Source organism: Acanthochromis polyacanthus, chromosome 5 (genome assembly GCF_021347895.1).
Source record: "Acanthochromis polyacanthus isolate Apoly-LR-REF ecotype Palm Island chromosome 5, KAUST_Apoly_ChrSc, whole genome shotgun sequence".
NCBI lineage: Eukaryota > Metazoa > Chordata > Actinopteri > Pomacentridae > Acanthochromis > Acanthochromis polyacanthus.
The window spans coordinates 35,235,805-35,363,720 of record NC_067117.1 but is presented as its reverse complement, the minus strand read 5'-3'; the positions used below and the strand labels follow the sequence as shown (position 1 = coordinate 35,363,720).

Genomic DNA, 127,916 nt, shown 5'->3' with positions numbered 1-127,916 from the left:
AGAGAGAATATCGCTGAAAAATTAGACATTTAGTTTAGTGTGTGCGTGTGTTCCTTATTGATCCGTCCTCATTACTTCATCTGGTCTTCACACTGGGCTACAAAGTCTGCTTGAACTGTGAACCCTGTTTGGACGGCAGCAGTAATCCGTCTCACAATAAAAGGCAATAGCTGGCAATAGGCTGTGACACTCAGGTCTATAATAGGCTTAGGAGATAGACCACAGAGCAGAAATTTATACTCGAAACAAAGATGCCATCCACTGTTATGCTAATGATATTAATCCACGTCAGTGGCCCAAGGCCCCCACCACTCAGCACGACCATCAATCAACAACAGCCGTCCCAGTAGTCGAGACACCACAGGATCCACTTAAACCTTTCACACTTCCACACAGTCCTGAAAGCACCTAAACCCCCTCCTATTTGCAACTTGAGAATCTTTGCTTTACTTTTGTTCGCTCATTTGCTAGCAGTTCTCATGCTATCTGTAAATTGCACATCTGGAACCACTGAAGAAGGTATGCTAAATGAGTTGTTAAAAGACCCACCCTCTTAGACTGTGAAACAACAGTGAGTCAAGAGAAGTAAACTGGACCAAAGCTAAAATCTTACATTCTTGGTAAACAGTCTTGTAATTTGAAACCAGTCCCAGTACCCATATTCCCCCTGTCCCTGTTTTGGCCTCCTCCTTCCCCACGACTTCATCCCATTTCCTCCCAGTTGCCCTCTCCTCCTCCACACACCCCTATCAAACATTCAGCCCAAACAGCAGGGTGTTGAGGTGGACAATTGGCTCCTCACTGGGACTCAAGATGAGCTTTGCTGAAAACCTCAAGAGAATAAGGAGTGTTGTGCCCATTACAGCAGACACAGCTGTATGGCAGCAACCATACCACCCCAGTAAAACGTTAATTAGACTGTTAGCTAGTTAAGTATTTCTGCTACTTGAGTCGTCATGAATCACAGCTTCCTGACAGATGGAAGAAAGGCACAGAATGGACCTTTTACTCAAAACAATGGGCAGCAGAACAGATCTTACTATTTTTAGATGTTGTTTTTCTCAGTATATTTCCTCTTGTGTGTTTGTTTACTGGAAGGAGTTTAATGTATTCAGTTTTCACCTACTTTTGTAACATACTCTACCAATAAAAAGTTTGGGGTTACCCAGGCAATTTCATGTTTTCCATGAAAACTGACACTTTTATTCATGTGCTAACATAATTGCACAAGGGTTTTCTAAATCATCAATGAGCCTTTCAACATAATTAGCTAACACAATTGCCATGTTTACATGAGACCTTTAATTCCTCTTTAATTCTGAATTAAAGTTAATTCCACTTTAAAATCTCCTTGTAAACACTTAATTCCGAATTAAAAAGTTAATTCCTAATAAACTAAATTCCGAATAAACTACCTTATTAATTCCGATGTTTATTCCGAATAAACTAATTCCTGTGTACGTTCTATTAATGTATACAGTTAATTTGGCTTTAGTAAATTCCGGTCATTCTGCGCATGCTTGACTCCTCACATAGCGATGTAGCGTCGTACATGTTCTGCGACCTTACTGGCGCAACAGAAGTAGTACGCCATTGTCGACTTGCTGTTTCAAAACGACAATAAAAAGCAAAGCAAAAAGCGTGCTTATTAGTTGTTCCTCCATGTTGTTGGGGAAAAGAAATAATGCAACAAATGGAGTTTGTTTTCTTCCAGTAAACAGAGATATGTCACGTCCACTCCCTGTCCAATCAGAATCCTTTCCAACACCCAAGCTTTAAAGTGGAATTAAGGAAGAGGAATAAACGTGCGGTCCATGTAAACCTTAATTCGGAATTAATATTTCCATGTAAATGCGAAGCACAAAACTTTAATTCCGAATGAGTTAATTCCAAATTAATAATTCCGAATTAAAAAATTTCATGTAAACGTGGCCAATGTAGCATTAGAACACAGCAGTGATGGTTGCTGCAAATGTTCCTCTGTACCTGTATGTCGATATTCCATTCAAAATTTCCAGCTAGAATAGTCATTTACCACATTAACCATGTCTAGACTGTATTTCTTGTTCATTTAATGTTATCTTCACTGCTTTACTTTAAAAAATAAGGACATTTCTAAGTGACCCCAAACTTTTGAAAAGTAGTGTAAATAATAGAAAAATGCTTAGGATTTATTCTATATTTATTACTTCCTTTTACATCATTGTAATTTGAAGATAAAAATAAATATTTGCATGCAAATACAATCTGAACTCCTTTGGTCTCCGTTACATGCCAAGCTTATTTATCTCTTCCTCTTTTGTGGGAGCATTGGGGCTAAAGTGTCTGAGTGACTTCCCTGGTCATTAGACAGGAAACTGCCGCAGACATCAAGCGCATTCTTCTGACGACCTTACAGAAAGCCGATCTGGAAAACATTTTTGCCACTGGCATCCTGTGATTGAAAGCCACTGTCTTGCTTCATATGGCTTTATTTGTTTATAGTGTATTGACTGTCCTGCATATCTGTTGCAGCTTATGGAGTTTGAAAACATAGCCTCTCTTTTCCTTTTTCTGCTGCTCTATTTCTTCAGTAACAGTACATTGCAATCGCCATATATCTGTGGCTGTTGTAGATTATTTTTGACAGCAGTGTGTATTTTAGTTTGGCTTGTAAGTGTGTTTTAGTCATATTTGAGTGTTGTGCTTTTCAGTGTCATGCATCGTTAGCATATACCTCGCAGCATGTGTGTTCAACGTTTTTCTGAAATGTATGATGGAGCATCTCAGGAGAATATAGGCAAGCTGGTTCAATATCAAAAGAGAAGCATTTTGCTTTTGTGCTTTCTCACGAGGAGTCCCCTTTAGATTTACCCTATACTTTAGAGACCACAAAAATCCCAAGCTCTTGCAAAACATTTTGTGAACATGCAATCTTTCTTCCTTGCGTGCATGCTCTCTTTTTGTTTCTTTTCATTTTGCATTCTACACCCAGGCACTTGCATTCACACGTGCACATCCGTTTATAGCGTCAGACAAAAAATACCAAAACAAATCAGGATTTTTCCTACAACAGCCCTTTTCTTTAGGACATAGATTATACTCCTGCTTATGTGCTGGCAAATTAATTAATTTCATGACTTAAGATCATAGATTTTAAATGTTACTGAATGTTGTCAGTGTTTCTGTGGGGGAAATTTGCCAAAAGGTGCTTTTCAAGAAAAATTGACAGGCTGACTTGAATCTGACTCAAATTTCACTTCTAGGATGAATTTTGAACAAAAGGTCAGAAATGTTTTGTCCAAAGAGTCTTATTTTCCAGTCATGAAAGTTTAAGCTACTAATTGGACATTGCTATGATCACTGGGGCTCTGATGGTGTGTCGTAAGACTGCTTTAAGTGACAGATCCATCTCACTAACCAGGGAGCCTATTAGAAGAATATGTCATGGATTGTATTCTCAGAAGACTTGTATTGAAGCAAAAAAGTTCAGTATCTTATCAAAGACAGAAGCTTTCCTTTGTGGCTTTATTTGAAATGTAAATCTCCAAAATGTTTATCTGTGCCAGCAATGTTTGCTTTTTACTCTGAGTCCACCAGCAATGGGTTATTTGTAAGAGCACAGGCAGAGCTCTGAGCAGGAAGTTGTAAAACAGAAAATGTGATGATCACTTGTGGGAAGAGCATTTCTTCCACCCGTTCATAATTAACAATTTAGCTTCAGAGGTTAATGGTTCTGTGTAGACTTAGGTCACAGGATCAGACAAAAAGCAATCAACATGGCGACTTACAATAATTTTTTAAAGAAAGCTTGTTCTTAATTTTGGTTTATTTATTTGTACAAACAAGCAGGTAAACAAAGTCACAGAGGGACATACATGTTGAAATCCAGAATTTATGGAGCTTTGAAAATGGGAGCCATAAATCTCACAAAGAACACCGATTGGCTACATAGGAGGGAGTCTGTCTTGAAGTGATTTCATGAGTGCAGGAAAAGGAAGCTGAGAAGGAGGGAAAATTGAGGGAAAGTTTGGGAGGAGGAGGAGGAGTAGTGGGAGGGGATTTAATTTCAAACTGCAGCAAATGTTGACCGTTACCTCCGTGGGCTGAGCCACGAGGTCTCTCCCCTGAAGTCAGCAGGAAGACGAGAAAAAGAAATAACAAAGCACCAGATCAGTGAAGTCACTCCTCAAAACAAAATGTCCGTCAGGGGTGTCCCTGTGTGGGTTCTCTTTACGGTCTCTGGGTTCAGCCGGTGTTCACTGTGTGTCTGTGTCATGACCTTCAGGGATAATGCATGGCCCTGTATATGTTCCATACCCAGCACACACATCCACACACATATATTCTCAGGCGGCGGTGCTGAAACAGACCCTTTTTGTCGCTGACACATGCTTACCCTTTGCCCTCTTCCTGCATTTTCCCAGCCCTCTCACATCTCTTTCTCTTCCAGCAATTTGTGGTCAAACTGATGTAAGTGGTGAATGAACGAATAATCCTCATTCTGTGTCTTTTTCAAAGACCACCTTGTGGTATTAACTTTGTCCAGAAGATGGCATCAGCAGACTGAGAGGAAGTCCACATCAACCAGCTGGACAAAGGCTTCATCAGTACATCATTAAACCCTTTCTTCATGTATATATTACTTGCTGTTATTTTCCACTGTCACATAGCTGATAGCATTAAATGGCTGATAGCAATTTAGAATTAAGGCTGTTATGAATATTAAATCTTCAACAGACGTGGCGGTGTTGCCAGTGGACAAAAGACAAATTACAACAGCAAATGTAGGAAATAAAATGTTGTCACGGATTAGCTCATCCAATAAACCCTGAACCAAGCTGCTGCTGATAAAGGTTGTGGCCATTTGGGATTTATTCTATACAATCATCAGGGATTTTTTATTTTTTTGGACAGCTGTCTTTGGTGCAAGGAAGAACAAACATACCCTGTGTTTGACTGTGTACATTCTGATATGACCGATACGGTATGTATTTACTTGAAGCAGCAGGAGACAGATGTTTGCTGACTTAAACAGCCTCAAGGGAATCTGATGCTTGATTGTATGGCAGTGTAAATTCATTATGAGATGGAAAATGCAACCTAAAATGATGGTAAATGGTGCAAAAAGTGGTGAATTTAGGATTTTTGCTCATTGGATAACTTACATGAATAATTTGACTCTCAGTTCTATCTCCAGCCATGTTTCTGTGTACATATTTATGAAAAAAAATCTATATCTATATTTAATGCATGTAATTGTATTAACACCTAGCAAGTGCAACTCTCCATTCAGCACATAAGGACAGTGAAGCAGAGCTGTGCCCACTGACTTAACACACACTCTGCTGCCTTGTTCACATTTGTTCTTGAGCATAGAATGTCCAAAGACTTTCCAGACAGCTTCGTTTTGTTTCACAGATAGAGCCGCAGTCTGAACTATTCTCCAAGATCCGCAGTCTGTGAATAAGATCTATTTTCCCCAGAGGTAGTGTCTACAGATACGGACCCGTACCCGTAGCATCAACCTTCCCCAGAATCAAATATTCCGAGCAGCAGCAGAAGTTGAGGATCTGTTCTACCTGGCACCGTACTAGCAGAGATTTCACAGAAATTGAGCACTGTGCCGTTATTTTACTCTACCTCACATATATAATGTAATTACATCAACCACAGGTCAAAGCAGAATGAGGTATTATGACAACTGTCAGGGTTTGATAAAAGAATAATGGGTTTCTGATGGCTGTAATAGCTCCATAAACCTGTCTGGTACCATCTTACCACACAGTCTATCAAGATGACGTCCTGCTGCTTTCTCAGCTGTCAGTAGAGGAGGTTTGAGTCCTAATGATCCTCCTCCATGGGAGAAGTAAGTGAAGGTGAACTGTTAACTATTGAGCGTTGGCAGTCTGACGAGTAAAGAGTGAAGGCAGGCAAGTCGAGGGGTTAGAGCCTGGCAGCTGTACTGAGGACCCTTCGAAACACTGATGACACCCTACCTGGATCTGACAGGTATGAGTTGAGAGGCCTGGATGTTCATACAGCCCTCCTTCTCCTCCCTCCCACCCACTGCTTTGCTTGCCCAGAGCCCCGAGGGTTGAACATGAATAATGAATCCTGGTTCCTTATGGCAAGAGCTTAGCAGCTCCTATATGGTGCTCACATGCCATACCAAATACTGTCACAGCACGACTGCAGCGCAAACCCATCCTCATTCCAGGAGGCTCTTTGTTTTGGTTGGTTTTTGCGTTTCTTTCATGCAATTCAAAGGCATTTAGTAATTTTCTGCAGGATATTTCTTTGTTGTTTCACAAGCTCAGAGCTGCTTTGGTATCAGATGTGCAACTCTCACCTGACAGGGTGTGTTTCACTTGTGGTATATACAGCGTTTTTGCACGCTATAAACATTTGAGCTTGCCGTCAAAATGACTGGCTGTCACTGACTCATAGCAGTGATAGTATTTCTCAAAATTAAAATCCTGATTTCCCCCAAACCATGTCATTTCTTGACAAAGAGGACAGTGAAGCTCTTGTTCATCATTCTATTACTACCTGAGCATTTTTCTTCTAAGGAAGATAAACAAGCTGCAAGTGGTAGTCTCAGGGGTCCATCTTTGCTGACTTGTGAAAAAATGCTTTACCTGTGTTGGTTCTGAATATACAATGCCACCTTACTGTGGGATGCTGTTAAGCAATCCAGCACATGTGCATTTAAAGCTGCAGAGAGGAACCTTCATCTCCCCCCTTTGGCAATGACAGTAATTGCACACATGCAGTTGATGCATGCTTATGATAAATGCCCTGCTGTTGATCACTTTCTTTTTTAATTGCAATTCTTTGTCTGGGTGCTTTTTTTTTTTTTTTTTTTAAATATTTGGAGCATAAGAAAGTTTTCTTGGATGCTTGTTGCTGAGGCCCACTCTGTCAGTTCTGGTATTGATAGGCTCCAGCAACATTTTGTAGGCTGGTTTAGTATGGACTTGAATGTAGCCAATGCTCGTTGAAATGTAAAAATCGGCCTCTCCAGCTTTCAATCCATCCAAAATCAGTATCCAATCTTTGCCAAGTGTAGAGAGTGTGCAATTGCAACTCTTTTGTTATTGCTTATAGTAATTGTGTATCTACATTACATATATTGTACTATAATATCCTGAAGGTTGTGATAAATTGATATTAAAGTATTAGATGAAGTGTATTTTGGACAAGATTTTCTGATGGTGATTTGAATTAAAGAAAAAAGAAAAAAGAAATGCCTGACATTCCTCTGTTACAAATGCATTTCATCATAATTCCATCTAGCATTAGGGCTTACAATAGGGCTGTTGTAGTAGTATCAGTAATGTTGTAAGTACTGAAGGTCAACATTTTGGTGAATTTGTCTTCAAGCAAAGCTGGAACAAAGCTTTTTCTACCCGTTTTATTTTCCACATTTATAGACGTCGCTGGAGGCTTAATACAATTTGTGCATGGGGCAAACAATTATGTTAATTTCTAACTAAAAAGGCAGAACGATTGATGCACTCCTGGGATTTCAGTTTATCTCTGACATCATTGTCTTGCATTTAGAGCAATCCCATAAAAACTCCATAAGAGTTTAATTATTAAATTAGCATGCTAATGGTTCTCTAACATAATAAGAATAGATTATCCAGTTATGTGTGGCAGAGTTCAGACTGGGTTTAAAATGACCTCACCAGCGGCAATACTTTGACTACAAAATGCAAAAAAAATTAAGTAAAAGTGACCTATGTGTAACATAATGAATGAGAAGGTACACCAACACAATATTTTACCCACTAAGGCGTCAATTTAAGTTGCTGCATTTTTTTTTAGTTACAGAAAAGCTCAGTCATGTTTAACAGCATCTATCCATCCATCCATTATCTATACACTGCTTAATCCTTATTAGAGTCATGGGGGTTGGAGTCTATCCCAGCTGACTTAAGGCAAAGACACCTTAGACAAGTCACGAGTCAAACGAGCACACTCCCATTCACACCTACAGACAGTTTAGAATCACCGATTAACTTCAGCATATTTTTGGACTGTGGAAAGAAGCCGGAGTACGAAAAGAAAACCCAGGCATACACAGTGAAGGTGAGGACGCGAATGTCCCTACCGTAGAGAGTGCTAACCACCAAGCCACTGTGCAGCCCTGTTGAGCAGCATCCTTCAGAAAATTACCAGAGCAGGGACAAGGCAAAAATCATTTTTATCAGCTGCGCATTTAATGTATAACAACAGTACAAAGTGAATCTTTAGCTTGCAAAATAGGAGTGTTTTTTATGTACAGTATTTATACAGTAATATATAGTTTAAAAAACATTACAGTTTAAACATCTGACAGTTTATTGCACAACACATTTATAAATTATCGTCATCAAACCACACATCAAACAGATGAATTCTGTCACATTTCAACATTTAACAGGAATTGTGTTTATTATTTATCATATTTTATCTTGTTCTTCTAGATTAACATGAGTCAAGGTCCTGCGAGGAGCATATTAACTCTATTGATACTGAAATGGTAAAAGAGCAGCGCTCCAGAGAGACATTGATAGTCGCACTGACTTTATATGGAGTGATGAAACAGCCTCAGGCAGAGAAAGGCATTCATCTTTCATCATTGCAATGGGTGAAACAATCAATCAAAACTAAAACCCTGAATTAGTGTGATGCCCAGACCGATTTTCTTTTTTATCATGATAATATTTTTTTAAAGTTCAGATATGGCACTATAACTACAGCAGCAAGGAGACAACAAGCAGCCAGGTCAAATGTACATTAGAATGCAAAATAAAAAAAAAACCTGTGAATTATACGTTGAAACACAAAAACAGTGAGGATGTAAAGCAACACTAGCGCTGCGAAGCAACAAACAGACTTTACAAGGACCAACCGCTGATCCAGACACATATATCATTAATCATATATCCACTCCGTTTACTAAATACAAGGAACACCTGCTTCATGCTGAGACCATTTCACAGCTCCAGGTCTCATCTAATTTCTAGGTTAAGTTCAAACTGGATTCATTGGGAGAATCAGTGAGACATCAAGACCTTCATCCAACTTAATCTGACCAGATGACTTCACGGGAGCTGCAGGTGTTCCTAGTATCTTGTACACTGAGTGCATTTCAAGTATTATGCTCAATGTAAACAATGACTGATGAGAGGGGGAGGGTGGGGGAGCAGTGCTGTTGGCCAGGGGGAGGCTAATCTGATCCACAATCACGCTTACAGCATCATTAATCATGCTTTCTGCTACAGTTCAATTTGGTCTCCACTTATCTTTGAATGGCTGAATTAGTGGTCTATAGATCATCACTGTGAAAAAAATTCCCTATCTCAAATGGGATCTTTTCCGTATAATGGCATGTATTATTAATAGCTTCTACAGGAGCATTTAACATGAATGAAACATGAGATATATTATATTTGGCACAAAAAGCCAAGGATTGGGGCTGGAAATATCTCTACCTATATTTCAAATTGGAAGGTAATGATGTCTCTGTGTTGGATTATTAAACAGCCAGACCCTCACCTTGTCAGTGACATATTTGGTGTATACTGCTCTCACACCCAAAGAGTTCAGACAATCTTCATTAAACAAAAAATAACTTGTGATGGGAGGCTGTAAACGGGAAAATGAAAAGTAATGCTGCCAGAATCTTTAGTATTCTTGTTCTTCAGCCTTTAAAAAGGCAATAGAGAGGCTCAGCAACAGAAAGTTACGCATCTTCACTCCGAATGGCTACAAATGGCGATGTCACTCCAAACCCATGATATGTAGTGTGAGTAAATGTCCTTCATCTTTGACGTAGAAAAAGTACTTTAAATCTTGTCTCACCACATGTGCCGTCCCAATAAATTGGCTCCTGTCTCCGTTGAGTTCCTCCAGTGACTTTTCAAGTCGAGTCATTCTTTATTAAATGCTGTTCTCCTCAGAGCTGCAGCCATGCCACACACACACTTAGTATAAGCACCAACTACAAAGACAAACCTTTACCCAGTGGAAAAGAATTGGCGGCAAATTCAGCAACCGTGATGGCCTAAATCCTCTTTCTCTCCCTCTCTATAGGAGTGTTTTAGAAGTTGGATCGTTTGTTGGAGTTTCTTCTGAAAAAAACGATGACATTGGATTCAAAAGTCTTGCTTTGGGACGTTCTGCTGTTTGATGTGTGCTGTGGTTCGTGTATGTACATTTGGTTGTGTGTATTTATGCATGTGTATGTATTGTCAGTTTGTTTATACAGTAGGTCCATTAAATCTGCAGTCTCTCCGTGTATGTCAGTGTTCGTGTGTGATTGTATGTTTCCATACATGCACATAATATGTGTGGATGGTGTTCACATTTGAATGCAACGTATGTTTCATGTTTATAATTCCTCTGTTTCCGCATGGTTTTGTGTCTGTGTGTATTGTGTGTATACTGAACGTATTTATGCGTATGTATTTTGGTGTTTGTGTGTCTCAGCTCTCTGTCGACATGGCTGAGGTGATCTGCTCCACTTTATACGCTAACTTCTGCTTCTGGGCCTGTTCATCCTGCTCCAGTGCCTCAATGACCTGAAACACACACATGGCAACAGACTATGAAACCAAGAAAATGAAGCATGTCACTGGTCAGCATACAAATTTACTCATTACAAATCCACAGTACTGCCGGCATCCGTTCTCCATTTATGATGAAATGTATTGTACATTTTACATCATTCACTTAATGTTAAGAAATGAAATGTTTTTGCTAATTCACTGTAATTGCTCATCAGTCACTTTTTTGCAATTATTCAACAAGAAAAGCACTCAGAGAGCGCAGTTCTCCACCAAGGCCACTCAGTTGTTGTATCACTTCCGATGGATGAAGTCTTTAATAAAAAAATGACCTCGCAGTGAGCACAGGCGTGTGTTATGCAAGTGTACATTCTGTATGGATACCGATTCGCGTCACCTAAATATGTAGGAGGCGGTGGGAACTGATGGGACTCGGAAACACCCCCACAGTTTAATCAGTTGTTCTTTAGATCATTATAAGTCCTGATTAGTCCGCCAGTCGATTTGTAGTAGGATCGCAATCAGGTGATTCCCAGCAGGCAGCTTACGTAGTGTTCACTTGTTGTCATGGTTACAGTGACGCCGTGCCACTATCTGGCAATGATACAGAAATCTCAAACAAGATCCACGGATTTGTTCAAGATTTCTATATTGTGAGATAGCGGCACAGGACTCATCAGTCGGAAACCATACAACGACTGAGCAGCCTTGGCGGAGTACTGCGCTCTCTTTTCTTGTGCCGTAAGGTATCGTTATCACAAACTTGTTAGGAAGGGGTTGACCGCATACACATCCAGCATACACAAAACAACATCAGCACGTATATGTAAAAGCTATACTTGTGTCCACCTTCAAGCCCAGCATTTACTCCTTTTATAGTCTCCAGTTTTGAGGGAGAATATCTAATTCTCTAGCTGCGAAATGCTCCAGTTGAGTTTATCACAGATTTTCATTGAAATCAGCCGCCTGCTGTGGCTGCGAGCCATACGAGTGAACCAAAACAATAAAGTTGCGTGCCGTGAAACCCAAACAATGAGATGAAAGCTGTTAAAGTGCTCTGAGCTGTGGGGAATAGTAGAGTTAGGTGATAACTCTCAGTAGGTTCATGTATCGTATCAAGCGAAACACAATTTCATCCATTGTTAATATCAAAATATTGCTTATGGCTGCTTTAATATCAGAAAGTGGGTACCAGAAGGACATCTATAGAACATTCCCATGTTAGTGTGTCGACTGGGTCTCACCTCTTGGCTGTACTTGCTGACGTAAGCGTAGATCTCATGGAGGGCACTGAGCACGTTGAACTCACTGGAGTGAAGGCGAGCCTGTTCAGCCAGATAGGCATTCATATCCTGATCACTGATGGCAGGCAGGCGGTTGATGTCAGCATAGTACCTGAGAGGAGACACACACACACACACACACACACACACACACACACACACACACACACACACACACACACACACACACACACACACACACACACACACACACACACACACACAGTCAGTGTCAAAGGCACAGTCATGCATACCAGAGCTTTTTTTCCTCACTTGGTTCCAGTCTGTTGTTGTGAAAAGTCAAAGAATATCCACTGATAACAGTGCCTGTAAATCAGAGGTATTTTAGCAAAAACATGTCAGTTAGTAATACACATAGTGCATTCTAAACACACCTGCACACTTTTTATATATGCAGACACATAACCTCATAGATTTGAAAAGGCCTTCACTTGACTACAAAAAGTATTAACTCCATCAGTCATCACTCATGATGTTCAGTATTAATTGCTTTAAAATAGTTTGTTACTCTAAGCCAGGAGTGTCAAATTCATCTTAGTTCAGGGACCACATACAGCCCAATTTGACCTCAAGCGAGCTGGACCAGTAAAATCATAGCATAATAACATACAAATAACGACAACTCCAAATACTTCCCTTTGTTTTAGCGCAGAAAAGTACAATTCTGAAAATGTTCACAGTTAATGAACTACCTTTTTGCAAAACAATTTGAACAAACTGAAATTTCTTAAGAAAAATGAGCATAATTTCAACAATATTATGACTCAGTTTATCATTTACACATTACAACTCACAGATCACAGTGTATCTACAAAAGGCACAAAACATTTAGTTACAGGTATCTGGAACTGAACAATCTAGTATTTTACTTTATGATGAAAACAACTTGTCAAGATGTAGAAATTATTTTAAATTTACATTCATTTACACATCTGTATAGTAATCCTGAGCACCACACAAAATAAATGTTGTTACTTTTATTGAAAAATTGCAGTTAATGTTTTCTCTGTCATTTTTACACTTTGCAAAGTCATCCCTCGGGACTGGACATTCTGACGGACTGATTTTGGCCGTATGCTTGACACCCCTGCTCTGAGCAGTCGCATCTCGATATCAAGATTCTACCTTAACTGCATTAGCAAAGAGATGCTTAGCACTGAATCATGCAAGAAAGGTTGAGACACCATGTGACAAATGTGTGAGAGATTTGCAAAAGTAATGTCATAAAATGCCATCAATTAAGAAACCCTCTCTGGGTATGCAAGAGGAAATAATTCAGTTATGCAGTTCTGGCAAAACCTTAATTTTCTGGTCCAAAATATATACATAATGGCAACCATTGTTGTGGCACAGTTGGTAAACCAAATTTCAGTCTTGCCTTCCAAATCTCTGTATACATTACATCATCTTACCTGACTGAGTACAGAGATGAAAAAGTGAATAAACATGATTGTGCTTTAGTCCAGAACTGTGCAGCACCAAATCTGTCTACAGTAAATTTCCACTTTTGAGAGGGAATTTGTCTTTGCATGTATGCACACACTTCGCCACACATACACACCTTTCCACCCAGCTTTTGTAATGCGGTATGTCCTTGGCATAGAGTAGCTTGGTGGAGGGGGAGTCCTTGCCCAGACGGTGTTCAGATGTCGAGCAAGAGTCCATAAAGGTTTGAGCCACCACAGACAGACAGGCATCCGTGATGCTGCTTTTATGGATGTCAAACACAAACTGGGGGTTCTTGATCACATTTACCCAGAAGCGCAGGGGAAGGCTGAAAAAGGGGAGAGAAAAATAGAAGCAGACACCAAAAGAAATATTTTAGGCAATGCAAGACTTGTCTGCAAAAACAAAATATTTATTTTCTGTGTGCAAAATCTTCTGAATTAATTTGTTTTTGTTCAGAGTCCTTCTGACTGGGCCATGAAAACAAAACAGATGGAGTTTGGAAGGTTATTAAAAGATGTCATTTGGAATCACTAAATGTACAACGGAATAATAGTTTGGCACTTTCATTGAGCTGAATGAAATACAAGGTAATAAGATAAAATAGTAAAGCCAGTAAATGTTGCATTTAATTAACATTAAAATATTATTAAAACCATGTCATTTGGAATCTAAGAATATTTCTAAACCATGATGGTTTTAAAAGGGTTCAGACAGTAGATTGCCAAGTGGTTGAAGCAGAAACCACATTGGTGTAACTTCAGTCAGCAGTGAACCTGTATAATAAAATAAAGACATACTAAAAGCAAAAAAAACAAATGTTTTCTTAAGTTGAGTTTTAGGAACTGTAAAAAACTGATTTCCTAAGGTAAGGTTGTACTTGTCACATGTTTTGTTCACAGTTCAGCAATACGCTAAAGTGAGACTATTGACTGTTACGTAGATCATGAGTAAAAGATGCAAATACATTTTGAATTTGATACAAAGCTTTGGCAAACATGTTCAAACTGAGGTTATAAAGTCACTTTTCTTAGAAATATACAATACCATTTAAAAGTTTGGGGTGACGCACTCAATTTCATGTTTTACATGAAAACACACACTTTTATTTATGTGCTAAGATAATTGCACAAGGGTTTTCTAATCATCAATTAGCCTTTCGACATCATTAGCTAACACAATGTACCAGAAAACAGGAGTGATGGCTGCTGGAAATGTTCCTCTGTACCCCTATGGAGATATTCCATTAAAAATCAGCTGTTTCCAGCTAGAATAGTCATTTACCACATTAACATGGTCTAGACTGTATTTATGATTCATTTAATGTTATCTTCATTGAAAAAAATGCTTTTCTTTCAACAATAAGGACATTTCCAAGTGATCCCAAACTTTTGAATGGTAGTATAAATAATGTACAGTACTGTCAAAAATTACACATCTTCCTCACCAGTTGCTTTTCCATGTGTGGCGGACATCCATGTCATGGATGCCATGTCTGTCGGCTTGTTCATCCAGGAAGTCAAACATGTATTTAATAGCGAGAGGCAGGGCAGTGCCCCGGCACACAGTGCTGAACAGGGTCTCAAACAGGTCGTCCACAAACTTCTGCAGTGTTCCCTGTAGAATCACAGCACAAAGACAGCAGAATAAAGACCTCCAGCATTGAACTTGAATTTGTAGTGTCGATTGTTGTCAAGTTTTTAATAGATAAAGTGGAGTAAGCAAAGTAAGATGCTTTGTACAGATTAGCACAAGGATCATGAAGACAAAATGCCAGTGTTACTACATTATATCAATTCTGTAGCACCTTTGTTGCAAGTAGCCTCGTCAGATAGATCTCAGACACCATCTTGCTGCCACGTTCTCCCTCTTTCTGGTCTCCGTGGTCATGGTTCTTGACTAAGTGCCAAACTTTGACCCCGCTTTCCAGATCAGGGGTCAGCATGGGCACACGGGAGTGGGGGCTGTCAGGGCTGGTGGGGGTGGAGCGGAATGGTACATCCACACCTAGATGTCGAACGTGAGATGAAAAAGAAAAACACATTCCACAATGTTGTAGATGCAGTTTGCAGAGATAATAGGTGTTGTCTGATCGTTTTGTCGGCCTGGAACGCAAGCGAAGAGAAAGTCACATTTGTTTCTCAGATCTGAATATAAGGTTGACTGTCTTTGTTATGATCTGCGAGTGAGCAGGTGGGATGTGTGTGTTCAGACTGTATAATCAGTTGCTGTCATTATTTTGTGGGCTGTTATAGTAATGATGATGTACGCTCATTCACTAAAGGCGTGCTGTCTATCCAGGTTCTCATATTCTGCCACTCAGTGTTTTTCTGTTACAGTTTTTTGATGTTTTTTTAGGAAATCATTTAAACGTAACATGAAACATCCAGGTGGGCTGCAGTTCCTGAAATATAATTTGAATTACATTTCCGATAAACCTGCATTCTCTCTGTAGAACACAAATATATCACACAGTGCATAACTAAAACATTTGACTATTCCTGTCTATAATATCTTCATATCTCTTTGTTTAACGTGCTATACCAGTGTGTGCTAATGTGCCTTCCAGCAGACTGATGAGTGACAGCAGCAGATGGTGCAGCACTGTTGTGAGCTGGATGAATATTAATTATCTGTATTTCTTAAACAGTACTGACCGTATCTGCTGATACTGCGTGGGAAGCTGGCTGAGGAAGGAATGTTGAAAGAAGACATCTGTTTGGGCACCAAGGCCACCACACAGCGCTCAGACACCTGAAAGACAAAAGTAAGGACCTTTAAAAACATTTTAGCACGCAGTTCTGATCAGAAGCAATCATGGCAGGAATTTGAAATAGTATTTGAGAAATATAACCAAAAAAGATTTGCACATCAATGATTCAGAGGTTTTGAATGTACTCTGTGGGTCTTGTAAATGCATAAACGACTGGCCTCAAGTTCACGTACACTATTCTGTGAAAATTGATCATCCTCAGCTACAGAGAAATACAGCATTACTCACCACGACTTCAACTATCAGTTAGGAACAAACATATCTAGACTGAACATCAATCAGAGAGAAAATACACTCAACTGAATTCAAAAATGAATTCAGACTAATTTGCATGTATTTTTGCTAAGACTGAAGCAAACTAGGATTGACTAAGAAGACAAAAAACAATTCAGCTGGATGAGTTAAATTTTGCAAAATGAATGAATCGGTCCTCTGAATATAGTTTTTATATTATACAGTATTTGTGTAAGCCCTGTGACAGACTGGTGACCTGTCCAGGGTGTCCCCTGCCTTCACCCTAAGTCAGCTAGGATAGACTGCAGCGACCCCGTAACCTTTATGAGGATTAAGCAGTGTGTAGAGAAATTGAAGAGTTAACAGTATTTCCCCAGAACCCTCTTCTTTCTGACCATTTTATGATAACATTTCAATTTAAAGTAAAGGATTGTTTAGCAGCTGAGAACAAGTATCATTACAGTAGGTGTTTGTCTGACAATTCAGTATCTAAATTTAAGGAAATAATACCTTCACTGTTTACTTCAGCAACATTTACTGATAAATCAGAAGGCAAATATTATAATTTTACCCCCACAGAAGTGGATTATTATGTTAATGCTTCAGCCTCACTGTGTACAACTCTTGATAGTGTTGCACCTGTAAAAAAGAAAGTTATATCTCAGAGAAGACGTGCTCCTTGGTATAATTCCCAGCTGCGGACTTTAAAGCAGGCATCCCCAAAGCTGCAAAGAAAGTGGTATTCCACTAATTCAGAGGAAGTGTATGTGGCTTGGAAAAATAGTCTAGTAATCTATAAAAAAAAGCTCTTCGTAATGCCAGGACAACTTATTATTCATCTTTAATAGAGGAGAACAAGAACAACCCTAGGTTTCTCTTTAGCACTGTAGCCTGGCTGACAAAGAGTCAGAGCTCCGTTGAACCTTGTATTCCTTTACCTCTAACCAGTAACGACTTCATGAGCTTCTTTACACATAAAATAGTTCTGATTAGAGATAAAATTAATCTGGCCCTTCCTACAAATGTCACAGGTGCTTTTGAATTGACTGTTAGACCTGATGAATATTTAGAATTCTTCACTCCTATATGTCTCTCTGAACTAATTTCAACAGTTTCTACATCCAAACCATCAACATGTCTTTTAGATCCTATCCCAACTAGACTCTTCAAGGAGATTTTACCTTTAATTAATTCTTCAATGTTAGATCTGATTAATCTCTCTCTAGTAACAGGCTATGTACCACAGGCTTTTAAGGTTGCTGTCATCAAACCTTTGCTTAAAAAGCCCACTTTAGATCCAGATGTGTTAGTTAACTATAGACCGATATCCAACCTACTATTTCTCTCTAAAATTCTGGAAAGAACAGTTGCAAATCAATTATGTGAACACTTACAAAGGAATAATTTGTTTGAAATGTTTCAGTCAGGCTTCAGAGTGCATCATAGCACAGAAACAGCTCTAGTGAAAGTTACTAATGACCTTCTCATAGCATCAGATAATGGACTAGTCGCTATACTTGTTTTGTTAGATCTTAGTGCAGCGTTTGACACAATCGACCACAAAATTTTATTACAGCGTCTAGAACATTCAATTGGCATTAAAGGGACAGCACTGGACTGGTTTAAATCCTACTTATCAGATAGGTTCCAGTTTGTGCATGTCAACAATAACTCTTCTGAGCATACTAAAGTTAATCATGGAGTTCCTCAGGGTTCTGTCTTAGGACCGATACTTTTCACATCATACATGCTTCCTTTAGGCAATATTATTAGGAAGCATTGTATTAACTTCCATTGTTATGCAGATGACACACAATTGTATTTATCTATGAAGCCAGATGAAACTGATCAGTTAGCAAGACTGCAAGATTGTCTTAAGGACATTAAAACCTGGATGACTTTTAACTTCCTACTGCTAAATTCAGACAAAACTGAAGTCATTGTATTTGGCCCCAAACATCTTAGAAACTCGCTTTCAAAGCAAATAGTTACTCTGGATGGCATCACATTGGCCTCCAGTACTACTGTGAGGAATCTTGGAGTTATTTTTGACTAGGACATGTCCTTTAACTCACACATAAAGCAAGTCTGTAGGACTTCCTTTTTTCACCTGCGTAATATTGTAAAAATCAGGAACATTCTGTCTCAGAGTGATGCAGAAAAATTAGTTCATGCTTTTGTTACTTCCAGGCTTGACTATTGCAATTCCTTATTATCGGGTTGTCCAAATAGCTCTCTCAAACATCTACAGTTGATCCAAAACGCTGCTGCGAGAGTACTGACAGGAGTTAGCAAAAGAGATCATATTTCCCCTATACTTGCTTCTCTTCACTGGCTTCCTGTTAAATCCAGAATAGAATTTAAAATCCTTCTTCTGACATATAAAGCTCTTAATAACCAATCTCCATCATATCTTAAAGATCTGATAGTACCATATTATCCTAGTAGAACTCGTCGCTCTCAAACTGCAGGCTTACTTGTTGTTCCTAGAATTTCTAAAAGTAGAATGGGAGGCAGAGCCTTCAGTTATCAGGCGCCTCTCCTGTGGAACCTGCTCCCAGTTTGGGTTCGGGAGGCAGATACCCTCTCTATTTTTAAGACCAGGCTTAAAACATTCCTTTTTGACAAATCTTATAGTTGGGGCTGACTGGGTGACCCACAGGGGTTCGGCCTGTGTCTTCATTGCACAGCTGACTCCCTCTTGGACGTCCCTTCGTTCTGCCTCTAGTCATGCTGCTGTAGGCCTAGGCTGCTGGGGGACTTTTCTTGACGCACTGAGCCCTTCTCTATCTACCTTTACATTTAATGTGTATACCGTTATTGCAGTACATTCACTCTGTTTCCCCCTGTGCTATTTCTCCGAGTGTCCCTGGTCCCAGGGCTGGATGCTTCAGATCTGCGGTCGATGTTCCACCAGCTGGTCCAGTCTCCACCATGTCCACTGTGGGATGCTGCTGCTGACCATCCTCCAGCCCTCTGCTTCCAGCTCCCTTTTTCCACCAGTCAACTCTGCATCGCCTTCACTACACTTGTTATGCTAACTTACATATTGTTTGAATTTTACTGCTAGCTATATATGGAGTATGTTTAATGTCAGAGCCGTACATCATAAGAGTAAACTATGAGTCAGTTTTCAATGTTAGCTTATACTTTATTTGTGTCACATATCTTGTCATACATGTAATGTGTGTTGTACTTTCCTTGCTTTCCCACCCCTCCCTCTTCTCCCATCCCTCTCCCTTGCCCTCCTCTGTCCCTCTCAACCCGCCCGGCCAGCAGGCAGATGGGTCCCCCCTACATAGAGCCGGGTTCTGTTCGAGGTTTCTTCCCTGTTAAAAGGGTGTTTTCCTTGCCACTGTCGCCTTTGGGCTTGCTCTGGGGGTCAGGCATATGGGTTCTGTAAAGCGTCTTGAGACGATTTGACTGTAATTGACGCTATATAAATAAAATTGAATTGAATTGAATTGAATTGTAGATAATGGATGGATGGCTGTGTTTGTGTAACAAACTGCTGAATATTTAAAAATTGCAATAGTAAAACACAGGCTACTTCTAAGTGATGGTTCTGAATTTTCTTTGTGCAGCAATCCCAGGAAAATACTGGATACTGGAGCTGTGTTTGGCAGATGAGACCCGGTCATCTGCAGCACGAGCAAAATTCATACTACTGTTCTACAAATGTTACTAATACCAAATCCAGCTTAGCAACAGAACAAACATTTCCACACCTGGCAGAGAGATTAAAAAATGAAAGAGCGAAACTGTTTATCTCCTCTAGAGATAAGAGGGAGTACATCCCTCCTCTGTCAAAACATACTTTTAGTGCAGAAAATGTAGATTTTCTTTTGTCCGTGTTTGTATGAAAGTATGCTGAAATGATGCAGTACAGTTGGTCCAAAGCTTACAGTCCAGACAAACATTTGACTGACAAATTAACAGGACGACTCATCTGAGGTCGGTGACCTGTGTAGTCGTATTTATGAGCTAAAAAAGATGAAAAAGACACAGGGGCACAAGAACATGTTCAGTTGACTAAGTGTTCTTGTGACCGTGAGATTGAAAAAAATGTTGCCAGGGATGAGGTAAGTGATATGAATATGTATGACTAATACTTTGTCCTTCATCAAAATCTACTGTGATGCCTTTGAGCAACTGAATAATCACAGTTTTCAAAAACAACACAGGTTGAAAAAGATTCAGGGTCTGCAGGTTTAAGAGCGCAACTGTTTAACCAGTTCAGTGCTAATTAGAGCTGAAAGGATTAGGGAATTGACAGAAGTTAATTCTGAAACTGTCAGGATTATTTAATAATTCTTTTGAATTCTTTCTCAAACTGAAATGTTAAATATTTGCAACTTCTTCCATGTGAGTATTTTTTAGTCTTCTCTGTTTATATCACATGCCATTTCCAATGGCATATCTTTGTTTTTTGTACCACTGATTGGACAAAATAAAAGCAGTTTATCATGAAATTTAAACGGATGATAAGTAAGTTTCACAATTAAACTGTCACTGGTAACCCTGCTATTAATTGCTATTAATGCTATTTACAGACCTGGTAGTGCATGAGTGTGTTGAGCCTCTTCCAGTCACTCTCTATCTTGGTTGTGATGTCCTCGTCCTGCAGGACCACACGAGCCGTTCTGCCCTGCCGCCACTCTGTAGGAAAATGCAATCAATGGTGAATGTTTGGCATAATGTTTTTATCCCACGTTCCTGATGTGCATTGTCTGATGTCGAGCATTTCTCTTTCACTGCCCCTTATTGCTTCAGTTGAAGTCGTGTTATCCTTGTGTTCTGTTAATTTATTGAAGCTTTGCAAGTTGTCAAGGGGAGCAGCAAAAAATGTCACTAAGACTGCTTCCTGTACATTCCTACTCAACAATTAGAGCGATTGTGAGTCTGTGAGCAAAATAAAAATGACACAGCGTCTTCACAGGAATTTAAGCTGCCCAAAGCAACAAAGAGAAATGGATCCCCCCCCAACTCCCTAACCTGTAAAAGCCCCTTAAGGTGTAAAACTACAAGCCCAAAGCAATATCAGCCACAACCTACAAGGTATCTTATTTATTCCCTTTGAAGGTGCATGTCAGGATTTGTGCCAAGTCATTCAGTATTGGATGACATGTTGTGGGTGTAAGCCTAAGTGTAGGTGTGCTGTCAGAAAGGTTTACTGTCAGTGGTGGAGAGTGTTGCTCTGATTAGTGCTGTAAACAGGTATTGGGAGGTGGGTTGTCTCCCAGAAGCTGATGTGGAGCCCTTTGTTGATATCATATGCCTTAACATCGTGTAACACCTGTGACAACTCCCCTGACATGCCCACTCTCAGCTGCATTTTTGCCAAGCGTCATTATTCCAACAGGTCATGTGCCAGAGACGATTTCACTCCATGTTTTTTTCTCTAAATATTTAAGAGAATTATTAGTGTTTCACAGTATGGTTTCACTGTGTGCAGTCTCACCTAGATCCATGTCTGTAGCTCGCGGTCGCTGTGAGTACGGCATGTTCTTGTACACTGCATCTAGGATCTTCTCCTTTACCTGGGTAATGGTGTCACAGTTGAGCACCTTAACAGGGATTTCTGGGCTGTTCTCGTTGTCGGGGTTCACACAGCTCAGTGTCTGGACATCCAGAATGGAGAGAAAGCAGGTAAATGGAAGAAAAAGAAAAGCGGCAGAGAGAAAGGTGTTGCTTGCTAGGAAAGTCCTTTCATTACCTACGCTTCAACTAACTGTCCTGGTGGAGAGCATCTTGGCCAGAAATGTAATTTCACACCTCCAGAATGTGGGTGTGCAGCTCTGGCAGGGGCATTAAACAAGTAATGAGACACAGCCTCTCAGACTCTCTGACATGGCCATCAGAGAGGTGTCATCCTGTTGCTGGCTGGCTCTGCTCTGCAGCTAAAGCCTGAGGGAGAACCTACTCTGATGGCCTGGTGAGAAGAACCCAGTCAGTTTTTAATAGAAATGTAAGATAAAGAGTTTTTTTTTTGTGTTGTACCTGTAGCTGTGAGATATGACAGATCAGCAAACACCTGTTTAAATGTATGTAGCTTTTCATATCAAGATTATTTTTGTCCTATAATTGCTTCACCACTGCATACTACCTTTGATTAGTGGGGACATTTGTAGGACAGTAGATAAGTAAGTGCATGGACCTCTTTTTATATTGTGCCATCCTCATTAAACTGGGAGAGACAATGCGGTCCCTCTGCAAACCAGCAGTGGGAATTATCAGGACAGCATTAGCGTGGAATTGAACATTTAGAAAAAGTGCAAACATACTGATGCTTATGCAAACCAGAAAATGGAGCTGGAGTTGGTGCTGCACAAACTGAACCAACTGCATCAATGTTATAAGGTCATATTTTCTCAATTTGTTTTGAAGAAGCTTCATTTTTTTTTAAGGCTGATGACATGGACATCTGGCTACGCAAGATTATTTGTCCCCTGACATTGTTTCTTTCAAAAGTATCCGAACAGTCAGGACATGTTCAGAGCCACGTTTCTGTGAATCTGTCAAGGCTCTTTGCCAAGAGATGTGCAAAAATTAATACAGACAAAATTTCAGACTTTTTTTTCTTTACAAATGCCTCTGTGACTCACCAGCGTCTTGTATTCAATCTGCTGGCGGATGAGTTTGTCTTCACTGAGGGAATAGCGCGCCTCTCCTGTGATGGAGTCTATGGGTCCTTTCTCCATTTGCTGTTTGATGGCACAGAACAGCATGAAGAGAGGCTCGCCAGCACACTCCTTTGTTTTGGAAGGTAACCCAGGGATTAGATGGAAAGGTGGGAGAAAAGAAAATAAGACATTGCGAAGAAGCACGGGGAAGGAGAGAAATCTGTATTCATCAGCGGCGACTATGAGACTCAGTAACTGGAGCATGGCACATCAAACATAATAAAATGGAGCCTTTAAAATCGCAATGCTGGGGATATGTTTGACCTCACAGGTAACCATTATCCCTGCACAGTGTGCATAAAACACATCAATATTAGGCAGTTAAAACCACAGCTACAACAAAAACACGCAGCAGTCTATTTGAAAATCAATGCAAATAATTTTAAGAAGCATTGCCATTGTACATCACACTGACACACTAAGCAATAAAACATGAGAAACATTTCATTTCTACCTTGAGAAATTTGTGGAGCAAGAAGGCAAACCAATTTGTCAGCATCTTCTCTGCCACTGACTCTGTTCTGTGAGACAAAAAAGACTCATTTGTTAGCAAGAGGCATCCCACAGAGAGCTGGAGTGCTCTGATTATTCTTTATTATTTAAGACTTGGAAGAGCCTGACATTGTTGGAACCAAAAAACGTGACATGGACAGTTTACAAGACATAACATCTGTACTCAGCCTGCTGGGTCTCAAAGGACACAGACAGCAGTATACTGTAAGTTAAGTGCTGGTAGTGCACAACATATGTGGGTCATGACATAATTGTGCAGACACAACTTAGATGGCCACTTCAGGTCTTCCTCGCAGTGTCTGCACTTAGGGAAGGGCTTTAGGATCTACTGTTGTGTATCCTAACTGAATAAACAAAATGGTGTATAAGTCTAAGCTCTTTTTTTTTTTTTTTACCTGCTGTGTTTCAGTCACTCCTATTGGTCCTTACCTGCATTTCAACCTTAACCTGCATTGACTCAACTGTTGATGACATCCCATTAAATTTCAGAGTGTTTCCGCCAGAGCAGCATGTTTGAGCTAACAAGTTCTTGTTGTACCAGTTCCCAAGTGAACTCATCCTTATATTTAATGAGAGTGCTTCAGATTGAGAGAGAGCCCTCTTTTTCAAAATAAAAAAGAAAAACCTCTCATGAAACATTCAGTAGGCCGGTCTCCGCACTGGGAAAACAATCGGCAGATAACCAGAGGTGGAGGAAAGAGGGAGAGAGGCGAGAGAAAGGCGGAGAGGTGAGGTGACGGGGGGAAGAAACGTGAGCTCCAGCTGAATGTTTCATGAGTGGCACACAGAAGATAAGTCAGACTGACAACAACTCTGCCGCCGCTGCACTCACTCTTCCCCATTAGGTTCTCTTCTTCTGCCAGTCCCTCCCACTCTCTATCACTTTCAACACTCCTGTCTTTCACCTGTCTACTCAGGCACCCTGTTTCTCAGACTGGTAACGGATGTTTCACGCCGCTGCACAAAACAAAGCTAAACAGTAGTGGGCTCTCCTTTGCTGGCCTAGTTACTCAGCCATCAGAAGTGCAGTAACTGGGCTGGAAAGAACAATGCGCAGAGGAGTTATCTATTCCAAAAGATAAGCAGCGCTGATCAGACTTGGTCAGGTTTGTGACAGAAAACGGTCTTGAGTTTAATTCTCTTACCACAGTCTCAAATAAGTTTAGTTACAGTCCTGAAATTCACAAGGAAATGTTTGAACTTTCTGAAAGTGACCTGTCCTCCGAAGCGGAACTATTTTATGAGCTTTGAAACTTCTTACCTATTATAAGCTTAACTTTTGGGGGAGTTTCATCAAAATTCATTAAATTCTCTCTCCGCTCTCTGATCAAACCTCTCATCTCTGTGTATCAGAGTTACATATTTAAAAGTTTTTTTTCTGTAAAAATAATCCCTTCCTGCCTTGAAATAGATCAGATGTAATTCTACACTGTTGCTACTTAAATCTATGAAGCCTCTGCCTTTCTCTCCACTCACCTGCCACCTCTCACTGCAGTTCAAGCACTCCGGCTCACCCACAACTCTGCTCAAATACTGTAAAACTACTTTATGCTACACAATTTAAGGAAATAAAGTATAATACTGTTGTAAATCAGCTATACAAGTTTGAACTGAAAACCAATTCTGAAGACAAATGCAACTCCTTTAGATTTGTTATGTGGCAAATCCCAAAGTCTAAATCCATGTTAACAGTACACTACATTTCAAGATAAAAATGCTCAGTCATGACTGCTTAATTTGTACATGATGTCTTCCATCAACTTTTCAGCAGGGGAGGACTTTAAGGAAAGTTGATTAATTTTTCTTTTTTGCAAGTACAACTTCTACTTTGTCCACTGAAGCCTAAAACTGTAGTTCAAATACTGAGCACCTCTGTTTAAATAAATAAATTTAACTTAGTGGTTTCCTTTTTGGCAATGCCTTACTTTAAATTCATGTCTTTTTTTATAGAAAATGTTTATTTTCAAAGTGAGATATTCACCTTTACAAAATGACACATTCTCTTCTCCAAAATGGCAAACATAATTTCATTTATTTAAGAATGGGCAAAGTAGCTCCTACTAGTGCAGCTTTCAGTCACAGTGAGTTATTCAGTTTACCTCCGCAGCAGTAGTTTCGGGTGGTTCTTGCTCTCCAGGTTGCGCTCTATAAGGTCTGAGAGCAAGTGTTTGAGGATGTCCGTGGCGTATTCCAGCCGTCCTTGCAGAGCGGTCATGATGAGTGAGGCAACGTAGCCGCGGTCACGCATGGAGAAGGAGCGCTGCAGCTCCAGTGTTCGGATGAATGTCAGCAGGAAAACCTTATTATTCACCAGCTGAGCAAACTGCTTCAAGGCTTTCTCCACATTCGCCTGTCCGCTGCCCGGCACCTACATGCATCATGCATTTTTGCACACACAAAGATGCACATGATCATTAGATAGTGCACGCTCTAGGATGAGTCATAACATGGACGAAAACAGAAAATACTCACAATGACTCCGGCCAACCAGTACACTGATTACTGACTATTAGTGAGCTAATCCATCCTCGTCATGAAAATTAGCATTTTATTTATTTATTTATAAAATATCTAAATTTAAGCTTAATTTTTCTCCATTTAATGAAGCACCTTTACTTTGATGAAGAGACGCTGATGCTTTTAAGTGCAGTCAGACAGGTTCTTCAAAACAGAGGACTTTTGAAATAATTGTGGCCACAATAATGGCTTGATTAACTTTAAATGTGATTGCCAACCGATTTTGACCTTGAGTAATGTGGTAAATTTTTCCACAAATAGTGAAAAGGCAAATGGTTTCTTTAGTTGACGGACATCATTAAACTAACAGACCTCAAACTAAAGTGAATAGATTTGAATTTTCTCACGTTGCACCATTCAATACAAGTGCAACAGCTCTTGCCAAAAGGCCAAAATCAGTTTAGTTTGGAGGATACTTGAAGCTTAAGGTCAAGATGCCAGAAAAATGGTTGGAGCTGCATTCAAGAGCTGCTGCCCTGCTTCAGAGGTTCCTCACCTCCAGCTCTCGGAGCACAGGGTGATCATCGATGCCGGGGAAGAGGACCCTCATGGCGTAAGTGCGATAGTCCAAGAAGGGGATGCCGGCTCTGTCCAGGTCGCTGGTTAACTCGTTGATGTCCGTCTGTAGTTCTGCGAAGGCTGCACACAGCAGAAGCATGTGTCAAATATTTTGACAGACTGTGTGCGACAGAAAACTTTTTTTTTTTTAGCAGTGTATGGCAGTAAACCTAAGGATACTTGAAATAGTCGAACAAACACCTAAGACAGCCATCACAATTATCTCAGGGTGGATCACAGTTAATATGAAGTTTCACACAATTTAAAAGCTACAGATGCCCTGAAAAACATTTAAATTCACAATTCATTAAAACAGCAAAAGCAAGACCCTTTTAGAGCTTCAGAATTGCATGCCTGTTGATAATTGGCTTCATTTAAATATATCACTTAGGAAACTTTCACATCAGCTCTCAACAGATGGCGCTATAATGCAGTTACAAATTAAATGTTATTTTGGGAGGAGTGTTAGATTTAATTCACAGGGTTCATGGTTCTAATCTCAGATCTAACTCACCCTCCTTACACTCCAGAGCCACTCTGGACTCCAGATTGTCCATCTGCATCTGCAAGCGCTTCAGAGTGAGGTCGTTCTCGTGTGACTTCCGTCTGTAGGCGAGTAGAACTATGACGACGATGATGAGGAGCAGCCCTCCGCCAGCTGTGATACTGAAGATAGCAGGAAGAGTGAGCAGGCTGTCGGACCTGATGTGAACTTCTCCCGGAGAGATGTGGAGTCCTCCAACTTGGACCTGGATAATAGCAATATGGGAACAAGCACAAGATTGAAAAACAAGGTTGAAAATGCTCCACTAATAACAAAGAAAAACTAATTACACAACTGGCAAGGAAAATATTGTTGCTTTAGAAGTGAAAGAGCAAATAAAATAGAGGTGTACAATTTCCCTGTCTTCTCTTTACATCTCTGTTCTCATTATTTGCCAGAGTGCCTGTCAATAACTCTAGAGGGCAGAGTGCTATAATTGGGAACCCACCAGACCATGAGTGACACACAATGACAGAAAGCTAGCGACTAACTGAAAGCCTGTCATTGACCCACAAACACAGTGATGCACAGACAAACGCTGACCTACAGCGAGCGACCCACATTCATGCAGGCGGTCAATCAGATGCACAGACAGACGGAAAACTGCTGGACAGGCACGGTGTTGATACTGACCAGGACTTTATGCTGCCCAGTGAGGTTTGGTGGCTCACAGAGTAACTGAGTGTCAGACACAGTGAGAGAACAGGGCGTATCTCCAATCAGCACCGTGTAATTGAGCCTGGCTCCACCAGATGCAGATGGCACCAGGTTACGGCCCTGCAAACACAGTTAGAGAAGCAATGCAGAGGAACACACAATAGAAATAGATCACACTTCAAATTTAGCATGAAGAAAATTGAACAGCTATAGAGCCTAACAAGCAAAAATCTGGTCCAAGTCAGTCCAACGCCAGTGCAAGATTGCAGTTTTACAACGTTTTTGTATTGCAACATAGTTTCTATCTAATCACTAAATTACCAGAATGCATTTTTGAAGCATTACGATAATTACTGTAATCAACCATACTGGATACGATTCACAGCCAGTTTCTGTGCTGCATTCTACACTGCCATAGAGTCACATTTTGCAGGAAAGCTGCTAAAACATTTTACCTAAAAAAGTCAGATTGTTTCAAGACACAAACCAATATGGCCTGCTGTTCCTCCATGGCAAACAGAGCTAAGGGTTTAAGTGTCTCGCTGTAAAGAGAGGAAGTCAGAAAGGTCTATTTCCAAAAGTACAAACACTTACACTAGATTATGAGTATTTGTGGTTAAAGAAATTCTTGTCAATGTTACTGGCAAGTAGGGCTGAAACGATTCCGCGAGTTATTCCAGTAATTCGATAACTAAAATTTCTCGAGGCAAATTTCTCTGAATCGAGGCTTCGTTTAATCCACTACATACTGGACCCCAGGTCACTAACTGGTGGACTGTGGTCCAAGTCCAGACCAAGGCTTCATCCTGTATAGACCCAGACCTATGATTAATAAATTATAAGGGGATTTTAAATTTGATGGGACGCTTCTATTTGAACCGGCTTTTGTAGTGTTTACAGCGTTGTTTTAGCAGATCAGAGGACTGAACTACGAAGGCACTTTGACATAGTAAGGCTTTCTTTGAGGGAGTCGGCTTGACAAAACTAAAACCTCAGTCATTTTAGAGGTATGAAGGTGGTTTTCTGCTTCTGCTTCAACCTCTTCTACACAAACAGGAGCGTTTAACGCAACATTTGACTCATTTTCCACAAAATGAACTGATTACGAACTGGTTGTTTTAATTAAGAACAATGAGGAATATAAAACTTATGCCAGCTACTGGAAATTATGTAAGACAGGAATGCTGGTACAAAGCTGTTAAACGTGCACAACGTATTTATTTTACCGATCAATGCAGCTAATTTTTTCTAGCAAACAGGTGCACAATAAAACAATCAAACTTCACATATTCAAACATGATATTATGTTGAAGTGCACGTAGATCTGACACTGTCTCATAATAAAGGAAATCACTTTCATTTGTGGCCAAATCAAAGTGAAACTAATGTTAATGATTGAAATTCTCTATAATAAATACAGATAAACTAATCAGTTTTCTTATTTGTGTTCTATCAGCTGCAGTAGCAGCAGTTTAAAAGGACCAAACATAAAACATATTTATGTGATTTCTGCTTCACCAACTAAATACGTGTTGGGTTCCCACGGCTTTGAGATTTAGTTGAAAACCCCTGTACTAAACTATACAAGTACAATACACCTGTACTATACTATACATGTACAATACACCTGTACTATACTATACATGTACAATACACCTGTACTATACTATACATGTACAATACACCTGTACTATACTATACATGTACAATACAGCGCAGATGTCCACTCATGTTCCACCAGGATGGTTATTTCTGTTGCACAGTGTGCTCACTCCCACTTTTGATGCTGCAACGCGCATGCAAAGTGCAGAATTTGATTACTCAATTAATTGCCAGAATAATTAATAAAATACTCCATTACTAAAGTAATCAACAGCTGCAGACCTACTGTTAAGCCAGTTACTGGTTTTAATGTTTTCGCTCCTTACTTTGAGTATGATGGGAGATCCAGGTTTCTGCTCCAGTACACCTGAGAGGCTGATGGGTTCCAGGTAGGGGTTAGGATAGTAGATGAAGCTTGTGTTGTTATAAGTGAGCAGAGCTTGGACGTTGTTGAAGACAAAGCCAAACTCGTCCACGTGTTTTATGGTCTCCTGATCTGTGGTGTACTCTGCCTTCAGAGAGGGGGCGAAGCAGCTGATGGTGGTGGTGTTCAGGACTTTGCACACCTAGAGAGGAATCAGATCAGGTGTCCATTAGTTACACATCACAGCATATACAGTATCCATACTTTGATCTAGAGCGAGAAATATATGAACGCCAACATGCGCATTTTCAGTAGCAGCTCCACAAGTTTGAAACAGCCTTCATCTGGTGATAAAAGTGACATTTTTAAGAATTATTTCTAGATGTACGTGTTTTGTTGTATTTTGGGTGTACTCAGTGGTCTTTATTTTTAGTATTTTATATTTGTTTTATCTTAAACTTTGATTATATAGCTTGTTGTCTTTTATTGCTCTGTTTTCATTAATAATAATTAATGAATGAATAATAGCCCACTTTACATGTCCAATGAGAAATTTGTAACTCAATATTTTTCCCTCAGAAATATCTTTTTTAAGCAGCATTGCTGTATTTTTTTTGATGTCTACTTGTTAATTTCCTCCCCTGTGAATACATTAGCTAAAAAAAATAATGCAATACATTTAGGGACCCTGTACTTTTTTTTAAAATCAATTTTGCAACCACTTTTGCTAAAAGCTCTGAACAGCTGTCTCAATACATCCCCAAATGTTACACAATTACAATTCTGTTATTCTCTAGCACCCTGATAGTCCAATGAAGCCTTGTGAGACTATTCAACTGGGATATTAATGTAAATATATCCAACAGACACTGTTGATATTAAGCCAATCACTCGATCACTAGAATGTGCCTTCTGTTGTATTTTCTGTAGTTCTTCAAAGTCTCCCTCCAAATCAAAGCTTTTCCCTTTAATTTCACCCTCTGCAGGCCGGTTACTAGCAAGCTTCAGCGATATCTCAGGTTTCACAGAAGTCAGTAAAGGGGCTGTTGCGATTCTGAACATTTTAAACCATTTCCAGTTATGTTTTAAGATATGTGCGATAAAGAGGCTGCGCTCATTAAATTCACTACTGACCCTTTTTTAGGCAGCTGATTCGGGTGAAAGTTCATCTTTAATCCCTTTAGATCTCAGTGCTGCCAGTGACACTGTACAAACATGCAGCTTTAATTGACTGGCTCAAATTTTGGGCTGGCATCATTAGCATACCGTTTAATTGGCTCGGGCATACCTCTCATGCACAACACATTCACATGAAAATAAAGCTTTTTCAAACAGCATTTGAAGCTTCTACATTTTTTCTATCTCACATCAGTGCAAGCAAATAATTGCATCATTGCATTTCTGGCTCCTCATTAGCTGCCTGGTCAGTATTGATTTTCTTCATTAATCTGAAGCCAGAATCCCCCTCCAGAAGTTTCCGCCTATTTCACCGAGTCCTCAGGCAAATAGCTAACTGGTCAAAAATGGAAAACTTCGGGCTAAAGGTGTTGGACTTTTGCCATATGGGCCACAACACTTTAGAACAATCAATCATTTTGAAACGACCTGCTGGAGCAGTTCAGGCAAGCAGAATCAGCACCATAAATCACCTTGTTGAAGTTGTTCTTCCACGTCACTTTTGGAAAAAATCTCATACTGGGATGAAACACAATATATGCAATGTCTCTATTAACACTTCATTTTTGCAACCACAGCAGCAATGACAATGTTGTTTTTTTTAAACCGTCGCCTCTTAGATCAATATGCAAAAGCAAAAAAGTACAAACAACACTAAATCTCTCTTATTACTGTTCCAGCAAGCCATCCATTATGAGCAGCTTCAATGTACCAGTTTTTATCAGCTTGTCAGTCAAGATTGAGTGCAGTATTTTTGCAGCTTTCATACTCACATTGACAGATTCATGGCCAGCATATTTGACTCTGACCCGTGGTTCCTGAACTACATCTAGGTTGGTCCCAGTCACAGTCAGGGTGGTGTGTCCACTATATAGAAGAAAGGAATATATTTATTTTGCAAGAATTATTGGTCAAACATGCACATACAAGCAAACTGCACTCCAGGTAGCCTGTTTATGAATGCAAACTGCTTTTCATGACAATTTAATTAGAGTGGCAGCCACTGAGAGTCCATCTTTTTAACCAACATTTTCCACAGAAGCTGCATTAATGCAGATTTTAGGCACTATATCTGCCATGGTAGCTCGCTTTGTTATTGGGCAGAAGAGCCAGATCAAACGGGGAACCAGCTGGCTGCTATTTCATATTCATCTATGACTGTGAGACTGGCATAGCATGATACAGGTGCTGCTTGTTTACATATCTGTGCTAGATGTGATTAAAATAAACAACACTCTCTAATCTTTGCATAACCTGCGCTTCAGTGTGAGCTTAGAAAACTGTATAATTATAGAATTGGAAAGAAGAAAATGTGAAACAAAGAGGGAAAATACAGGAAAGAAAAGAAAGAAAAATGTTTTTCTTTTTTTCAAACTGGGCAGTCTAGTCGGCCTGACAGAGCGCCAATCCTTCCCTTCTCACACTTCAAAGGCTACCTAAGCTTGTAGGGCCTCATAGTGGGACTGCACATTCATGATGAGGGTTCTTGATTGCAGCTCCACAAAGCTCCTCCTGTCACTAGGCTGAAGCCAGGGTGTCTCTCTGAAGTCTAATCTGCAGGGACGTAGTGCTGGGTAATCCCACCCGAACCCAAATTAAGTGCCATCTTTAATTTAGTGGAGTACAGGTAATGCACCTCTCAACTGTGAGAGAAATGTTTATGCAGCAGATTCACTCAGATGAATTTATTGTAATATTAGCTGCTCAATGATGTCGAGTCATGTATTTAATGATGTCTAGATAAAAATGTACTATTTTGATTGCAGATTTTTACTGGTCTGTATTAGACACTTTTTTGCGAAGACAATCTTTTTGAGTTAAGGAAATTATCTTCATCCAACAAATTACACTGATTAGGGGAGTTAGCATTTTTTTCAACAATCACAAGTACTTTTTATTTACCACTTACTTAGTAATTAGTAATTTAACCCTCGTGTTAACCTTACCAAAAAATGTTGTTGCCTTGTCTGAAAAAAAGTCCAAAAATTCAGAAAAATTTCCCCAAATTTTTTAAAAATTTGCAAAATCTTCAGGAAGAAAATTCCTGAAAGTTCCCTCAAAAGTTTTATTTTTTTAAATAAAAAATCCCAAATTTGACAGCGAAATTCACTGAATTTTGATAGATTTTTTCTGAACATTTTTTTGTGGAAGTTTAACTGTGAAAATAAAACAGTTTTATGAAATATTCTAGCTGGAAAAGGCAATATCTGCATAGGGGTACAGAGGAACATTTCCATCACTCCTGTGTTTTAACGCTACATTGTGTTAGCTAATGGTGTTGAAACGCTAATTGATGATTAGAAAACCCTTGTGCAATACGTTAGCACATGAATAGAAGTGTAAGCTTTCATGGAAAACATGAAGGTAGTGTAGTTTATAAGCTGATAAAAATAAGCTGTTTCAAACTAGTTTTTCGACATTAGTTAAGATGATTCTAAGTAGTTAATTATCACATTTACGGAACACAAGTTTTGCACTGACAAAACAAAGTTGTTCCATTTAGATTCCCTCTTCTGTAGCTCCTCCCCTTGATGAGCTAAACTCCAGCTGTTTTGGATGCAATGGTCAAGCTTTGGCCATAAAGATAGATTCCAATGCATTGTGGTAATATCCATAGTTGAGAATATTCCCAAGTTCATTGCTTTGGTAGAGTTTATTTGTAAAAGAAATTTATGCATCTTAACAATCCTAACCATTGGATATTGTCCAAGAACGTTAATTAGGTAGGGGAGGGAACATTAAACTTATGGGGAAGAAAAAGTAAGCCATCGGGCCAATTTCATTAGGTTACTACAGCTTTAATTTAATTTTAAACTAATGAATATAACAATCTGAGTTTACACTGCACATATTTTCATTTGATGCAGGTCACTAAAGTCTTTAGGTCAACACAACTCATCAAAATAAAGTTTAAAACTTTGAAACTTTAAAGCTTTATCTAAGTCCACCCCCCTCTTTTTTTTGCAGCCATAGTGCATGTAATTAGGTTGAGGGAATAGGAACCCTGAAATTAGTTTTTAGAATGTAGATATTATCATTGAACCTTGCTGCTAACTCATAGATTTCCTGGCTCCACAGTAATCTTTTCTAGACAGGCAGCTGCATCAAGGTGGGAGAGGTTTCTCATACTGAATCGGCATTTATTGAAACGTACGTAATTACTTAAATATATACCATCAATTGCTACTTAATTTTACCTGTACAGTCCAGTCCTGGTATGATATCTGTATTTATGGAGCTCGTGTTTTTTGGTGACATTGTCAAAAATATGAAAATTCTGTGTTCATTATTCAGAATAAAGTAAGAATGTTGAGCTGTTTCTATTTTTATCCACTTTGTTTACATACATGGAGGCATAATGCTATACTCTTAATTCTCAATATAATTCAGTCCACCACAACAGTATCACTGTGACCACAATGCTGAATCATATAATTGAATTAACACCTCCATGACAGTGTCAATAAAAACTGTGCATTGCAGGCATCATTTACTGCAGTTGTATCCATCTTCCTTTGAGAAAATATAATCAATGTTTGTAATACCAACATCATGTATGATATATATATATATATATATATATATATTATTATATATGATACTAGTGTTTGTTTAACCAACATAAATGAGCACTGGATGAGTTGGGATGTGATGGCGTTAGGGATGTTTCAAATGGCATTAATTTATAAATTTTAAGTAGCTCACACCAACCAGGAACCTTGTTCACCAAATATGCAACATGCAAGCTGCCATTTGTCACATGAGATCACTTCCCCCTGCATTAATTATGACATGCTTCTCTGATCAAAGTTAACATGCAGTATATGAGCATGAGAGAGCCATGCAGAACTCACAAATGTATCTGCAATTTGTAAGCAACAACGAAGTGTTACTTCCAAATCACTTTGGTGAAACAAAAGTTTGCAGGTTTGTGGACAGTGTGAGGTAACTAGATGAAAACAAAACCTCTGTTTACACTGGAATAAGTTACAGATGACACAGCGAAAGATCCAGTGATTGAACCTGCATCCTGCATCAGTGCAGATACGTGACCATATTCAGCGCATTGTTTCTTATTGTTACCTAGTAATGCTCCCATAAAGGTTCAATACGCTGGACTGTGGGGTCTTCTATGTACTCAAAGGCCAGACTTCCAGGAACTTTGGCCCGGTCAACACTCAAACTGACTTGCACTGGTCCCGCTCCCGTCACTGACGGAGCAGAAAAGCACACGATCTCCGACATGGTCCTCCTGGTGAGAGTACAAAAGAGGGATTTTTCATGTCTTTCATTGTGGTGGCCCACTCACTGCTGCAACGGCAAATCCCTGACTTCAAGCTGTTTTGAGCCACGTACGTTACCATGAGGGGAGAGGATTCATTATAGTCTGTCCCATCTCCTCCTCGTTACAGACACATTAGGGATGGAACACTGTAATTAGTGGGTGCTCGAGCTAATGGCTTCCTTGCCTCACCCACCTGACTTCTGCCATGTGAGGCATTTTGAACTTTAAAATAGATATCTATAATACACAGAGAACAATACCTACTGGCTGTGGAGTTCCATCACCGCCTCACAAATCATTGCTGAGACTTTTCATTTAACACACAGACCCATAATTGCATCTAAAGTGTGCTTTTTTAAAGAGAGTGATCTCATACTGTGTTTGATTGAGGTCAGAAAGGGCTAAATCTTTAATACGTCCAGAGACAATCTTACTTTTCCTGAATCTTAAGAAATATAAGGTAAGATCACGCCAGGAGGTTACATTATCAGCAGACTCACCTGAACAGCTCACAGGTCTGATTACCAAAATACACATTCACAGTGCTGCCAGCACCCAGATTCTCCCCGACAATGGTGACCTTGGTGCCCCCAGACTCAGGTCCCTCTGCCTGGGGTCAGAGCTAACATTGTAGGAATCTGTGAAGGGCCAAAATTCATTCATGTTTCATTCAACATAGTTGGAAACACAGAATACAGAATCTGTTATTAATTATCTGATTCTGAACAACCCTGGTCTGTGCTCAGAAGCCATTGCTGAACTAAAAGAAGAACCCTGATAAAAATGTAGACCAAAGAGCAAATAGTCCGAGTATGGATTCTATCAAAAAGAAAATAAAAAAGAGTAATACTACAGCACATATTCAGAAGCAAGCAAAACTTGGCTGGAGTGCAATAAAGCACAGCATTCTTTTCATTAGCCATAAAATAAAAATAATGAACACAGTGGACTAATGTTTAGAAGCTCCCACATAATTAGGTTTTAAATTCTGTTATGCACAATATATGCTGCACTTAAAACACATCAAGTGCCTTATTCTGTCTTCCTCTTCAGTTAATGATTGCAGTAGCATGAATAGATCAAACTGCTTTGCATTTACCTGCTATCATGCATTCAGCCTAATTCATTACATGCCCTTAATGTTTGTTTCACAACAAATAGACAGAGTAAATGTGTTTCAGAATTACCACAAAGGAGTAGAGCTGGGAGGACTGAGCGCGTAGCTCTGGTCTGCATTCACCAACACACAGCTTTATTGGACCTGGTGCACTGCCTTGAGGAGCTGCAGCCATTTCACACACAATCCTGTCAAAACAGAAAAACACACACAAACACATGAAGGCGGGCGTGCAAAAAACACAGGCATCATGCATACTGGTCATATCAGTAGCTGGGCATACACACACAGAAGAATCACTGCACTGTGTCACATTTGTTATGAACTTCACTGGTGGAAGATGGCCTGTGCTGGCCAGCGTGATTGAGGCAGACTTTCATAGAAGTTGTGGGTCAATACAGAGGGCCATCTTTCTTCCTAATGGGAAACCTATAACAGCAATATAACTCAAATGATAAACTACACCCCTCCACATCTCCAGCACGATTGCCACCCACCATTACCTCTGGTTGCCATGACAACATAGGGATTTCTTCAATAAATCAGTATTGGCTGTCAGGTCAATAAGATAAAGTACGCCATGAATAAGTCATTATAGCAACTGACCCCATGCTGAAATTAATGGTTGTAACAGCTGTAATGCCATGTTTTAAAGCACTGTGTGTGCCAAATGAATGGCCCTGCCGGATGCACTGTTCTGCACAAGAAACCCTTCCCTGATACAATAAGAGCACCAATGAATCGTCCCTGCCCAACCCTTCTAATTCATACATCACGTGAGTTTTCCAATTTTCTGCTGGCATGTTTCTTTTCTTTTCCCCTCCCTTTTTTTACAAGGGTATAAATAAAGTCCCTGCAGCCTGAGCCCAATCGCATTACATGGCTGTGAGAGAAACACATGGCTAACAGATTGTCCCTCCAGTCAGCGACATGCAGCGCATTTCAATTACAGCTGTGCCGACAGCCTCATAACGACAAACGACAGCAAAGGACCTGCTCTGCTCCTTTTGGCTCTGACTGGCACCAGGAATGCAATGCAAGCCCCACACACAATCCTACAAGCCTGATGAGGCTATCACAGGGTGATCCGGCTTATCCACAGACTGTGCTGGGTTTCTTTGAGAAATAGCAAGTTGAGAGAGAGAGAGATTGGCATACGGTGCTGTTTCCTATGAGAGAGGAGAGGAGAAAGAGAGAGGAAGACGAGAGAGATTGCATACGGTGCTGTTCTAGAGAGAGAGAGAGAGAGAGAGAAGGAGAGAGAGAGAAGAGAAAGGAGAGAGAAGAGAGAGAGAGAGAGAGAGAGAGAGAAGAGAAGAGAGAGAGAGAGTGTGTGTGTGTGTGTGTGTGTGTGTGTGTCTCTATACATGTACAGTATGTGATGTAAGGTACCATATGGGTCCATGTAGGGGAAGGGGAGGAGTCTGTCCTTACTGTTCTGCAGTGATGTATCCTTCTTCTTGTGGGGTGCACTGCACTCCTGCCACCTCCACATTACCCTCCAGCTCAGAAAAGGACAGACCCAGGTTCAGGCCCTGGATGGTGACCAGTGTGCCCCCCTCCAGAGGCCCTGCCACTGGGCTCACCTACACAGGAAGGAGGAGAATTACAGGAAGATAAATGAAGATTTGACTTGTGCAGAGATCTCAGACCACAACTACACTACCCAGTCAAGGTTAGAACACACCTTCTCATCATGCTCTTATAATTATTACATTAATACTGAAGATTAGCACTTTTTTGTTTACAACATATTTCCATACGTATTCTTTTAGAATTTTGATGTCTTCGGTATAAATCTACAATGTAGAAAATAATTAAATAAAACCATTCAATGAGAAGGAGTGTACATATGGTTTATCCACTAACAACGTAAAAAATCTCCAGTCTATTTACTTGAATATTTCTGTTTTCTCTTCATTGTACTGTAACATTTTTGTAACTAGATTTCTTTCTCACAATATATAGTGTTAATATTCCAGAGTTTCCCATATTGGAGATAATGCGCCATAAACTGAGTTTAACTCTAAAATAATGTCGCTATTCTCAGTTGTCGCATAGAGACGTAACTGAAATGGTTTTTCAAGGTCTATGCAACCTGCGAGGAATAAAAATATGGTGAAATGCAAATTCCTGCCAAGTCTCGGTTAGAAATATGACTTTGAGCACAGGCAGAAAAATATTAAATGTTGACTGTTTGCTCAAAAAGTCTGTGTGAAATACATGTTGCACACTGCTTGGCCTACTGAAAAGGCTTGATGTCCACCTGTAATTCAAAACAAACTTTGATGAATAATGCAATGACAAGCCATGAGAAACCTATTCACTTTCCTTTCCAGTGTAAAGTTAACCATTCCCAGCAGGGAACCTTTGGACCTACAGAGAAGAACAGGAGCAATGCCGGAAGCAACACTCCCTCCACTCCAAGCAGCACTCGGTAGTTGATTCATTCTGCTGCAGCTCCTTCAAAACACTAATAATGTCGACAGGGGACATCAAAGGCGTCCGGCTCTTTGAAGTGGAAGAGCCTTGCATCTCTGTGCCTGACCCACTGTGCCTCATTCAAGATAACGAACAGGAGGTGTTGCTGAAATAAAAGATCCATCACCACTCTCTAAACAGACTGAATTCGCTTAGCTGTCAAGCACTTAAGGTTATTCAGGCTGGCGTGGAAGAAAATGTGAGATAGTCTCAGGTAAACAGACACCTGGGTGGAAAATTGGAAAGTTGGCCACAGATAAATTAGTGTTTGTTGTTGATATTTACAGTATGGACACTGTGCGTTAAAGACAAGGTGTGCTGGCATGCTGTCTTCTGATACTGTATTAAGGGATACAGATGGAGGAATAGCTCTTTTACACCCTTTAGCCCCATATCTTCAAGTGAAGACCTCAGCAGAGTGCAAGATCTGATTTCATAAAGTAATAACTTTTCATAAGTTCATACAGCATTAAATTTTTAGTCATTTTCTTATATATTATCCTCAATCCTAATCCGAGCTCTACTGTCAAACTGTCTATTTCTCGACATCTCTATCTTTCTTGCTCTCAGAGCAGATTGAAATACTGTGTTAGCCACTATAACTGGTCCTCCTTGATTTCTCTGTCAGTCATGCTTCATAACCACGTCAGTTAGTCTGACTTTATATTCCTAACAAAACAGCATAAACAGTGTTTCAGCTTCCGCCTTCATCTTTCAAAGTTTTGAATAAATACTGCAAGGAACACAGAAGGATTAAATGGAACTTTCCTCAGGAAATGCAGGCCAATACAGCAAACACATCAGAGCTCTGTTGTTTTAATTGGCATGACGGCTAAACCTTAGTCATTGTATAACTCTCCCTCCTCAGACACAGCTTATTCTAAATGAAGTTACATCCACTTGGCAAGAGGATCTCACATCTTGAGTTTGCATAATTTATTTTCACTGTATGTTTAAACTTGGTGACTCAGTGACGGACTACAGCCACAACCCAAACAAAGCACAGACCTCAGTAATGCGTGGATTGGTACACTTCACATTCCGAGCAGAGAGGTCCAAACCAGCGGCTGGCGTAAGGGGAGATGGGAGGACAGTGCTGCTTCATGGTGCATCGGCCCTCGCCGCTGCACCAGCCACACTGGAACTTCCTCTCCGCCCGCAGACACATGCCACAACTGTCCCGCTGGGCGCTGCACTTATACAGGTGCACTGTGGGATAACACAGAGACATATAATCTAAAAACATGTTGTTCAAAAACAGCACAGTTTGAACCAGCAGGAGGTGTCATTACAACCGAACGAACTGAGCCAATTCAATCAAACTGAGAAGCCAATCAAAACACTGCTTTACTGCTGGTATTTATAGTCATTATGTGAATTCAATAAAATTCATTAAAAAAACACATTTTCAGAGTTGACCTGTTTCAAGTAGTAAAAAAAAATATGCTAGAGTAATCCATAAACTGTTCTTTGAAGCCTGCCAAGCTTTACATTCCCTCCTGTAAGAAGCCTATATTTATGCCATATAAAGTAACACCTAAATACCAACAAGGCCTGTTCAAATTCATGGCCATCACTCTCTATATCCTTGACTGCAAGGATGTATTTAATGTACAGCCCACAATGACAAGTGACAAACACCCTTTTCTTGCATGATGATTAAAGAGTCAAACTGGCCAAATATGAAGATTCACCCTTCACCCCCTGAGTGCACAAGTGATTGGTGCTCTTTGATAACACTCCCCTCTATTGTGAACTTTTTCTCAAGGCCCTTTGGGAGCCTTGAAATACTCTCTATGACCCATCTATCCCCTGTGGATTGAGTGCTTTACAGTTCTCTGGCCTGGCAGTGATGGATGGCAGAGGCACCTTTAATCTTCTCGGGATTGTCGATGATGAAATTGCCGTTCCATACGATGGAGAGGTCCACCGCCAGGTCACTGATCTTCGCACCCTCGTACATGTACTGAAAAGCAGAAACAGAGAGTGAGAGAGTGTCCAGAAAGTGGATACAAGAAGAAGAGAAAGTCAAAGAGAGACAGAGGATAGAGTATGAAAAAGACAGAGAGAGACAGAGCAGGGAAAATGAGAGGATGAAAGGGCAGCAGAGAGACAAGGCTTTTAACCATCTGTCATTTCTGCCATGGTTGTCTGCTCCTCTCCTCTTTGACATGAAGGGACGTAAACCTGGATGGGGTGGCCGATCATCCACATCTGAAGAAAATGGCCTTTTCATTCATTGTCACAGAGTACCAAGGTATGCTTTGCATTGAAATTTAGCCTGTGATTTGCTTTGTGTAAAACATTTCCTAAGAAATCTCCCGTGTTCTTCCCAGTAAGGTCATATACTCATTACTTTATGTCCACTACTTTAACAAATAACTGTTATTTTCCTTTCTGTCTTTTGTTCCTTCTCTGCCACTCTTTTGTACATACTTTGCACTTTTCCTAATCACTTTCACTTTCCCTTTCCTCTACTTTCTCCTCAGTTTGCTCAACACCTCAGGCGGTATTCACTGATGCTGATGTACCTATGTACCTGCCTACACAGCATCCAAGCTGTCTGCCTCATTTGACAGCTGTGAGACTCCCACTGGGAGTGTTTGAGGTCATACCGAGCTGTTCTGGCACTGCACGCTGGTGCTGTTGAAGCGCAGCGCCGTGACACGGTGGCTGACACCCTGCACATTCACCACGCACTCATAACCCCGCTGGCCCGACTGCGGCTGGGGGAGATTTCGGCTCTCAGGGTAATGGGTCGGACCTCGCCGGCAGGGATGAGAATTCCCGGAGTTAAGGAGCTGAGGGCAGTCCTGTGAAATCAAAATACAAATATGTCTAATTTTACCATTTACAGTAAGGAAATAAGCATCTTTCATGCTGTCCCTGCTGCCTGAAAATTACCCACGTACATACATGGTATTCACATAACTAGTTTCTCCATGACAGAATCACTGAGTTTGCTGTCCACGGTATGCATGTATAGTGTCCTTGTATTTGTCTATGTCTATTTGTATGTGTCTCTCTGTCTGTCAGTAGTATCTAATCTACTAATTCATATAGGTCTGTCAGATAAACATGGGAGACAAATAAAGGTTGGGGATTAATGGGGAAAATCAATCACTCAAGCAAACTATGTTACTATATTTAATATATAGTTTACTAGTGAATAAGGCTATGCTCTGTTGTAAATACACTGTATAGTGTACTACCTAGGGCTGCAACAAATGATTGGTTTCACTGTTGATCAATCTGTCAGTTATTTTCTTGATTAATCCATGGATTAACTGTTTGCTTTATAGATTGTATTTCCAAGTCCAAGATGACTTATGTTGTTTTGTCTACATCACAAATACATTCTGTCAGAGCGCAAAGAAATGCAGAGATATTCACATTTAAAAAGCTAGAAATTTAATAAGTTACAACTAAGCGATTAATCAGTTAATAATTGCTGCTCTCATAGCACCATTTTAGCTCATACATTCTGTCACTGTATTAAGTCTTTGGTCGTATGTATTATCACATACAATGTTGTCATTACAGATGCCCTAGACTGGTTAAGATAGGCCTTACCCACTTTTCCAACTTGTGGTGTTCTTCAAGGCTCCACCTTGTTCCCGTGTATTTCTCTATTTACATACTAGCATTATGCCTTATTCTCCATAAATACTGTATTCATTATCATTACTAAGCAGATGACACCCAAATCTATGCTCGATTAAAGAACAGTGAAAAAGCTTATGACACAAATGTTTTATTTTTCAGAAATCAAGAACTGGGTGTGCCAAAGGTTCCTCAAGCCGAATGCAAATGACACTGTAATGATTCTATTTCGAAAGTATATGATGTCTAGACAGAATAGGAGCACACAGATATCTATGTGTATCATGGTACAGTGAGTTCTCTTTCATCCCTTTTGTCCAATCGTATTTCCTCCAGTGAAGAATCATTTCGAAGGTCAAGTTGTTCCACCCTCGCACTGATCTTGAGAAGGTCACACATGCATTCATATAATTGAGTCTTTGCTATTTTATATCACTATGTTTAGCGTAAGGCAGAAAACAATTTCATGCCTGCAGTTAGGTCAGCATGCTGCTAGTCTCCCAACAAATTCAAAAAGACAAGAATACGTCATTGTACAGATATTCACACAGAATTTCTAAGATTATAAATGTCTCCTGACATTTCTCCTAGTGTCACAGGGGTTGTGGTTGGACTGAAATGACTTATCAACTATTGGGTGGATTGCTAATAAACTGAAAAAAGACATTTGTGCTCATCTTGTAATAACTTGGTGACTTTTATCTTGAGCCAACATTTTTAATTTGTCCGGTACTTTACTTTAGGACTAAAACTAATCACATTCTGATCAGCTTCTACTGTGGTAGTATCAAATGTTTGCAATTCTAACAGTTCTAACAAACTAAGACGGGAACTGTACATTTAAATATATTTGCCAAGCATGTTAGCGTTGTTTTTGAGAGCTGACATTAGCCTTTAGCTCGAATCACTCTTGTCCATGATAAAGCCTCATAAAGCAGCCAAGATAGCTGTGGCTTTTTGTCTTTATGCTACTTTGTATTGGAGCTATGTTTTTATTCAATCAAGGATTGTGCCTTTAAGTCGAAAGTGTCATATGTTAACAGATAAATGGCTCTCTTGAAAGCTGCACTTTAATCAACAGCAGTTTTTTATTTTAATGTACCTCTGAGGCGTTGACTCTTCCCTCCTGGAAGGAACAGCTGCTTGGGTCGTGAGTGCACAGGTTGCGGTATTTACACCAATGGCAGCGAAATGTGCTGTTTACACAGGAAAGACACCTGCAGGATGAAATGAACACATTACATTGTAATCACACAACTTGGACACTGAGATGTTCTGCCTTTACACAGTATCTATGTTCTACCCAGCATCTCCATCTTCCTTTTGAAGAGTAACTGACCACTGAATTTATACTGAACTTATCTGTTTGGTCTGAGGTCCTGGTTTGTGTATGTACAGCCATGGCCATAAGTTTGGACACAGCATGACTTACTATGTCTGTTTTGATGTCTATTACAGAACATAACTAATATTTTTTGACAGCACCAGTTTAATTAGTCAACAAATCAACAAGGGATATAATATTATCAATAAATTCCAACAATTGGAACAACTTTGTTCCCAAAACATAATATTAGAAGAAAATAACAAAAAAATGCAGTACTTTCACAACCGAATTTGGTAAGAATAACAAAATGACACCAAACTCTTTTGATGTTTTTTTTAAATATGAAACTTAATATAGTTCTCAGGAGTTGTGTACTATAGTGTAAGTGACAATTTTGTGGTATTTTCTAAGATTCACAAGCGTCATGGTACTTGTGTCCAAACTTATGGCCATGACTGTATGTATGTGTGTGTGTGAGTATGTATATATATATATATATATATATATATATACATATATTTCATAGTAATTGAAACCTTAAGACATGCCATTTAAGAAACAGTGATGGAATTTTCATTTGTTAAAATTACTTCCTGTAGATGGCGTCCTCCTGTACGAATGCATTCTTGAAATCTACCTGGGGCTATCTCAAGAGTAAAGTGTACACAACTCGACCAAGAACTCTGGATGAGTTAAAACAGAGAATTCAGGATGAAATTCACAGTATCCCAGCTGAGATGTTGCAGAGGTCAATGAGGAATCTAAACAGCAGATTTTTTGTTGTAGATGAAATTACTTTAAGCGTGAAGTTTTGGCAGGGTGGTAACAGTTCAAGTGACACTGACACACTAATAACAATGTCATAAAAAAACATGTAGTGTCAAGGACATAGATTGTCCTTGTAGTATAAATGTAAGTGTACAGTAACTTCAGCTTTAAATTTTATAATTCCTCAAAGTTTTTCATAGTTCCTTCTTTATGTTTCAGATTTTTATCTGTAATATATCCATCCATTATCTATACACAGTTTAATCTTCATTAGGGTTGCGGGGGGCAGGAGTCTATCCCAGCTGACTTACGGTGGAGACAGGGGACAGGTCCTGGACAGATCACTAGTCTGTCACAGGGCTACATATACAGACAAACAATCACAGTTGCATTCACATCTACGGGCAATTTACAATGATCAGTTAACCTCAGCATATTTTTAGGCTGTGGGAGGAAGCCGGACTATCAAGAGAAATCCACGCATGCACAGGGAGAACCACTGTGCAGTCTTCTGTAATATATATAGTATAAAATATATATTTTGCCTGAAAATAGTGAATGTTTTGAATCACTCATTCAAGTTTGAATTATGCAAGTAATCTGCATATACAATGATAAGCCAAAACATTATGACCACTGACAGGTGAGATAAATAACATCGATCATTTTGTTCTAATGCAATGTTCTGCTGGTAAACCTTGAATCCTGACCTTTATGTGGATGTTTGACATGTACCACCTACCTAAGCACTACAGGTCAAGCAACCCCCAACTGCCCATGGCAACAGCAGTCCTTGATGCCAACTGCCACCCTCAGCAGGACAATACACTCCGACACACCACAGAAACTGCTCAGGAGTGGCCAAGGAAACATAACAAAGCTAAGGTGTTCACCCACGTTCCACACTACACTGATCCAAATCTTATTGAGCATCTGTGGGATGTACCAGGATAAGCCTGATCTAGGTAGGTCCCACCCTGCAACTCACAGGACCCACAGGATTCACTGCCACCATAACGGTGCCACAGGACATCCCCAAAAGCCCTGTGTTCATGCCCCACTAGGTCAGAGGAGTTTTAGCAGTCTAAAGGGGACCAACACAATATGAGGCAGACAGTGATAACGTTATGCCTGATCGGTGTATGTCACTTGATGGGTAGAATTGTGCAACATCCTTTGCTCTGATACATTCAGCGGTCAGTTGTGGATTAAAGCTGTGCTGAAACAACCTCGTTGGACTGGATTTAATCACATTTTAGTCAACAAACATGGAGGCAATGGATGATGCACAGCTGCTGATAAAACCAGCAGCAAGTGGAGAGATTAAAATCGAGCATGTCCTCTTTTCTTGTCAGTGAGGGGGTCGTAGACTTTGCTGTGTATAATAGAGGTACACAACAGGAAAACAGATCTATGCACTACTATAGTTTGTTCTCCTGGATTTGCTCATTTAATAAGATGAGAAAAGAAAAATACCAATAGCAGCACAATACTGCAGCTCATAGCAAGTTACAAATGCCAATAAATGTAGTGCAGCATCATTAAATTATGATATTAATTAGCTGCCCAGGGCCATATGGACATAAAAATGTGTGCTTGTGTGTATGTGTGAGAAAGGAATTTAGAGGGTTGGGTATTAATAGAACTGGACTGGCAGGGTGCTGCAAACACTGGACAATTAATTATAGAGGGTATGTGATGCTGAGGAGGTGGTGGTGGTGGAGGAGGAGGAGGTGGAGAAAGAGGTGCTGGGTTAGGAGTGTGTTTGGTCTGAAATATTAATCACAGGAGTACACAGGGTCACCCCGCGGCTAATGGAGGCCGTATTGGTGTGGGGTGGATGTGATGAGCTCCCAACTGTTTCTTTCTAATGGCTTAATATGGTTATATTGGGACATTCATGTCACAGTCAAAGAGCATTGTGAATTGATGGCATGTGTATCCACTGTGGGCTAATTTCCTAGGTTTGGTTATGAATACTCCATCAATCAAGTGCTTCTTCCTAGAGAGAACTTCTATATATCCCTGAATCCAGCTTTGTGAGCTCACAGTTCAGTTTAACTCATGCTGCAGTTTATGGTCTGCATATGAGAGTATTAGCTCAAGATTCAGCAACACCTCAAGAAAGAAAGAAAGTAAGTGATACTTTACTCTCTGCCAGCTGTTGCTGTATGAATCATTTCAAGGGATAAAATAGCACATATTTTATGATGAAGTTCTTTGAAGTTACTAAATCAGTGTTGCATGATTTGGCTTGTTGGAATGTTTTGTTACTGTCTTGTTGCAGTAAAAGCTTACATAGCTGCTGATTTGCAGACTCCTTTTAAAGCTGACAAATGCTGCTAATTGGCATTCATCCTAATAGAATCCACCTTTGTGGCAGTGTTTGTAATTGTTATTCACAATGAAAGACTGTTGTCATAGTTTATTGTTGTGATAAATATATTTGACATTTGCATAATGGCTCAAAGTCAAAGCAGCTTCCCTGCCCAGTTAGGAAGCTTATATTGGATGACATTTAAATAAAGTGCTCTTTAATTTACATTATATTACCTACCCTCAAGGCACCAGAGCAGGGCTAAAAATATAAAATATCTTACGTCTAATATCGGACGTAAACACAGTTCTTTGGCAAGGCCCTTTGGGACAAAAGCAAATCAAAGGGGGTGTATTAGTTTAAAGCTTATCTACTGAGTCGTCCTTGGGGACTTTTAGCCTACAGCGAAGTCAATTCTAGGTGTGAATGTGTATTAGGGTTGCAACTCACAATTATAGCAATTACAGTCCATTACAAAGTACAGTTTACTCTGACTTAGGGCTGGGCGATAAATCGAATTAATTCAATTAATTCGCAATTTTAAAACCTGACAATTTAAAAATTTGCCAAATCGTAAAATCGAGGCGAGCTTTAATATTTATCAATACAGATTCTTCTTCTGCCTTTCACGACTTGTGCACTGGCATTTGCTTCCGCCTCTCATCTCCTTCCACCAAAACACTCACACCCACGTCACGGCGGACACAACAGCAGACGAAGAGTTGGTCGCGAGAAAAGGGCCTCATGTTACATAGATTATATGGAAGTGGTTCAGCTTTGACAAGACTGACACAGAGCAAACTACAGTCATGTGCAAGGTTTGCAAAAGTACTGTGAAAACGAAGAGTAGCAGCACAATTAACCTCTTTCAGCACCTCTGTCAGAGGCACCCTACAGAATGGGAAAAGTGCTCGCAGCTACTGGAGTGCAGCATGGCTAGCACTCGCCATAGCAAACAGACCGCAAAGAAACAACAAAAATCGATTAAAATCGTAATCGTCCAAGATGACTAAAAAAATTGAGATTTTATTTTTTCTCCACATCGCCCAGCCCTACTCTGACTATTACTTTCTCTGTGAATCCTTTGTAAAAAAATCCTAAAACTCAAAGATGATGTCTTCAAACGTCCTGTTTTGTCCCACAGAAAGTCTAAAACTCACAAACATCTTGTTCAAAACAGAGGAATTCAGCGAGTCTCACACAGGGGAGTCTGTAATCAGAAAAACGTTGGATTTTTTTCTTTGAAAAATCAACTGGATGGTTTCTAAACAGTTTTCTTTGAACGACTAGCATCAAGGAAATTATTCAAAGAAATCAAAGAGTTTTGTAGAAAAGGTTACTCCTAACACGACTGATTCTATCAGGACAGAAAGAACACAGAGGATCTTTCCTTCTTGTGTTTTTCTCTGTTTTTTATGCTCAGTTACAAACAAAGTCATCTCAGCAGGTTGTCTACTCTGTGTCTTGGGTGAGGAGACACCAGGGATGTTGAAATGTAAATTAACCGGTTAAACAAAGGTGGCAGTACTACAAAGAAGTCAAACACTGCAGCGTGCAAAATGACTTCTTCGTAAGAGACAAAGTGAAAACAATCCCAGAAGAAAATCCTCCAGTCAATTAAAAAATAAAACATTTTAGCTCTAATATTTATAGCATGTTGCATAGTTAAAACTTTTGTTTTTCAGGGTCAGTACTGATAGTTGGTAATCAAGAAGACTATTGACTGATATTTGGAAATGATAAACATCAATCAGGTGTAACATTACCACCACCTGCATCATATTGTGTTGGTCCCCTTTAGACTGCTAAAACTCCTCTGGACTCAGGACCTCTGTGGATTGTCCTGTGGCACCGAGATGATGGCAGTGAATTCTGTGGGTCCTGTGGGTTGCAGGGTGGGACCTACTTACATCAGGCTTATCCTGGCACATCTCACGGATACTCAGTAAGATTTGAATCTGTGTAGTGTGGAACCCAGGTGAACGCCTTAAATCCCTCGTGTTTCCCAGGCCACTCCTGAGCAGTTTTTGCGGTGGGTTGGGGTGCATTGTGCTGATGAGGGTGGCAATTAGCATCAAGGACTGCTGTTGTCATGGGGAGCTAGGGGTTGCTTGACCCGCAATGTTTATGTGGGTGGTACATGTCAAACATCCACAAGAAGATCAGGACTCAAGGTTTCCCAGTAAAACATTACATTAGAAGAAGATGATTGATGCTATTCACTTCACCTGTCGGTGGTCATGATGTTGTGGCTGATCGGTGTACATTTGCAGCAAAAGTAAACGTCTCAGTGCCAAAACTTAAAAAACTAATTCTAACACAAAACTTTGTTGAAACAGTGTTGTGTATTTACAGCTTCCGTCCAGCCATTATCTGTACACCGTTTTTTCCTCATTAGGGTTACGGCGGGGCTGGAGCCTATACCAGCTGACTTACTGCATAGGCTGGGGACACCCTGGACAGGTCACCAGTCTATCACAGGGCTACTTATACAGACACACCTACGGACAATTGAGAGTTACCTTTCAACCTGAGCATGTTTTGGACTGTGGGAAGAAGCCGGAGTGACTGGAGAAAAGCAATGCATGCACAGGGAGAACATGCAAACTCCATGCAAAAAGATCCCTGGAATGCCAGAGCATGAACCGGATTTACATCATATCTGTATTGATTTAGAATGGAACTTTCCAACAAGTTTGCTATCAGTGTTGACTGGCTGTTACTTATGGAACCAATCAGACAGTGGGTGGGGCATCGCCCATAACCACAAAATGGTAACTACAGATGGAGAGATCCGGCTCTACTGGACACCAAGAAGTGCATTTTTAACTCATGTCATTAGGATAGTTAAAAAAATTATGACACCAATAATTGCAAACATGCTGAAAATCATATCTGATAACTGGTGGACCCCTATTTGAATTTGCAAGAGGGTGTATCAGTTAGTCGTATTTAAAGCTGCAAACACTAAGCCTACAAACTGCCAGTTTAAGCAAAGCCAAAACAAACAGGCCATGGCAAATGCATCATGTTGATTTAAATGAAACCTGACAGATAAATTGAACTGAGAGGTTATCTAACAGCCCGATCTTAAGTGGGGTTGTGAGCATCAGTACATCATTGCCCTAAATTAAGTTGTGCTCTTTCATCTATTGAACAAATCAAAGGTGGGGGGGGCAGCAGCAGCTGAACTCACATTTGATGGGTACTGCAGTTGTAGAACTTCACCTCCGTGCTAGCGACCATCTGACCCGTCTCCTTTGAATTCAGACGAAGCTCTACGCCAGCCCAGTCTGGGAGAGAGAGGGGGGAACAGAGAGAGTGTGATGAGTGAAAGGGAATGGAAAAATATTTAACAGCGTTGATGAGAGTGAAGAAAGAGGTGAAGGGAAGAGAGGCAAAAAAGGATGGGTGAAAAAATGAGAACAATAAGTGAAAAGAAGAGGTCAAAATGAGAAAAAAAATGTTAATACTTTTATCACATTCCTGTAAAGAGCCACCTGGTGTCTGCGTTCCTGGAAGGGCATATTGCTGTTGTCGTGAGAAAACCTTCAGTCAGAAACTTCAATTGACGGATTACTGTATATGCTCTGAGAAAATTCTACAGCTGCCTGGTACTCACCAAACTCTTTGGATAAACAAAAAATGCAAGCAGTCAATCTGAAAAGAAGGCTGTTTTTCTTCAGGAATATTGATATTTTAAACCTTTTCAGCTGGCACTGGCATCAGCTTTAGTCTGTACATTTTGGGGCTGTATCTGCAACTTTACATTTTCTTCGTTTTTAGACTTGATATCAGTGCTCACCTTGTCCCTCCGGTATCTGAGGTACCTCCTTCCCAGCCGGTGAAAGACACATAACCCTGTTCCCATTGACGTGACCCTCCACCTGGGCCTGCTGGCCAAATGAGCAGGTAATTCCAGCAGAAAGGTCTGGAACATTATTCACCTCCAGCAGAAGCTACAGAAAGCAGAGAGAAGATTTAACACCCTTGTGCACAAGTTTATGTGCTGTTGGGTGGAATATGTCAGAGCTTTTACTGAATATTTTATTACAGAGTTTAAAAAACAGTTGGGAATTATAATTATTAATTTTCTTGCCTAGAGTTAGATGAGAAGATTGATGCTTCGCTCATGTCAGTACAGTAAATATTGAATTTACAGCCCGTTTCTGGTTTGAACAAGTTAGAACAAAGAATGGAAGCAGCCACTGTCGTTCTTTAGTAGCACCTCTAAAGCTCACTAATAAACATGTTATATCTCTTTTGTTTCATCCATGCAAAACCTAAAGTATAGAAAGTACAAGTTTTAAAGAGATTTATGGGGCATATTATTTATTGACTGCATGTTTTCAAATCTTTGTGCGAAGCAAAGCTAACCAGCTCCACATTTAATAGGAAAAAGAAACACGAGTTCTGTTGATCTTCTCATGAACTTCTCAGGAAGAAGGCAAAGCACATTTCCCCAGAACTATTCCTTTGAGATAATGTTCTTTAGCTCCTAATGTCCTCTGTGCTCTTTGCTGCTGCACAAAAACAGTGGCTTTGTTCTTTTAGAAAATGTAATCAACCTTTTGGCAGTCGCATAGCAAAGGGCGACAGAGTAGCGCAACAAAAACATCTCCTACCCATTTTTTTCACCTTGTTTGTCTCCCGTCCCACAATACATGTTTTGTAGACCAAGATAAAGAAAGCAGATGCCCTACAGGGAGAGTCACCCTTCTGTCTCACCTCACCTCTCACAAAACTAATATTCTCGCCCAGGCTTATACTTACTGTACACGTGGCTGTACAAGGCTACTCAGGGTGGTTGCTCATAAACACTGGCATTGTGAGTGGAGTGACAGTGCAGTGATTGGTGGAATGATAAGCAGACTCACCGGGACGCTGTGTGCTGATACAGCGATGCTGTCTGGGTGAGCGATAACCTTCACACAACGGTCAATGTCAGTTGCAAAACGGAAGGTCTCGTCCGCCCTCTGACACCGATCCCTCCTCGAGCACCTGTGGAGAGACTCGTAGTGAAGAAAATGTACAAAATAATGCAGCACATTTAGTAAGCCTAATTCAGTGCGAAATTTATTGATGGTTGATCTTTCCTCCACTTTGCTGAAGATGGAAACACAGCAACAACTGGTAGATGGATTTTCATAAGGTTTTATGAGGACATTCTTGGTGCATAAAGAATATACTGTAATGAATTTGACATTCCACTGAGACTTTTTGTTTTTTTGTCTGATGCTAACGTTAGGGGGGTATTTCTGATTTTGACTGCTATTGGTTGAAATGCCATGAAATTTGATGTATGTCTCACTCAGGATGAATTATAAGCATTTTGGGATTATGTCAGAAATGTACAATGGTTAAGACTAAATATATTTATAAATATATCAAAGTAAATACATTACCATCAGCTTCTACACTATAACCTGTCAACATCAACCTCAGCCAATAGGACTGGATGTTCAGATTGCTGCTGATCAGGCTCACCTCCTGCAAATGGCTTTTAGACGCTTGGTTGGATCAGTCTCTTTACCTTTTCATTTTACTTTTAACTCTGCTTTTTTTGCAGAGCAAATTACTGAGCAATAGAATAAGCTTCAACTCCTGCATTCCAGCAGGCAATTAAAAGTAAGAAGTGAAAGGGTCGGCAGTCTATGTGACCTTCGAATAATCCTGTAAGAGAGAAGTGCAAAGTAAAAGTACATTAAAAGTAATAGCAAACAGTGGAAAGAACTTTCAAATCTTGAAATTGGGGATTTGTTTCTGAGATAGTTTTGTTGCAGTTATACTGATGTCTTCAAAAGAGGCATTATAGGAGTTTCGTGTCTGCAGGCTCAGATAGTAACAGATTGTACTTAAACACAAAAGCTGCATTAAAACAAAATAGAGTATCGGCTGTAAAGAAAACTCAGAGAGTATTTTGGCTTTACACCATCATCTCTTTCTTTTAAATGTGTAATGTGCACAGCAAGGGGAGACGGTACTTAATACTCTCTCAGACACTGCTGAGGGGGTGGCATCTCCTGAGAGAGCTCAAAGAGTGCTGAGGCCTCTGCTGTAATTACAACACAATATAGAGGTGGATTGGAAACACGGTGACAGCTGTTGCTGGCTCGGCTCCTTGAGGCGGACCACAGCCACAGGAGTATACACAGTCACCCCGTGACCGCTCATGAGCTGAAGTGCCTCGGAAAAAAAAACGACGCCTTTCATCTCTGACTGTCTTTCATTGCCTTTTATTTTAGCCTCTTTTATTCGCCGTGTTTTGTCTGATAGAGCCATTTGCTCCCTTTTCCTTGAGGCTTTTTACATGTTCAGAAACGCCCCCCTCACACTCTGTTAGATAGGTGCTTTGGTGCACTCTGCCAGGGGTGGGAAAGTGAGATCCTGAAAGCAGTCTACATGACACTCTGTGAGACTCATTCAGACAGCTGAAAAAGACCCCGATCTGGATTTAATAGACAGAAAAATAAAGTAGCCTCATTCTGCAGTGTGAGGGATCATGATTCACTTTGGGTTACTTGAGGGAACAGCAGCCTATCTACTCACTGATAAGTGTAAGGCACTCATTTAAATAAACAGTGTAACAGGACTTGCAGAAAAAGTCAGCACGGAGGGAAAAAGGAAAAAACAACCTTTTAATGAGGTAATTTAGATTTTAAAACGCATTATTTTTTCCCTTTCGCTTCACTGCCAATTTGATAAAATGAAGAGATGCAATCTGAATAATGCTGATGATCATCAAGATATTGCTTGTCGAAACGCAAACGTCATATGATGAGGCAGGAGCTAAATCCCCGGCTGAGGTCAGCTTCAAACACAGAGGCTGGTTCAGAAATACAGGGTTTTAATCTTCTGAATCCCCTTTGCTCCATATCGAGGTATTATGCAAGCTATCCTGGGGTCAGATAATCAAGATGGAAGAGATAAGCTCACTCCGTCAGGTCCAAAATGTTCCCCGGGTATGTGGAGGTGCAGCTGGTACACCTGCTGTGACTGCAAGGCTAATCCCCTCCTCCTCCATTAACACCAGTCGGCCTCTTGCGCGACAGACAATAAAATCTGGTGGGCATGCAGCTTCTGCTGTCCTAAATAGCACTATTTTGGAGGGATCACACTGTCCAGCAACCACTTCCTGGTTTTCACTTGGTGCCGCCAGCTGTTGATAATGGTGAACTCCAGGGAGTACAATAAGTATATTAAACTGCCCAAACCATGTGACCGCGTGCTCAGTTTTATTCATGGCTTTCTACAAGCTATTTGGTAAACAGAAATGTCGTGGTTTTAATCTGTCGCCTTTAGACAGATGTGTATATGTGTAAGAGCACAGGAGAAAATAGAGAGAACAGACTCACATGTTGTACAGGACACACCAGCCACAGTGGGGGTCACCAGAGCTCAGACACTCGGCACATGAACCGTACTGCTCACAGGCTTCCACAGGGACCTGGGCCACCTAAAGCAGAGCAGTGACAGAAAGAGTTAAAAGAGGGATGAGCACAACAATTATATGGCGCACTGATCTCTCTTTGCAAATCATTTCAGCATGTTTTGGATCCACGGAGTCTGAGGAATTCTGGCCATGTTAAATATAAAGCACACTCAAGAAAATACAGCACCATTTAGTTGTTATTTACATCGACATTTCTATTTTAAAGGTCATCTTGGGGACATGTGTGCCTTCACTCTATTGTCTACAGTGGTGGTAGAGACAGGAAACACAGGAAGAAATAATGAAAATGGTATGTGACTCAGATCTAGGGGCGGAACTGAACTGGGGACACTGATGATTCCAGGACCACTTGACACTGAATAGTCTTTAAAAATGCAAACATTTGGATTTATGCAAAGTATACACTAAACTAAAACTTCCTGGTAATGTACTACAAACAGCATTATACCTTCTAGGGATAGTGGCTGCCTGTATTTGATGTAGGGAGTTTGATGCATTTATTGAAACATTTCCTGCAGAGAAGAGTGCCCAAAGGATGTAATACTCAGATAATTAGGAAAACATGCAACAAATGTGGTAAGGAGAATCTGAATGTGATCACAAATGCCAACCACATTACTGTGAGGGGAAACTGAATTATATTATCATATGGCACACACAGTCGGACATTTTAAAATTGCAGGAAGTTTTCCATTATATGTTAGAAAAAAAAGAATAAACTACAGAGTCTTCTGTATAATATATAATTTAATCCAAAGAACACCCATATAATGTAAAAGAGAACTACTGAGTCAAACTCTGACTTTGTTGTTCGTACACATGAATGTTTGACTAGTATTTGTATTGAGACGTTTCCAACTCTCGTGACAAAAGTTAAGAATGGCTGCAACAGAGTGGAAATAAGGTCAAAGAAGACATACAAGTAAAACATTCTGATGAAATAATAAGCAGCTCTGATGAGGAGAGAGCAAAGCCCATTTCATCATTTTGTCTATTTTGCAATATATATATAGAAGCTTCATCACAGCTCTCAGTGTAGAATATCCCAAAGGAAAACAGCCCTTTTTTCCTGCTTCTAGCTGCTGACACAAATTTACAACATGCAGTATTGTGGAAGGAATCATCAGATTTTTTTCCCTGAGATGTCAGAAAGCACATGAAAGGACACCACAGCTGTTTGAGAAGCTTTTTGCACCATTTTTTAACTTTTCTTTCTAACATTTGATAAAGGATTTCATATACTACTAAAGTTTGATGATTTGAGGACGACTGCGATAGTAATTACAGTGTGACCGCTCGGTTTAAGTTGATGCTGTTTTCCACACATAGGAACACACACAGGCACAAAGACACTGACAGACAGACAACCACACACACTCTACGACCGTCACCACTTCCATGCCTGAATGTCTGGCAAAGCATAAGCTCTCCATTAGCTGCTGTGAGAGTCGCCGCTGTTGCACGGCCAGCACCACCCCTGCATACAAAACCCCGTTGGAGCCGCAGCCTGAGCCCAGCTATTTTATACTTTGTTATTATTCTAGGTCTGGACATATGATGCAAGCAATTTCCTGATGTAAGCAATCACAAATGAAGAGTGGATTATGGATTAGAGTGTCTCCGGTGCTCTTGATAGCATAAGTGGGTGCTCTCTCAGGTCTGTGTTGGCAAAATGGATTATCTGCTGCTCCCTACAAAATAACTTTCTCTCATTTTTTCCAGCAGTTCAGAACCCATTTGGTGCATTCCATTAGCAAAATGATTTTGTAGCACGGGAGGGGCTGAGGGCTCTAAGTCCATATCTGACGCAGTAGGAATAATCCATGAATTGTTGTGGACTGGAGCTCATCTAAACTAACAAAGTTGGTCTGTGGCAGTTAGGCAGCGTGACCTTTACAAGAGGAGAGTTATGGATCTTCTGCTTTCCGCTGCCTCGCTAAGAATCAAATGTGAAGCTTGCACTGCTGATTTGTTTAGTGGAATTGAACCGAGTAGGAGCTTACAGAGTGGAATCCAAATAAGATCAAAAGGCATGTCCTGAGGTTTTATGTTCACAAGGTGCCAAAACAATAGTTGCTGAGAATGTTGATTAGCATCAGCCTCCCTCTCTGTCAGCTATTTAAGGTGTTCCTTTCTGCTTTGTCTAGTTAGTTTTTATTTTACATTTCCCTTTAATTGGATAGCGACAGTGGAGATGCAGGCACGGGGGAAGGGTGCGACATGCATCAATGATTCCTGGCTGAAATTGCACTGTTGCAGTTGTTCAGTATGCATCTTAATCACTGGGCCACCAGGACACCCCACTTATTTCAGTTTAATAAAACACTAAACATGACAACCTATAGCCTCAAGAAACTGGGTTGAATTAAATCCCCTCTGACAGTCATAACATAAAGACACCAGTGACTAAAAATCCAGCTTTGTAGCATGAATTTGCTCGGCAGTATGTTGCGTAGTTTCCCCATATCTCTTGGTAAATGTGCCACAGTTTTTGAAAGAAAAAAATACAACATAATAATGTCATTTATTTAATATGTCTTTGTATTGTGTCCTCTAATGAACTCTACATAACCAGCTCAACAGGATGAGCATGTCAGGAGGTGGTTGTCGGTTTAACAGGTCAGATTAACCCCCCAGACAAAGCATGCCCGGGTGTAAACTGGCCAGCTCATCCCTGTTGACACATAAACATTATGCATGTTAAATTCTTGATTAAAAAGTTATTTAGGTGTTTTTTTTGTTGTTGTTGTTTTTACAAAGTGGTATGCTCAACAAACACATCATTATGAACGAACATAAGCAGAATGGACTTCAGCTAATTGAAATTGAAAAAAGTTCAAATCAAAGGAAAAACTGAATTTCATACTAAAATAAAATTATGCTGTAAGCAAATCATAATCAAAGAAAATCAATATGGGTGGTTGTCAATTTCAATTCTTACTGTATAACTGATTTCAGTACAATATCTATTTAGAATACCTTACTATTGTGCTTAAATTAAGATTGGCTTGATTTGTGCTCCATAAGACAGCCTTCAAGCATTGAGTCACGTTTTACTGCCACCGGTGTAAAAAAATTCTGCAAGGAATACTTTTCCATACTTCCAAATTATAAAAGTTGTTTCTAGGGTAAAAAATTGTCTACTTTCTGATGGAAGCATCATATTTTATCTCAATTGTATGCTTACATCATTTTTGTGGCCATTTATTGGCAAAAAACAGGCAAAAAATGATGATTTTCGGTGACAAAAAATTTTGTACTTTGATATGGAAGCAGTAAATCCTGTGTTAATGCTTCTTTGATATGGTATTTTAAGGTCCCTTTCCCTTGTTCATGTTGTGCGCTTTAATTTGGAACCCAGTTTTAAGGCTTGCAGGTATTCCAAGGTGTTTTTCAGTACCTGTGTTTACAGAGGGTGCAGTGACAAAATCGTTTGCTATATTTCAAGTTTAAGGTAAGAAGTTACCATATATTTCATATTATTGGAAAGACGATAACAGTTATACGCAAGTGTTATATACCATTTGATTCTCTAGGACCTGGCAAAAATGATGATGTCCAGCAACAAATATTTTATTAAGTCAGCTAAAAGCACACAAGCAAAATACTAACCCACCCTGTTGAAATTCTTGATTTGGAAAAAAAATTATTGATCCTCGTTAAAAAACTAACACTTGGGCAATTTTGACCATACAGCTTCAAAAATCAATCCCAGTATACTTTAAAATGTTGTCCAGATGGTGATTACATTATTTTGTTGATTTTGATGCTCAGAAACAAGTGTTAGTTTTTTTAACATGGAATTTTACATCTTTTTTTTCATTTCCGCCTGGTAAATTTTGGGGTATTAAGGTGTTTTGTATTCCTTTTGTTACTTTCTCACTGCCTGACTCTACTAAATATAGTTAAGAAATCTTTGTTAAAGGGGAACTTCATTTTTTTTCAACCTGGTTCTGTTTTCATATGTCATTTCGTACATGTGAGTGATGGAGAAATGAATTTTTGACATTGCCTGAAGTGTCTGAGAAAAAATGGCTGTAGCTCAAAAGTGGTTAGAGATTTTGCATTTCTGATTTCAAATCAGAATTCCTGAAAAAATTTTACAATAGAAAATTTATGTTTTAAATTTCCAACGGAAAGTCGAAAAAATGGTCATTTTGGCAGTGAAATGTGACTCAAAGCTTGAACCCTGTCATACATAAACCATGACATCAGCACAACATCTCATACTGTTTTTTGTCCAAAATGTTTGATTCAATTTCATTGATTTATTCTTAAATTAAGATAAAAAATTAATTTCACTGACGTAATTTCATATTGCATGGGATGTATTTTAGCCTTTAAGGATATATTCTGGGCTGGGTCAGTTAATACAAACCGGCCCAGGCCAAAGCATGCCTGGGTTTACTTTGATTGGGGGTTTAATCTGGCCTGTTACACTGGTTCAGAGAAGGCCAAACGTAGATGTTTTTATACAGCAGAGACTGCAGTTTAAAAAAAAGTAAATAAAATCAAGTAGAAGAGAGCATCAATAAATATCACTGACAGGAGAAAAAAATGTAGTTACAGCGACTTAAGCACTGGTACTGCTGCACAGAGAAATTTTTATAGGATCCGAATTTTCTTTGTCGTTTCACTTTGTTCAGATCAGACAGGGTTCAGCTTTTCATATCAACAGAAGTATTGGCTGCCTATTTATTACGGAACATGAATGGTGCTTTTATTTTTTTAAGAAGACAGGTAGAAGAATTGCTTTTCTTTCTATTGAACTGTGTCATTGTGCAGTAAGGCGGTATTTCAGAGAGGTTTTTGTATCGCAGCACAATGCATATGTCCACTCTTGTACTTCTACAACCGTGGTTCACTGAATTAAGCCTTTATTCTCAGTTCCTGTTCAGTTTACTGTAGATGCCTCATAAATTATTCATGACCTGACGGAGTATTTAGTATTTCTCATCAAGCTTTTGTTTGTCTCGTTTTCTCTGAGATGATTTCTTCAGAAGAAACTGATCATTTCAAGTAAACACAGAAAACCAATGAAAATCCTCTACCCTCCCGGAGGCAAAAGCTCAGTCTGGCTGCTTTTGAGTGCATTTCAGCATTGTGTCATGAAACAGTCAGATGATGATTGCGTCCACTTTCCCAGCTTTTGGAATTACAAAATCGCTATCTTTTCACAACATCTGGGATGCCCTTACACTAATGCACAACCTTATCATCTTACCAGTTTGCTATTACTTTAACACTTTGATCCGGATTTGCAGGAACTTTACAGAAATGCTGTCAGATGAGCGTACAGGCTTTTAGACCTCTGTGATGCTGTTGTCCTATATCCTCCATCTGCTTTGAAAAATCCACGGAGATCACATGATATTTAAATCACATGACTTTGAGATCAGATTTTGATGTACAACATCCAAAATCCCTATTTTGGAACTGAACTGAATTAAAACACATAAAAAAAAACCTTAAAAAAAATTCTGGTTAACCAAGCATTTCATCAGATTACGAAAAAAATATAAAATCAAGTCCGTATAAACATTTTAACACAGATTGCTGTTTAATTGAACTACCTCACTGAGTACACTATAAAACACTTCAGATGTGTGAAATTTTGCAATTCATGTCTCAGTTTTAAAACTGCAAGTAACACCGACTGGGGTAAAGTAGAGAGAAGTTGCTCTTTAAAGCTAATCCACAATTTTGTCAGCTTTTCTGCCTTTTTAGCTCACTTCCTACAGTGAGTAACCTTCATGCTACTTATGAAGTTGCTAAGAGGAATATGTAGAGATTTTGGTAATATCTGCTAAGTTACATAATATCCAAGTATGAGCTAATTTCATAGAATAATTTGAAAAATAAATAAATGTATAGAGTTTCAGATTGATGTAAGGCTGATACTGTCATTATCATCAATAGTACATGAGACCTCCTGTCCATGCTGCTCACCCATGACTGCACTGCCAAGAGTCCAATCATCATGATGTTTGCTGATGACGCCACAGCGCTGGGCTTCATCAGCAACAGTGACAAGACATCCTACAGAGCAGGTGTGGAACACCTGGTAGGATGGTGCAGCAACAACAGCCCGACCCTGAATGTGGACAAAACTGAAGAACTGGTGGTGGACTTCAGGAGGCCACCGGGTGACCACCGTCCACTTAACATCTACAGCTCCACAGTAGAGAGGGTCAACAGAGCACTAAACTCCTGGGGGTGCACATCACAGATGACCTCAGCTGGTCTCTCCACAGTGAAAAAACTACAACAACACCTGTACTTCCTGGCGAGACTGAAGAGAGTCAGCCTTCCAACTCCCATCCTGACCACCTTCTACAAGGCCACTGTGGAGAGCATCCTGACTGACTGCTTCCCCATGTGGTTTGGAAACTGCACAGAAGTGGATTGCGGATCTCTGCAATGTGTGGTCAAGACCGAGAGACAGAGCGGAGAAGATCATCGGTGCCTCCCTCTCGGCTGTCCAGGACCACCTCCATCATGTAGGACCCCTCCCACCCCTCACATGGACTGTTTGTTTCCCTCCCATCAGAAAAGAGACTATGCAGCATCAGAACCCAAACACCAAGGTTCTGCAGCAGCCTCTTCTCATGGACAATCAGACTGTTGAATATCCTGCGGCTTTAACGCACGCACGCACGCACGCACGCACGCACGCACGCACGCACGCACACACACACCAATTCAAAAATAAACACAATGTGCATTATATATGTACATGATACTATAATACAGACTTTGTTACACTGTTTTATGTGTGACAGACAGACAGATAGACAGATAGAAAGATAGATAGACTTTATTAATCCCGAGGGAAAGTCAAGATTATGTACCTTCTATGTTTACTACCACTTGAACTGTATTATTTATTATTTATACTGTATCACAGACATTTATGTTATGTGTTGAGTTTGAGTCCCATGTAGTCCCATTGTTTTTTGGCGTTGTCACTCACTGTTAACTTTCACTCTCTGTTACTGTTTTAGGTTACCATTTCCTTTTGTTGATGCAAAAAAATACTTGATTTTATTTAGGCATAAAAGCTACTTTCTTCAATTTAGGAAAAAGATTGTGGTTCAGGGTCAAATACACTCATTCACATGCTTTTCACTGTTTATGTTCATTTTTAGTCTGTTTTCTAGTGCTGTTGTTGCCTTTCATTTTCTGGTAGTTTTCTACGTTGCAACTGTGACAAGTCCAGATCCATGATTAGCCCCTAAAAACATAAGCACAATTTTATCGCTTTTTTTGTAGCAATAATATGTTTTGAGATGTGAACCAACTATTATATTTCTTTTGGTGGCTTTGGGCTCCCAAACCCTAAACCTGCAAACTTGACTAAACCACCTGAAAAAATATTAAAGACAGCAAGACTAAATATTGACAATTTCAGGATCAGTGTGTCTTGTTTGACAAAAAATAGTTTAGCAATATCCATTTTTTGTAATTAATACTCTTGAATAGCATCTAGTGTAGAAATGAATACATTTTAAATATGACAGATGGTGTTAGTAAGCGGGTAGTTGAGCTCAGCTGATAGAGCTGTGGGAGCTGGGAACCGCTGCTGCACAGCACACTGGCATACAGGTGAGGGAGGGAAAGTAGACAGACAGACAGACAGACAAAGGTAGAGGGAAACAAAGACATGGATGGGTGGGATTTCAAGCAATGATGGTACATTTTACAGAGTGGCACTTTGAGAGATTGCCCTGGAAAAAACCCTGCAGCAGTTTCCCCCCTTCCTCTAAGGTTTAAAGCCTCAGCCATCACTTCACAGACAGAAGAGTGACATTCAGTGAGGTTGCTGTGTGTTTGGATTCTGACCATTTCTATTCTTAGAAATGATCAAACTAAAGCGCACAGTGAGAAAAAAGATTAACTGCTGTGAAGGTTTTTTTTTTTTCATATCAATAATGGTTCCCAAATGGTGTTTTGGTGAGGATACAGACACACACAAAAACACACATAGCCACACACATACACACTGATTCTCTCTTTTTTCTCCTCACTCTTCATCATCATGCTAACCCTGCGTGTTTCACTCGGCAGGAGACAGAGGGGCTCATTGTTATTCCACAAGGGTCGGCTGATCTCAGCCAAATCTGTCTGTGCCTCGCTCCTCATTCCACATCATTCCTGTATTGTTTGACTCCCAGGAATCTGAAAATCTCTCATCTATGGGATCTACTGGAAATGTGGGAAATCTGCGAGTGAAGCCCTATCCCTGGGGGATTCCTCACCCAAGCTGCGGGAAAGTCTGAAGAGAAAGCTGAGCAAAGATGGAGAAGGAGACAGAAAGAGGAAGGCTTTACTCTGCTCCAAGCTCCTGAGGGCTACAAAGCCGAAGCTGTTCTAATATTGAGAGAAAAATGCCCGGCCAAGCTGGGTTTGGTTTTTGCTCGGTTATTATGCGTCACTGAAGGCGGAGTGAAGAGAGTAGCTGGCTATCTCCTTGAAGGAAGCATGTGTCTCTCCTTGAACGACCAGAGCTCATCAATAAGTGATGTCCCGTCTCTTCCAGTCTATCACACAGAAGGAAGAGCTGCCTTGATTTGTTTCAGAAGACAGAACCCAACACAATACTGTCTCTATTCTCCCTCGCTTCGTCAGATGACATCTCTTGTTGTCTTCAATTTGATGCTTTTATAGATTTATGGACAGTATTCCAAGCTCCCAGAAAGAGTTTGAAGCACAGTGAAAAAATTGACAGAAGTGTAATTGTCCCAATGCCCTTTGCCTCTCTGTCCTGTGACTCTGGTTCAATACATTCCAGCAGTCAGAAGACAACCGAGAGCAGTGATAGGGGCTTTTTTTGGCCACACTGAAACCTAATCCCATTTCACAGTGGCATACCGCCGTGCCAAAATAATCACTTGATGGGAGTTGAAAGTGATTACCACTGTTCACTCTTATCTCCAATGAGTGCAGAGAATATCGTCCAACAACAACAACAACTGTTTGCCTCTGTGATGCCGGGCCAAGTGAGGAGCAGACAAGGGGGAATACAGCCACACAGTAAAAAAAAAAGCCACCAATGGCTTTCTATGGGATGTGTGTCTTTCTGTGTTGCGTACAAAAGATGCATGCACTGTAAGTCGATTCGCATGGATAAGTAATTAGAACAGTGGTCCATCCCCTTACACACAGCGTACATATTTAACAATCCCGTCTGTAGATGTACAGTTTTTAAATGGTAGTGAATTGGCACACTGGGTTTTGGGGATAAGTCATAATCATCTGGTAGGATTCCAAATAAATAGCATTAATTTATAGCTTATCACAAATTACTGTTTTTGATTTAAAGCTGTTTTACTGCTAATGCCTGAACAATATGCAGTAATTCTGGTATCTGTGAAGACCAAAGCCAAACATTCCTGTTTGCGGTATCCTGATAAATTATATCCAAACAAATCCCTTAGAAATAAGAATTACTTATTAGTTTTCTGCCTCAACACAAATGCAAACACTCTTATTTGTTTGTCTTCCACTCGCCCGTGGCAAAAATATTTCCATACTGTACATTTTCATGTCAGATGAAACTTTTGACTAAATTTCATGCTACACATACAGTGTCTCGCTCAAGGACATGTCAGCATGCTGAATGCCTGCTGTCATAGGGGCTTGAACCCGCAGGCTTCCAGCTGAAGGACGGTCTCTTTGCTTGCTACATCACCGAGCCGGTTAGCGTTTCTCCTGACAGCAGCACTGAAATGGGGGCGTTTCCTCACCTGATTGCCAGACATGACATAGAGAGAGTTCCTGTCCAGGGAGAAGGCCATGTCCCTGAGGATGGGGCTGCTATCCTTCATCACGGTCACTGTCTCATATAGCACTCCTCCCTCCAGAGGACCGTCCACTCTGATCTGCAGAGACACAGACAAACAGAGACAAAGAGACGGTGAACGCTTCACCACAGGACATGATGGAAGGTTACTGTACATTTGTAGAGGGACATCTGTCCTCTGCTGTATCTCATTTTATGCACTTTGTTTGCACACCTATCTTTGTATTTTCTCAAATGCCAACAAGGTGTGTTGTGATATGCAGTAACAGTGATGTTTAAAAATTAAAAAGTCAAAAAATGAAATAAAATTAATACCTGCCTGAGTGACACAGTTAGACTCCCATCTCTCTTCACTTACATTGTGAGCGTATGTCATTTGCCAAAAAAGATAAAACATACAAAAAACTAAAACAAATCTGTTAATATTATTATGTAATTGCGATCAATATAATTACGCAGAAAAAATCTGACATCAAGGCTTTGTCGTCAGTTTGAGGAGCATCCTGTTTTGTCTGTTTGTTTTTTTTAATTATTTGAAATGGTTGCAAAGCTTAATCACAAGTTTTTGTAGTTTGAGGGTTTTTTAGGTAGTCTTTACAAAGACTACAAGCCATTCTCATTTTGTTCTGTGCTTACAAATGGACTTATCTGATGATGGCTAATCAGTTGTACAAAAAATTAATTCCGTTATATCTGTCCAGTACAACATTAACCCATTAATCGAGAAGTAGCTTATAAAAAGAGACCAGCAAATATGAAAATGAAATCACTTAAACCAAATAGTAATAGTAAACATTATGTCATAGGCTCAAAAACTATATAAAGGTATATTAAAAAGCTTATTAATGTTTATTTTAAAAGTTTTACTTGGAGGTACAGTAAATATGAAGATCATAACAGTTTTATTTCTATGCATTCAATACAAACAAAGAGCTAAGTACATCCATGTTAGCATGTATCTGTTAATTAGCAGACTAACCACAAATATGAGCATTAACCAGCTTGTGAATGGCAGTATCATAAAAAGTTAACTATGAGTACAGAATTTTAAAGATTCTGTAATAAGTCAGGATGCTGTTGGTCAGTAAATAACTCTAATCCATAACTCTTGATTTTCTTTTCCCACATGTTAAACATTCATAAAATGTATAAATATGACTTTACTTTGTGGAAGCACCTTTCCTATAGCTATGCTAGTAGCTGAGTCTCTCTGCTTCCAGCGTTTGTGCTAAGCTAACACTTGGCTGAAAACATCACAGAGCTGGATTTTGCAGGGATGAAATTGATGTCGAACTTCTTATCTATCTCTCAGACAGCAAATAAGCACATTTTCCAAATGTCTGTCCAACAGCTTAGTTACAGTTTGGTTTTCACTCAGCAGTTTCATGTGATTTTCCTAACATGTGACTAAAACCTCACACAATAAACTGGGTGTGGGTATTTGCAACGGAGATAAGTGTCTGGATGCTTTGGGTTCGTTTTATTTACTGCATGTTTTGGTGGCGGTTCAATCTTGTGGTGGTGTGCAGTAGTTCTGCAAGTGTCTTCATTAGTGCCACTTAGGGAAGGTGCATTCATAGTCAGTGGTGAGGAGAGGGAAGAGAAAGGAAAGACAGAGCAGCTGCTCTTCAATCAGTAGTCCGACTGGCCTTTGCGACGCTGACCCACATTTCACCCCTGAGGTTAAAGCAGTGACGCAGTTGAGTTTTGAAATGTGTTCAGCGAGCTCAGCCTTAATTTGACTTTGGAGTGACTTTCAGACAGAAATCTTTTGGGGCTCATTAAATGCTAGTTTGGAGAACAGATGCCCACCGGTGAAGGGTTTTCGATTCTTTTCTCCCACCTCAACACTTGCTGTTTCAGTAAAGTAAACAAATAAGCAATTCAATCTTTTTAAAAAGTGGATTATTGATGTAGAGCCTGTCAAAAGGTAGCCTTGTGAAGACATTAAAATGCTTGGAACGATTTGAGCTGAAAAGAGCCTTATTATTGCAGATATAAGTTAGAGGTACTCAATACATTATGAAAGTGTTTTAACATTTCACCTATCTGTCACAAAAATATACCTTTTTGTTTGTCTTTGTGGGTGTGTGGTGCAGTCCTTCAGTTTTTATTTCTGAAAAATACCTCTATTTTCACTCACAAAGCCCATCTTTCACTGTTGGTGCAGGACTGATGTGAATTGCATCATTCAGTAATGATAACTTGACATGTGAAATATAAGTCAGAAAAGTGAAACAAGAGAGCAAAGTCTGAATAAAACATGATAGCTAGAGAAAAAACCCATTAGCTATGCAAACTCAGGTTGAAGCCCTATTTAAATTCCAGGGAGATTGGATCATTAACCATGTGATGCAATTACAGTAAAGCTGAATTAATTTCTCAATCATAATAATTACAAGAAATGCAAGATAATGAAGAATTGGAGCAGAGAATTGTGGGAGTGTTCTGAAACGTCTGCAGTGCGATTATGCCAGTCTTCCCCACATGCATCCTAACGTGTGAACTTAGGCGACCTCGCCACCCGAATCAAATTTGACTGCAAAAGATTTGAACATGTGCCAAATCTAACTCGCGCACATGGTGGCAAAGCCTCAGCAGTCTCTCAATGGGGACAGTCAATCAATACAAACTGATTACATGATTGGATCCCCTGGGCACCAAAACTTCATCAATCAATCACGCCTCCACCTTCCAGGCAGCTGTGCCTCTCCAACTGTCAGTTCTGCCAGCCAGGAATGAAGAAGGGAGGGAAAAATATGTGCTTAAGTGTGTGTATGTTGGTTTATGTGGGTGGGAGGCTGCATATGGAGGGGGTGAGGCAACGCTATGGTGTCATCTACAATATGCAACACCACCACAGTTACAAGTACAGTAGTGGCGTTAAGGTGCTGTCCTTTACTCTGTCACCTGTCACACTGATGCCGCCCTAACACCCTGGACAGCAGCTCTTTCAAAGACAAGTCACAACTAAGCTGCTTTTTTCTTTCCCTCATTTCCTGTTTTCTTTCTCTTTCCTTGTCCTCTCTAGCTTGTATTCTTCCTCCTCCTCCTCCTCTTTATCGTATTCCTCCTCTCCCATACCACAATCCCACACAGTAATGGAGCCAGTTTACATTATTTTTCCCACACTCCTCTCTTCATAAATAGCACAGATAGAGGCCAGAGAATTTAAGCATTTCTGTGGTGAAGCAATCTTTTTAAAAAAACAACAAACAAACCTCAAAACAACCATTTAGAGGACAGCTACTGAGCTGTGTGTGATTGTAGTTGGGTATGATCAGATTGACCAATGAACAAGGATACAGGGTTGAGCTCATACAAATATTGACCCACCATGACCGATCTGTGGTGTTCGATTTCAGCGGATTAAAAAGTGTTTTTTTTTTTTTTATCATCTAAAGTAGGGCTGACCAGCCAGAGGCCCTCTGGGAGTACAACAGGTTCTCAATCTCTCCTTAAGCCCTGCAGCTTCATAATGAGAGTAAGGCAGGTTTAATTGGTTTTATAATGAGCCTGCTTGTTGGAAGTGGCACACACACTAAGTATATAACTACACACACAGGCATCACAAACACACTGTACACTGGGCACTTCTGTTGGTTGCTCTCATTAAATTTGTAAATTGTCTGCATGATCACTTGTTTGATAACTATACTAGTGTTGGATTGTGGCATACCAGGAACACACTTACCTAACATACGATAATACTTATAATACCCAATTAGGCTCCATTTACACTTTTTAAATGTTCACAGAAAACCCAGACAATTTTCAATACACTTTCATTTCAGCACGTGATTTCACTCATAAGAATTACATTTACATTTTAGTGTTTCATCTAAAATAGTATGACTCATCAGATGTAGACTTTGGGTTTCAGATTTCCATTTTCTTTATGCTTTTTGGTTTTCCTCCATCATGCTACCTGCCTCTTATCATTTTCAAAATCCACTTAACAACGAAAAACAACAACAGAAGTCTCCAAGCAGCAACCTACACTCTGAAAATAGAAAGTTTATCTGAGGGTTTGGATGGTGCAATGAGGCACACTTGCTTGGTCCTCATGATAAATTAGCCATTTTAATGAAAGTGCTCTCCTCTGCGCATGCACCAAAACAATTCCCCTGACACTATTTTGCAGCAGTACTGTCACTGCATCCGTAACACCATCCAAGATGACTGGTTTGAAAAACAGGAAGCCAGAGCTCTTTTTTTCTCATCCTATAGCAGAATGATAATGAGATGCAACAGACAATTTTTCAACACACTGTGGGAAAGGTCTGGATATGTGGGACTGCAGTTAGAACAATAACATAAATGTCATCGTCTTCGCAGTCTGTGACTTCGCCTGCCAGACTGTTCAGTGCTTGAACTGACCAGCCATCAGATTCAAGCAACAAAAGATCAATGGACTTTCTGTATGCCTGCATATGTTGAAATCTTCTTCTCAAGCCTTAATGAGACAGGGGAAAAGACAGCTAATTTCAGCTTGACTTCATTGTTACATCTGCTGCAGCTGTCTCAGGGGACAGACCCTATGAACAGGTATTTCCACGCAGTGCTTATATAGTCACACTTCAGCATCTTGTTAGAATGTATCAATTGGACTTCAATCATCTTCAAGTGCTTCTTGATTGTGCTTTTTATATTCACCAGCAGATCTGATCCCGCCAAAATGCATAACATGACAATGTATAAATGGGGTTGTGGTAAAGTAGTTAAGACATTACTTTAAGCTTTGTAACAAAGATGCCGTATTTTCCAAACGCCTCAGTAAAACTCATTTTATGGACCTTCCTGTGTGGTCCGCGTCATGTAACAGAAGAACTGTACTGATTTGCCATTAATACCACATGCACACATGACCTCACTGTGCCTCTCCTTTCATTCTCTTTTCCCAGCATCTCAGCTGATGAGGACATATATTTAACCCATGAGTAATATTTAAGCCAATAACAGAGATATCCTTCCTGCTGCTGAAATTCCCTCGAAGAACCTGCAATGGTTATAAACAACCCAGCTTAGTTTGGCTTCCACAAACAGATATGCAACCTGAGCCCATGGGCTCTTAACGAAAACAGCCTCTTTTTCTGGTGGATGGGTTTGCATCTTAAATACTAGGCTGCTCTCTTATGATGAGAGCCAAAGAAAAAGAAAAAAAAAAAGACTTCTAAGATGTCACTTGGCTTGAACCGGGTTGGCTCAGTTGTAAAGCTGCCAGGCCTTGTATGAGCAACACACTCACTCAAATGTCTCTCCTGTGAGTATTTGCATATGGGATTGATTTCAGGGGATGGTTTTGAAGCACAGGAAGTATAGATGTAAATGTCCCTAAACCCCAGATTTTTGCTGCAGATTGAAAAACCCTCGCAGAGCAGATGACTACTGTGTTTATGCAGTAATGGCTGTGCAAAACAGAAAGAAAATGTGTCCATATATGGCCAGCCAGTCAGTGCCCAGTTAACCTAAACATATGGATGATGACCCAGGAGGCAGAGAGCAGTCTGCTCAGCCAATCACACCCAATCTGCCACTCTGACAAGGTTTCGTCTGTCCCTGAAGACCAGTCTGTCTAATATATTTGAACCTAAACATGACAAGGTCAGTATTTTTTCTTCAATAACAAACTTCTGTGTTCCAGCCTTTATGGAACATTATGCTGGAAACCACAGATTAGTCATCCTGCATATAAACATTTGTTTAAACTTAAGTATTGTTTTTCATAGGCATCAAAAGTAATCAAAATTACAGTTTGGCATGAAACCACACTGAAATCTTCTGTTGCTCTGAAAAAACGGCACGGAATGAAAATGCACGCAAGACTAGATCTAAAGTAGATGTATGCCAACTGCAAGCCAGACAGAATTTGGCACAGTCAGTACTACCAAGCTTCACTCAGTATTGTTACACGGGGCATGCAGTGACATAAGGGCCAGACAACTGTCCACCTTTAAGGCTGAGTGGCTGTGCATATGGTCCAATAGTGGCTGACAGCCGAGGAGAGATTGCATTGATTAACCCATATATCCATCATGTCTCCATGAATGCTAAACAGAGGAAGCTCAGAATAGAGCTAAGCTGCTGCGGCTAATGAAAAAAAATGATCATCACTGAGGTGGAGATATATATTGCAAAACACGACTAATCATTCAGTCATCATGTTAGCTACAGTCACAAAGCAAGGCATATTGATTACAGCCACTAGATACGGTGGATGTTGGCAAGAGCATACCTAAACGCAATTACAAACTGGGTTGGAAGAGAGGTCATGACATGTGAGCGTTCGTGCATGTGTGTTTTTGACAGTTATTGTTAAAAGCCTTCCAGTGGCAGCAGCCAGAATTTCAGTTCGCCTTAACCTTCAGCTGCATGGCAGGCTTCCAGGTCCTCATACCACGATTTCTACAACTCAACCACAGTCTCCTCTCAGTCTGTTCGTGTTCACTTCTTTTCTGTCTCCTTGAGGACATAGTTTCCTGTTCTCCGTTTCCTGCCCTCCTCCATGCGGCCCCCATCCCTCCAATCATTCCCATTGTTTGTCAGGTTCCCATGGCCCACCAACAAAAGCAGTGGGAGGGGGACAGTGGAACAATTCATGGCACCCGTATGGTCTTCATTTTCCTGACCGCAGTGCAGTCACAGTTCTGTGTTTCCATTTGTGTGACCCATAAGGAGAGAGAAAAGAAAGAGCAGGAAGAGAGGGCAAAGAGAGTCGGAGCTGCTAAATAAAAGTCATTCAGGAAAAGCAGGAAGATGGACACCTTTCTGTGTTATCACAAAATTGCCTCTCTTAATACCATTTACTATTTCAGCTGCACTGAGACATCGAGTGGCGATCTGCTCTCAAGACTTTTACCCTCAGGTCCGGCTCCCCTCAAGCAGTTATTAAAATCCCTTCAGTTTAGCCTCAAACGCACTTATCCTGCCTGCGCCACCCCATTCTAATGATTTCAATCGCTAAATCTCCCTTTCCTGGCCTCTCGTACAGACCGTGACTTTGAAAAGTTCAAGTCATTTAGCCATGCGCTGAGGAATTTACCCACCCAGTCAACTCTCTCAATAAGCTGTAATGAATCTACTATTTGCACATGACACTATTTGAGTAAGGCTTTATTTGCTGTGAGCTTAACATTTTCAACCGCTTTTTAGGGAAATGCTGCCACTGCTGCTGCTACTGCTGCTGAGTTACTGCTGCCACGGAGGTAATATGACAGTCCGTTTTCATTTCATTCAACACTGCACCTCCTTCATATTAGGGTAAGAGCATCCTCCAAATTATATTTCTTTGCCCTGAGTTGGTTCTCTCACAGTGATTGAACAGGTTCTCTGTGGCAGCCATGACATCACTGATTTCCCCCTTTATTTAGACACACACAGAAAACACTAAATATTGCTAGAAAGTAGCAACATCTTGGAGCTTAGTCACAAAATCTTCTTAATACGCTCACTATGTCAAAAGAACATCCAGTTCCATTCTGTATGCCACAGTAGTCCTTCATAACATTACTGTGCTCTGCAGAAATATTTCCTCAGAAAATCAATTCTGCTCAACACCTGCTATGTGTTTGAGGCTGCCACAGGGTAAGCAAAGGTATAATGTCATTCTACAGTGTGTTTACCACTTACATTCTTGCTAGGCTACAGTAGCACAGAGGCAAAAGTCTGCTGTCCAGCATACAAAGTGAAATGTATTTAAAACCAGAGGAAGGATGTTTGTTCTCCTATACTCAAATATACATATATACAGGAGAAAAGATTAGTCCATCTCAGTCAAGTATTCGATGCACCATTGAATTATTGACAAGAGCATTACATTGATCCCAGTTCAGATAATTTAGCACAAATTTTATCTGCATACACCAACCCACCACATGTGTTATGACATTCGTTAGAAATGAGACCCTTTGGGACGAATGAAGCAGAAACACAGCAAATGGATCGCAGTCTTTGGCTTGTGATTTCTCCTGCAAGTACTCAAATACCAGTAGGAAGAATTCTCAGTCATCTGTTGGTTTTTTCTAAACTATATCGAGTAAAATCATTCCCACTGACTGAGTGATGAGACAAAATGAAAAATCCTGCGATACAGTGAAAAATCAGCGATGCAAAATTAGATATATACAATTTAAAAATCTGCGATACAGTGAGACCACGAAAAGTGAACTGCGAAATGGCGAGAGATGACTGTACATCACTGTGTTCCGGCAGTGCTATCACCGATGTGGCTGAATTATGAATAAAAATCTACACATTAGGCATCAACAGTATTACTGTCATTCGCATTATGTATAAAGTTTACAGCTTGGCACTGTATTCTTGCTACTCCAACACTTGTGTCTCCCACTCAGAGGTGGAAAACATAATTCAATTTACTGATTTAAAGCATTTTGGTCACTTTCATGAGAAGCTTTGTTGTCACTAACCATAATTTAGACATTTCTTTCAAAGATGAGTGATTATGTTCCATCGCACATCAGCAGTAACATCTCTGTTTAGTTAAAGTCCTTTTAGTTTCTTACAAAACTAGGTCTAGATATCTACTGTTTATGAGTTTAATGTCCCAGCGGCTACTTGCGCACCACAGAATCACTGCAACATTATTGTTTCTCCATCTTCCGCAGTCTTTTAGGAAGTTTTAAACAAGGAAGTAACATCCTGTTTGCAATAGCTGAGAGAGACATGGAAAAACCACAAGTTTAATCAGTGTTAAGTACATTCAATCCATCTTGAGACTTCTTTTGGTTTCGCTGATTTTCAAACTCCACTCTCTTTGGGTGTTTGCCTTTATCTGAGTTTTTAATGTTTCTTTCGGATCATTTAAACAGAGATGAAATAGATGTGTGTCGACCAAATACACTGTATGTTGTGTTTTTTCAGTCTCTGCTTGCAGGTTTGTGAGCTCAAGGACAGCCTTTGTCATGCTCGCTCAGATTTCTTCTGGAGTATCACATGAGCAGAGCTGCACGACTAAACTCAGATGTGCCTCATTGTTGCAAATGAATTGTTAAAACTGTAATGTGACGGAACTGACTGAAATGGTAATCTTGCCTTCACCGGGTCCTGCTAGCATTTTGCTAACAAGTGAAATAAGTGCCTCTGAAAGCAGCATCTATCTGCCGCCTAGAGACTAGAATACATTTAAATAAGGATCAGTGCAAGATAATGAATTTTACCCTGATTCACCTCATTAGTGTACATCATTCAAAGTGTAAAAGCCCCCTTTTGTATTCAGCCCGGAGTTACGCACAGGGTCAGCTATAATCAACCACCTGAGGACACAAAGCTGTGGCAGATGATGATAGAAATGTCCTGTTATAGCTGCAACACGAGTAGCCTGATCCAAAGACTCTGATGGGCACCTCCATATGCTGCACGGAGCCTGGATGGTAAGACTGTTGGTTATCCCAGTGAACTTTCACCCCAGTTACACCCTTTCTGTGGCAGGCTTGACCTTTACAATGGCCCTGCTGTTGGAGTGATCTGCTGATGGCCTTTTTTGTCATGCCCCATTTACACTGAGCCTGTCCATTTGGGGGTGATGGAATAGGATTGAAGAGGTGACCCCGTGCTTCTCGGAGGCTCCTGGGAGTCTGAAATCATGGCTGTATGTTCTGTCAGTATAATGACTAACGCTGGCCTTTAAACATTGCACTTAACAGCAGCACTGATGGATTTCTCGCTCACTCGTCCAAACTTTGCTGTTCGCTTCCTGAGAACATACCAAACCTATGTACTTTTTCCTCTTTTTTTTCTGGTCAGTCTTTCTTATCGTTTATTCTGAATGTCTCTTTCTTTTTCTGACTTGGTACCTCTGTCTTTCTTTCTCAGTATCTGTTGTTTCTCTTTTGTCCCTTGGCCATTCTTCTTTCTTTGTCTCACACTGCCTGACTGTTTTCATTTTCCCCCTCTCTCTCTTACTGTCAGGCTATCTTGTCTTTTTCCCCGATGGCTCATCAAATGAAAGAGCTGCACTGATGCTATCTGTGCCCCCAGTCTGGACCCGTGTGTGTGTGTGTGTTGTGTGTCAGACAGATTGCTCCTCATAAGACTGAGGCCCCCAGGCTAATGTCACAACAGTCCTCTCACACATTTCCTCAGTCAGCCGCATGCTGTACGACTGTGCAGTAAGCAGAGCCCGCGGTCCTACTAAGTCAATCCTGTTAGATCAAAGACCGAGCCTTATAGGAACTTGACTATAATAAATCATTACAGTCTGCATTTGGAGTAAAAGCTTGATGGACAATGAGCTGAATCAACTTTATGAATCTCTTGGAAAAGGGGTCATCCGATGTCTGTGGGCCTGGTGTAAGAGATCCTACACATCACACAGCACTCATAGATTGCTGTTTTCTATCAACTTAGCAGCAGGTTTTGTGAGCTTTCAGGTTGCTTGCTTTGCTTTGCTTGCCTCATCGTGTTAAAGGACTACTTCAGTGACTGTTAAACTTACCTTAATGGATAAATACACATGAAATAGGCCAGTTTGCTTAGAATTACAGGGGCTGCTTCTGATAATATTAGTAAGCTTATAAAGCCAACAATCTGAAAAGCGTGTCCACCTCTGTAAAGTTAAAATGATAAATCAGTTAATTCAGTTGATTGACAGAGCTGATATCTTGATAATCAGTTAATTATTTGAGTTGGTTTTACATTCTTGCTTTCACAAGTGAGACAATTGGAGGCTTTTCTTTTTCAGAGATAAACTGATTATGTGGGTTTTGGACTGCTGATAAGCAATGTTAGGAGACATTTTGATGCTGTTTTTTGACAATATGTTACATTTAAAACTGATTACTTCAGAAAATAATCTGCGGATTTGAACTTTTCTCTTCGCTTTACAACTTTTGTTAGTTTTTTAATGTACAGACATGAAAATCTTTATGGTGAAACTGTCTGAAAATGTGCACCATTATAGTCATTGGAGCGTTTATTGTTCCATGTATGTTTGACAGGTACTAAAAGCCCTTCCAGAGAGTTGTTTTGTGGGTACCTGTGGTGTAGTAGCGCTAGCAGCTCTATTTCAGGCAGCTCTCTGTTCGTCAACCCTGAATATCTTGTTAAGCTCTAATTGTAAAGCACACTTATTGGTTAGCCCATGTGTTGTGTTTACTGCCACTGAAGAGGAATAAATCTTCTTCATGAACAATGTTGTTTTTCTGCTGGCACTTATCAGGCTCACCAGTGCTAACACAATCGGCAGCTGTGTGTGAGAGGCGTGAAATGGGGCGACAGTCAGATCATGTTCTGCCTTTTATTTTTGGCACAGCAGCTGCTACAGTTGCTGTTTGGGTACTGTAGTTTTTAGCAAATTAGTGTAAAAGGTAGATTTGTTGCAAGCTATTTTCAGCTCCAGAGTTGAATTTGTAAAAAAAAAAAAAAAATGAAGAAAGAAGACGAAAACGTACACTGTTGACTTGTTGTATAGTATACTTGGAAATAATTACATTTTCTTTTATCAGGTTTCTTTCATCAAGCAGACAACACTTAACATCTAATTATGTTCATACAGATGTAAAAAATGATGTCAAGTATACAAAGATAATGTTCTAAATTAGTGAAATGGTCCTTTTAGTCATTTGTAATGCTAAAAGCCAGCGCATTCCACCAATTTTACCCGTAAAGATTCATTTATTTGTCATGCAGCACTACTACGCCTGTCAAAACAGTTGTCTAAATTGGGATTGAGATGAGATATTTGAGCTCACATTATCTGGTTACACAGTTATGCTTGAGGGAGCTTTGAGAAATAAACCTGCTGTCGCAGTGATGTCATCTTGGCTTGAGCCTGGAGCTTTCAGTTTTTTAAGCTGCAAACTGAGAGAAGGGAGTCTAAAGACATGAGTATTTATGTCACCGGAAGGGACTAATGAGAAGATGCTATCAAGCTACACAACAGAAAGTGTAGATTCAGCATTTATTGCTTTTTTTCTAGGCTGTATCTTGCAAAACCCCAAACTTTCTGAAAGTGCAATACTAAATCACCAGAGTATACCTTTAATGTTGAACTGCCAGGTTTTTTTTTGTTTGTTTTTTGTCAGTCCTTAAGAATAATGGACACAGACTGTTTCCCATAGGTGAAAGTAAGCCGGAACGGTCCAGAACTGCGTTCCGGCAAAAGATCTGGTGGCGGAACGCAGTTCCGGGAAAAGATCCGGTGGCGGATTTCACTCAGCAGTACGTGAGTGCGCGTGCGTGTCTACTTCCCTAACACAGCGATTGTTATGGCCAGTAGCAGCCAATAGCAAATAGGTGCGCTTGATTTATTGCACTGGGACATTTTCCACAACTAGTCAATAGACGTCAATAAGCGCCGCTTGCGCCGGGACAGGGGCGAGCAATAAATTACGCCTGAAATTCCACACGTTCTTGTGATTGACTGAAAAACTTTCAACAGGATTTACAACGGTTAGCATCGACAGACATACAGTGTTGCCAACTTAGCGACTTTCTCGCTAAATCTAGCGACTTCCAAAGCATCCTAGCGATTTTTTTTGTCAAAAGCGACTAGCGACAAATCTAGCGACTTTTTCTGCCGTTTTGGAGACTCTGACAGGAAAACTCGGGTCATTGTGCAGTTACTGTCCTCAACAAGCAGCAGGTGCTGCTGTGAGCTCCTCCCCGTCCTAAAGCACAGCCTGTCAGTCCAGTAACCCCGCAGCAGTCCCAGTGGCAAAGTCACTACAGATCCCATCCAGACTTACGGAACGGGATATAAACGAAAATGTTTCTTCACTGTCATACTAAAATAAACCACAGCATTTAGCCTTGAGTTCAAAAACATATTTTGGGTGTTTTATACTCACTTTTTGGTCTCTTCCACAACGTTATTCCTCTCTCCTAAAACATTGATTACAATTACATGCAAACTGGGAAATATGCAAGTTAAGAGATGACGTCATTTAGCGACTTTTAGGACAGCCGATAGCGACTTTCCTTACTGAGGAGTTGGCAACACTACGGACATAATGGTAATAGTTCCGGCAAGAATTTAAAACTACTTTCACCCCTGCTGTTTCCTAACATTTACAAAATGTGAAAAACTGCGTTGCTAATTTGTTTCATCCCCTGCATTCAGCCTGAACTTGTGTGTAAGACTTACAAATAAACCAATCTTTACTTATGCTTATTTTGTTTCATGTATATGTGTCTTGCTAACATCATTTTTGGTCACATTTAAACAGCTCTAACTCAGTATATATTCTTCCTCTCCTTAGATTTCCAATGACTTGGCCACACTTGCCAAATCTCCTGTCACTACTGAATCTAGCTATGCAGCTTTGTTTACTCGGTTGGAAGATGATGTTCACAAACCTAATCTCGCACAGTAGACTGTGATTACTTGATTGTTTCACTCAGCAGCTGAAATAGCCATGAGGACAACATTGGATCTATTTGACAGTTTTTCTCAGTCACTTTGGTACATTTCTCAGATCAGAATTGAAATTCTCAAAAGTACTTGTTCAATCTTCACATCTCATTTCTTTGAACAAGTTGCAAATGCTTTGGTACATCTATGCAAATGATTCTGTACAATTCTCTGCTGTTTCCTACATCATGAATTGCTTTTGTCGTGTTGACCAACATGTTATCATGGGTCTCTGTTGAATAGTCTCACCCTCCATAACATTTAGGCATTAGTTCATCACATAAGTCTTTACATGCAAAAATGGCTGAACAAGTTGTCAGAATATTTCAAGGATGTTTCTATATATTTCCATTAGACATTTTTCTAAATCTGTCCTGAATTGGTAAATTGCTCCCAGGAGAATCTTGAATTTCTCTAAGAAGAGAAATGTGTGAAGGGTTAGGGTTTTCTGAAATTGCTCAAAGATGCAAGAGAAGATATTCATGATGTGGATGAAGATTTTTGGCCGAACAGACAGGAATGTCAGGATGTGTAGGAAGACTCCACTGTAATTCCTACAGCACTGCATGTACAGTTTTCCCTGAGGAGATTGCCCTATGTTCACATTTCTACTTTTATGTTTTTGTTCTTTTTCTTTGTGAGAGGCAGCACTGTTTTCCTTTCTGTATCACAATCATGTGGTGGGTCAATAAATTAATACAATAAAAGCGCAAATGTGAATCTTGTCCAATCTCTTGCATTCAATCTCCCACATGCACTAAGGTGTAACTTGCAGTTTACAATAACTGTCATCAAAACTTTAGCCATAGTTCACATCGGAACATCTCTCCAGAGTACACTGTTATAATGACAACATGACTAAGTAATTTGACTGTGTTATCCACACGCAAAGACACAAGGACTTGTCATTCTGATGGCACTGACACATTCATTGAAACAGATATTTACTTTCGAGAGATGAACATAGGACTTGAAGCAAGAGACTGGCTTTTGCAGGTAATCCATGGCGTTTTGCTATTTGTACAAATTGCTTTGAGAAATGCATTTACTGTTATGCAAATGTCAAAGATGATTCGAGAAATGTAACAAAGCGACTGAGAACAACTGTAATCAGTGCCCAAGTCTGAGATGTGGGTGGTGATTCAGAGGTCTGGGACCAGGCTGCATTTTGCATTCAAAACCTAAATCTGGGAGGCGGCTGTCAGAGGAGGTGCAGATGCCAATGGATCATCTACAGCAGCCTCAAGAAATCATTGTTGTGTTTTGAGTGGATAAGTGATGTGATACATCAACAAAAGGATCAGGGTTTCATCTCTGGAGAATTAGCCATTAACTGCTAACAACCAGGCAATCCCTGAGTGTCAGATTTCACTGTGAAAGAAAAGAAAGATGAAAGACTCTCATGCTTGTCAGTGACTCTCAGTGTGTTGCTGCTCTCACCTTCTTCAGCCGTCCACTTCTGGTACCCAGGAAGACCACACTGTGTCCGTTGTAGACGTAGGAGGTAACAGAGGTCAGCCTGTCCCTGGTTTCTGTGAACACTGTCCGACCCGACACCAGCTGGGACCCCCCCAGGGGCTGGTTTATATCCAGGCCACAGAAATGATCATCGATGGGAACAGGCTGCATAGGGAGAGAAAGCATAAGTGGGTGAAGAGATAGATAGATAGATAGATAGATAGATAGATAGATAGATAGATAGATAGATAGATAGATAGATAGATAGATAGATAGATAGATAGATAGATAGATAGATAGATAGATAGATAGATAGATAGATAGATAGATAGATAGATAGATACATGGACACATCCACAGACAGACACGTTTTTATTGCTTTTTAACACTGAATCATGGTCAATTTAATTTACCTTTTTTGACAAGAATTTACAAAAAAACCTTCCTTATAATGAAAGCAAATTTCTACAAAGTAATATGAATTCATAAAGAAAGAGGAAAAACACTCAGAGAGTGCAGTAAGCTGCCAAGGCTGCTCAGTCATATCATTTTCAGCAGATAATACCCGATAAGTCCACAGCAGTGGATTTGTAGTAGGACCACAATCATGTGATCATCAGCAAGCAGCTGACATAGCGCTCTCTTGTTGTCATGGTTACAGTGGCGCCATGACGCTATCTCCCAGTGATACGGAAATATTTAACAAATCTGTGGCTCCACACTATAAGCCACATCACTGCCAAAACCAAATGAGGTGGTCTCCGTGTCATTTCTGACCTTCCATGAAAATTTCATCCAAATTCATTATTCCGTTTTTGAGTAATGTTGAGTACAGACAAACATATGCCAATCGTCACATAACTCCACGGTGTTCCTCGGCAGAGTAAGTCTAAAATGTAAAATGAGCCATTGCAATAGTATTCACATCCTTTAACATCCTTTCACCTAATTCAACACAGGTTCAGCCACTTGGTGCTACAAGTCACACAATCAGTGAAGTGCAGATCATCTCAGTGCCGTGAATGTATCTCAATGACTGTAGTATAAAGACGCCTGTATCTAGAAGGTCCAGTCACTGGTCAATCAGGACCTCTTGCTATAACTACACCATGAAGACAAAAGAACACTCTAAGAAACTCTGTGAAAAGGTTATTAAAAAGCATAAATCCATCTTTAGGATAATGTAGGAAACCGTCACATGTGTAACTCTGTCCTCAAAAACTGAGTGAACCATGCAAGACAAAAACTCGTGCCACCAAGACGCCTATGACTCCTTTGAAGGAGTTGTAACCTGACAGAACTTGAGCAGTTTTGCAAATAAGAATGGGAAAAAAATTGAAGTCTCCAGATGTGCAAGGCCGATGAAGACCTGTAATGCTGCAACCACCGAAAGTGGATCTATTAAATAAAGGCTTAAAGAGGGTGAATACTAATGCAATCCCCAATTTCACCTTTCATATTTTTAAGTAATTAATATTACTTTGGAAAAATCTGTTTTAGATTTTAAATGAAAGAGTCTTTTTTGTAAATTGTTTTCAAAAAAGACAAAATAAATAGACTATGATTCAATACTGAAAACAATGAAAGGGCAAACCCTCCAAGTGAAGTGAATCCTTCTTAAGGCACTATAGACAGACATCTAGTAAAATTCTTTGGCGCACAATTAAGTACACACGGTAAAAATAATATTCCAAAAAACGCATGAAGATAAGGAAATAGTTAAAAGAATAATAGCAGCGGTGTATTTTAGAGAAGATGTGAGAAAAAACTGCAGAAGTTAAAAGAGGGAAGTATAGAAAAGGGGGACAGTGAAAGAAAGGAGCAGTGAATATGGCATACATAAGGTGGGGAGATAGAGGTAATGAGAGGGTTAAAGGGTGTAAGTGGGAGCCAGAAACTGACTGAGATCACTGTAGACACATGAGAATATAAGCAGGGAACTCAGACTGACTTCTGGTAAGCCTAACATGCACTAAGTGCACAATTTTCAGGGTTAAAAATTGTTACATCAAAAGAGTTTGGGCTGCTTCGTTTCTCAACAAGCCTTGGAGCGGGCAAAATTGTGGAGCAGACTAATTGCTGATGGCAAACATGAGAAGCGCTGTGTATTTTGCGCCTCTTTCTGTGATTTTTAGATCGCTTGATCCGACATCACACAAACACACAGCACAAGAGATGTCAGGTTTTGATTAAGCATCAAAGAGAGCTGCATGCTAAGCAGTCCTATTGCATCAGCTAACATGCACCTCAACCTTTTGCTAATTGCCTGTCACTTAGAATATACATCTACCTTTTTAGGGTAGCTAATTTCTTATTTCTTATGCACATATTAGTTCTTACTATGGTTTTTCTTTCATCAAGCGATATGCCTGAGCTTTACTAAATGTGATCAGTGAAGTGAGCTCAGCGTAAAGTAAACAAACTCTCCATTTCACACCCATCCAACTTTTTCTTGCACCTGACCTTAGTGTTGTAAACAAAAAAGAAATTAATTACACAAGCTACAAAAGCATTTAACTTTCTCTTTCAAGACTTTCTTTAAACTCCTTTCTCTTTAAACTATCTATTGTGCACAACACTGAAAAAACTAAAACAGCAATATACTCAATTTATTTGGTGAAACATTTTTACACTTAAAAAAACTGAGTAAATTTTGAAGCTGTAAAAATTGATTACATATAATTGAGGAATTTGAGTAAATGTGATTAAAAATTCAAGTAGCTCCATACAACTACATTTAGTAGCATTACATAAAAAATTAAGTAGATAAATTAAAAGCCTAAGTTAATGTAACAGCAACTCTAAGTCAAAACCACTGAAAATACTGAGTAAATACAACTGGAATGCTCATTAGATATGACTGAAAATTAGGCTTTTATTTCACAAAACTAATGCGATCCATGTACTAAATGTCTTAAGTGAATTTATGTGTTTAATATATACTATATTAACTATTTACCTGTATTTACTCTGTACTTAAATGACACCAAATAATATACAAAAACAATCACACACATGTTAACAGTAAAACCACTGTAAATCTTTATTTGTTCAGAAATGACTACTGTAACACATGAAATAGCATCTGTAGTCACCCTGGTTTGCTTTCCAAATCACATATGTAACAATATCCACAGTATGAAAACAGTGCACTGAAAACTCATACTAGCCAGCGGCATCTAAAACATGGGTAAAACACTCACTGTTGCCAAAGTGCAGGTAAAAAAATGCTTTTGGTTCAAGAGCAACAGGCTGAACTGAGCTCTGCACATGGCTGAAATACATTAAGTGACACTTAACATCAACAATAACTACCTCTATTGCTAACTACCAGTTATTTCCCCGTGGCGCTAACTGGGCAGGCCTATACCATCATGTTAAAACACCAAAGAGCACATTTCTACATTCTGATGCAAGTTTTAGAACAGATCACTTGGAGTGAAAAAAAACATCTTTTTGTCAAGTACTGAGTAAATTAATATCCTGTCCTTCTCACCCTTTCTCAAATCAAGTAGTTCTTAAACAAAGTGGGAAATGTAAGATCATAAAACAAAATCAAGGGACCAATAACAATAATTCGCACCTGGTTTCTCCTGTCCATCAGGAAACTACTGACAGTTTGAAAAAGTTTGATGCTTACAACAAGCAAGACAACCTATAAGTTTTCACTGTTTGCCCTCACACTTTTCCTACATGTTATCTTAGGATTAATACAGTATTTCACTAAAACTTTAAGACATGAACACCTTGAAAATGGACAAAATCCAGATTAGTGAGAGCATCTCATTGAACAGTAGTCAACAACTAAGCACACAGGTAATTTTTCAGTCTTTGAACCTTGGTTGAAAGGTTTCCAGGATCCAGCTCCAGTAGCACTTTTTGGAACACCTCAAAACTGTATTTGAGATTCCGAGGGTATCTCAGATCCAAGGCATAGGTCAGTCCCAACAGATAGCAGCAGGCTCTGCTGAGATCCCCAAGACTGCGGAGGACAATGATGCCCTCAATTACAATCCCTACATCAGTAGGTGCATCACCTGATTGTCCCTGGTTCCGCACCAAGTAAATCTTCATGACCTCCTCTGCCAACTCCTTTTCTAAACCGTCAGGAGCATCAGCGACCACCTGCAGACATGGGAGAGAGAACTGGTTAGAGATCGCTTCTGGCCTGCATGTTACAAGACAGATGTACAAAGAGTTATCCCTCGGTATTTTCTAGAGATGTAACGATATTTCATATCGCAGTTATTGTAACAAAATTATCACGATGATTATTATTACCATAACATTAAGTATGCTCAAAATGTTCAAAGTACTTATACAACAGTCAACTCCAACCAAGCAATTTGACTGTACAAGAGTCATTTCATGATTGACGATTTACAGCAGTGGTCCCCAACCTTTTTTGTGTCGCAGACCGCATGGCTGACAATTTTTCCTCAGAACGTGGGGCGCTGCTGCTCTTTATGACAAACTAAGTATGTACTAAGAAGCAGAGCATCTGTTCTCCATTTCTGGGACTTCAATCACAGTTAAAAGCAGCAATATTTGCAATGTCGTTCACGGTTGATGGCGGAAGTGGCTGCAATGATTATCTTTGGCACTTGGCCTGCATACTCGTGACTACGACCAAATCACAGCCATGACGATAGAGGACAACATCACTCCCTCTCTTGTGACATTGCTTAATTAATTTCCCCTCAGCATCCTCCAAAAAAAACAACAACAAAAAAAACACACCAAGAATACATCCAGACTTCAGTCTTTGTGGTTTTAGTGGAGGAAAAAATCTCTGGAGCTCTGCCCGTGAGGGGCCCTTCCACCATGTTGTCAAGGGCCAAACATAATAAATTGTGCATTCACGTCTGTCAGGAGTTACTGCCTCTCCACCATGAGTTACTCAAAGTGCAGTAATCAAACATAGTTGTAATGAAAATTAAAATTTGAAATGGTAATACAAACTGTCAGGGATTTTACTGTGCTTTATCATTATACTGATAATTGTTTCATCCATCATTGGGAAAAAATGTATTTTCTTCTATTTTATGATGAATGCAATTTATTAACATCCAAAATTACTCATTCTGCTGTTGATTTGCCTGTTTGTGACGTTGTCTTACAGTTGTTTGTGATTACCTGAGTTAAAACTTGCAACACTTTCAGAAATTCAGAAAACTGTACAAACCTCAAACTCCTTGATCAAGGCACTTGCATCTTCTCCCAGATGATCAATGAGACACTGGATGATGATCTCTCGTGTTCGCTGAATGGGGATTCCATTCTGCCGGACAGAAAGTTGTTCAACTATCAAAATCTTTATTACTCTGCACATTTCAGTAACATTTGCTCTACTAGTCCAGCATTAATGTCAAAACAGTTTCAAATGAATTGATTTAAGAGAAAAGAAACTGAAGAAAAAATCCGAGTAACAAAGAACTGTTATAGACAGCAATAAAGCAGAAGGAATAATATGAGACATAAGCAATAAAAAAAAAAAAAAAAAAAACAGGAGGGAAAGTCAGAGGGGATAAAGGTCATATTCATTTGTCCTAATCAGATATGATTAGGACAAATGCAATCACATCAGCCTTAAAGTCTTTTAGTGAATAGGACTTGTGTTTTCTACTTCTGTGTGTTGCATAAGTCCCATGTATGTTTGTCTGGAAATCACATCCAACAAAAGCACATTCGATGGTTTCATGTCTTTTCAAGTGGGAGTTAATATGTTGAAAAAAGTATTTTGAATTAGGATAAACTGAGTCACAAATTTTGCATCGAAAAGATTGCACAACTTCCCCGTCCTCGTGTTGGAAACTGTGGGATCTATGCAAGTGTGTGCGCAGGCCACCCCACGTCTTGAATGAGCAAGGGCAGTTTAAATGTAGACAGGGTACTGAGTATCCATGACCAAAAGTACCGTGAGTCAGTCGATAGTGCTTGAGAAGTCCTCCTTTTGATGAATCTACAAATGTGCAGAGCTTACAGTGCCATCCCATCCGTGGTCACCTACGAAAGAGGATGATAAATGGCAATTTTAATGCTACTTCAACCCATATGAATACTTCTGGGGCTAACATGTTTATATCATATAGATCTGTTGAAACAAAATCAATCTTAATGACACAGACAGGTTGGATTGCAAGTATGGTTGCAATGTTATTAGTTTTTAGTTATTGTGAATTTTTCCAGCCAATATAATCCAATGTGGTCAAAATAAGTGTCGTACATGTAGCTAATTAACAGCTTTCCTGAACTTTAAGTTACTAACTTATCATGACTTCAGCAAGTCCTCTTAGTGGCTAATATTCAGCTGCACAATTACAACTCATACAGGTACAAAAAATGGTAATTAGATAGCCGTCCAACAAATAGTAACCACTATGCAACAGGTGAATAACAAAGAGAGAGCATTTACCTCCACAATCTTGGTTCAGCTCCCCTTCTTTAGCAGTGCTGGTGCTGTGACACAAAGGAAAATACTGAAGTGAACAGACTTCACCGAAAAGTCCCACTTTACATGCAATAGCCATTATCATTTGCACTCCCAAATCTGACAAAACAAACTGACCAAGTGCTACAATCCTCGTTTAAGAAACATGACTGACTTACAAGAATAATGCAGAAACTCTGTCATAAATATAGACAGCTCTATTTACCAATATTTGACCGCGGACACAGCAAAGACCACATGTTACACAGTTGTTGTTAGCTAAAGGGTGGCGCTAGCCAGATAACCGCGCAGCCACGTTGTGGCGCAAAAATACACTGCTACCGCAACATGTACTGTTTCATTAGCTTTTGCTAGCGAGCCACTGAAGCCATTATCATTTTCACTCCAAAATCTGACAAAAAGGCTGACCAAGTGCTACAATCATCATTTAAGAAACATGACTGACTTACAAGAATAATGCAGAAAGTCTGTCATAAATATAGACAGCTATATTTCCCAACGTTTGACCGCAGACACAGCAAACACTGCGTGTTACACAGGTGCTGTTAGCTAAAGGCTAGCGCTAGCCAGATAACCGCGCAGCCACGTTGTGGCGCAAAATACAAACACTGCTACAGCAACATGTACTGTTTCATTAGCTTTTGCTGGCGAGCCACTTACCAAGATTAGCAAGCAGTTCTTTTCGTCGCGGAGTTTCTCGGCTGGGTGCAGAAGTTGTGCCGATACCACTTCCCATTAGGACCTGTGTTTGCGCGCGTTGAACGTTGTCCACGTGATCACGTATAGCTGAACGTACCGGTTTGAAAAATGCTGGACACGTCCGGAGCCGTCAGTCAGCGGTTCGACTCCCGGCTTTACACTTCTACTGCATGTAATTCCCTTTCCCTCTTTCCCTGCATGTACTGTGTACCTTGAAAATCACTTCCAATTAAAGACATGGTATACATTTATTTATTTTAATCTATTTTGCATATTTAGACGGTATTAGGTGTGTTCATTTTTTACATGTTTCAAAAATGTTACAACCAGAAAAAAACAAAATAACTCTTTTTTTTAAGTTTTTGTTAAAGATAAAGTATTATGATTGGGAGTGGCTAATTACTGTATTTTTTTTTACACTGAATAGAATGATTACTGAATTCACAAACATTTTAACTGAAGTTCACTGAAAATATTGAGTATATCCAGAAAATATAGTTGGCAAATCACATACAATTTTCTTTCTGTGAAAATGACTTAAATATTCATTGTGAATTTAAACAATAGTCACTGTTTGATTTTTAGACATTTATGTTGGCATATCCAACTCAAAAATTCACGAAAGGGACATTTAAAGATTTTATTAAGCTATTATAGTTTATATTTATTGTAATATTTACAAAGGCACTGAATGACTTTTTGCAGTGAAGGGCGTAGGTTCGGTCTCAACATTGGTAGGGACGATTTAACAGCATAACCTGCATGTACACTTTTTGCTGGGGACGGGACATTAATAAGACCAAACAGATTGGGTGAACGGGGGTCAGGGCTACATTTCTCACGAATATGAACCTAATTAATTGATAAGCTAAATGATCAATGCAAAATAAATCTGTATTGACTTATACTAACTTTCATGTGTATTGGTTCAGGTGATACGCCATTCAATTCAAATCTTTGTTTTCAAAAACTACTAAAGAAACATTTTGAAAACTTCCAGAATAAATGTCTCGATTTTATTAGCAAATTTAAATTGCAATATTTGAACATAACTTAATTTATATTAGCATACACAATAAATACATGCTCTAGCCTTCTTTCCTTCTAAACCAGGCCGTTTACAAGAAGAAAAGCAGCAGCATGTGCTTTTTTTTTTTTTTTTTGACTGTCAACACTTTCCTGTGAAACACAGACTGGGACCTCTCTCTCTAAGCAGCTTCTTGCTCACGTTTTTCTGGTTCTATATTTTCCAGCAGAGTACACTACATTTCTCACAGTTTAATTAACGTTAACAGTAGAAAACACATACAGGAGGACAATTCTCTCTAAGCAGCTTCCTACTCGAGTTTTGCAGGTTAGCAAGTTCACACAGTTTAATGTTATGCTAACTCCGATGCAGGTCGGACTTTCAGTAGCAACATTAGTGGTGTGTTCCCCACGTCCACAACATTAACGTCTTTTTACATTACTTACAGTGTCGTCTGCTGCTGATGCTGGCCGAAAAAAAAATTCTAATATCCCTCCTCTTCGAAGGGGGCGGAGAAGGCGGCATGTTTATTTCTTGTGTACTTCTGTCGGGGCTGTGTGAGTGTGCGGGGGGGTCAAGTCATCAGCCAATCAAACACACGTTTGATTGGACCGGCACATTCAGCAAGTGAAAAGGGGTAAATGTAAGTCTGAACATAATGAAAATAATTCACTTAATAATGGTAGGGTCAATTCTATCCTTACAACATATGGGAAGACAATCAAAATTACCTATATAACTGAACTCATTATATAATGCAAATAAGGTTGCTTAAAAGTTGGTGGGGACAATTTGACCCTCTTGAAAAGTTGGTAGTGTTATGTCCCTACCGTCCCTATGCAAACCTACGACCTTGATTGTGCATGTGGATATTTGTCATTTAAACATCCACAACTGCTGGATTGGTCTATCATTTAAAATTTGATACAGATGTTCCTGAAGAATTCTAATGATTGTAGTTATCCTCTGATTTCGTCAGCACCAGAAGCTGATCAAAAACATTTTACTAATCCAGTGAAGTTTTTAACATGTACTCGATGGATTTGCAAAAAATTTTATACAGACATTAGGTTTACATTTTTACTTTTTAAGGCCTTTTTAAGGCCTCGGCAACTATCGGATGGTCATGAAACTTTATACAGATAGTTATGGTTGTCAGATGGTTCGTCCTAATGACTTGAGTTTGAGAACTGCCATGAGGTTGGCTTTTGTAATTTGAGTGCATTGGCATGACTTTTCTGCACATAAGGATGGGAGACAAATAAAAGGCAAAACCATTATATAGTGTCTTTGTAAGATGTTTTGCCGTTATGTGCTACTAGAACAGTTACAATGCACTTTGGCATTGATTCTGCAGGCCGCTGAAATTTTACCTGCGGAATGGAAAACATTCTTTAAAAAGATATTTTCACACCTCGTATTTTATGATGGTGATGGAGAGAGCTGTTCAACATGTCAGTTCAAAATCTCAAACAGGTGTTCAAATCTGGTGACTGCAAACTATTTGATTCACATCATTTTCAAACTCATTAAACCAATCAGTGAACCCTCCTGCCCTGTGTTATTATTCTGAAAGAAAGTACCCCTGTTATGATTGAAATGATTAATTAAGATAAAGGTGATTACTCAGATCAACTTTGTATTGATTTGCAGTGACCCTTCCCTGTAAAAGAACAAGTGGACCCAAACCATGCCAGTAAAAATGCCCCCCACAGCACAGTAGAGCCATTGGATCAGGGTCAAATGCTCTATTTTTCCTTTAAACTGTCACTCCTTACATTTTAGAGAGCCCCTGATTTGTATTCTAGTGGCTATGGACTTTAGAATATGTCTAAGATGCTTAGATAACAAATTCAATTTGAATCAACTTCATCTGTTCATGCACAATAAGCTATATAAGCTAACTATCAAATGTCATTAAATGTAGCATTTTCATTGTGAGCATGTAAGCATGCTGACATTAGCATTTAGCTTAAGGCACCCATCTGACTTTGTACAGCCTCGCAGTGTTGTCAGTGTATCTGGGGAATCTTGTCCTATCTGTAGTGATTGGTAGATTGCACAGTAGGCTTTTTTGTAACTTAGGTGCCAGTAAAAGCAACAGAAGAGAGCTATATTCCATTATTTTAAATCAGGGATCTTGCCCATCTTAAATCTTTTAAAACAGGCAGGAACACGTATGATATGAGTACTGGTCTCACAAACATATTGATGAATCTATAGACCCACTTGGCTATCGATATTTTAATGAGCAATTACACGCATAACTAGAGAAACATGCAGTGTAAGTACATCTTAACAGCAACAACTGATCATGTTTCATTTACAGGCCGTTTTAGATGTGAAGCCCTTTGGCTAACTGCAAAGTGGGAGTTAATTATTGAATTATTATGTATCTCCTTTCTTCCTTCAGCCGTTTTTATGAATAACATTACATCTTATTTGTTTGATGGCATAGCAAAATCAAAGCACATGTTGGGAACCACCAGAGCGATTTATGTGATGAATATCATTGTTTCCATGGTTCGCTTTCAACTTGTTTCCATGAGCGCTGCTCATTATGCAGAATTACAGCTTTCACAAAGGCACAGACTTGGACATTTACAAGAAAGCCCTTTTCTCAAGATCAAGAACAGGTCTCAGAGGGTTCAAGTACCGCTGACAGCGACAAGAGCAGAAAGAAGGAGATGGGAAGAGAGAAAGAAGGAGAAAAGGGGAGGAGAAGGAGGTGGGAGTCAGCGCTCAAACCCCTGAATGAAATCAAAGCTCCATACAAAACTCCTGTGATTAGCATTGTGGAATTAATCTCCTCCAGCTCTTCTTCTCTCATGGAATCATGAAACCTGAATGGTGTCTTCAGCATAGAAACCTGCCTGCCTTTCAGGTGTTTAGGCTGCGATCACAGTTGTGGGATAATCAAAGTAAAACCAACTTTCAGTACATCTGTATGTATGCTGCTCACTACTGGTGGGGTTTCATAATCAGTCTAAGTATGTAGGTTATGAGATGAATCCATGGATTAACTAGTGCTTTTCCCTGAACAGTCTACCTACCGCTTTGGTGCATTGCACGTCCTTTCCCAGCAGCCAGTGCAGCTCCAGATTTCCCTCCCCCTGATAGCAGGACTGCAGCCGCTCTTTAATGCGCATGTTGATGTCTTGGATGGTGAAGATGCAGAGAGCAGAGTGATCTGGAGGGTCGTGGTACTGCTTCTGTCCCTTGGAGAACACAGCAAAGAGCACGTCCTCCTGAGAGCTGATGTTGAGCGACTTTGCCAGAACCCTGCCGGCCTTGGACAGGTAAGCCGCCTGCAGCAGACGGTACTCCTCGCCTCTGTGTATGCACCCCACAGGAAGCGACACATATGAGTGGAACTTCTTGTCACCTTTGCAGAGGCGGATGATGCGAGATGTGTAAAACAGGTCGCCAGGGGAGCCGCCTGCAGGCATCCCATTCTCTGGAGTCTCTGGCTGGACAGTCATGAAGTAGACAAAGCTGCCGCTAGCAAAGCCGTATATGTAGTAGATGTCAAAGTGTGGGACGAGAGCCAGTGTGTCTGAGGGGATTTTGATGAGAGATGAAACAAAGTCGGTGTGAAGCTCATAGTCCAGCATGGCAGAGGATTCTGGATCTCGAGGCAGCTTGCGGCTTGAGATAGTTGGAAAGTAGTCCTGCTTGCCACCAACAGCAGTGCCGATGTACAGAGTGGCATCCTGACCCTGAGAGGGCACAACAACGCCATACATCGTCCCCGTCTGGTTGTCACTGGACAGGTAGTGTTCTTTCTTATGGGTGGGCTCCACAAGGATGAACAGGTCGTCCAGCCTCATCAGCTTGCAGACGCCCTGGTAGAGACTACCACAGGCCAACAGCCGGTTGTGAGAGTAGTCGATGAGCAACAGTTTGTTAACATTGTCAGTTGAGGCCAAAGTCTCAGAGCAGGGCTGGACAATCAGTGGGGGATAACATGCTTTGTTGTCATACTCTGGTCCCGTATCGTGAGACACCAGGAGGGTGAGATTAGCCGACAACTTGTAGATTCGGTTGACGGCTCCGATGTACAGAGCTCCAGTAGACTGATGCACAGTCAGGTGGTTCAGCGACCACTCCCTCCTCTCTGATTGGAAGATGTTCAGAGTCTGTCCAAGAGTTGTCCTTTGGTTCACAGAGATTAGAGTCAATAGCCACAGTGCCAGAGGCCATGACATGACCTTTAGAGGACCATGACCTTTAGGGAGGCCGCAGTTAGTCCATCCTTTATCCGAGCACGTTCCCATTCCCACAGGGCTCAAAAAATCACCAAACACAGACAAATATGATTGTGTGTCAGCAAGGAGCAGGGTTGAAACCGATGAGCTGAAGTGTGTCTCGTCCTTCTTAATGGATGTTCACATCATTCTGAAAAAGAGAAGAGAGATGTTTGCTTTTAAACTCCAAAAAAAGAAAAAAAAAACTTGATTCTTTCGAGTGTGAAAAACTGCTTTCATGATATCATGAGACACTTCATCTACAAGTCTAGAAATATATGTGCTTGTTTTCTCCTCTATCTCCGCTCAGTCAGACACACAAGACATCAAAGAAACAAGTAATCATTTGTTCAAACTGTCTCCACATATTTACTAGCCTGAGAGAGGGTCCAATATTCCCCCTATCAACAGGGGGGCTCATTATATTCGCTTGTCTGTAAGGCAGAACTAACTGTGGTCTATTACTTGAACAAAGCAGTGACACAATGTAGCTGTGCGTTCCCTCTGTTTGGGTGGCTAATTAAATGATCCAAATGTATTAATTATGCATCCATATTTTGGACTCCCTGTTTTCCTCTCTCCCCTTCGCCTTGTTCATTTAAATGGTTGAATCCAGGAGGAATTAATCACTCTCCACTGCGGCCGACATTCCTAAATTAATCAGGCTTTTTCCAGGGATGCAGGGAGTCATTAGTGATTCAGAGCCAGGCAGCATCAACTCTCACACTTCCCTGTTTAATTTCATTAGCATATTTTATGTAGATATTTCCAGGAGACAAACAATGTCCGTCAAACACGTGACGGACTGAAGGATAGATGAGTTGGGAGCACGGATGTTTGATGGGTTTACTGTTTTTACTGGGGTTTTTTCATTGTCATAACTATTAGATAATGTATTTTTTAGTCTGCTTAAAGGTGTTCGTCATGTAGATGAGACAAAAATCAGCTAATTTGTAATTAAAATAGGTTCCTACCTCAAAATAAAGACAGATGTTTAGCGAAAGCAATACAAGCACTGTAGATGGCTTCACATATGGCGTTACTTCATCGAAGTCCATTAATAGAGTAATAAAACTGCCTGCATAGGAGAACGCACCATAAATTAAGACACCTACATCACCCTAAATCCTGTCTGTGCCACCAGAATCTTCTCCAGTCTTTCCCACAAATACTGTTTTTATCTTCCTCTTTTGTCATCTCCATTACCACACCAGAAGCACCTCCACACTCTTCTAATAAGACCCTTTTTTTTTTTAAGTCAGCCCCCCTCAGTGAAAGGACTCATAAATTTCCTCTAAAGATACTGTGCCAAATGCTAGAAGGCCTTAGCTCAAAAGCAACTGTCTTTTTTGGCTGGAGAAAACGTAAACAGGGTGTTTTCTCAGTGAGGCTTCCTGGTATAAATAAAGGTTAAATGAAGACAGCCATGTCAGATCCTAATGTGGGGGTCATGATGCGGTGGGTGCTCCCCATTGGCTGACTAACAGGACGTCCGGCTGAGTTGAGCCGGGGCCAGAGATGAAGCGGATGGATGGATACTGAGCTCGCTGGGCTGACTCCAGCTCCTCTCCAGCATCTCCTGTCCATCTGTCCCCACCACGCTCACACAGGGGGAGAAGTCACTCAAGTGTCTTGACCTACTCTGCTCAATTTGGCAAGCTCAGTGTGAGCAACTCAAGCAGTAATTGGCCACCGAAGAGCAATACGTGTCACACACTGTATTGTGGCATTTAAATCTGAAGTTTAATGTTTGCTTTTCTTTATTTATAACTGCTGACATTTACACGGATTTAAATGAATCAATATCAGTCACACTGCTTTTCACTATCTTCACAGTCTCTGCTTTTGAATATTAGATGACAGAAGCTTCTTTTCTTTTCTTATTACTTTTCTCACTGGACACTAAAAACTGTGTTTGCTTTTATTAGTTCTCAGAAAGCCGAGATTTGGCAGGACATGTTGGCTCTAATATTTACATCTTCTTTATTTTGGACAAAATTTTGTCCAGCAAATTCCCTCTGAAAATCCCTCAAATCATCTGCTTTGCAAGCTGATGAGTCTCTGAACCCGTTTCTGTGTTCATTTGTTCTCTTCATGTGAAAACATGATGAAATTAGTCTTCAGGCGTTTTTAAATGTTTGCAGAGGAAGCAGTGACATTTCTGTGTTTTGATGGCCTCTGGGTAAACTAAAGTGTAAACTCTTGCTGCGATTCATGCGCTGGTATTCTGTAGAGAAAATAGCCTAATCTAGTCAGAAACACACTCCCTGGAGTGCAAACCTTTTTGTGAATCTCTTTTGCTTTTTGATGTAGGCTTCTTAAACAACAGAGTGTCATATAATACATTAAAGAGCTGTGGGTGGGTGGGTTAGATCACAAGTCAGACTGAAACATATTCTTGAGCTACCACTAAAGCAGCTGATTTAACCGTGTTTGTCTCTATTTTGCACAGTGGATCGGTGGTTAGCACTTTCGCCTTTCAGCTAGAAGATCTCTGGTTTGCTCTCCGGCCTTCCCGGGATCTTTCTGCATGGAGTTTGCATGTTCTCCCTGTGCATGTGTGGGTTCTTCATTTTCCTCCCACAGTCCAAAAACACACTCAGGTTAATTGGTAACTCAAAATTGTCCATAGGTGTGAATGTGAGTGTGTTTGTCTGTATATGTATCCCTGTGATAGACTAGTGACATGTCCAGGGTGTCCCCAGCCTTCACTCTAAGTCATCTGAGATAGACTCCGGCCCACCAAGACCCTAATGAGGATGAAGCAGTATATAGATAATGGATGGACAGTCCTGTTACTTTAGATTTCTCATGTTTAAGTCATTCTCCAAACTTTCAATTTAAGAGCTTTGATATGAGATTTGCATTGTAATCTTATCAGAAACTCAGGTGATGTCCGTTTCTTGACCAGAAATAATAAATAAGACAGCGTTCTTGAGGTCCAACGGCAAACAGCAGACCGAATGATATTTGCCGAACCAGGTTTGAGTCTGGCGTGACCTTAAACAACAGACAGCAGCAGTGGCACCCAGAGGTTAATTCAGTGTGGAGAGTCTCCAGTCAAATCCTCAAGAGGAGTTACAAAACAGGAGAGAAAAACAAGAAGAGAAATTAGGAAGTACTGGCGGCAAACAGAGCTGGGCAGGCTTGCAGGCAAGCAGCAGCCTCATCATTTCATCCATTTCTGTTCTGCCGGCTTTGGTCACGTCTAAGGCGTGCAGTCATGCTGCTCAGTGTTTACCCTGGATTATAGAGACAGCTCTTCGCCCTGCACAGTCCTCCCTGCTGAATTCTCCGCCTCGCCACACAGACACACTCCAGCCCAGACGTGACTCATTCACACTCACACACAGGAACATGGTTTGCTGAGGCCTCTGGGGACATGAGCTCTCAGCGGGCACCAATCGCAGCGCAGAGGAGGGAGAAGCCAGCCTCTTGTGCTCTGCAAACACAGCCCTTTGACCTGGATCAAGATCAGTGGAAGCAAATCTATCCTTTGGGTTCAGCTTTTATTGGGCTGAAATGCTGTCATGTCTTTTGTAGCCCCCTGTTAGGCACGATTCACGGGACAGAAGGGGTGTTTTTTTTAATCTCTTGTTTGACCCATCTGTGAAAGAGATGAACTAAAATGTTCATGGGGCATATTTATTTGTTAGGTTGTCCATGTGCATGATGTGCACTGCTCATGCAAGTCTAACAGTATGAGGTTGCATTATGACAGCATTCATCCTGCAGTAAATTTAGCTTTTTATATTTTTTGTTGTAGTGAAAATTACAACTTTGGGTTCATGATAGTGTCTTGACCTGGATGATGATGCCAACAAGCTTTTTCTTTAAGCTAAAGTTGTCTGTATTCTTGAAATATATATTGTTACATTTTCTAGCACCAACACTAAAATGGTATAACAGGATTTTTTTTCACTCAAAGGAAAGACAGATTTAGTACAAACAGCCTGGTGTTCAAGTCTATCTTGTTTCTGTGTTGGATTATAGATCTGCGTGAGATTGGGAACACTGTCAACAGACTGTGCCACGATCTTTCTAAAGGTCAGAAGATGCATCTCTGTTCTCACACTTAGTCAACAATAGGAGTCATTGTCACTCACATCAGAGGTGATAAAAACTTTTTTTTTGTTATTGCCGTTGTTTTTTTGTGGCCTAGATTTCTAAAGCTATACAAAGACAATAACAGTATGAGACTACGGGGGCGGAAAAGTGTCTGAACTACAATAGTCATAACAGCTTCTGTCCTCATGATTATAAGCAGGCTGTGCAGAAGCGCGCTGGGCATTCTGGGTCCATACAGTAGGTTTCACAGCACGTTTGTTCTACTTGGAGATCATTATGGATTAAAGAAAAAAAATTTGACTGCTGCACTTCACAACAATGTTTGTACATGTAGTAGTTAAAGTCAGAGGGAGTACTTTTGTCTGGGGTTTTCATCAAATACACATGGGCAACTCAATGGGGGAAGGGCTAGCATTGTACACATTACACATGAATGGGCTGGGAGGGCGCCAGTCGCAACAGAACTTGACTTCCAAATGAATAAATGAAGGCAATTAGTAGATCTGTTTACAATGTTGTGGAGACAGAAGTAGGTCAAACGTGGCAGAGACAGGAGGGAGGAGGGAGCCGGCAAGCCAGAGCCAGAGGCTGTCGCTGGTACCTACGGTGATGAGTCGGGGAATTAGGACATGAAAATGCCGTCTTTATTAACCATGACTTTTAAATGAATGTCATATTGAATCACAAGGGACCAGTGGGGTTTATTAGAAAGAGCAATGTTTTGTGATCAGCCCACCGTGTTTTATCTGCAGCTGTGTTCAGGAGGGGGATGCCCAGAGTCATGAGCCCCACCTTTCGAAGTCCTCCTTCACAGATTCAGGCCTCACAGGGTATAATGTGTAGCATGGATGCTCGCACTGCAGTGAAGATACCCACAGGATATCTTCACTTTGAGCAGCACAGTGAAAATTTATGACTGTTGGCCTGTGGTGAATTTTCATCATTATGTTCTACAATGTAAATTCAAACAGAACTCTTCCCCCAAACATTTCTCTCAGTCGGGGGGGAATTTTACAACCAGAATTTAGAGAAACGGCACAAACACTTTGTGAAGCAAGTATTTTACAAAAACCAGTACAAATTGGTGCAAATTCATTTAGTTTTGTTGGCAGTTCTCCTGGCGTGACTGCGTGTCCCAGTATTGTTTTATATTAACAAAAATGAACCATAATTGCCTTTTTCTCCAAGCTTGTTGTTTAGTTTATTGGTCAGCACAGCTATTGCAGGCTTTAGGACTCTCTAGCCAGCCACTAATCTTGATGGTAGAGTAGCAGAGGGAGTCTGTGGGGAACAGTAAAACAGCACTATGTCATCGCAATACGCTCCGCTCCTAATAACTGCAGGATGCTGCAAGGAACCGGGGCACAGGCAAATGTGACATAGGGGACCAATTCCAACACATCACCACAACACAGTCAGCAGCCTCCTCCGCAATGCATGCCATTATCTTAGGTCATATGCATTATACATGCAGATACAGTACTATATCTGAAATTGCTGTTAAGAGCAGGGACCAGATGAAGGGCACTGCTGCTACTGTCAGATTTAACCATGCATGCCTTTCGCTTCCCTTCCCTCTTCTCAGCTCTGTCTTCCCTTCCATAAATCTCATTGTCGGTCTTCCCTGGTTAATGGTGACCTGAAGCTTGCTCATCTCAACTGCCGAAGCCCTCGTGTTGCATATATGATGAGCGTAGAGGGGAAAGTCAAAGTGACCTCCAGTGCTGTGATGAAAACCAATGCAGTCCGAGTGCAATAGAGGGTCTTCTATAATTCAGCGATGGCAGAAGAAGACAGAGTGAGCTGTGTTTTCTTAGGAGCCACACTGCATCTGTGTGCGTTGCCGTGCTGCATCAGCTGCCCAGCACCCCTCATCCTTAGTGTCGCTTAAGTGCAGGAAGAAGAACAAGGGGCAAACAGAGGAGTCGGCCGGGGTTCAGAGTGCTCTGCAGACAGTGCAGCTGAATAGAATAGAGAATAAGGGTTGTGAAATGTGAGCACTACTCTCTAGCCCTGAGACAGACACAGAACAGCTTACTAGCTCTGTTTTTTTATATATATATATTGTAAGAGCACTATCTTTTAGCCATTTTTACTTGCCTGAGTAACTATAAGCCTGATACTCAGCCTCTAGCATGGCTGTAATTTTATTGTCTGCTCCCCATCTTCTGAGTCTCTTTCTTCTTTGTCTGAGTTGACATTTCTCTTTCTGTAGAGCAAAGCTATAGTTCTGTTCAGATTGATTCACTTATAGATGTGCAAGGCTATATTTCTTTTGCATGCATAAATCATGGATATCTGACAGGGAAAATACATTACATCTGACAGAAACTAGACCCCAGCGAATGTATGAATGAGAAAAATAATCAAACACTGTGATGCACAGCATTCATGTGAAGCTGTGAAGCACATATGTCCATAATTCCCACACCACTGCACACAGAAATCAAAGAACTTATTCCAAAGAAGCCTGTATGTTTCCTCGGCTTCCTCCCTCTTTGCCCATATGGCTTCGTGGGGTGGAGGATGCCAAGGTTGGAGGTAGCTGGCACGAATAATTACGATCAAAGAAATTACAATGCAAAAGGAACAGCTGCTACCTCCACTGCTGACAAATGACTGTGAGGACGAGGAGACGGCGATAGACAGCGAGTGAGGGAGAGAGGAACAGGAAAGAGGAGGAGAGCTGGTGTATGTTCTACTATTCGACAACTTTCCCTGTAAGTATCTGCTGCTCCAAAGCCCATTTAACATTTAATCCACAGTGCAAATAAAGCCTTTGGGGGCCATTCACCCAAAAGCTGTACAAATACAAGCATCTGACCAGATTATCTCAGTCTGTTTTCATGCTCGGTCCAGTCCGGCTTGTTTCTAATCTAACCTAGTCAGAAATGTGATCCACTTTCCTAAGTTTCCCACTTGATTTTGAGAAAATGCACAAAAATGTCCTCAATGTTCAGAAATAGAAATAGCCTGGTTAGAAGAACAGTACCCGAGTGGGCCAGAGTTCTACCAGGACTGCAAACACAGGTGAATTTCACTCAAATAGAATTTTTCTGGAAGGCAAATAGGTTTTTGAGATCCTTTGTACAAAAAAGCCTGCAGGGATAGCACATACTTCGGAAACAGTGAAAAATTTACAGCGAATACACAGCAGAGAACGTTTCCCTTCGCTACAACCTGTCCCTCTTAATGTGACTTGATCTTCAAATTAAAATTGAATTCTCCAAGTCTATTAAGTCCAGTCCCATCTGGTTTGTGGCTGCCAAGGGCTGATCACTCTACAGCAGTCTCAGATGTAGTCCAGTTAGTCTGGGCGTATGGGAGATGTTGTAGGTAACCAGATGGGGACCGTTATGAAGATGTTGCCACTGAGCGACCACTCTGGACATTTTTCTGAGAAGTGGACACTCAAGCCCTTTTCAGACATGGAATATGTAACATCGCTGGCTTCATCTACCCATTAAAGTGAGTGTATTCTGACATAGGTCACTTAGGTAAATGTTCCTCACAGCTTCATTCAGACAAACTCACCACACTGACAGAAAGAGCCACACCACACACACACAATATTTGCCCGATACGCAAGATTTTACTACAAGTGATGTGATGTATATTGCGAAACAGAGCACCTTAAAAAAATCTAGGCTCATTTCACTGTCCAAAATAACCAGTAGCTAACCAACATGGATCATATTGATACTATGTAGTGTTCTGTTGGAAAACCTTGGACTTTGACATCTAAGGCCTATGCCTTAGACACCCAAATAAATGTTATAACAGAACAAGAGCACTCCCTTGTGCAAATAACAATCCTAAATGTCATTGGAGAAATGCACGGCCACCACATCGCAAAAACACCAACCAATCAGGAACATCTTGGAGATAATGACAGTTGCCCAGGACGTTGATTTGACCTCCAAATACCCAAGACCCCATTCTGAACAAGCATCACTAGGATGCAGTGGAACAAGTTTGTTTCCCAGAGGCCCCACCGCACAACCCAGAGCATCCAAAGGATCTACTGTCAACGTCCTGGTGTCAGACCTCATAATACACCCTGAGAGGTCCTCTGGTCCAATCCAATAGCTTAGAGCTTTTTTGACAACATAAAGGCCAACACATGAGGCAGGTCATCATAATGTTATGCCTGATCGGTGTATCCTGACGGCTGTGATGGAACTCAGGCCTCAACCTGAGGATGGCTGATATGCAACAATGGATTTTATTGCATCTTATGAGCTCTGATTCTGTCTTGTCTATGACTGGCCCTTACATCCTGACCAATATTGTCTCTATGTTGGAGATAGTTTGTCATTCTAAGTCATTAATGAAGTTACTGCTGTGGGGTGATGTACATACGCTACCGTTCAAAAGTTTAGGGTCACTTAGAAATGTCCTTTTATTTGAAAGAAAAGTTTTTTTCAATGAAGATAACATTAAATTAATCAGAAATGTAGTGTAAACATTGTTAATGTGGTAAATGACTATTCTAGCTGGAAACGACTGATTTTTAATGGAACATCTCCATAGGGGTACATAGGAACATTTCCAGCAACCATCACTCCTGTGTTCTAATGCTACATTGTGTTAGCTAATGGTGTTGAAAGGCTGATTAATGATTAGAAAACCCTTGTACAATTATGTTAGCACATGAATAAAAGTGTGAGTTTTTATGGAAAACATGAATTTGTCTGAGTCACCCCAAGCTTTTGAACGTTAGTGTAAATGTGTGTAGCTCTCTCACTTCGGACACGCTCATATTGATCCTGATGCTGTTTGATGCTGCAAGTTGTTAATAAACTCAGAGAAAAGACTCCTACAAACAGGTGGAAGCAGCAAACTAAACTTTAACTCTTGTTAGCATTTTGTCCAAACCCAGACTACAGTATATTCATTAACAGTGAGCCTCATTAATCTTCCTTGATACAGACCCTGTCTTCATTATAGTATTTTTATGGACATTTCAGTTTATAACGTGTGAAATAGAAGGTAAAAGTGAAAGAGAAAGGTGTTTCTTTTGTGTGCTTTGGATTGTTTTTGGATCAGTATTGGTGTGAAAATTGGAAAAAGGCCTTCACCAAATCACTTCACACAACTCAAAGTAGACTATGCTGTGATCTTACAGATATTTATCTGTTAATACGACAGCATGCAGTCCAAACTTGTGTCGAGTCCAACCTATGAAGATTGCATCACGACTTTTCAGGAAAATCAAAGAGGTTGCTCATTCAGAGATGAAGCTGACTCGTTCAGCTGCCATGAAATGTATTCACCAACTTACTCCAAATGCTATGTTTTCCCTAGTCACAAATGTTAGACAGTATCCTGTAATACGGATGATGTTGAGATTTCACTTTTATGAAAAGCAAGCTGTTTGAAAGAGTAAATACCTAAAACTTGTCAAGTTCTTGCAACCTGGAAGTTGTGGGTTCTGCTTGAAAGGAGGGATGAATGTGCAGTATCTATTTCCCATGTTTGGGAAAATAGCAACATTAGTCATTGAGCTGCTAACTCTGCCATTTCTCCTGTCTCTCCTGAACAGATTGTACCCAGGGATGTTAAATGCCACAGTTGTAACTGACTCTTTTAACTTGGTGTCAATGAAACATATGAAGTCAGCCTCAGACTCATACATTAAATACTCCAAATGTGCCCTTTTTTTCACCAGCAATACTTTGAAAAGTGTGGTAGTAGTGTAATAAAACAGTGTACATAACCACATATAGTTCACTGGGCATTGATTCTGGGTCTTAGGGGGGCGACATGGATCAGTGGGTAGAGTGGTCGTCTTGTAACTGGAAGGTTGCCGGTTTGATCCTCGGCCCATCCAGCTCATGTCGAGGTGTCCCTGAGCAAGAAACTGAACCCCTAATTGCTCCTGGTGGGTCATGGTTAGCGCCTTGCATGGCAGCTTCCGCCATCAGTGTGTGTGTGAATGTGACATATCATGTAAAGCGCTTTGGATAAAAGTGTTATGTAAATACAACCATTTATCTTAAAACATGTTGGAATTAATGACAGTTTCATTGCCTTTGTCATTTCTGAAGTGACCAATTTTTTATTATTTTTTTATTTTTTGCTTCAGTTGTTTAAGCAGAAGTCTAGTCTCTATTCTCTTGTCATCATCCACAGAACTACAAAAACATTCCACCAAACTCTATATCAGTTTATCTAGTTTCTTAAAAATGGATAATTACACAGTTGTCAGGATCATAAATGTCCAAATCGCTTCTTTTGGCTTTTGTGCTGAGAGGTAGATAATCAGGATGTCACAATTAGAATAGATATGTAAAGACAAATTACTTCATTTTTCATGCCATAGAACAGACTTCCATAATCACTTTTGCATTTTTATTTCTGCGTCAAATTATCCCATTTTAATTAATAGCTCATTTGAATTTTCAAGGGCTGCTATTTTTGTTCCCTCATGAGTACATGAAATTAGAAATAGTTTAAAAGCAGTCAAACATGATATGAATCACTCGTTGAAGGGGTAGAAATTCCAGCAATGTAGCAGTATTGCAGTTTTGTTAGGAGCACGAAAAAGACAGAATTTTGTAGTAATGTAAAAATCAATCCATTTGAGACTGGGATAGCTGAACTTTTGTGGTTCATGTAATGAGTGAAGTTCCAGAAACACTGGATTTTACAACTTCTTACTATGCAGTTTGTGGTCTTGCACAGCCAGATGTATGTCCACAGCGCTGTATGGTCTGGCTGCACCTCATCATTATTCTGCTATAGGGGCATTAATGCTGTAGCGTGTTTGTATTTTTAAGCAATAATCACAATTGTCTGTGGTAATGCTAAGCCCAGGATGCAGTAACAGTGCTCCTGTGATATAATAGTGTTGGGGGAAATTGTTTTGATGGGTCATTTGCACACATAGAGGCAAGCACTGTCATTAAAATGGCAGAACTTTTTTTTTTTTTTTTGGGGGGGGGGGGGGGGGGGGGGGGCTTTATTGCACAATCCAGATCTTCAAAACTTGCCATTATGAATGTGTGGGTTGCTGCTTAGAGGTTGAAAAATTTGAAAATGTACAGATAGTGGCAGGGGAGGAGAGAGCCATTTCAAGTCCGTAGCAGAAATGGCAGCTTTCACCAAATTCTACATCCGGTGAGTCAGATTATACAAGTTGACACCATCCAGATCTGGTAAATGCCAACATCAAACTTGCTTTTGAGGATTTACAGTGGCTTCAGAACCTCAGAAAACAATATGCAACTGTTTTCATAAACTGGATAGTTTAGTTTGATGAGCAAAGTGTGGACTCCACTTTATGACAGAATTCTTCAAAGTTAAAGTGTACTTTTCAGAGGAAAAAAACCATGTGATATCAGTCAACTTGTCAGCTTTTTTAAGGCCATATGCTGTCTGCTCACACCAGTGCCAAAGAAAATCATGCAAAACACACACATCAGCAAAGTTATTGCACTGTTTGTTTCTACAACGGTGTGACAATCTGGAGGCAATGCGCCATATTGCAAGACCGCCATCACTGCACACTGAGCGCTGCCAAAGCTGCCATCTGGCAGGTGAGCTGCACACTTTCCACTTGTACCTCTCCTCCCTCTCATTTCTCTCCTCCCTTGTTTGCCACCAGCTTCTCTTCCTCTCGGTCTATTCCTGCCATTATTAGTCTTTCTCACTCCTGCTTCCTCTCTATTTCCACTTACTACTCTCCTCTCCACTCCTGTGAGGTTCCGTTCCTCCACCTGTATTTCCAGCTCCCTGTGGGCCTGGATCACACACTGAAATAAGTGGAAGCATTAAGATTGAAAGGGGATGAAGAAGAAAAAAGGACAACAGAACATCAGCTGTGCTTGATGGTCTGCAGTATTTTGTTCTCTCTCTCTCTCTCTCTCTCTGTGTTTCTTTCTCCCATCAGTGTTGGTTTCATATCACTGTTTGCTCTCCTCTCCTTTATTACTGCCCTCTTCTCTCACTCTCCTCTTTTTGTTGCTTTGCCTCTTCTATCCGATATACACACTCTTATGCAAAGAGTGAAATAGCATGTGAATGAGAGCGCACACATACAAACATTAACACACACACGCACACACACACATTGGGGGCTCGACTTCTTCTTCTTCCTCCTCAGGCTGTAGCATCTGAACAGTCGTGTTTAATCAGTGTCTCCATGGGCAACTGGGGTAGCGGTGGGTGGAGGGGTGAGGCTCAGAGGTGGGGGGTCTCCAGCTCTGGGTAGTCGAAGTGAACTGCTGTGCACTCACACACCGTGTAATTGTGTTACATACACTAATTCGTCTGATGTATTATTGCAGCGACTATGCATCGCATTTGCCCCTGACCCACATTGTGCTCCCTGATATTCAAATTACTCCAGAAATCAATGTCACAGATTGAACTGGTGGTCATTAAAATCAAGAGTAGTTTTCTTGCTGTATAGCTTTGGCGTGTTCCTCATTCCCTTTTCTTTTTTATCCTCTCAAACTTACAGTAGCTCATTAATCTCTGTAGAAGTCTGAGATAACACTTAACTCCTCGCTTGTGGGTGAAAATGACAGAGACAGATGTTCCAAATTACTTTACCTATGCTGGCCCGGCATTGCCTCCAGGGTCAAAAGACTCCAAAATAATGCAGTTTCACCGACATTTCTTCTCCACTCAAACTACTGCCACTACAAACACTGTTAAAGGTGAAGGAATTACAAGACTTAGCATATAAAGATCCATGGCCAAAGCAACAGAGGACCATTTCCCCCCAGAAACTCCTTTTGTACAGTGGCTCAGTCTAATTCTGAATTCTTAAAAATAGTGTGGATATATGAAATTAAAATGATTCAACTTAGAATCTAGAGTTCAGATATTAAACTAATATCTAAACATTGAGATGTCTGCCTCTATAACGCCCCAAAAATAATGAAGAAGACATTGTTTGTTACACTGTAAGGACTGAACAAGCTTGAAAGCCTTAACAGTAATTTGCCTTTTTTGAAATGATGTCCCACTTCCACTGCATAATCTACAGTTGTTCAGCGGTTTTCCTAAGAAAGATTTCTTCTAACAAAGCTCCCATCATAAGCGATAATTCTGAGCTCTGGGATAATCCTGAATAACTGGGAATAGTTACTATTATAGCACAAATCTCGGAGATGGATATCTCAAAGCCTTGTGGTGTAAGACCAAAACTATCTGCATTGCTTGAAACCACAAGTAGTAAGGAGGAAATATGTCTTTTTTGGATTTAGGATTAGGTGACCCTCTAAAAAATGGCTCAGCTGGTGACTTTAGATTGGTTTACCCTCAGCTACACCTTAGAGGAACAAAAATCATCACAAAGCAAACCTTAGTTAAATTTATTGCTGTCATTGCAGGAAAAGAGAGGAGGACAGAATTAATGTGGAGATTCATTTAAATTCTAAAATTAGCAGGCAACTGATAAAATGCCGAAGCGCATGACTGGCATGAGCACGCCAAGAGAGAAGCCAATCTCTCTCTCTCCACGAGAGGCTTTACCCACTCTGGAGGGGCCAGGAGAATAAAAGCTGGTCCAACTGGCCGGACAGATAAGCCGGACCAGAAAGAGCACACAGAGAGAAGAGGGGTTCATCTGGTTTGCATGAGGGTGAGAGCCATGAATCCATCTAGCAGCCCTCCTCAGCCCCTGCTACCACACAAACACACACACAGACGGTGGCTTGAACAAAGATGCACTTGGTCAACAGTATTGTAGAGGTTGGCATTGTTTCAGCTCTGTGCGCTTTAGTTCTCTCGGACTCGGGCTCCATCTCAGCTCCTGCCCAACCTTATCAGCATCCCAGTGGCTCCTGCTCTGCCCGGCTGCCAAGGCTGCACAAGCTCCGGCTGCAGGAGGAGGCAGGGCAGCAGTGGAGGGGCACTTCGCTCTGGTGTCCTCCTGATGACCGGGGATCTGATGCACTGCCCAGAATAATCCACACGCGTAAAGAGTTCTAAAGAAAAATCTGCATAAGCAGACTGTTGTATAGCAGGCTTTGTCTAAAGTACAGTGGAATTTATCCAGTGATAATGCAATTATTTGCACCAAACCCAATACAGCGCTGCTCTGCGTCTGACTGGTACTGAAGCTGAGGGCTTTTTCAACCGCTCTGCCTGCAGAGCATCAGCCCACATCCCCTGGTTCTTACAGGTGGCCAACAGACACGCGAATTCATCATTAAACTGCACCTCGGTTCAGAGAACACGGTGCCACTGTGCGTCTTTTCGCAGCGTCCGAGGCGCGTAAAGTCTGCACAACTTTGCCCTCCTTCTACACACAGCCGGGCTGCTCCAGGAGCTGCTGTTCCGCCGCTATCAGTAAAGGATGGACTACTCACCTTGAAATAGCAGGAGACTCATTCATGAGGAGCGCAGAGCGGGTTATTTCGCAGGGATTGTAGGGAGGAAACGTCCCGCGTCTCAGCCAGCCAGCCAGTCAGCCAGTCAGTCTGTAAATGTGTGTGGACACCAAAGAAGCTACAGCGAGAAGAACTGCGAGTTAATTTATTCTACACTGACGCGACGCACATCTGGACAGCAGTGAGCATCTCCCCGTCAGTCGCTGAGAAGGAGACCGGATCAAGTGACCCGCCCGCCGCGTTCAGGGATTGATCATTTCTGTAACAGGCTGCCACATAACATCCCTTTCTCTCTCCCTCTACGTCTCTCCCTCTGTGGATGTGTGTGTGTGTGTGTGTGTGTGTGTGTGTGTGTGGATGAGTGTGTGTGTGCGTGTGGATGCCGGTGCTACATGAAGTCACCCATCAGTTCACTTGCACCTCACGTACAGTGTGCGCTTTTAGACCCAACCTCCGTCGCGTCATCCATTGGCACAACTTGAGAGCGTTGCAATTCATTTTTATGCCTTTTAGACACAAAGTAGGCTCACCCAAGTTTCTATATATGCATCAAAGAAGACGAATATTAATAATTATTATTGCTAATAAATTATCAATGTGAATAATGAAGAGTTGACACTGAATCCAGGCTGTCTGTGTTATCAACAGCACACAGGATGGAGATAATGTCAATGTCCATAATAGGCTTATTTGTCAAATGATAGCTATCTTTATGCATCTGGGAAATTACAGACTTCCACATGCACCAATGGGTTGTATTTATCCACACATCTTCTCAAGTGAAACCAAATCAGATCACAGCAGCCGGTTAGGATCACTCACTCAGCCAGACAGTCAAATGGAAACAGCCCCAGCTTTAGAATTACAAAGTTCTGTAAGCATTCACACATTTTACAATGAATCCACTGCGTTTTATTTCCATTCAGAAGTCAAGATAAATTGCACGCAGCAGCCTGCACAAGTTTCCTTTGAAACATCGCCATCTGTAGGCAGCATAGTGCAACCACACATGTTGGAGGGCTCAAAGGCTGTGATACTGATCCTTTGTTTTACACGGGAAGCTTCATTATGTGAGTCATGTTCGATTCCTGCCTTTGGAGTTAAAAAAGCATGTGGTCAGAGAGCGGATGCTGCATGATGCATGGATGTTCCCGCCTTTGATGAGAGAGTAGCCGGCCACAGCCATTAAAACTGCCTACCTCCACAGAACTGCTTACATTGCTGAAAAGCTCAGCAGGCACTTCTGACAGTTTTCCTGGTGGTGGTGGTGGTGGGGGGTGGGAGGCATACTCAGGGTCCATTGGCCAGCTGTCTGCCCCTCATTATTTGCTGTTTGGTGGTTTGGAGATGAGTTGGAGATGTCAGACGGGCTACCTGTTAGGACCGAGCAGCTCTGGGTGACTGGTGGACTCCCTCAGGGCTGAGCAGATGGCAGCTACTCGTCACTGGCCCTGAGTCAGGTGCTGTGGTTCATGAACCCCTGTTACACACACACACACACACACACACACACACACACACACACACACACACAGAGAAACAAATACATACTGTAGCGCAAAAACAAATAAGCCTGCAGACATACAAACAAATATGCAAACGTACACTTCAGCAGTGTATACACATGAACAGAGCTTTGAGCAAAGTGTGCAGAAGCACACAAGGCTGGAGGGAAGCTGCAGTTTCACTGAGAAGAAGGAAAAGCTCTAAATAAAGGCAGATTTTTTTTCAGTTGTGTTGAATAGGCTTTTAGAGATGTGTGGAGATGGGATTTTTCTTGTGATAATTAATTTGCAATTGTTGGAATATTTCTTGCATGAGATTCATCATAGAGGAGCAGTCCATTGGATAGGACACAATGTAAGATTTACAGCAAAAAAACAAAGATAAACACAATGCCTCATGCTTGTATGACTGACACACAGTAGTCGTCTGGTTTTTCGGTGTTGGCCAAGACAGCAAAATAGTCTGTGACTGTTTAACTGAGTTGTTGGAGATTATTATCTGCACTCCACGGGTCTAACTCAAGGGCAATTGCAGTTTTGAATTAGTTTTCAAGCTTCTGTGCAAACTCGTGTTATCATTCCTTCAAGAGTAGCACTCGCCTGCTCAAGACTCTCGAGTAAACTCACTGAGTGAAAGCCACAGGTCAGATGAAGAACGCCCGAAGGAGACTGCTGCACATACAGAAAACACAATCTTGTTTGAAATACCGTATTACATTACCGTAATTGAGAGGCGCTGTTTGAATTTAAGTTTCCATTAATATCTGTTAGTTTTAGCAAAGACGATGCCGGATTCTAGCAAGCTAAGCTGACTTGAACCAAGGAAAATGGACTCAACTGGATTTTGTATTAGTTCTGATTAGTTTTCATGATTGCAGGAGTGAGATGGGGAATGAAAAGAAAATTTGCAGACATATCAATATCCAATTTTTTTTTTTGACTGCCAAACATTAGTGGGTCATTCCAGAATTGGAGGACATTTTGCGTCCCACCCATCAAATAGTCCATGTACAAAATACTAAAACATGCAGTAAGTGTAAATTTACTTGTCCTGAGACCAAAGCTAAACAAAAATTAAAAAAAAAAAAAAACTATGAGAAAAGAATGCTTGAAAATATTTTTTAAAATACCAAATAAGTCTGGAGTTCACTCTACAATACCATTTTTCTCTTGTCCCACCCCAATGATAACAAATTGAGTTTCAAATTAAAACATTCAAATGAAACCTAAACCTCCTTTCTTGTTACAATTTTTTCATTGACGTCTCTTGTAATTGTGGGAAAAATGTTTTAATCAGTATAATATTTTAAAAAGTAATTATCAGGCATGGAACGTGTGTCTCACAACAACCCTGTTAACATTTTCACCTGGCAGAAGAAGAAGAAAACAGTGAATCACATGATACGCTGGAATTAACATCATCAGTTTTCCAAAAGAATGGGTAGAATAAAGCTGTGTCCTCTCTTCTATTTTTCATATTTTCATAACACTGGCAGACTTGATTGAACGTCTCATTCTACCTCATATTATCAGGACAAGACAAATTCGTTTTACTTTTTTCTTTGCTGTTTTCCATCAGAAGGTTTGTCCTCTTTGTCAGCAGTAACAGCTAGCTAAATATCTAGCTTCTACTGCTGAGAAAAAGTTAACATTAGCATGGATTAGCAACCCTGTTAGTGTGGTTAGAGTAGGGTTAGCAAACAACAAATAAAATATGGAACAAAAATGATACCATTGATGTGTAAGCTGAGCCAAACAAGTCTTTGATAGTTTATTATCTATTATTGATGAATATGTAGCAGAAAATTGTAAAAGAGAAGGTTTAGTTTTCGAAAATTTTAGAGCCCAAATGTCCTCCAAATTCTGAAATGACCCTATTAATCGTTTCAAAAAATTATAATATTAATACATTGCACATTTTCAAATTAATACAATATGAGCCCAACAACAGTGTAAGATTCATATTCAAATATTATGTAGTAAATTGACTCAATAACACTTGGTTAAAAAAATATAGTTATAAAGTAAAATCAATTCCATTCAGTAAGAGAAGAAACACAATTAATACAATAAAATACATGATTTCAATAAGACACAACAATTTTGGTCATATAACTGTAAAACCAACCGCCAGCTTTTCTGTTTGCATTTTAAGTCTAAAGACACTTAAAGCACTTCCCCACCTAAAACAATCAAGTATCATATTTTTAGGTGAGTGGTGAAATAAACTTTCTCCTGTTTTGTGACGTAGAGCAGAGTTTCGTTAAGCAGCCCTGCAGCTTTTCAAAATTCAAGTCAGTGAAACATATTCTAAGTTGTCCATAGGTGTGAATGTGAGTGTGCTTGTTTGTCTGTATATGTAGCCCTGCGACAGACTGGCGACCTGTCCAGGGTGTCCCCTGCCTTCGCCCAAGTCAGCTGGGATAGGCTCCAGCACCCCCGCAACCCAAGTGAGGATAAAGCGATGTATAGAGAATGGATGGATGGAAGTCAGTGAAACACAGAGAGAGATGCTCCAGATTAGTACGAGCTGGCCCTTCCTTTAGTTTTGGTTTTTGTCAACAATAATTTAGTAAATTTTGAAAATGAAATGATTAATTGCCTTGCATTTGCCCAGTGCTTAGGTATTTGATGTGCTTTCAGTCCTTCATTTTGCTGGAATATCTCAGAGCACTAATTAGACATTTCCATGCTTTACAGTAAGTCATGTCAGTCTTATTATTGCCCAACGTCACCCTTTGCATCAAACAGATATACAACACAATGCTCACTGTTTTTAGAAATTCAGTGTAGATGAGGAAAAACTTTCCCAAAATACCAGTAACAGGACAGATTTGAAGAAATCTCAGAAAATCCACGCAGAAGGATAAAGTACTAATAACAAACATATGCTATTTATGGTAAAACTACACTATAAAACTTGAATAACGATGCCTCAGTTGTTAAATGAACCCAGAATATAACCCTAACAGTAAACTTGCACACAGTAGAGCTGCAGGGTTTTTGCACGCCTTTAGGCATGAGTGAAATGACTCAAAGTACAACCTGAAACTCAAATGAAAACACAGCACCTGAGGGCAAAACAGAGATCTACAGCTTCGTCTGCTTTCACAATTAGTTACTTAGGTAACCACGGTGGTCACTGAAACAGCTCTGGTGTCTGGTGTGCGTGATATTTTGCTCTGGCATTGTTCTGATGTGTTCATTATGATTATTATGCTGTTGCTCCAGGCTTCTCTCACAGACAGGACCCAAGTGAAGCAGCCAGCTAGATGCAATCTACTTCATGAAAATTACCATAACAACACGAAGCTCTGGAAGGAGGCAAAGGGAGGCGCATGCAAATGGAACGGCAATGAAAGAAGACTGCAGGCCCAATCAAGCTGTCATAACACAGAGAATAATAACAACTGAAAGCCATTAAAACCTTTCACTCCGTACCATTACACCTCACTGTGTGAAGAATGGGGTTGAGAAACCCTCATATCCCTCTTTTTGCCTAAACAGTCACATATATAGGCTTTTTCCAACCTTCATCCATCATCTCTTCATTAAAATGAGACGTTCATCAAAAGGAGGCTTTGCTGGAAAAGAGTTATAAATTCCCTTGTCACGTGTTCTTGCTTAGACTCATCATAGGAATGTTCCCATCTGTTGTGTCATCCAAAGAATCATTTTCAGACAGATGTTTTTCATCCAAAGAAACGTCAATCCAGGTGCATTTTCCAGGTCAGACCAAGGGTTCATGCTCTGGTTAATAATGTGCTTGTGTTGCTGTTTTGAACCAACAGTGTAGCTGTGAAAATGTGGAAAAAATAGAAAATGAAAATGAAGCACTCTCACCTGAGTTTAGCACATACTGCCAACTATGGACTTTCACTGAACTCAGATGAGTATGAGGGTAATCGTTATTTCTTTCTTTGTCAAAAAATCCCACGAAGGGGCTTACAGAAGGATCAACTGGTTGAACAAGCAACCCATGAAAAGAGACTATAGTCCCTGGCCAGGCCTGGGTTTGATTCTAGCTCATGGCCCTTTACTGCATGCCCCCACTCTCTTCTTCCTACTTTCCTGTCTTGCCTCTCAACTATGTCTATCTAATAAAGCCAAAAAAAATGACTTTAAAAAAATCCCATGGAGAAAACAAAATCAAGAATAAACTTGCCCTGCTAAAAACCATTGGTTAAGTCACCAAAGCTTCAATAATTGTATTTTTCTGTGCCACGGAGCCTCATTTTGGGGTCTGAACAAATAAGCTTATTTCCCAAAATGTTAAGTCACTATTTCAAAAGAGAAAGGCGATACCACACCATTACAGTACCAGAGCTCCATTTTTTTTGATTTGGTGACATTTTAATTTATTTTGATAAACAGGGGCACTGTAGTTTATTTTAAGTTGACTGAACATACAGCGCACTGTCTTGTTGTAGTAAAATATAAAATGCATAATAATCCGCAGCTGAAAATAGTCCCTACCAAATACACTATTTACTCCTGGGAATATATTTTACCAAAACCCACAATGGCCAGCAGTTATTTGATCTGTTGTAAAAATGAACCTCTATGACCTGCTTTTACGGATTTCAATCTTCAATAGGAACAAAAGGCCCCAGACAGGCTGTCAAAGTCAGAAAGAACTGAGAGACAGGAAGACATTATTTGGTCTTTGCTGACAAAAACTTTGGCCATTTTTTCCCTTTAAGTGACAAAGCTAAGCCAGGGCAGATAAGGGTTTAGGAGATGTGGGGAAAGCATCATTCAGTGGTCAGTTTAAAAGCAAAGCTGCAGATAAAACTTTTCCAAGTCTGACTTCACGTATAGAATTTAAAGATGTGTTAAGCAACTTGAATTCACATACAGAGCAGCAGTGAGTCTGAGAAGTTAAACAGAAAAGGGTCTGAAGGGTTTAGATTCCATTTCAAATATAGTATTTGAAATCTACAGTCATGAATAACAACAGCATGGAACTGAAAAACAATAAACGCATTAAGCGATTACACTCAATTGAGATTCTGCTTCGCTTGTCCCCGTGGCTTTCCATCAACGTTGAGGATGATGGTCCTGGTTCTGCAATGCCTTTGTGGACTTTCAGGTGGCAGGACCAGTCTTAGCTTTGAATGTTCTTCTGCTTTCAGGACAGGTGGCAGATCAGACTTTAGTTGCTTCTGCCTATTTTTCTGTTTTCTTCTTGTTTTTTATAATTTTGCACATCTGTTGTCTTTGAAAGTTGCTATGGCGTCTACTAAAATGGTTAGCCACAGTCTCCTGTCCTTGGCATTGATTTCCAGGTTGTTGATGTCAGCTTTACATTTCTGTATGACGCTGTCATGATGACATTTAATCTCTTCTGTTGTCTGTCTCTTTTACATTAATCTTCTTTACGCTGGGAGTAGAAAATTTGTTTCAGCAATCTTTGATTCAACCAATATCAGTCTTCCATTTCAATTGATATAAATTTTGTTGTTTTTTTCATCGTTTAGCTTCATCATTGGTTCTTTATCCTCCTAGATGATATTTAAGATGTTTCAAAGACAGCATTGATGTAACTTCTCCAGACGTTGTTCAGGTTTCTGCTGTATACAGAAATGCTGGGATCCATTCTCCATTGTACGCAAACCTTTTTTGTGTCTTCCGATGGATACACCCTAAAGATCCATCCATTCATCCATTCTCTATACACCACTCAATGCTCATTAGGGTTGCAGAGGACCAGAGCCTATCCCAGCTGACTTGTGCGAAAGCAGGGGACACCCTGGACAGGTCACCAGTCTGTCGCAGAGCTACACATTCAGACAAACAATCACAACTGCATTCACACCTACGGGCAATTTAGAGTAATTAATTAACCTCAACGTATTTTTGGATGGTAGGAGGAAGCCGGATTACCCAGAGAAGACCCACACATGCACACTGAGAACATGCAAACTCCAGGCAGAAAGGTCAAGAGAAAGCCGAGACGTGATCTTCTAGCTGCAAGACGAAAGTGCTAACCACTTTCCCACTATGCAACCCCACCCTAAAGATGTTCTAGCACATTTAAGACAATGTTAGATCTTGCCATTAGTTTTCTAGTGAGCAAGGTGACTTCAAGGATCTGAAAAGTGTTCTGCTGTTTCCAGACTTCTTTTGTCAGGTTGCATCTGATTTGTATCATGCTGATAAAGGTAGGTAGACAATTTTGGGTCTTCTTCGAGTTAATAGTAAATCCAAGTTTTGTGTATGAACTGTATTTGACAGTGAAAGTCTGTTTTAGGTGGTTTTCTGAGAGTGTTCCAAAAAACTGTTGTCAACTGCATATTGCACCTCAATGATAGGCTGGCTACCACCAGCCTGAATCTCAAGTGAGATACAGGCTGGGTACCTGCTATTCATTTTCTTGTAGGGGTGGAGCAGTTTAAAATTTTCCACAGCCGTTGATTGGGCGCTGCATATGTCAGTCAGTCTGGGGCAGTTGAAGCTCACAGCCAATCGTGTCACTGCTAGCCGCTGACGTAAATGCAGAGCGACGGCAGCACCACGAAAAAGAATCATTGCTGTGTTTGCTCATGTGTTTGCTTCTTTCGCCATGTCGCCGGACGATTCTTGCCGTTTATGTAAAGTAAACATGAGGGAAAGTGGACCCCGTGTTTATGCACACTCCACAGATATGTTTGTGTCAAAAACAACGCCGACCATATCAGATAGGTTAGCGATGATGGACCTGATAGTCACCCCGGAGCCGGAGCAGTCAAACAGATGCTGCCAGCGCTGCACCTCCACACTCGGTCGGCTTGAAAAAGACTTTCCTTTATTCAGGCAATGGGAAGAGAACGTCCGGTTAAGCAGCGTATCGAAAAGACAACGTGAACCCACCCCGTCCAAGACACCGAGGACTTTGAAAAAGACCTGCCCAAACCCACCGAGTCCACTAGCTTGTTCCTTCGGAAACACGACAACAAAGGTAACGCTTCTTCTCAAACAACCCATCATGCATTGCGCGTAGTCGCTTAGTGTGCGTCATCGTCTAACTGTCCCTCCCCGTCCTGTGATTGGATCCCTGACTCAGGGACAAATTCAACCCCAGGTCGCCAGACTGCCTAGTAAACGAAATGACAATGAGTGCACAGGCAGTCTGGGTATTCCCAGACTACCTCAATGAGGGGACTCACAAATGTCTTGTTTTTTTTACTTTAGATGGTCCAAACTATGAAACAGCTATATGAAAAATGATAACAACAGTTGTTACCTGGAGTGCAGGTGTATCAGCTACGAACCCTGTGGTGTTGTGTGATGCAACAAGAAAAGCTGTCATGATATCTGCCAAACACAGGCCGACTGCAGACAAGAACAGCAGTCAGAATCCAGAGCTCCCCAGCAGCCACAGAAAGCCCCATGATAGTTTCTACAGATCTCAAAGGTGCAGCCTCAAACACTTCTATGTAACACATATACTGTGAGCTTCACACAGATTTTATTTAAAGCATTACTGCAGTGATAGTGAAGTGTGAGCAATTAGCTGTATGTTAATCTCCACCTCCGAACAGTGATCATGCAATCATGGCAGTCACAAATCTGCACGTCTGCAGTCAGCCTTGAGATTTCGCCGTATGCTGAGACCCTGTGCAAGGGGCTCTAAAAAGAGTGATATTCAGCCTTCCTTTTCATCAGTATTTTCATTCACTGATTTCCAAGAGTCTTTGTACAATGTGAATGTTAATAAGGTTTTCACACAGAGGAACTATCCAGTTGTTAAACTCAGTAAAGTTTAAAAATTGGTTAGAGAATGCAGTGAATACAAAGGGAAATGTAGGAATTTAAACTAAGATGTGAGGTGGAACAAATAAATAAAAAAATTACAATATGTGCGTGAGATATTTTGCAAGAAAGTCAGTCACAGCAACATATACTGATACCACAAGGGAGCTCTGAAAGTATGTTACAAAGGACGCCAAACATCGTAAAATTTCTTATCAGATGCATGTGTAGCACAGTGAATCTCTTTCTCAAGCTTCAGAGAACACATTATGCTCTCAAGCCACTCAAGCAACAGTGTGGGTGTTGAAGCTTCCTTCCGTCTCAGCAGTACCGCTCGTATAACAAGGAGAGTTGAAAAAGCAGGAGTATTACATTTAGTTGCATCCAGATGTGCATCCAACTGACTACTCCATCTCGAGCTACCAGAGGATGGAGTTCAGTAATACAATTTGGAGTATGGAAGAGTTTTAAACACATCCTTACAGAATGTTTCTAAGCTTGGACACCACAGGTACATTAGGATTAATGATATTTAAAATTGTCCTAGCTGGGGTTGACAGTTTCTGGAAATGTGGACCCTGAAGACTCTTTTAAACTGAATTAAAGAGTGACCAGCACACATAAACGATGAGTGCACCTGCTGGAGAATAATAAAACAAGCAGACAGAGAAGGCCCAGTGTATGTCTTGATCCTAAATTGCTTATATTGCTGATACCTCAGTGAAAGGTTTAAAGGTAGAGAAAAACATTCTAATCCAACTTTTTGTCAAAATGAGTCCTCAAAGTGAACTGGCTGTTCGTTTGGTTTGTACGTTGGAAATATTTTCTGTTTGTAGAAAGTGGTCAGACTGATCCACACAAAAATAGTTCAGTGTCTGCTGTGGAAATACTGCTTTGACTTGTAACCCAGTGCAGTGGAGAGAAACAGAAAACTACTCCAGTTTTATTCTCTCCCAGAGAACAGAGGATATGGCTTATTTATGGTATGACAGTGACCACAAAACACTTTTCTGTTGGTTTGTTGTCGATCGTAAGTTTAAATTCTTCTTGACCATATTGGAAACTACATTCCTCACAAGAAGGCAGCTTTTTCTTAGTGAAAATCCATTTCCTTAAGTCCCTCTTCCTGCCCCAGCACCTGTGATCAGCCTCTGCCAGCTCTTAACCCCGAAGACATCAGCATTTCCTGTCTCTGAAAGTGATCAAATATGTAAACAATTGATTACAAATGTATGTTCGTGCTTTGATCATGAGGTAATCTGTCATTTTGCACAGTGTAACATGCAACAAACATACAGAAGAGTTCATCTTTCAGCACAGTGTCTTGATGGATTGAGCCATCAAGTGCATTTTTAAACTCTGCTTTACAAAGTTCCTCTTTTAAAAATCAGCCGGTCAGCTTTTTCCAAAACTCCTGGACCTAATGTTAGGTTAATTAGCTTGCTGCAGCTGATAAAATCTGCCAGACAGTTGTCAAATTTTGACAGTTGCTGACTAGAAATGAGAAGCCTTCTTTCTCTCCACCTTTATCTGAAGTAAAGCTAATGTTTGTTTGTTTTTAATCAGTTTTGAGCAGTAAATCTACCGCTATTATCAGTGTAAACTCTGCAGTGTGAGTACAGAAGGCCTGACAAGCGTAGGAGGACAATGCTCGGTGTAAAAAAAAAAGAAAAAAAAAGATGCCTGTAAAATTCTCTTTTACATTTGGAGAAAGTCATGAGAAGCCTTCAAAGACACTGAGCCTGTTGAGTAGTAAGACAGTGTATCTGCAAGCAGTAGGTTGGTGAGGTCACTGGATCATATGATCACGTCCTAGCGGTGAAGAAAAATGACAACATTTGGCAGGACCAGATGCACCCAAGGCTGCCAACGCAGTTCACCCGTCTCTTCCCAGATGATGGATCCCATTTCCATAAACCTGTAAAAAGAGATTAGATGAAAACCAGTGCAAGCTGATTGGACTTATTTTGTTATTTCATTATTTCTCCTAAAAGTTGTAGCCAGTATCTGCCAAGCTGTCTGTGCACAGTTAACATACCGAAGCACTTTTTGCAAATTAAATACATTTGCTACAAAGTGATAACAATAAAAGTTAAAATCATGCATATTGTAGAAATAATAGTCAAAGTTTGTAAAATGAACATTTTTTAGTTGGCATACCCGTTTCCCCAAGGGAAATTTGTTTTAAAAATACAGGCGCCGATGCTTCTCCTATCGGTAAATGTCCTTCTTTACCAGCAGTGACTTCATGCATTTAGATTAGCAATAAATGGTTTAACTCATTTTTATAAAATCTCTCTGCAGACACGCAAGAATCAACTTTTTTGTGCATTTCTTTTCAGTGTTGTTTGCTTTTGTTTTGTTTTGTTTTTTTTCTTATTTTAATCAGTCCTTGATATACCTTTGTGGCCATTGCTGTGTTGATTTAATTTCTAACTTTTACAAAGTTGAGCTGCTTTTCACTCGAGCAGCTAATATTGTATTGTAAACTGTGGCTCGGGTGGCAGAGTGGGTTGTCCATTGGTTGCAAGGTTTGTGATTTGATCCCTGGTCCCTCTGCACGCTGAAGTGTCCCTGAGCACGACACAGAAACCACAGTTACTTCATCAAGCAGCTTGCAAGGCAGCTCTGGTGTGAATTTTACTTGTGAAGGATGAATTTCTCTGTTTGATGCTCTTTTCCTATTGGGGTGCTTTTCATATGCACTACCATTTTCTTCTTGTAATTATTGCAAAGGAATAGATTTTACTAAAAGAGTAAAGAGGACACATTTTACATGTCGCGTAGTGTTCATACAAAGTATTGACAGCCCTTGGAAGTTTTTCCCCTTTGTTGCTTTTCAACATTGAATCATGGTAATAAAAACTAAAATGTAAAAAAAAGGTAGCTGCATAAGTTTTCACCCGCTTCAAGTCAGTATTTAGTGGATGCATCTTTGGCACTGAGCCTGTGTGGTCAGGTTGCACAGGGATTGTAAGTGAAAAGCTGTTTCAAGTCCAACCACAAATTCTCATGTTGACTGAGGTCTGGGCTCTGACTGTGCCACTCCAGAACATTCACCTTGTTGTCCTTAAACTGTTTCTGTGTAGCTCTGGCTGTTTGATTTTTGGCCATTGTTCTGCTGGAAAACAAATCTCTCAAGTCGCAGTTCTCTCCCAGATTGCATTAGGTTGTCCTCCAGGATTTCCCGATAGTTTGCTGCATTCATTTTACCCCCTACCTTTACAAGTCTTCCAGGACCTGCTGCAGAGAATGATCCCCTGTTCATGATGTTTGCTGTTTGTGTAATGGTATTTGTTGTGGTGAACACTGTACTGTGTAATTATACCTCAGTCAGTAATGATGCATATTATTTCCTGCTTTCTTAACACTTAGTTTGTGATTGCTTTCAAAATGAGACCATCAAAAGAAGTATTTATTACTGAAGCTTACTGACCCCAAGACATACACTCTCTCCAGGAGATTTTCTCTACACTCTCAATCCCAGTGTTCGGTCACTAAAAGGAATTACCAGCTGGAACACCATAAATGTTGAACAAAACATAGATAAAATGGACATGTCATGTGTGAGGGATGAACAACTCCCTCCATTATCATGTCTAGTTGTCCAGCACACCTCATTTAAGTTAAAAATAAGTACATATTAAGGAACATAATGCATTACAGACTATAGACTCGTTTCTAACATTGATATGTAGACAGTATAGACATAATTTTGAATATTATTTATGATTCTAATCTCATCTAATTACAGCTGACTATTTTACATTCATGGTGAAGTTCTTTCTAAACTTCTACCAAGGACATTAGAGCAACAAATGTAGGAGCTATATTTTAGTGAAAAATCACCAAATCATTGGAGGTAAAAGTAGAAACATCAAAAACAAACAATACTTTACAAGATATTCAAGGAAATGATGTGTCTAGCATGGGTCAGAATGGAGTTGAGGTATTATCCACTCAGACCTTTGTGCTCTGTTCACATTCAGCTCACTCAGTTCACAAATAAATGAAAGCTGCAAATTATAAATTAATGACCGAGACCTCATTCACACATTCTTGACAGACTAGAAATAAGACAAAGGATTTCTTCCTTTATGACTTTTATCACCTCCCCGTGATTGAATTGGGAGTAAATTGACCCTTTCCTCAGTTACAACAGTGCAAATGAAGTTCTGTGATCTGTTTATATGAGCACGCTGTTTATCATTCGTTCATTACCGTCACTGAGTCTGAAGGTGTTTTGCAGGATGCTGCATCCCACAGAAGGAGGAAGACGGAGGAGGCAGACAGTGAGAGTCAATTGTGTGTGAATGTGATATGAAAACACGCAGTTCGACCATCAGTCATGCATTTTCATCAGCTGACATTTGCTGACATTTTGTGGCTTCCCATTTATTCCAGCGCTTATAATGCAGCAAATCAATACTGTAAATATTGAGAGAGCTAAGCAGAAGTGGACGACCACAATACGTTTGAAATATTGGGTTGTTATATATCTCTTTTATCCTCTTTTAAAGCACTAAATGTCTCAAGCTACATTTATCTATTTTCAGGGAGTGAGTTTTTGTGTCTTGTATTTTCAATTTATCTTCCTTTCAAAGTTATTAGCATCCATCACTATGTAGAAACAGGTCTCAGTATGCAGAGTTGCCTAAATTCATTCTGTCACATAGTAGTCCCAGAAGATCCTCAGTTGGCATAATGGCCTGGGATCTTTCTCTGTGGAGTTCTCCCTGTGCATACGTGGGTTTTTTCTGGGTTCTCCAGCATCCTCCAAAACATCCATCCATCCATTCTCTATACACCACTTTATCTTCACTAGGGTCGTGGTTGAGCTGGAGCCCGTCCCATCTGACTCAGCCGATGGCAGGGGACACCCTGGACAGGTCACCAGTCTGTCGCAGGGCTACATATAGAGACAAACAATCACCCTTGCATTCACACCTACGGACAATTTAAAGTAATCAATTAACCTCAGCATGTTTTTGGACTGTGGGAGGAAGCCGGAGTACCCGGAGAAAACCCACGATGCACAGGGAGAACATGCAAACTCCATGCAGAAAGATCCCAGGAAAGCTGAGACGCGAACCAGTGATCTTCTTGCTGCAAGGCAAAAGTGCTAACCACTACCCACTGTGCAGCCCGTCTAAAAACATGCTTAGATTAGTTGGTAATTCTAAATTGTCCGTAATTGTGAATGCAAGTGCAATTGTTGGTCTGTACATGTAGCCCTGTGATAGACTGGTGACTTGTCCAGGGTGTCTCCTGCCTTCACCCTGAGCCAGCTGGATTTGACTCCAGGCACCCCCACCCCCCACCCCCACCCCCACCCCGACCAAAATGAGGATTAAGTGTTGTATAAATAATGGATGGATGAACATAGTAGTTCTATAATCCTCAAAAGCTTTGTTTTATTTTTGGTGAAACTGACAGAAACTTACAACAGCATCGGAATCAATAAGTAACAGGCAAAATTGATATAACTATAAAATAAACATTATAAAATGTTCAAAGAAACTTGTACTCAGGTCTTTTTCAGGACACACCATACTATTCCCCTCTTCACAGTCTGAGAGTAAACTGTGAACTTTAAGCTGTTTCTAACGCGGGATACATAAAATGGTGCCTTCTTTAATCTGTTAAGTGACAGTCTGTCAGTCAGACATACAAACCCCCCAGAGAGAGAGAGCCAAGATATGTGCACGATATTTGTCATACACGCCAGATTAGACAGTACATCAAGTGATCATCAAGGGATAATGCATAATAAAATTACAGATAAGACTAAATATAATTAATAGCAAGCTCATAAGCTTTGCAAATACCTGATAGTGTACTTTATTTATGATTTAGTAACACTGAAAATTCTCTGCATGTGTAATGACAATCAACTACTACTTCACGCAAAGTAAGATAATAATATCTATTATAAGGATTCAACCAGAAGACAACCCCTGTAAGACATTATTTAGCTGCTGCGTATAAACTGTGACTGTGTGTGTGTGTGACAGCTCACCTGTCAGATGTGCAGAAAAACAGACAGTGTGACTCATCATTAGGTCCTGACCGATCCTGTCACCTCGTCAGGAATAATTTATAATTATAAGCAATTAATTAAGTTACTGCTGTTGGCGATGCACATAAATGCAAGGAGCTCTGTCACTTTGGAGATGCTCATATGGATCTCTCTGCTGTCTGATTCAGCAAAAAGGCTAAACTGTAAAAGGAAACGTTACTGCACACAGCTAAAAGTATCAAATCTTTGTCAAGAAAACCTGAAATAAATCAGTTACTGGGAAATCTCATTATTCCGACCCGTTAAAGGTTCTGCCTTCCTCTCAGTATAGTTTTATTTTTTAGGACAGCTTAGTGTGTAGCCTAGCAGATATAAAACTGAAGGGCATGAGAACAAAACTGTGTCGTTTGTGCTCTCTGTGATATTTTTTCACTTTACTAAACCCCGAGCGAAATGCGTTTCCTGTATGTGCCTGTCTGTTAATGCAATGGTTTGTGCTGTGTTAAAAGTGATATGGAAATGTTGCCATTTGCAGTCACAACTTTAACAGAAAAGTGACCTTATTCAGACATGAAGCTGACATATTCAGGTGCTGTCAGATTAACACAAAGCAGTGCATGTGTAAAAAGGGGCTTTAGTTTTAATACATTGAGTATCCTGTGGCTTCTCCACAGTAAATGGCAGCCTGTGTTCCACTGGAAATTTCATACATGGTGTGAACAGAAAGTGTGAACAGTAAGATTGTTTCATGAGATGGTGCATGCTGCAACATTTTCCTGTGAATCCCTTGTGCTCAGACATATACTGTATATAATTAAACAGCTGACTTCACCACCATTGCATTTATAAGATGTCAGGGTATTTCAGATTTTTGTTATCTGGTGATGAAGTGTAAACTAAGTTACAAATCAAGGTCAGAGCCTATGAGGATTTTTTTAAAAATCCCCAAGAGAAGTCAGCATTTGCAGGACAGCAGGATTTATTTGTCCACAAAAAATCCAGGAGTAATTCTTAGCAGTGATAACACCTCAAGAAGAGCTGAAGATACTGAGTTGTGCACCGTCTTTTCTCCTGTGAGCGATGGTCATTTTTCTACGCCTACAGGGCGTATGATAGGAGTGACAGTTCTGATACCATTATACTTTTCTAAATCTATTGGTCAAATCATGATGTCAGGTTATCATAATTCAACCCGAGATCACTTTACAGAAGACATGTGCATTATGTTATCATTAGGTCATCTTTTACAGAGAACATGCCCAGACATGTCCAGACGTATTGCTCCACATCATACCCTCATTATGTTGTGACAGATTTCATGCTCCATATTTCATCTCCTAGAAGGCATATATCTTCATAAGAAAGTTATAGGTTATATGTGGTCATTTCATATCAACCCTTCAGCCATCCTTACACAGTTCCTAGGCCTTCTTTTCCCTCATTCATTACAATTATTATGTATCAGTGGTTATTAGAATATTCAACATTAAGTACTTCACTCATTTAAACTACTCATTAATTCAAATAGCATTTGCCAGGATTACATTGTCATTCATTTTCAGCACAGCATACTCAAAGATATTACACTACACTAGCTCACTTTTTTTTATAGCCCCTGTTCATGGGTCACTCACTCAACCAGTTGAGCTACCTGAGCGTCTCACCCGTCTCACTGTTGGCATGTTTTTAGTTACACTACCGTTCAAAAAATTTCAGGCCACTTAGAAATGTCCATATTTTTGAAAGGAAAGCATTTTTTTTCAATGAAGATAACATTAAATTAATCAGAAATACAGTCCAGACATTGTTAATGTGATTAATGACTATTCTAGCAGGAAATGAATGATTTTTAATGGAATATCTCCATAGGGGTACAGAGGAACATTTCCAGCAACCATCACTCCTGTGTTCTAATGCTACATTGTGTTAGCTAATGGTGTTGAAAGGCTAATTCATAATCAGAAAACCCTTGTGCAGTTATGTTAGCACACAAACAAAAGTGTGAGTTTTCATGGAAAACATGAAATTGCCTGGGTGACCCCAAACTTTGAATGGTAGTGTAAGTTTCAGGTGTGAGTTCACTTCACTCCTCTGTTCCACACTGGGTTTTCTGGCTTTATCACTCGGCGGTGCATTACCTGCATGCTTGGCTTGAGCATGAACTTACCCTGCTGGGATGTCTACCTGTTCCTGGAGGTCATTCCCTCTGCGAACAGGTGGACAGAATGTGATCAGCCCACTCAGCATTTCCCCATTTCCCGTGGAGCAGGATGCACTTTTTAAGCCAAATCACTCTGGTAAGTTGCCCACTGCACACATTTGAGCCCCATGAATTCTTCATAAAAATGTCAAGCAGGGTTTTTTCTGAAGCAAACAAATTTACTTTTTATTTAATTTATAATGACTTTATGAAAGCCCTTAATTTGTTATCAAGCAACTAAGTGAAAGGCATTAGAAATGTTTTGCTGGCTTTCACTCAGGACACTGTGCATCATATTTTAAGAGCCCTTCCATATTTAGGCCATCTTCGGGCTCCTTTTAGTAAAGAGTGCTTGAAAAATCTTGAATATGTTTGACCTTCTTTAGTGGAATTCATTTGCATCTAGCTTATTGGATGAAAGTAATTTTGTGTGCCTCGTAATTTGGCATTTTCTTGTCAGAGGAAAATATGGCAAAATATTCCGCAGGAAATGACTGAAACCTTCCCTGGGGCTGCAAATTAATGTGGTGAGATATAAAATTGGGTTCTAAACTAAGATGGAGCGAGTCAGTGTGGTGGAAAAAAGGTGGAAAAAAAGTGGAGAAAATGTTTATCACTGCCATTTAACCACCAGCTCAGCAAGATTTCAGAACTTCTCCTCTGCAGATGTTCCAGGGGTCGCCTGCTGAAACCTCAGCACAAAGTCAGGGAAGATTTTTGGTTTCATTTGCACAACAAGAAGTGTTCCATAGACCTTGAGTTATAATAATTCCTAAATTGGCTTTTGAAAATGGCTGCTGATGAGCCTGACTTGGGCTTACATTGGACTCTGGCACAGTACAATGTGTGGCACTGATTAGATCTCTGCAGGGTTTCTCTCACTTTCAGTCGTATTATTGGATTCTTTCACAATACACAAGGTGGATGAAGCCTGTGCTCAGAATAGAGTTTAATGTGCGGTGCCTCTACCTTGGCACAGGAAATCATTGCACAGTGGCTGAGCAAATAAAAGGAAGTGAGTCAGAGGGAGAGTGTGCTTCTGCATCCATCCCAGTTTTTTTTTTTTTTGAAAGGAGGGACCATGCTTGTTTCTTTGTTACTGCTGAAGATAAAGCAAAGCCAAAAGGTGTCAGGTCTAACCTTCAAATTAGCATTTGTGTCTACGTTTTTCAGTGCCTAACCATTTCTGGTGAAAAGCAGCAGGCTTTTCATTAGAAATAAACCGTGTTTCTGGAGTGCTTGTTCATAAACAAGATTGAGAGCAGCACTGAGACTGGCAAAGTGGTGCTTTGAACTTCATGCTAATGCAAGCATAGTCGCAAGTTCACAATGACAAAGGCAAAGCTCAAGTGTGGAACTTTTGCATAAAAATGAACGTCCATTACATCCAAATTCACACAACACTGATTCAGCCTATCAGTAAGTCTTTCTATATTTTCTAGTATAAGGCTGATAGAAATGTATTTTGCATCACCTAGCAGAGATTGATTTGCTAGATCTGCAGAGGGCAGCAACCGTAGCGACAAAGAGGGAGTGGGCTTCAGGAAATAGGACTATGGTGAAAAACTGAAGGGGCACCCAAGAAACTCACCGTTAACAGGAAAGATTAAAGAAAACAGTGTAACTCTCATTGCCAGACAAAACTTCTGCACTGAACGTTGAACATGCTGATGTTCACATGTTAGCATATGAACACTTGCTAATAAGCACAAAATGCAATGGAGGGTGATGGGAATGTAATTAGTAATTAGAAGGTTTTTTGTCATGAATCAAAGTATTGGACAGATTACAACCTGAGCTGATATCACTAGATGAAAAGTTACAAAGTTGTTAGACTGACTGAATGTAGATGGTTAATCAATTGTACCTTGTATCATTTCCTACGGATAAGTCCCCATAAGCACGCAGCGGTCGATTTGTTGTAGGATCACAATCATGTGATCGTCAGCAGGCAGTGTTTACTTGTTGTCATAGTTACAGTGGTGCCGTGTCACTATCTTACAATGTTACAGAAATTTTTAACAAATCCATGGATCTGGACTATAAACCAGATCACTGCCAAAATCTAATCAGTCTTTGTGTCATTTCTGAACTTTCCTGACAATTTCATCCAAATCCGTGCGCCCATTTTTGAGTAATGTTGCTGACAGACAGTCAGACAGACAAATGTGCGCCGACGTCGTCACATAATTCCACTGTTCCTTGGTGGAGTAGTAACAGTAAAAATTGATAAACTGCAGAAATAAAATGCACAGCAAACATTTTTTTTGCTCAGGTCCTATTCATATCACACCATGTCGCTACCTTCTTTACAGCCTTGTGGTAAATTATGAGACATTACCTGCATCGGACAAACTGTGACACTGTGTGACAGCTCACCTGTCAGATGTGTGGAAATGTTGGCAGTGTGACTCGCCATTAGATCCTGACCGATCCTATCGCCTCGTCAGGAATAATTTATAATTCTAAGCAATTAATTAAGTTACTGCTGTTGGACATAAATGCATGGAGCTCTGCCACTTTGGAGATGCTCATATGGATTCTACTTCTGTCTCAATTTTCAAGAAGGATATGTTATAAACTGAGAGGAAAATTACTGCAAATAGCTGTAAGCAACAAACTAAACTTCAACTTCTGTCAACATTTTACTGAAAACCTGAAAAACATTCATGACTGGTGAATCTCACTGTTCAGGCCTGCTGAATATTCTGTCTTCATCAAAGTAAAGTTTTATTGATTTATTTTGACATTTCAGTTTGTAGCCAGACAGAAACATGAAATCAAAGAGCAAAGTGTGTTTTTGGCCAGTACTGGTGCAAAAATGTGGAAAAGCCCTCCTCATATCTTTTGTTACTTGTGTGCAAGTATCTGTTAATACACTGGCGTGCATTTTCTGTTTGTGCCGTGCTGAAAGTGATATGAAAGCATTACTACACTGTAGAAAATGTTCATTGATACATTTTACAGTAAAAATCCGTAAACTCCAAAACTGTTTGATGCTGTCTATATGACACTGAATCACAGCAAATAAGCTAAATAGGAGAGAACTGTATTTATTTCCCAACTCTTGCACAATAATTTAATGGAAAAACGCCTTAATAGGTATATCATCAATACTGTAACTTTTGCATTCATTTCACTAAAAGCATGCCAGTTTTCACAGTTGTGCTGATAATAGAAACATACCACAATATTTATAACAAGTAAGAGCAATTTTTACATTTATTTCATGTAAAAAATACAGTTTGTACTTCTCAAATTAATGTAGTGTAGCGTTAATAACACACATATGCTTTAATATTTATGACAGCTACACACGTGGACAAAATTGTTGGTACCCCTCAGTTAAAGAAGGAAAAACCCACAATTCTCACTGAAATCACTTGAAACTCACAAAAGTAACAATAAATAAAAATTTATTGAAAATTAAATAATCAAAATCAGCCATCACTTTTGAATTGTTGATTAACATAATTATTTAAAAAAACAAACTAATGAAATAGGGCTGGACAAAAATGATGGTACCCATAACTTAATATTTTGTTGCACAACCTTTTGAGGCAATCACTGCAATTAAACAATTTCTGTATTTGTCAATGAGCGTTCTGCAGCTGTCAACAGGTATTTTGGCCCACTCCTCATGAGCAAACAGCTCCAGTTGTCTCAGGTTTGATGGGTGTCTTCTCCAAATGGCATGTTTCAGCTCCTTCCACATATGTTCAATGGGATTCAGATCTGGGCTCATAGAAGGCCACTTTAGAATAGTCCAACGCTTTTCTCTCAGCCATTCTTGGGTGTTTTTGGCTGTGTGTTTTGGATCGTTGTCCTGTTGGAAGACCCATGACCTGCGACTGAGACCAAGCTTTCTGACACTAGGCAGCACATTTCTCTCCAGAATGCCTTGATAGTCTTCAGATTTCATCGTACCTTGCACACTTTCAAGACACCCTGTGCCAGATGCAGCAAAGCAGCCCCAAAACATTACTGAGCCTCCTCCATGTTTCACCGTAGGGACAATGTTCTTTTCTTCGTATGCTTGGTTTTTGAGTCTATGAACATAGAGTTGATGTGCCTTACCAAAAAGCTCCAGTTTGGTCTCATCTGTCCAAAGGACATTCTCTCAGAAGCTTTGTGGCTTGTCAACATGCATTTTTGCAAATTCCAGTCTTGCTTTTTTATGAGTTTTTTTCAGCAGTGGTGTCCTCCTTGGTCGTCTCCCATGAAGTCCACTTTGGCTCAAACGACGACGAATGGTGCGATCTGACACTGATGTACCTTGGCCTTGGAGTTCACCTTTAATTTCTTTGGAGGTTGCTCTGGGCTCTTTGGATACAATTCCAACGATCCGTCTCTTCAATTTGTCATCAATTTTCCTCTTGCGGCCACGTCCAGGGAGGTTGGCTACTGTCCCGTGGGTCTTGAACTTCTGAATAATATGAGCCACTGTTGTCACAGGAACTTCAAGCTGTTTAGAGATGGTCTTATAGCCTTTACCTTTAAGATGTTTGTCTATAATTTTTTTTTCGGATGTCCTGGGACAATTCTCTCCTTCGCTTTCTGTTGTGCATGTTCAGTGTGGTACACACCTTTTCACCAAACAGCAGGGTGACTACTTGTCTCCCTTTAAATAGGCAGACTGACTGATTATGAGTTTGGAAACACCTGTGATGTCAATTAAATGACACACCTGAGTTAATCATGTCACTCTGGTCAAATAGTTTTCAATCTTTT

The 127,916-nt window shown here is 40.3% G+C and overlaps 1 protein-coding gene and 1 long non-coding RNA gene across 2 annotated transcripts; both read right to left on the bottom strand.

The window, feature by feature from the left end:
- Positions 1 to 8,185: 8,185 nt before the first annotated feature.
- Positions 8,186 to 106,116, bottom strand: LOC110949258 (plexin-A2-like). The gene is given in 37 exon segments (XM_022191188.2): positions 8,186 to 10,553; positions 11,783 to 11,933; positions 13,404 to 13,616; positions 14,736 to 14,905; positions 15,096 to 15,295; positions 15,946 to 16,042; positions 20,851 to 20,954; positions 21,757 to 21,916; positions 22,901 to 23,047; positions 23,433 to 23,499; positions 25,591 to 25,859; positions 26,505 to 26,647; positions 27,081 to 27,315; positions 27,744 to 27,887; positions 29,696 to 29,935; positions 31,683 to 31,776; positions 34,993 to 35,003; positions 35,005 to 35,161; positions 35,695 to 35,798; positions 35,800 to 35,832; positions 36,382 to 36,499; positions 37,746 to 37,897; positions 39,801 to 39,851; positions 39,853 to 40,001; positions 40,662 to 40,758; positions 41,408 to 41,535; positions 41,538 to 41,578; positions 41,580 to 41,605; positions 43,498 to 43,612; positions 50,004 to 50,100; positions 50,613 to 50,766; positions 51,685 to 51,808; positions 54,163 to 54,263; positions 64,007 to 64,141; positions 78,872 to 79,054; positions 90,120 to 91,464; positions 105,707 to 106,116. Coding segments are annotated over 36 exon segments (5,730 nt in total). The 5' UTR covers positions 91,344 to 91,464; positions 105,707 to 106,116; the 3' UTR covers positions 8,186 to 10,457.
- LOC127534014 (uncharacterized) lies at positions 81,908 to 90,109 on the bottom strand. Its single transcript, XR_007941928.1, has 4 exons — positions 85,305 to 90,109; positions 84,807 to 84,895; positions 84,075 to 84,170; positions 81,908 to 83,014 (listed from the first exon to the last, which is right to left on the bottom strand). It is a non-coding gene; the product is annotated as an uncharacterized LOC127534014 (long non-coding RNA).
- Positions 106,117 to 127,916: the final 21,800 nt, after the last annotated feature.